General features: G+C 44.8%; 2 protein-coding genes and 4 long non-coding RNA genes across 10 annotated transcripts; 3 read left to right on the forward strand and 3 right to left on the reverse strand.

Moving 5' to 3' along the window:
• Positions 1-18,279: 18,279 nt before the first annotated feature.
• On the reverse strand, positions 18,280-22,154 carry LOC135297557 (uncharacterized). 2 transcript variants are annotated; one of them, XR_010359511.1, is made up of 3 exons: positions 22,018-22,154; positions 21,653-21,733; positions 18,280-21,558 (listed from the first exon to the last, which is right to left on the reverse strand). It is a non-coding gene; the product is annotated as an uncharacterized LOC135297557 (long non-coding RNA). The 2 variants fall into 2 exon arrangements; XR_010359510.1 differs by having other exon boundaries at positions 18,280-21,733.
• A 52-nt stretch (positions 22,155-22,206) lies between these two features.
• SYNDIG1 (synapse differentiation inducing 1) lies at positions 22,207-71,217 on the forward strand. Of its 2 annotated transcripts, XM_064415255.1 has the most exons (5): positions 22,207-22,384; positions 31,742-32,306; positions 40,149-40,286; positions 42,553-42,704; positions 69,432-69,568. In XM_064415255.1, exons 2-5 carry the CDS (start codon positions 31,806-31,808, stop codon positions 69,445-69,447), a joined length of 807 nt encoding a protein of 268 aa, XP_064271325.1. In that variant the 5' UTR covers positions 22,207-22,384; positions 31,742-31,805; the 3' UTR covers positions 69,448-69,568. The 2 variants fall into 2 exon arrangements, with proteins under 2 accessions (XP_064271325.1, XP_064271327.1); XM_064415257.1 differs by lacking the exon at positions 42,553-42,704 and having other exon boundaries at positions 22,223-22,384; positions 69,432-71,217.
• LOC135297558 (uncharacterized) lies at positions 39,143-78,357 on the reverse strand. The gene is made up of 5 exons (XR_010359512.1): positions 78,220-78,357; positions 69,371-69,566; positions 42,111-46,020; positions 39,790-41,229; positions 39,143-39,581 (listed from the first exon to the last, which is right to left on the reverse strand). It is a non-coding gene; the product is annotated as an uncharacterized LOC135297558 (long non-coding RNA).
• An 18,993-nt stretch (positions 78,358-97,350) lies between these two features.
• LOC135297562 (uncharacterized) lies at positions 97,351-120,668 on the reverse strand. The gene is made up of 4 exons (XR_010359516.1): positions 119,881-120,668; positions 118,587-118,766; positions 117,305-117,453; positions 97,351-97,468 (listed from the first exon to the last, which is right to left on the reverse strand). It is a non-coding gene; the product is annotated as an uncharacterized LOC135297562 (long non-coding RNA).
• On the forward strand, positions 114,524-123,882 carry LOC135297561 (uncharacterized). 2 transcript variants are annotated; one of them, XR_010359515.1, is made up of 4 exons: positions 114,524-115,042; positions 119,925-120,000; positions 121,672-121,806; positions 122,915-123,882. It is a non-coding gene; the product is annotated as an uncharacterized LOC135297561 (long non-coding RNA). The 2 variants fall into 2 exon arrangements; XR_010359514.1 differs by lacking the exon at positions 119,925-120,000.
• Positions 123,883-124,066: 184 nt separating this feature from the next.
• Positions 124,067-130,011, forward strand: CST7 (cystatin F). 2 transcript variants are annotated; one of them, XM_064415259.1, is made up of 4 exons: positions 124,067-124,222; positions 128,480-128,652; positions 128,897-129,013; positions 129,476-130,009. In XM_064415259.1, exons 1-4 carry the CDS (start codon positions 124,147-124,149, stop codon positions 129,566-129,568), a joined length of 459 nt encoding a protein of 152 aa, XP_064271329.1. In that variant the 5' UTR covers positions 124,067-124,146; the 3' UTR covers positions 129,569-130,009. The 2 variants fall into 2 exon arrangements, with proteins under 2 accessions (XP_064271329.1, XP_064271330.1); XM_064415260.1 differs by having other exon boundaries at positions 124,077-124,219; positions 129,476-130,011.
• Positions 130,012-136,274: the final 6,263 nt, after the last annotated feature.

The following is a 136,274-nucleotide window of genomic DNA, read 5'->3' on the forward strand; positions in this document are numbered from 1 at the left end:
AATTTGGTTCCTTCTGCCGTCCCCAAATGCTTCCAAAAAACTTCCCTGATCCAGGCACCCCTGCTCCCATCCCGTGTGTGCTGCACACCTCTGAGAGGTTCCCTCCTGCCCCTTTGGCTCAGGGGAAAGGAGGCTGCAGCAGAGGACCCACCACCACGGCAGGGGAAAGAGCCTTTCCAAGGAGAATCACTTCTGTTAGTAACCAAAACATTGCCATTTTCACCTGAACTCTTATCAGTATTCAAATCTGCACCTTTCTTTTCCTGTTCCAGACTCCCAGGCAGGCCAACACCAATGAAACATTTAGGAATGAGGGCAAGAGGTGTGGAAAGCCACAGGGTGAGGGTGGAAAAGCAGTGCAATTATTTTTGTTTAATATTAATATACTACTGAAACCTGGCTAGTAGGCATGGGACAGACAAAATGTAAATGGCTTTAATGTCATGAAGCAGCTCCCAGCAGGATGCAGAAGCCTTACCCTAGTGGAAGGGAACACATGCATATTCAAAGCCTTTTACCAAAGTGGTGAAGAAAAGAGAAGCAATACTTTCTTTTCACTTGGAATTCCCATTTCTGTTCAGCTGGGAATAGAGGCATAATTAATCAAAGTATTAAATAAGTTTCTTTCTGCCTTAATCAGAGATGTGCAAAAAATAATTTTTCCAGTTCAGTAGCTAAACGAAAATAATAATTGTAGAAATGTTTTTAAGATTTCTGAAATGAAACTTCAGGCTCCCTCAAGTATTGTCAGTGAGCAGAGATATTTGATTTAACTGAAGTAAGGTGGTGACTCTTCACATTAAGTGCTCTTTATTTATTTTAAACACACAGAGCTAAATTTGTCCCTGAAAGGTTGCTCTGAAGGAGAAAAAAAAAAAATTGAAACAAATCTCCTGAAGGAAGTATCAAAATTAACAGTTCTGGCCTAATGAAGAGAAACAGATCCCTCCAGACAGGTTGGGTCAATCCTGAGCCATTTCCAGGCTCACCTGTGGGAAGAGCCACGGGATGCTCTGCATTTCACTCTGTTCCCAGTGATTAAGCCCCTGAAGAGACAGTGGGATGGATCCAGTGGGAGGGTATTAAAATATCTGGTAGAAGGGGCCAAGTTTGGCAATGAGACTCTCTGCACATGTTGTTGGCAGTGCAGGACTAACTCACAGCCTGCCCAGGGACTGATCACCCTCAGCAAAACCCCACAGACCCCAAAATCATAGAGCAGCTCTGCATGCCAGAAAAAGTTCCAAGTGTGGCTGCCAGTTCTCATCACCATGGGAATTCTGCCTGCTTTATTTGGGTGGCACAAAGTCAATTTAAGCATAGTACATTTTATTAATGCAATTGATGTATTCAGTGTGAAACAAGCTGATTTTCAGGCACACACACCTCCCTGTCTTTGGGTCTAGGTTATAAATGCAAGCTGCAGCACTGAGTACAAACTGAGAATAACTGCTCAATTTAATTTTAGGCTTTAATTTGATTCATTAACTTGGTGACACCTTGGGTGAGGAAAGGTATTTGGTACCCAGGAAGTGGAGGAGGAACATTTTTAGCATGAGGAGAAGTAAAGAAGTCATTCAGTCCTCTGGGAAAGAGAGGGAGAGGGAAAATGAGAGCAGCAGGTAATTTATTGCTGGTTTAACAAGAAGCTGTAAGCTGAGAGGAGGGGATAAGAATTATAAAGTGCTGTAAAAACAACATCTCTATCGAGGCCCTGATGTTCAGTGTCCAGAGTTATGAGTTGCACTTCCCTGGCTTGTTTCTTGCTGCTCCTATTTCAGACATGAAGAAGGACCTGGGAGCTCTAAAAGCTTGTCCCTTTTATTCACCTCTGCGAATTGCTCCCATAAAAAATATTACCTTTCCTGACAAGTCTTGCCTCCAGAACGTCCTCAGAGCCTGGCTACTCCCAGCACAGCAGAGCAGAGCTCAGGGCTTGGTCCTGCAGGGCACAGGCAGGATCAGGGAGGTGGTGGCCCGTGGGCTTTGCACACATATTTAGAAAGGAGGTGGCAAATCCCATGCAGATGTTGCTTTACACTGCACAAAAGTTCATTTTTTCCTGGAAGCTGCAACTTCCCAAGGGCCTTGTCTTATGGATGCACTGAAGGCAGATGGGCATGGGGCAGGGATTCTGGAGATCCTGCCTCCTGAAGGTCAGTGCCTCCTATTCCCTGAAAGAGCCTCAGGACTCCAGACACCCCCACTCCTCTTCCCAGTCACCGATTTGAAGTGTTCTGGGGCTCTTTTGTCCAACTTCAGATCTAACAAGAACACCCCCACCCATCCTTAAGAAAATGAAGATGTTAGGGAATTAAATTCTTAGCTGTCACAAATGTCCTCTGATACCTTTGGGAACACAATGGTCCTGATTCTCATTCACATGAGGGATTGTTTATGCTGCTGCACTAAGAGAAATTGCTATCTAGGCTTCACTGTAAATCCAAATTAGGCCCCTAATGCTGCTGCTGGGGAGAGGATTAAATTTATCACAAGCAATTCATATGTAATATTTCGTATTCCCCAAGCAAATCCTTCCAGAGCAGAATGAAAGCCCATACATTGTACATGTAATCCAAATGGAAGGACTCTTTTTCTTCATGTTAGACAAAATATTAAACAAAAAAAATTGACTCCTTTACAACTTTCCTGTATTGATAGATGTTTTAGAATTTATTTTCATGCCAAAAAGATGCCAAGAGGAAACAAACAAAAACTAGTAAAAAAAATTACCAAGGCTTCCACTGGATCCAGAGCCTGATTTACTCACTAGAGTGACAAATGACCCTGAAATTGGCTCAGCTGGTCAGAGCAGGGTGCTAATAATGCCAAGATTGTGGGTTCAATCCCATATGGGCCATTCACTTAAGAGTTGGACTTGAAGACCCTTCTGTGCTCTTCACCAAGCCCTCAGCCCCTCTGTCCTTGTGCAGAGCTCACAGACCAGCCTGACTCCCTCCCTCCCTTTTCTCTCTCTCCCTCCTCTCCTCTTGCATGTAAGCAAGTCAAGATAACTTCTCAGCAGTCCAGTTGCATTCTGCTGCTTCATATTTATTCATGCTGACTTCTGAACCAGACACAATAAATATGCCCACCGTAAGCTCTGAATCCCCCCTCCTAGGATGCACAGCACATGGTAATCAATAAATATGCAGAACCTGCTGCTTCCACTACCAGAGGCTTGGAAAATCCACATTCATTTCTTCCAATTCCTACTTCAGCCCTACTTTGGTTCACCTCTATTTATAACACCCAGGTTATTTGGAGAGAGGTATTCTAGAAGGCTCTACTTCACAAAAGATAGTCTAAATCTCCTTTATCTTCCTTCTGGGTTTGATGCTGAACATACAAAAGTCAAAGCAAATGCTGCCAGGGGTGGTTAAGAGCAGCTCTGAGGGTCAAGGGTGAAAACCACACGCCAGAACTAGTCCATGCTTCAGTTTTGGAACACCATATTGAGGGCAGTAGTTCAAAGAGTTCCAGCTCTCTTAATAGAAAAAAAAAATCAGAAAACAAAGCAAAACCCAAACAAACAGCAAACAACACATAGGCAGAAAAGGAAAAACCCACCAGAACAATTTCTTCTTTTCAAAAACCAACACTGCAATCACAGAGGTGTTCCCAACCACACTGCTGGATTTATACTCTGGAAATACTGAGCAGCTTTTGATTTCACCCCCAAGGTGAGGGAAAAATCAGACTCAAGCCTATTACTGGGAGTCACACAGCTAAAGGCACTGAGAGAAGCTCTATTATTTGTCCCTAAAGAATTAGGAGATAAGAAATTCTCCACCTGTTTCAGGCAGGCTGCACCCAGCCTCTGTCAGAGCTTCAGTGGGTATCAGAGCCACACGTGTGTTAGAAACTAATTTATGTCATCAAATTCGTTTATATCATCAAACTAATTTATATCATCACTGTAAGAGGCACCAGTGCTTGGACAAACACTTCATCTTCTGTTCTTGCAGAAGCCAATTTTGGGATAAGGCAAAAGCATTTATATCTAGTCCAAGGGGCTTTTAGTTTAAAGCTCTGGTCACTGGAAAGATCTAAAGATCTGTGGGGTTTCATTCATTTGTAGCATCATGGTTTCCTCTAAAAGTCAAGGAGCAGAGCAAGCTCTGGGTGTGGGAGCTTTCAGAAATGTCACAGGAGGTTCCATTTTCAGCAAGAATTATCTTTACAAATGCCTACCAGAGAACAAGGTGAGCAAAATGAGAACCCTGCTTCAAACGTGAATTACAGATTCCTTGATCATTTTTATCTGCCCATTCATCCATTCCCTCCCCAGGGAGTTTTGTACTGCAACATGAGCCCTAAGATGTGTCAGGAATACCAGGTGGCAGCATTAATATGCTCCCCTATCACCAAATCAGCTGCAGGAGCTTGGAAGGAGCAAAGTTTTCAGCCTTTCTGTGTGCAGAACAGTGCTCAGCCACAGAGATTCAAACCTGAGGAATCCACATGCAGACAATCCTGCTCCACACAGCTTCTTCCATGCATAATTGTTAATGGTGCTGCTAAAACTTTCATGGTGTTGTTTGCCAGGTGAGGACATCCCACTGCTCACAGCTCCCACTGCCAACACCGCCAGGGGCAATGCTGACAAGAAAAATGAAGGGAAGACACATCCCACCCAAAAAACCTCCTTGATCTCAGGTCTTTGCCAAAGCTGTTTGGTGCTTCCAAGTCAAGAGGTGCTTGCTGCAACAAACTTGGAGAGATTGTCTCAAACACTGAAATAAAGGCTGTCTGCTCAGCCTCACCATCTTCATGCTCCTGGCAGCCCCAGCACTGTGTAAATAAGCAGGGGCCATGCCCAAAGGGTAAATGGCACTGCCCTGGTCCCACTGAATTCTCTTTTCATCCCCCATGCTGCTGCTTGGGAATATGGGCCATGGGAGGTGGAACTGTTAATGCTGGTATCCAGTGTACAGAGCTTGGGCTTCCCTCCCAGCGCTATTTATTTAGATTTAACAGGAAACTTCACACATCTGGCTGGATTCTCCTCCCAGCCAGAGGAGGGGAGCCAAGGCACATGTTGGTCCTCATAAATTTCAAGCCTGTTACCTTACTTCTGAATCTGCTACTGGTAGAGGCAGTGCTAGCAAGGTACCAGGTGTGCCCCACACTTGCAGCCCATCTGGTGAGAAGGAACCTGGAAACCAGGCTGGCAGGAGGAAGGGGTAGAACCTTCTGCTCTTTCTGCTCCTGTTTCTGTTCCTCCTCTTCCTCCTTCAGTCCTGTCACCCAAATACCTCCTCTGCCACTGAAACCTTCACAGACGTTCAGAAATGTTGTACGTAAAATTCACATAACATTATAAAAATGTGATAAAATATATCTGTATAATTTTGATATTAACGATGCAAAATTTATTTAGACATAATTTTATATCATATGAATATACTTAAAAAAAAAAATAGTGGGAGGCAGGATGGAGAACTTGATGTTTTGCGTTTGCCCTCTACAGCTGGTCACTCTCATCCTCAATTGAGGAGCACCTGGAGGTTGAATTTCCTCACTCAGCTTCTTCCCTGCCTCCATGCAGCCTCTCTGCTAGGCACACTGATGGGAACCTATGGAAATGGGCATCCAGCAGCCTGGGGACACAGACCCAAGGACACTTCTTCCACCCCAGGATTATTTCAATAGAAAACCAAAGCTGTTTAAGAGCTTTGGTCCAAACTGATAGCATTAAAACCTGGGGAAAGCTACCTCAGCAAGCCTTTGCCTTTCTTTATGGTTGGCATCCTAGAGCTCTGCTTTGCCATGAAAAGTTTTCCAATTCCCTGCCTCCATCCAGAGCAGGGTCTGTTCCATCCATACCTGCAGTGCTCCTTGCACCAAGAAGCCTTCATCTCACGTGGGGACTGAACAATTAGTGGCTGCCTACAGAGCACCAAAACCTAGCCCTGGTAATGAAATGAAAGTGAAAATGCTAATTAAGCTTTCCTGACGAGAAAAAAGACTGACTCGAAGGAACTGAACATAAAAAGAAAATAACAAAAGCTCTGTCAAAATGTACTATGCTATTTTTAGCTTTTCTTTATTTTCTGGAGACGATAACTTTGCATTAATGTAGTGTCTTCCATATATTGATTAATTAAGGGTTCCTCTACCAGCCAGAAATATTATTGTCATCCTAAAGATGTGAAGAGTGCTGTCTTGGCCAGAGAATACCTCCTGAACCACAGACAGAGCCCAGTTTTTGAAAATTTCACATCCTGAAGTTCCCTCACCATCGTGTCCCTCCCTTTCTTCCATCCCTATTGAAAGAAATATTAAATTGCAAGACAATAAACTCAAATAGCTTTAATGCAATAACCTCCCAGAATTATTACCAGGGGAAAGGAAAGACTGTGGTCCTTCCTGGATGTCCATTATCATACAATCAACAGAATCATAGAATTGTTTAGGGTGGAAAAGACTCTGAAGACTTCTTTGGCCTGCTCTGTAGGTGGGTGATGTGTTGCAGAAGGACGATAAAGCAGGGATGTGGGGAGGCATGGAGGGAGCAAATTTCTGCTGTCCAAGGCCAGGAGATCCTGCTCTGGTGTCTGCAGCTCTGAGAGCCAGGGAGGTCTCACCTCCTCTTCTGTCCTCCAGCTCCCACACTGAGAAATCATGGAACCACTGTAAAAAATGGTCTGGGCTGGAAGGGACCATAAAGAGCGTGGGGTTCCACCCCCCTGCCATGCTCCCTCCTGTTTCATGATTTGTTACTGATCCTGTAGGTCTGTCCTGGGTGCCAGCCCAATGCTACACTACCATCCAAGGCCCCCAGTCTTGCTCCTCTGTGCCGCAGTGGTCAATCCAAACTTCTCTAGAATGGCTCAATATGGACAATCCCCCAGATGAATTGAGGAGAAAGGGAAACAGTGTAAGGGAAGAGTTGTGGGGATTCACCTGCCGTGCCTCCAGTGCCATTAGTAGCTGAAAGTGAGGTGTTAAGGAATAGTGCACCACAGTCAGCTCTGTGGGCTGGTATAAAACCCAGCTGAGAAATTAAACCCACTCAAGGCTGCTCCCCTTCCCCCCACCTCTTCTGATAATGGAGGAACACTAGGTCAGAACCCAAACTTACTGAAAAATCACAATAACCACAAGAATATTCATAAAAGAGTGCAGAAAAGAGAGAGAGATTTTTACCCACAAAAGGTGGGTATTCACCACCAAACAAATAAAAACACTTTCTGAAGAGAGTGTGTGGTATAGAATAGAGAGGGCTAAAAGCTCCACCCCCTTGTCTCTGCACCCAGGACACTGTCAAAAAACCAGAAGGATAACACATTGCATTTAATAGTAGCTTTCCAATGGCTAGAAATGAATATTTTAAAGGACGAGTGGGGATGCTCACAGGAATGATTTCACGATTATTCTGAACAACACCAGAGCTCTCTCTTTTTGTCAGGGATTGTCTGTTATTTGCACAGCGCCTAAAGCTGCTTCTCTCCTCTGGCCTGAGCCATTATGGTAATAATGAGAAGAACAACAGCAGCGCCGTGCTCTGTGTGTTAATGGCCCTGTGCCGAGGTGAGAGCGGGTTACAGAGTGCTGGCAAAGATGAAGAGAAAAAGAACAACAAGGTTTGGATATGACAGGAACGTTTAATGATAACTGCATAAACAGTGGGGAGCTGACAGGCCAAAACTTTGGTGGAGAAGCAAAATCCTGCTGCAGGGATACATTAGAAAGACAACAAATGCAGCACACAGTGGTGGAACTGTTGGGAAAAGAGAATGTCATAAGGAGAACTTGTGTTTTTTCCCCTTTCTCTTTTTTTTCTTTCTTCAATTCTCAAGAAGAAGGTGGAGAACAAAACATCCTTTCTCTGAGAAAGGAAGAAGACGGGTTTTATTTTTAATTTTTTATTGGTACCACAAGAAACAGGCTGTGAATGTGAAATTCTTCAGGACAAAGATGATCAGCAGACTATGGGGTTGTGTGAGCAGGCCATACTAATAAAACTGATGCATCCAGGACACACTGCACTGGAAATAAAAGAGAAGCTGTAGGATCACAAGTAAATTAAATTAAAATTAAAGGCAACCTGTAAGATGGGGTGTTTAATTCTGAACTGTCTTTCATTTGCCTTTTGAAGAACCTGTCCCATAGGGCACAGAGGATTATAAGAAAAAATGGGCAAATCTGAACAATTTTAGCAGATGCAAAGATGTTCATAAAGGCAAGAGGACAATAACTAAGCCATGCCCAGAGGATAAATGGCAATGCCCTGGCCCCACTAAATTCTCTTTTCATCCCTCATGCTGTTGCTTGAGAATATGTCAAAGCCATGATAAGGGGAAGTGTCTGGAATTTTGTGCTGGGGAGTCAAAACATTTTTTGATTTTATGAGGGATCTCTGTAGAGGGACCTTATTTACTATATTTCCAAAAAGACACAGACTGAGTAATACACCCTGTTTTCCAGAATCCTCCCAAGAACATTACTTTATGAGGTTCTGTTGATTTTTCTCTGACATATCCCACTTGCCCTTGTCTTTACTGCTTCCACCCCACAATACAGCAAACCTCTTTTGCCCCTTCCATTCCTATGGGATGAGTCCAGTTCATGCAATCAGGACACTTTTCCTGGCATATCTATTGCCTAAAGTATATATATTTTTAAAAAAAGTAAGTTGTCTCTTCATACTCAATTGAAATAGCTAATCTATTTGATTACTAATCAAATAGACTATTAATAAAATTTGAATATTTATCTATTTGACCCCTCTGTGAGGTGGCTCTCATCAGCCCCACGCAGCAGCTCTGCAGTCACAGCACCCTCTCCACTCTCCTGGCTGCTCCTGTCAGTCAGCAGCTCTTGCTCCAGGCACGTACCTGGGGCAGATGCTGCTGGAGGCAATGCCAGACAGGTCCTGCAGCTAAGTACAAACCCTGCTGTCTTAGTGGAAAGCATGCAAAATGCATTCTTTGGAGATGGTTTTATTCCAGATTTTTTTTGTGTGTGTGTGTGTGTGAATAGCTTTGCAAAGCCCCTTAATACAAAAATCCAACAGTGTATGTCTAATAAAAAATGAGTGTGAAGGGAACAGCTTTATGAGGCTAATAGCTTTCCCTCATTTCTCCTCCAAGTCACTCCAGAGGGTAGGACTAGGAGTTGGAAAAGAGCTGGAAGAACCTTCCTGGGCTGGTACTGAGGCACCCAAGCCAAACCCACCCTGGTGCACCTGGAAGGTCATTCTGGGCAAGTTTTGGGCTGACAGCAGTTGCCATCCCCGTGCCTGCAGGGCTCAAAGAGACATCCTGAGCTCTCTTCACTGGACCACCACACGGAGGGGACATGGCCAGATCTCTAATGTGGCCCCTGGGGAGCAGAAGGCATCACCTGATCTTCCAGTCAGTACAACTCAGATGTTTAAATATTAATTATATTTATTCTGGTGTCCCTCTTACTTTTAAATATTTTTTATTTTATTTTTTATTTCTTTGCATGGGGTTAATCACCTCCCAGAGAAGTGCTCTGCTGTCCCTTGACCCTCAGCCACAAGCTGGGGACCAAGAGAGCTGAAAGACTGAGACCCCCAAAGAGCAAACGTTAGAAAGAACTGGTTTGGAAATAAATTGACTGAAAAATCTTTATTGCTAAACACAGCATATGAAGTAAAAATAAAAGAGGAACACAAATGGGGTGGGAAAATTTTCGAGTTCTCAGAAAAAGACTTTTCTGCCTACTGAAATGTTTCAACAGATACATTTAGCCCAGCCTTTCTTTGCATACTGAGACAACTCAGAAAATACTTCCTGACATGGATAAGACTCCCCCCAATGCTCCTTATTTAGTATCTTCTTTATAACCAGATTTACAACAGCAGTCCCATGAAGATAACCCTTAATGTGATGATTAGGGCAGATTTATTAGTCAAGCCTAGCTCATCTTCTCCCCTTTTGCCAGTAATTTGGTGGCATACAGAGCTGAGATTGATAGTCTGCTTAAGCATGCAGCTAGTACGAGTCTCAATTACTGAAATGAGCTATTGAGGAAAGTTTAAGAAGCTTCCCCATGCTCCTCATCATCTCCTAAACAGTCAAAGCTCTCTCACCAAGAGAAAGAGTTGGCTCTTCCTCGTCTCCCTTTAGGTAGTGCCATCGGATTGCAGCTGCCCAGTCAGGTTCCCCTTAGGGATAACAGCCCATTACAAATTTACAGTGTGCCAGGGAGCTTCCACCTCCAGCATGGCACAAATTAACAGCATCTCACATCACCAGCAGGAAACTGTTGTTCTTTGGAGCTCTTCTTGCCAGGGCACAAGCAGACCAGTCATGACAAAAGGCAGATGGGCAGGTCAGAAGCAAAACTTCCACTGCCCACAGCAGCTCCAGGTTTCTCCATAGTTCTGATGGGACTGTGACTAGAAACCTCTAAGAAATGCAGAGAGGGTGCTGTAGGTTACTGCAGGGGCTGGGAAAGCTCTGTTGTTTCCTCCTTACAGCTGTGCAAAGAGCTGAGGGCTGCCAACATCTCTGTCTGGCCAGGGCACTTCTCCTGGTAGAATTCTGGGAAGAGCAAGCAGCTGTACCCCGAGGAGTGATTGACAAACTCTGCCATCCATTGCAGCTGAGATGCTGGCCTGTGCTGCTGGCTGCAATGGTTGGTCCTTCACCTTTTGAATGGACTGTGAAAAAGCCCAAAAAAAAGTACATTGTTTTCCCCCCAAAAAAGAAGCTTTTCCTGCCTCAGACATCAAAGCTGCTGTTTTGCAACTCTACCATGTTTGCTGTGCCATCCTTTCTCTTTTCTGAGACTCCTCAGAGGCTCGTTCTGAAAATCTGGCAAGAACAACAACTGATCTCACCAGGGTTGCATAGTTTGTCTCTCTCCTTCTGTGTTATTGTAGATAATTAGGCAAAACTTAAAACAATGAAGTTGGGTGGTATTGACAAGGGATCTTTGAAGATTTTTTCTCCACCTGGCCTTTTTTCCCCCAACTGAACATCATTTTGAGTACAAACAGACTTGAAACACTCCTCATCACATGTGAAGGCGATTTTAAAGATTCCTGCAACAGCAGGTCCCTGCAATCCCAGGAGCAGTCCTGCAATGCTTTTTCTCACCCAGTTCTGGTGGAGTGGAGTACCTGCCCCTTGAAAAGAAGTGAGCACCAGCTCCCTGAAGTGGGGAAACACCACAGAAGGCATGGAGAGGCCACAAACACAAGTATGGACACACGGATGTCCCTTGCTGGAGCCAGCCTTGGGGGGAAGGAGGGCAGCTGAGACTTGGCCACTGCTCACTGCAGTGTGTCACTGCTGGGGACAGTGACACTGCTGTCCCACCACGGGCCCTGGGGGTGGAGGGCAGGGCTGGCAGTGTCAGCCAAGCAGGGCTGCAGCTCCAGTTTTCAGTGCAGGCTCTTCAGCTGTTACCAGCACACGAGGGGTTTACCAGCAGGAAACAAACACGTCCGATCTTACGTAACCGGTCCTGGGGGTGCTGCCAAGCAAGCACAGCTTAAAATCAATCAGGCAGCAGCATCAAACACTCAGTGCTTGGCTGAGTGCTTCCACTTGCCCCTGCTCAGCATCCATGTCAGCTGGGGCAGACACAGGACCTGTGGGAAGGGTGAGGGACACAAAGGAGCAGCTCTGGCACAGCCTCCCCTGCTTGGCCAGAGCTGTCCTGACTCCAGGAACAGCTGAACCCTCACCTCAGCTTTCAGCTCAACTTCACCCAGCAGTGGGGACAAGTCTGTAGCTCTGACAAACTGCTGTCACTGTGGTTACAGTGCTCTAGCTGCTGCTTCTCTGAGCATTTCTTGCTGGGCCCAAACACAGGGTCAGCTGGGAGCTACAGCTCTCAGTGTCCCAGTGGAAACCATCTCCCAGCCTGGAGCAGGTTGGTGCCAGCCTCCTGCAGTCTGCTCAGGGGCCAGATTCATTCCTGGAGTAATGCCTTTACCTCTGATGTCCATGGGCAGCATCTCAGCCAGAGCTGAGGCTCCTCTGAAGCCTCTCCATATCAAGCCTGTGCTGTCACTGAGGTGATTTTTACTCTCCTTTAGGAAATACAAAGCTCTGAAGAAATCTGCCCTAAAAGAAGAGAGATTCCGATTAGGTATAAGGAAGAAATTTTTGATGGTGAAAGTGCTGAACCACTGGAACAGGTTGTTCAGAGAGGTGATAAATGCCCTATCCCTGAAAACTTTGGAGGTCAGGTTGGATGGAGCTCTGAGCAACCTGGTCTAGTGGAAGATGTCTCTGCTTACTGCAGGGGTTGGACAAGATGGCCTTTATGGCTCCCTTCAGAGACCAGCTATTCTGTGATTCTTGGAAATTCTGACTTCAGACAAGAGGAGGAAATACTGAAACATGCAGTTAAAAATTAACTTACTACCCTCAGTGAAGTTTGCTTTGAGACTGAAATGCCAGAGGACCAGCTGGGTCAGCCTGGAGATGAACCCAATACTTTTCCCCAACAACTGCATTTGGAGCAAAACTATGCTCAAGGGTCCTTGTGGAGCAAACTGCAGACCCTCAAGTCCAAGAGAATTAGAGAATTTCATGATCCTTCAATAGGAGAAGTGCTCAGGACAGGAGTGTTAGAAGTGATTTTTAGGAGAATACTGCAGGTGATACTTGAGACACATGGAAAATCTGTGTTTGAAAAAGCCAAGGCATAACATTGTCTAGCAGCAAAGCAGTGGAGGGAGGAGAAAGCACACACTGCAACAAAGCACCTCAACAGTCTTTAAATTTGCTTTGCAGTGAACATTTTCCTTGAAGGTTCAGATTTCAGGGATCAAAGACAACAATCTCCTCAGGATTTTTCCAAGATGCTTGAATACTTTCTCATCCCACCTAAGTTTAACAGGCCCTAAAAATGAGACATTTGGGTTTCAGTGCATCCCAGAGAATTACTCCAGTGAAACTCCTTAGCTTTGTCCACAAAAATATGAAGCAATGATAATGATGAGAGAAGATGTGTTCAGACAGAGAAGATGGACCAAACATAAACCCTTACTAAACCACCTGAAATCACAGCCTCTGCAGCCTGCATCCAAGTCTTCTGGCATATGAAAAACTGAGATTATAGGCACACTTCTGTTTTTGTTAAGTGTAGAGCCAACTGTTCATATGTTTTATACTTTTGAAAAAGTAGAGTTAGGATAGGGCCATAGGATCCTTAGGGTTTTACCCAATGAGTATCAGTCTAATCACCCGAGCTGAAGCTGTTTTACACAAAATGCAAACATCTCCTTCCTTGCCTTCTCTGTAGCCATGTTGTAGCTGGACATTCCAATGGTTGGAGGTGCCAAAGCTTTGACTGACCACCTCTGAGGTTAGAACTGTGCTGGACATGGCAATTCAGGTCCAGTAGCTCTGCCTTGTCAACTATCTTGAGCAGCCTGGACTGATTTCTGCACTTTATATGCTCAGCATCATTTGCTGGTTTTCCTCTTGGTGACCAGTAGACAATTCCCCATTGGGACCCTGCTCCCTATTTCCCTGGAGAAAATGGAATTTTTGGACTGAAAAAGGAGGCAAAAGCCACTTTTTCAATATTGTTATTATTAATTAATTATGAAATGCAGAGGCTGTTGTAAATCCCCCAAGTCTTAGATTCTCTCTGCCTCCCCTTTAAGTGTTACACAGAAATGTAAGAAAGAGGGAGGTGCCTGTCCCAGTGATTGCAGTAATTTATAGAACAGGTGGATTACAAGAGGTGGGTAAAGCTGGCAGACTAATTGCTTGCAGGTAAGAGGCATTTAAAATGGAGACAAGTTATTGTGAGAGAATCTATAGTAATCAAGCAAAGAAAAATTCCAAGACACCAATAAAAACTGGTGTAACAAAGTGATATTTTGTCAGTAGAAGAAAGAAGAAGAAAAATATTAGCAATGATCTAGCACCAAAAATACAGACATTTGGACTTCAAAAGTATTGGGTTATTCATCCAAAGTATCTTTAATTGGAGGGCCCCCTGTGGAATGTGGAAAGAGCTGTGAAATATGGAGAGGTTCTTAATCAGAAGTTGTGATATTTCTTCCAAAAATATGCCCCAAAACAAAACACTCCCTTAAACACTGCAGTTTTCTATGAAAGAAAAAATGGGGAGTTGCAACACCTAAACATTGTGGAGAAAAGTTAATTTTTCATTTTGGAAGCCACCAAAGTTCTCAATGAGAACAAACACCTGCTGAAAAGAAGGAAAGAGAGAACAAAACCACAAAACCCCCCAAAACCTCCAAGAATTTCTGCTGAAAGGCAATTTTAATGGAAAAATTCAGGGCCAGATGGTGCCTGTAAAACTCAGCCTTGACTAAAGAAGAGTATAAAACTCTATCTTAGAAATGGAAAGAAAGAAGGAAAGAAGGAAAGAAGGAAAGAAGGAAAGAAGGAAAGAAGGAAAGAAGGAAAGAAAGAAAGAAAGAAAGAAAGAAAGAAAGAAAGAAAGAAAGAAAGAAAGAAAGAAAGCCCAAAAAACGACAAAGTTCATCTGGAAGAAGTGGCTGTTTACCATGTACACATTTTGTGCAACCATACAATAAGATGATGTATGTCTGATACCTCTGGCACTTTGGGATGCCACAGGAGCTTAAGAATTTGGATCACACTGAAGGAATGTCTCCAAATGTAGCCAGGAAGGCAGGCAGAAAGGTAGAGGGCTTGAAAGGGGAGGACAGGCTGATGAACTCTAAACCAGATTTTTCCTGCCCACATAATACAGCATTTCTGCCATAACAGATCTGTGAGTATTTCTGGTAGTTTTGGGTAGAAAAGGAATAGGATACAGGGTGTGCCAATTTGGAAGAAACCACTAGCATGTTATTAAATATTTAACCTTCCAAATTTAATTGGTGAAATCCGCTGGGAGCCATTTCCAGATTGTTTGCAGCATGCTCTGGGAGCGGTTCCAGGTGAGCAGTGACTTCAGCCCTGCTTCCTTACCCTCCCTCTGGGGCAGAAGGGACAATATGGAGTGATGAAGGGTTCGAGCTCTTTTTCAGCTCTCCCTTTGTAGAATAAATGGCTCTGTTTCCCAGCTGGTTGTAAAACCAAGTCACTGCAGTGTAGCTGCCCTGATTTACACCAGCTGAAGGCCTGGCCTCCAGTTTGGAGGAAATGGGCTGCCAGTTTAATTACTTCATCCCTGCTATGGTATTAATAATCTGGGAATAAATTTTGTGGTGCTAAGTAACAGCAACACTGAAGATTTTGTCACATGCATGACAATTAATGCAAGGTGCATGGTATTTCTGCTCCCCCTGCGTTCCCTTTTAAATGATGCCCCTTGTGATTTGAATTTCAAAGAGTATTTCTCCTAGTATTTCTCGTTATTGATGGTGACTGCTCTCAGGAGCAGCTCAGTGCTGCTTTGTTGGCTCATCAGTTTTGATTCCATGCCCAGATGCTAAGGACAGAAGCATGCAATTAATTTGGAAGCACAACCCTTGACTGATTTCAATTGGGAGATTTTTCTTGAGCACCAGAGCCCTGACATGTCCCTGTCCACCTTTAGTATTGTCTCTACATGGAAAATGTCTTCCTTTTCCACTACAGATCTCTTTACTGAGAAGGTAGCTCAAAATTCTGCTATATATGCAAATACATATTGTAATATACAAGGAGACCAGCAGAGAACCACAAGCTGTGGGTGATCCCTTCATTGTAGGCAAGATATGAATTTTTGGAATTGACGAGTAAGGTGAAAAGGAGAAGGAGTTTGGGATCCAGACCTCTTCCCATGAAGGACAAAAGACAAAAAGCTGCTTTTTTTTCAAGATCATTCTTTTAAAAAAAAAATATTTCTCTGGAATGATAAGAGCCTTTGAGGCTCCAGACTTCCTAAGAAACTTTCCTGTACTCATCCCAACCCATGCCCTGGTGTTCTGAGCCTGGAAGTTCTGGCTAGGCTAGGACAAGAGGAGCATGCCTGCCCCAAAACATCTCCATAGCCAGAGCAGGATGCCATCCTGGGAGTTAAGGCACTAGGAACACAAGCTCCTAGGCTTTCTGCCTCACACAGGACATGCAGAGAATCTCCAGAGTACCTCTAGGGTATTTGTTAGGACATGTGCTTTGGGAAAAAACCCGTCCTCTCCTTTAAGAAGTTACTCCATGTGAAAAAAAAACCCCACTCATCATATATAAAAGACAGGTAAGCACAGGGAAATTAATAAGAAAAATAAATTTATGTTCCCCTCTTCAATTCAATCAGTTAATTCAATGAGCATTCCTGGCAGCTAGGTATTTTTCAGCCAGATGGATTAATTCTTTTAGTGGATCTAGTGAAATGTTGTGGGGCCACTGGAGAGTATTCAAGCCATTTTTCCTCAGCTACACTGCTTACAAGCCACAATGTTCTGTTCTTCTGGCCTGTCTCCTCACCTTTGCCCTTCCACATGTTTTCATATCAGTATCTTTCCCCTCCCCACCTGGGAAATCTGACTGGTTCTCATGGAGCTATCTATACTTTCCTCAGCTTCTCGCTCCTGTTCTTTCTCAGGTTCAGGACCCTCTCTTGCTGTGCCCAGTGGTTTTCCATGGTCTGTCCAGGCAGACAACGCTGAGGCCAGGCCCTAAAACTGGCTCCATGCCTTAGGAGGTCTGCAGGCTCTTGTCAGGCATCCTGAGGAGCAGTGGGATGTGTCCTTATGGGGGGAGATGCAGCAGGAGACTGGAAGTGGAAATCCAAACTCCTCTTTATTTTCCCAGCCTGTTAGTGCAGAAAGAAAAAGGAATTTTCTTTTGGTTTTACCAACACCAAAGCATTTTTCTAATGTTACAGGACAGGCACTGTCCAGTTTGAATCTGAAGGACGATGGAGAATTTGGAACCCATCATGTCCTTTGTGCACAGGAGCTGTTGAGGATTCGAAGCTATGGGGCTTCACCCACACTGTGTAGGCTGCAGGCAGCAAGAAAAGAGCCTGGCACTCTCCTTAAATCATAACTGCCAAGGTGGGAATCACACGCAGAAGACTCAGCCCAGCATCCTCCTGCTTCCAGCTGCTGCCCCAGGGTGTTGCATCTCCCACAGATGACTTGTGCTGAGTCCCTTGGCACTGCCTGGATGATCCAGGGCTTCTCCACGTGCCCAATAATCTAAGGGGGTGAACCCACTCAGTGTGATGATCTGAAATCCATTCAATATAAATTTACCCATCAGTAATTAATTTAACCCATCAGCATGCCCAGATATAAATCCAGGTCTGAGATTCCTTACAGGACTAGATGCCTCCAACTCCTGCTTTTACTGTCTTGGCTACAAAAAGTATCAGGTTTTTGGGGAAAGTACTGTCTCTTACCATGTTTATACACAGGTTCCTACCTACTGGGTGCCTGAGCAATCCATAATGAGTCAATTTTCATGGCACTCAGCTCCAAAAAAGTGTCTGATTTCAACAAAGCACTTTCACTGTGGATGAAAAGGCATTAAAGGTGAGATGCTAGATAATCCAGGAGATCCTAAATCACAAACAAGAGGAACTTTATAATCTCAGATATTTGGCTGACTTGGTTCAATGTCTGCAGCACCTAAATATTTCACCAGTGGCTGGTTCCTTCCTCTATAAAAAAGTCACAAGGTGGCCTTGGCATGTTTTCTGTCTGACAGATGGCCACATCTCAATTAGCACTAACCTGTGCCCTTCCTCTCTGCCTCCAAAGGCCAGTGCAAGGCAGCACAAAAAATGACACAGTTCCCTCTCTCTTGGAGATGCCCATGCTGGTCAAAGAGCCACCTTTTGGACAGGAAGGAACTGGTGCCAGAACTTGCTGTAAGACTTCCTGGAAGAATCCCAAAAAGTTCAAACACGGGAGCTGTATGCAGTGAGGCAAGGCACAGATGGCAAAAGAAAGGCAGTGCAGGTTTTTTTTCTGAGCCTCTGAGTCTCTCAGCTCCTGGACAAATGAGAAACTGGGCTGCTCTTGCTGAATTCAAGCAACTTGTCTAAGGCAAAGGAGATACAGACAACCCTTCCTAGGGACTGGAATATATAAAAGGTTAGTGCTGTCCCACCTTTCCTAACAGGTCCCTCCAAATTAATTTAGCACCAGATGCAAAGACCTCCTTCATCCTCCTGGCAGATGATATCTAGCAGCCACTTCTGGTTTAATTAGGCAGACAGTGATTGTGTTTAGATTTTTCCTCTGTTGCAAGTAAGTATGCATATCCAGTTTATAAAGAAGAGTTCAAAGCAATGAAATATTTGATCTTGAGCTAAGCTACATCATTCACTCAGCCAAAAAATTGTATCTTTTGCTTGTCGATTTGCTGTGAATACAGAGTAAGAAAAAAACGTGCTCAGCCTGGCTTAATCCAAACTCTCATTTTTATTCTGGTTTCAGAACTACCAGCAAACAAATCAACATGAACCTCAGCACCCACAGAGCTCAGCCATTCCAGCTAACCAATTTTTCTTTCTCAGAAAGTTAAAAGCACTCCTGGCTACGCCTTTGGGGTTGGATCCAATTACATAGAAAGATTCTTTTTGCCTTTGGCAAGAAAAAATTGCAGATTTTGGGCTACTTGCTGATTGCTCTGTTCCATCACTCTGAATTATAATCAAGCCACATATGGTTGAGACCATACCAATAATTCTGGTGCCAGGATTTTTGACTGGCAGAACCCAGGAGACAAAAGCCCTGCACAACCTGGAGCACAGGGTCCTGGGGCCTTGTTGTGCCCTCTGAGTGATGAGCAGTTCTTTGGGTATTGTAGACCTGGAGGTTATTCTTTTTATTCTGGTTCATTACCACTGTAAATTCCAGCTCTCAGCCCTTCTCCAAAACCTTCACCTTTCCATCCCCTCCATCTCCTTCTGCTAGCTGTGCACCACAGGAAGATTTAGCAGAAGGACTGCAGTTGAAGATTTAAGCCAGGTTCTTCTGCTAGAAGAATGAAGTTTCTCTGTGGTGATCCCGAAAATCTGGGCTCCATTCTTGTACTGAGAAGAGGCAGGAGGAGCAGCACCTGGTCTGTCCTCTGTCCTTCCCTCTCCGGTGATAGGTGGTGCTGCTGCTCTTCCTACAGCCCACCAACGCACTCGCAAGGCTCTGCCTTTCCACTTCCTCACTCGTGGTGTCCCGAGCCTGCATCACATTATCCCAAATTCTGGCTTTGGGCAGCTGAGAACCACACTGAAACGTGACTCTCCCACGAGCATTTTAGCACATCAGTGGATGCAGCAGTTTGGGATTCTCCTGAAGTCCTGGAATGCTGGCTAGACAAAGCAGTTCCTGCAGCACTGGCTGTGTGGCTTCCAGAGCAGGACTCTCTCCTGCTCTCACGCTGTGCTGGCTCCCATGTGGTTTGGTCCTGGGGCTTGCAGAGCAGCTCTGTCTCCAAGGGCTCACCAGAGGGGACCAAAGATCAGGACGGTGTGACTCCCCAGCCAGGTGCTGTTCCTTAGGGTGCTTCCACTGAAGGCAGTGGCCAATTGTTGGGTTAGCACTAGCCCTGTAACAGCCCTGCTCAGAGTGACCCGTGGTGATATGATTGCCCTGAAGCTATAGTGATATATGCCTGCAGAGTCTCATCCCTTCTTTGACTCCTACAAACCTCCATTTTGTAAGAAAAGCTGATTGTACATGTCTGGTAATTTCTTCTTCCAGGCGGCATTTCCTTTTTGACATCCTGCCTTGATGGCTCCCAAATCCCCAACTCCTCACAGGCAGAAATGAAGGACCATGGAGGCTCACAAGCCATCATGGGCTGTCCTGCTCCAACAGCCATCAGACCCAGGGAGGTGGACTTTCTTCCTCCCCACCTCTGCCCCTTTCAGATACCTCTTTGTGTTGATCCCTGTCAGTGCAGCACTTTGTGTTTCTGTCTGCACAGAAACTTTCCTGCTGAGGTGCATCTCCATCAGCTGTGGAGAAAAGCACCTTTGGAGACAAAAAGAAAGGGTTGGTTACCACTGCTAGACACCTGACCCCACAAGTTCTTGCCACGAGAAGCTGTGAAATGTGCTGGCACAATGCATTAAGGATGCAGTGCACAGCCTGGTATTGAGGAGGACTCTCAGTGATGCTGCTGCACCTGAAGAGAATCCACCAAACCACAAACGAGCCTGCTGCAGTTCACCTGCCCCACCACAAGCCCCTTTCTGTTGCTATTTGAAGAACCTTCTCCAAAAATCAGCAGGGTACCAGAGAGCTGCAACTATTAAAATCAAATCAGGCATAGTCATCAGCTTTCCAGCAAAAGGAACAGGACAATTTATGGCACATGTAGTGCCATAGGAAAGTGGCATAATTAACACTAGTTAGTTATGAGTTATTTAGTGTATTGGCTTTGGGCAAGAGAAGAGGCCGATTTAAAAAAATGGGAGAAGTATGCTCTGGTCTGTAGCAAGAGTTGCAGCCCCTGTCATTGCTGGATTCTGATTGCTCCTCTACTTAGATCTTCTTGGTTCTGCTGAAAAATTCAAGTAAACCAAATGAGATCAGATTTCCTCATGGACACAAAGTCCCATGGTCTTCACAGACTGAAGGAGGAATGTGCTTAGTTTAGTTCAGGGAGAATGGCAAACACAGAGAAACAGTGTTAGAGGAAACTATTACTTCCCTGATGTTACTGAATCTCACTTTGATAACATTATGGAAAAAAAACCCCGATATTTTGGAAGTGTCAGAAGGAAACAAACTGCCTGGAAGCAAGAATGTTTGACTTGATGATCCAGAAATCCGTTCCCCAGTCCATTCTGCATAAATGATTTTTTTTTTCTTTCAAAAAAAAAAAAAATCCCAACAAATCTGTTTGGATATCCCCCTATTTCATAAGTACATTTGGTCACTGGAAAAATGAATTTCAGCAGGAGTTCACCATCCATCCAAACCAGCTGGTATCTCCAATCAGTAGCATTGATGACTGATGAATTTGTAGTGTAGGAGCTGAAATACCTTTGGCTGCAAACCAACCCCCCTTAAAGTCATGTCCCTGTATAACCAGGATGGAAAGGCCTAAAAGTATTACTTGGTAAAGGCATAATGACAGTGATTTAGAGACTTCTATTCACAAGAAAGCAAAGGTGAGAAACACTCTGGAGAATCAGGATGATCATAATTTGGGGCTATTTCTTTCTGCTGATTATGTATGAATTGTCTCCCAGTGACTATTACATTAAGGAAGAAACTGTTTTCTGTAAGACACAAAACCTCCCTGCAGTCTGGATCAACTCAGCAATGAACAAAGGACCAGATATTTAGAAGGAGAGAAAAATCTTCTGTGAACACCACTAGGATATACTAAACACAAAGTGAGTTTGGAACACCAATAAAATTTTGTTGAAGAGCAGAAAACAGGGCTGGAGAAAAACCCTAAGATGGGATCAAGTTAGTTAACGTGCGTTTTGAATCTTGAACATTCTCCTTCAGCAAAGATTTGCCATGCCTTCTTTTGGGACTGTGAATAACAAACAATAAGCAAGCAATGAGAGGCAAAAGCCATAACCTGGAGAGATGGAGGCAACAAAAACGCACCAGGGCTTTCCATCCTCGTGTCTCTCTCCCTGTAGAGGCAAAGGGAAGCAGTGATCTAAACAGAACATGTGATTTCCCAGCAGCATCTTGAGCCGGGGATGTTGAAGCATCTAGAAAGAAGTGGCGACAGAGAAGCTTTCAGGCAAATGACTTGGCTAGCAGGCCTGTTGGGAATGGGAAGAGGAGTGAATGAGCACGGCTTACCCCCGTTATGCAGGATTGTTAGGAAAGCGGGGAACACCCCTCAGTGCCCCGGGATGCAGCCCAAGTGCGCCGGTCACTGCGCTAAAAAATAAAACACAAACATTTAAAGTTCTCCAGAGCTGCTGGAGCTTCCCCACCGTGCCGGGGAGCTGTCCGGGGCTGCTGGCAGCGCTGGCGGCGGGGGAGCAGCGCTGGGTCCCGCCGCGGCAGGGCGAGGTGAGGGGCAGCCGGGCTGGGCCGAGGCTCGCTGAGCCCCGCCGTGTGGGGAGCAGAGCAGACCTGGCCGGGAGGAAGGCCTGGAGAGGAGGAGGAGGAGGAGACGGAGGAGAAGGGGGTCAGAGAAGGGAGGGTTTCGCCATACTCACCCGGGGCGGGGGTTACACACCGAGGGATGGGAGGCTGCTCCTGCTGCGCTGCAGGAGGAAAGTTGGCCGCGCTGCCGCGCAGGGCTCCAGCTCCTGCCTCTCTCACTCCGCCTGCCTCTCTCTCTCTCTCTCTCTTTCTCTCTCCCTCCCTCCCTCCTCCTTTCCCTCCTCCTCCTCCCGAGCCCACAGTGCCGCCGAGGCGGTGCAGGCGGCGCAGCCCCTTCTCCTGTGGCGCTGTGCAGCCCCGGGCCCGGTCCCCGCCGCCGCCCCCGCCGCGGGCATGCTGCCGGGCGGAGCGCCCGGGCGCTGAGCCGCCCCTCCGGCCGCGCCAGCGGGAGCTCCGCGCCGCGGGTCACCTTGCAGGGAGGTGAGTGACCCCCCCCAGCCCACCCCGTCCGATCCCCTCCGGGCAGCGATGCACCAAATGCCCGCTCCGCCGCACCCTCCGGAGCATCCTCCGGAGCGCGGAGCTCCCGCAGCCGCCGCGGCCGAGGGGCTCCGGGGGGAGCGCAGGGAAGCGCGGGGACTGAGCGGGGCCGCCCGCAGAGGTGCTTCCCCGGTGCCCTGCGGAAAGCCCGGATCACCCTGCCCGGTCTTGCCCGGCGGGGGCTGGGGGGAGAAGAGGCTTTTCCAGTGCGCGGCGAGATTGGGAACACTGGAAGGGAAAGTGCGCGCGGGGTTCTCCTTTTCCCTTCCCTCCTCTTCCCCGTGAGGAATCCCATCTAGCGCGCTGTGGCAGAGCAGCTTTTCCCCCAGCTCCGCTCTGCCAGCCCAGGGAAGGTTGGCAGCGGAGATGCTGAGCTCCTGACAGCCGCAGCTGCCCCTTCCCCTCGCTATCCTGCTCCGGAGGGGTGCCGGGCTGAATTTCTTCTCCTTCCCATCCTCTAGTTTGAGAGCAGTGACAGCTGAGTTGGGGAAAGGGCTGGCTGAGGCAAGGAGGCAGCAGTGGTGGCTGCTGTCGGTGGCAGTGGGGTGACATTGGGGAAGTGCCCATCCTCCTGGATGGGGTATCACTGAAGCATCCCGCAAGGGGTCAGTTCTTCAGCAGGAAGAGGCTGGCAATGCACTGAGACCTTTCTGGAATTGGCACTCCAGGAGCACAAGCCCTCCTGGAGCAGGATCGGTAGCCAGGAGTGTGCTGCAGGGGCAGAGGTGCCAGGGTCTGTGTGGGACTGGCCATGGTGGTGGTGGGGTGTAACCCCCCATCCCTGGACAGAACATGGAGCGGGAGTGGCAGGAGTTGCTCCAGAGAGCAATCTGTTGAACTGTGCCTTCAAAATCACTGGAGGGGAGCTGTAGCCTCTGTGTGTAATGAAGCAGAAAAAAAAAAAATTCCAAACTTTCCAGATAGATTAAATATTCAAATTGCAATTAATTAGATATTAATCTGGTGTAAACAGAGCATTAGCAACAATTAAAAGATGCTTTGATGGTCTTAAACTCAAGATGATGCATTAACTGGCACATTGAGGGGGATATTTGTGTATTCTAAAAAGCAGCCAGAACAGAGAATACACTTTCCTACATTCATGTATTTAAATGACTTAGTTTTAATTATCATTAATTAACTGTCATCTTTAAAGTAGCTGCAAGTTGATGGTCTGTATTAATTTCAAATTACCTTGCTCCTAATACAAAGACTGATTTTACTGGACAAGGTGACATTTTATTGGCAGTTTTGGTAACTACAGATCATGCCAGGGTGTGTGTAGGATAAACTCATTTGTAGGAATTAAATGAAGTCTCCTCTCATTAGCTGGGCAGGCAGATGTCTCACACCACTGGAGCCACACACTCTGGAATAAATCTCACACACAGGGGAGGGCTCTCCTTATACAAATGCAGATGTAATGCAGTACTGGTGTACACAGGCACCACCACAACACATTTAACTTGAGGAAGGATGCTCTCAGGGTTTAGAATGCTTTTTCTTCCGAGGACAGTATTAGAGAAAATGTGCAGTGTGTTTGGATAAGGTTTTTTTGTCTTTCTTTCTCTCTACAGCAAATTCATATCTGCAGACAGCTGTAAAATGCTTCCAGTAGAGTTATTTAATACTATACATGTAGCTATTAAGATTGCAGATTACATCTGTGGTTATTAAGAGTCCAAATTTTGTTGTCTTCACTTTGGAGACTCAAATTTTTACAGGTTGTGGTTTGTACGGTGCAATTGGGGGGAAGAAAAGGAAAATAACTGCAGAGGTGCACACAGGAGAAAAATACTCTGCGTGTTCATTGGCTTTGCTTTGACAAACATGAGCAGTGTAAGTGTCTGAATACACATCCTCCAGCAGTCATGTCAGTTGTTTCTGAGTACCCTTTCTCTGGCAAAAAACCTGGAAACTACTTAGAGTAATAGGGTCACAGCAAAATGTTCCTCTTCAGATGGAGATGCCTGTGACCCCGAGGATTCACATGGAGCTGGTCTAACCTGTAGCACCAAAGAATCCAAATATTCTGTGATTTCAGTTTGGTGCTGTAAAATCAGAAGAGTGACAAACTGGTTGTTGTCACTGCACAAGCAAAGACTGCATTTTGAAGCAGTGGTGCAGTGCATGAGTGGTGTGAGTCCATGCATGCCTTCAGCAGTGCCAGTTTTATACCTGGCATCCCTATGGATGTGTATTTGTATGTGTGTCCCTATAAAACCTGATTGTGTAAAGTTCCCTCATTTACCAGTAACTCTCCAAATCCGTGTTGCATTTCTGCCCTTACACTTTGAGGCTTCACAGAGGCATGACAAGAATGAACTGGCTGTTCACACACCAAGTTGGCATAATTCTGGCTGAATTTTGATGAGGTTTGTGTGCTTTGATTGACTGCTCAGATACCTTAAAAATCCCTAGGGAGAACAAAGAACTCTAAAATTGTATTTGCTAAAGGACAGAATCATCAAATGGTTTGGGTTGCAAGGGATATTAAGATTATGTAGTTCCAAACCCCCTGCCATGGACAGGGATACCTTCCACTAGCTCAGGTTGCTCGGGGCCCATCCAACCAGAAAACTTCCAGGGATGGGGCATAATCAAACAGTTCATCTTCTAGAAAAAGGACCTAGGAAAGGCATCCAGCCTGGTGTCAGGTGCTGCAGGACAGCTGTGCTCAGTGTGCTGCTTCAGGACATCCCCCACAGCAGCTGTCCCCTACATGCAATGACTTATCCAGTCCTTCCCCATGGGGTGGTGTCCCCGTGTCACCCACACAGCTCCTATCTTGTGCTCTTTGCAACAGAACAATCTCCCTTCTTCCAGCTGCATGTGGCTCACAGGAGCACGGAGGCAAGGCTGTGATGTGGATGTGCTGCCAGCCCAAAGCCTGTGCCTCCCATACAGAAGTCCCTGAGGTCCTATATCCCTTGTCCTCCCAGAGAACAAAGAGGACAGCACTTTTCTTCATGTTCAGACGATGCCCTGACTCTAATAGGCATCAGCATTACTCATTTCCATTTTAGTTTCTGCAGGGAGGGGTCAGTGTAGGGTTAATAAAGGTCTGTAAAGGTCAAACTATGCCCCACTGATGCTGCTGCTTCATTTTCTCCTGCCTGCCCTCTCTGCCTGCAGCTACCACTCTCACCATGGCTAAATCACTTACTCTGTAAGGCTTTTGTCCCATGCTATAGTCCTGGCTCTGCAATTTTTCTGTCTTATGGAGCACAGCTGATTTTATGGCCCCAGAAGCGTCTGTTTACTCTAATCATCCTTGCACAGATGAACTGACTCTAGTAATTTTGCTGTGTTTTTCTAGCAAAGTGACTTACAGCCCTAGGGTGCTTTGCTTGGGACAGGAGGGACAGAAATTTCCATTTTGCACCAAGTCTGCACCAGCACACTGTCTTCCTATTCTGTCATCTCTATATTTTCCATCTGTGCTTCAGGAATACCTCAGGTCCAGCCTGGAGCACAGCACTGGGGGTTTACATGCAGAGCAAGTGTGAGGAAGTGTCTTGTCCTGCTTTGCTTCCTGCATGCCGTGTGGGAAAGCAAGCAGAGCCAGATGAGCAGGCTGTGTGCAAGAACTGGGCTCTCTGGGGGCTTGGCTGCCCATCAGGAATGAGGCTGGAGTGAGTTAGCAGGGCCAGCCCTGGATCCACATTTGGGTGTTCCTGTCTGTGTCACAAACACAGTTAAACAGGAATTTAGGTCCAAGGGGAGGCACAGGATTCAGCCAGCAGGCAAACCAAGAGGGCCAGGGGATGCTGTGATGTTGGTATTCATGGGAGAGACTTCCAACTTCTCTTTTGGAAGCTCTTAAAGTAAGAATTGCTCCTCATGGCTCAATCTCCCCAGTATGAAATGGGGAGTTTGAATATGATTTTCCTGGTCTTCAGTATTGGGGAGTCTCTTGAAAACACAGCAGGAAAAACACAGCCAGACTTTCTGACTGCTTTCACTCTGCAGAGGAATTGCCAGAAGTGGCACAGGTGTCAAGGTGTTTTTACCCTGGTGCCTTCCACAATAGCCAGGGTTATTTACACCAGAGCAAGATGCTCTTAGGCCAGTTATTTATTATCTGGAAAGTGCAGTGAATGAAAAAGTTGTGAGTTCAGACTGAACCCCACTAAGAATTAAGGCTGAAAATTCTGAGTTGTGAAGAATTGCTAGAAAAGTCTGAATGTGTCTTTTCTTTTTTTTTTTTTTTTAATTGGAGGCAACTTGAGGCATAGTGAATTAAAAGCCAGCTTGTTCAATTAAAAATAAATAAATGAAACATTGCATTTCATTTTAGCTTAGGCAAAATACTTCCATCTGCTCAAAAGGAAATACTTTGTTGTAGGAATAACATTATTATATATTAGGTCGATGCAAGGTAATTCCTCCTTTCTTCCCCACTCCATTCTTTAGTTCAGATACTGAATTAAGCAATCAATTATTCAGGCAGATATGCAGATGGTAATTGTTTTAACATATATCTCTGCACAGGCAATCAAGAGACCTGGATTTTATTTCCAGCTCTATCTTGACATGACCTTGGGCATTTCACCATTCTCCAAGTTCCTCGTTTTTAGGAGGACAGATCACATCTCACAGCAGATTTGCTGCATATTGGTAATACTAAAATAGCATGGAGGTCTTTTTAATTCCACTGTTAGCAATGAAACATTTAGCTATCACTAATGCATGCATTCCTAATTTTCCCAGTGTGAGTAAGTTGCACTGCCTTACGAAACTCCCTGTAGTTTACTTAATAGAGTAAAAGGAATTCCAGCTGCTGAAATACAGCATTCCCTTGAAACAAAACCTACTTTAATAAGCCCAGCTAAATCAAAGAAGAAAAATACAAGTGGAAAAGGGTTTTTTTTCCTTCATTTTGTTAAATATTTCACTTTGTAATCAGCACTCCAGATCCATACATTGTCTGTGATTTCTCTCTTGCATAAGGACTGTATTTGTTGTTGCAGTTTCTAAATGTCTGGAATGCCTCAATCCATGCTGAATCTTACTGCATTGTGCTTTAGAAACTCCCTCTCACCTGAGAGCTCATGCCAGGAAATCTGCAATTTATGTGGGGCTTGACTGCTCTTCAAGAGAGCTTTCTCCCCCCTGCTTTCTCTGCTCTGGCAGAGGGGAAACCAGCTTCAAACCCAGGGGCATTTTGTTGAATCTGATAATCCTGGAGCTGCATCACCTTCTGCTGCTGGCACAAAGGGTCACTATTGCCACTTCTTGCCATTCCGGTGATTTAGAGTCACTGAGGGATTTGGGAGCAGTACTTTTGGGGAGCATGGGAGGCAGGTGGGAATCTGTAAGGATCAGAGGGATTCAAATAATGGGATAATCAAGTTAAAGGAATCTCAGGAGGTCTGCAGTTCTGTTTCATGCTTAGAGAGGTCAACTCTGGGATCACACCATGATCCTCAGAGTTTCATTCAGCTGGGTCTTCAAAACCTGCAAGGATGGAGACAGCCAATCCTCATTGGGCAGCTTTTTCCTGTGCTTGACTGTCTTCATGGAGAAAAGATTTCCGCTGATATCCAGCAGCCCCATGCAGAAGCACATGAGTTTTTGATGCTTTTTTCCTGGCGGATGACCTGCCAGATCTGTAGAGAATGGCAGAGGGTACAGCCTCAGGCTTTGACAGCAGATGGGGACTCTTGCCTTCAGCCTCACTTGCCTTCATCTTCCAGTTTTCTTGCCAATAAACCAGTCTGCTGGGCAGGTGATGCTTGGTCTGTGTGGATGAATGTCCTTCTGGTCTGCTGTGAGGAGGTGGCTGGGGCTGTTCAGCCATAGCCCAATGTTCCAACTCTACGGCTTGCTCAGAATTCAGGGGTTTGTATTCAGAGTTTCCCAACTGCACAGGACATTGGGTGCCTGGCAAGGGTCTCCAGAAGGCTGAAGAGCCCTTAAGCTGTGCAAAGTCCCATGGAGAGGAGGAAAACAGCATCCTGCCAGGTCCTGGGAGAGCAAAGGAGATTTGGGACGGTGGGCAGTAACAGAGCTGGCTTCTGCTCCTTGTCTGCTAGACCCTGGGGCACAGCATTTAGCTGTTCTCTCCCTGCCCTCCCTACAGCTGGCATTTCTCTGTCTCACACCCTCTGCTTAATTAGTTTGTCAGGCACTGTCATCATAGCAGGAGGCTGCAGAACACCCAGCAGAGCATGGCTCTCAGTGCAGCTCCTCATTGTAGCTGGGCTCTGCTCTAACACGAGTGATAGCTTAATAAACCACAGCACTGCAGACTAGAGATCCTGGCACTGCTTGCAGCTTCTTATTAAAATAAGAAAGGAGGAGGGGGGAATTCAAGAAACTGGAAAGAGTGAAGGTTAAAGTAATTAATGGACTCACTTTTTATAGCAGACTGGGGTAAAAATGTCTAACCCCAAGGTAAACATTAGATTGCAGGCTGATATATTGATTATATATCTATCTGTTAATAACTTGAACTTGGCGTTTCCTTCTGGTTCCCATCTCAAGTATTAGTATTTCATACTCAAGTATGAAAATGCAGAATTATTTCTGGTTGGCCTCAGTGCCACTGAGTGATTTGTGGGACAATTAAAGCCATGCAAAGTCAGAAGAAATCTGAGTCCAACCAATTAAAATTAACTCTGCATCTTGGAGCAGACTGAAAAGCTTTTTTATTTCAAGAGCTCTGATGAATTTCATTCTCCTGTCGACATCATTCTGAAACCTCACCATGGTCATAGGTAATGAGAGCTTTTTTCTGCTTTGAATGTTGGCTTCCTGCAGAGGAGGCACCCTCCCTTCTCCTCAGGTGGTCTGTCAGAGGTTACCTGCTCTGGAACTGCCATCCAGGGATTCTGGGCTGCAGGGAACCTGGAAACGGAGCAATCTTAATTTTAGGACGTGCCTGTGAGCCACAGGCATGTGGGCCTGGCCCAGGCCATGTCCATGAAAGCTCCCTGTGAGGGTGGAGTGGCTGGATCCATGTCCAAGGGGTCCCTGCAGGCAGGACAAAGGCTCTGAGCCACTCCAGAGGCACAGGCACCTTTTTCCCCTAAGCATCACCCTAAGTGACCATGTGCCACTCTCTGTCACAACTCCATCTCAACCTCTTCAGGAGTAATACTAATATAATTATTTCTTTCTCTTTTTTCCCTCTCTTAATGTATTATCTTGAAAAGGCCTGAGTCTCATCAGTCTCTTCCCATTAAGCAACTCTCTTGCAGGGCCAAGAACATTGGGTCAGGCTCTGGTAAGGCAGGCAGCCAGCTACAGATTAAAAAGCACCTGGGGTTAAACCATTTACCTTGATTGCATGCTGCCATCCACATCTCCCTGCTCACCTTCCCTGGGGCATGCTGCCTGCCCTGCTGTGTGGGACTCCAGGGAGGATGTCCTGAGCAATGGACTATCCCTGTTACCAGAGGAGCTCTGTGAGGGAAGGATGCTCCCTGTCTTGTCTTCGCCTCATTTTGGATGTTTTTTCCCACTTTTTGCCCATGACCAAGGGGAAAGTGTCATTCAGAATCTGCAATATTGGTTTACAAGACTGGTTTAAATGCACAGAAGGCAAGAACCTGCCATGTAGATGTTTAGATCTCATGGTAAGGCTGAGAAACAATGCAGCTCCAAATCATGCAATAAAACTGCCCTAAAATGGCATTTTCCTGAGTGCTACTTAAACCAGATTTTGCTGAAATTATGCGACCACAGGCAGGTGCAAGGCCTGACCCAAGCTTTCCAGCCATTGATGCAGTGACGGAGTGCTGACCTCTTCATACATTTCCCTAGGAGGGCATTTGTTTGATTTGTGAGTCTTCCCCCAGTTTCTGCTACATCTGTGGCATACTCCTCCTGACCATTTCACTTTGCTTGTCAGGTGGTAGGAACGTTTGCAAGAGGGTTTGCAGTTTTTGGTGAAGTCCCTTCAGCTTCAGCGGGATTGATGGTTGATGTTACACATCAGGGGGCCTCTTACATTTTCCAAGCCAGCTTGGGAGAAACTGAGCAAAGTCTGAGAATTTACTCTTCTGCCCATGGGGATTTACTTTCATACAGTTTCTTTGGGGGAGGTGGGAGGAGGAAGTGGAAGGTTTGTGGCCAAGCAGCTGGAGGCCCAGCATGATGCTCCTGCTGCCTGGATTGCACATGTAACTTCCATGGGATCTCACCATGGTGGAATTTCTCTTCTGTAGCTTTACTCCTGGTTCACTGAAGAGAACCACTGAACTGCCTGACAACACGATAAAATGGGGCTTTTGCATGTTAAACCAAGTGCTGTGAATGTAAATATGTCAGCACTCTGGGTCAAGCTCTTGTGTATGTTAAACAAGTTTCTTGCTTAATTGGTAGTGTTAGAACAGCTCTTAGCAGTGGTTTAAATTCCTCTTGCATCCAAAAGAGAGACTGAAGGGATTTGGAGTCTGGAGTTAAGAGGAAATAATGCTGGGCTTTTGCTAGACATTGCTATGTTAGAGGTTGTCTGACATAAAAGGGAAATAGAGAGAAAGCATTGAGTAAAAAAATTACATTTGTTTATGTATTGTTATGTATTGTATATGTATTCTTGGTTTCCTCCAGACAGCACAATGGGGACAGGTAATCCTGCATTAATAATTTGGTCTTAGGGAATATAATATGGAGACTTTTGAAGTCAGTAGAATGTCTGTAATTTTTATGCTCATGCCCAGAAACAAACCCCTGAATTTAGAGTTCCTGTGGCCAATACATAAAGTATTTTAAAAGGCATTTTCCTTTGGCTACACCTGAGAAAAATCAGCAGCCTGGTGAGAAAGTGTTTGGGCTGGAAAAAATGGATTTTCAAAGGATAGTAAAGCACTTGCCAAGGGCAAGGGTGGCTGCAGACATTGACAGGTGAGCACAGCACCTGCCCATCTTTTGCAGTTGCAGATGTCTGAGAACTGAAAATGGTTCTTTCAGGAGATTTTTTTGGTTGTTGTTTTGATCTTTTTTTGGTTTTTTTCCCATCTCTTATACAAAGTGTTTAGAGGAAAGGGATGTTGTTCCCAGGATGACAGCTGTGTACCTGTGGGAGGCTGGAGCAGGCACCAAAGCCATTCTTTGATGGGGTCCATCACTACCAAGGCATTTCACCTCATCTGTTTCCCTGCATGCCCTGGATGTGGGGCAGGTGTTCTTTGCCTCCCTGAGTGGGGCTATATTTGGAGTACTAAATCAGGGTGTGCACATACATGGGGCTCTATTTTCTCTTGAGACTGTACAGAAGACAAGCTGACTTGAGTCCCTCAATTCATTGCCTTTGTCCTCACCTTCATTTCTGTTCCCTTTCTTCATCAGGAAAATGGGAGCCACTCACCCGGCGTGAGCTCTAAGGCACAGCAAAAGCAAGGCCACCGGTCCCATGCCTCAGACAGCTCCCAGTATGGATGGCTTGGTTGAGCAGAACAGCGTGCTGATGCACAGTAAGATCACTGAGGCTGGGAAAAGGAATGGCTTGATTAACACAAGGAACTTAGTGGCAGAGAGCCGAGATGGCCTGGTCTCCGTGTACCCCACCCCTCAGTACCAGAGCCACAGGGCGGGCAGCCTGTCCTCTCCCAGACGCCCGGAGAACGGCAGGAGTGACCCCGTGCAGCAGCTCCTGGACCCCAGCATGCTGCAGCAGACAGTGGAGTCTCACTACAGGCCCAACATCATCCTCTACTCCGAGAACGTGCTGCGCTCGTGGGGCGAGGGCCTGGGCTCGGAGTGCTGCGAGACCACCTTCATCGAGGAGCGCTCGCCCACCAAAGACAGCCTGGAGTACCCCGACAGCAAATTCATCGACCTCTCCGCCGACGACATCAAGATCCACACCCTCTCCTACGAGGTGGAGGAAGAGGAGGATTTCCAGGAACTAGAGGTCAGATGTCACTTGGGATAGCTGGGGAAGGCTGGGAGGAGGAGGGCATGTTGGAAATTAAGTAAGTGTACACCCCCCTAGAGATGAACAGCAGGGGATCAGCTGCTTTTTGGGTCAGCTGTATCACTTTCTCCTCCAACTAGGACAATGAATGATTGCTCATCTTTATTTGTTGGGTAAGGTCCCAGATCTGTGGATACCGATGGCAAAATTCCCACTGGCCCTAATGGAGATCAGCATTTCCCTTCTGCCTCTGAAGGGGCTGGTCAGAAACAGAGGAAGACCCATGTGCTTAAATGCTGTTGGGGCTGGGAGCATCTGTCTGTCTGCATGGAGCCCATCTTACTCAGCAGGCCAGCATCATCTCTTGCCTTCACCTGACTTGAGCAGAATGTTTTAAATTACTGGCTCAGACACAACACATTCCTGTCTCGGAATGAATGCAGAAACAGAAGTCTGTGGGTTTCAAGCTGCAGTGGATCCTTGTCTCTGAAATAAATGATATTTTTCTGCTGGAGCTAAACACTTTTTAGACCCAAATACAATGTTTTCTACAGGAGTCCCTTGCCTCATTGATTGCTCACTGTAAAGTAACAGGGAAGACTATGGGAACAACTTAGTTCTTTCTTAAGTGATGCAATTTTTTAAAAATTTATTTTAACCAGAGGCCCAAGTGTGGCAGAGATTTGTGTTTGCCGGTGTTTGTGGGAATGGAGAGTGAACATAGTTCTGGTGATCTGAACACTTCCTCCACCATTGGTCAGAGACTCCTAATCTAGCAAAGACCCTCTGGCTGTCTAGAGCAAAGCTATGCCTTCAGACGTGAATGTCACAGCTGACACAGGGACACTGGTTGTGTTTCTCTGTTGCTGTGATTTTTGGTTAGGACCGAGATCCAACAAGCCCTAAAATTTCTATTTTCACCTCCTGTAATACCAGTGCCTCACCCTGTGATCAGCACAGCGGAAATCCAACAAGAGCCTGACTTCCCTTTTATTCTCTTTTCTCTCAGTATGGGTAAGGTGGGAAGAGGGAAGTGTTTTTCGCAGTGCGTGCCATTAATGCAGTATTCAATGCCTCCACAGGGAGACAGAAAGCTTCTCTCTGAAGCATGTGAGAGTATTAGCTCAAATCACACCCTTCCACAGAATTTCAGAATTGACCGTGGGAAGTATAATTTCCTTAATCAAAACAAAATTCCTGGTTGCTGTCTTTTTGCCCCAGTTTCCTCTCATGCAGTAGTGACACAAGTGACTGCAGCACACATGGTGTTATTGACACATCTGGCCTGACATTCAGGCAGCAAAAAAAAATAAATCTCCCTCTCATCAATTCAAGTCAAGAAGACATTCTTGAGTCAACTTTTGGAGAATGAGATAAAAAAAGGCTGGGAAAATGAGCAGCATAAGGAAAAAACCTCTTCAGAGTGGTACTGGAGGAACTTGATCAGCTTTTCACAGAGAACATTTGTGTCTTAGAAACCAGCTGTAGAACTTCATCCTCCCCTGATCTTAAGGGGAGAAATGAGACAGTAAATTTTGGTAACATGCTCTGACAGTGTGTGCATCCTTTTCCTTGGCTCCTTCTTCTTTCTGACCTGTTTCTCTGGAAACAGACCTGCTGAGATGAAAGGTGGCAGTTCTTGAATGAGTATAGAGCATCTGGAATCGCAGATTCCCTGTCTCATTTGAGTCTTTGGGGTGACACTGTGCTCACAAACACAGGTGTGTGCACAACCATCTTGACCTATGTGTACAAAGTGCTCAGAGTAAGGAGATGTTCGCAAAGTACACGACACTCCATGGATTGTCCTCTCCATCAAAATTTCTCCTCCACTAGGAAGAGGGGAGGAGAAAGCATGGTTTGGATAAGGACCTGGTTAGCTGGAAACATTTACTTGGCTAGAAGCCTCTGCTTTGAGAGCAGTGTCTGTCTCCATTGCTGTGCTCCCTGACCCACCCTGTGAAGCACTGAGATTTTCACACTCTTACATGAACTTTTCCCTGATCCCAAAGGATCAACCTGCTGAGCAGCTGTTTGCAGCAGAAGTAGCTCAGCATGGCAAGTATCTTCCATTCCAGGAAGGTCCAAATTCTGCAGATGCAGCTGGTCATGCAGGAGAGGAGAGATGAATTTGACAGCACCAGACCAGAAAAAAATGTGTCTGCTGTGTTGTGCTCTTCTGGGTCACAGAGGCTGGTGGACAGAGGCTGTGTCTGTCGCCAGATGTATGAGGGCCTCCTGGGCTTGGCCAGAGCACAGCTTCATTAGAGACCTAAATTCATGTGTGGAGGAGACTCTGGGGATGGAAGAGCACTATTTAAGGACAAACAGCCACTGTGTAAGGTGATGAACCATGCCAGATTGTTAACTACACAAAAACAGCACCTGAATCACACAGCACAAGTGTGTCACACTAGAAAGAGGTTTTTTCCCTGCCAGTTATTGACAAGAAGCAAATGCTTTTTTACTTACTAATAGATGGGATGGGAAAGAGTGAGTACCAGGACTGGGAGCAGAAGTGAGGAGGAAGAGGGTGACACCACAAAGGCGCACATTTTTCTTCCCCACCATGAGAGTCCTAAAGGGTTTGAGTCTGCCACAGAGTGGCACAGGACATTGCTGTGTATCTTGTCACGTTCACTGTCAAGCCACAGCTCATCAAGGCATGGAAGCTGCAGAGTGTCAGAGCAGACCAGGGCTCATGTCTGCTTTGGCACTTCTTTCTGGGAGAAAATTTTATCAACTAGCCCCTATTTGGAAACATTGCAAGAGAACAGCTTTGTGCAGAAGAGGTCTTTTCTCTTGAAAACTGAGGGCTACCTCCTGATCTCCACATGTCAGTGCAAGGCAAGTGGAGTCCCAGCTTGAGCATCTCCATAAAATGCCTTCTGGAAGACACACCAGCCATAGGGTTGTGAGTCATTTCTCTTTCTCCATGTCTCCCTGGCGCTGCCCACCTTATACCAGAATGCCTGCCTAGGGTTTTTCAAGATGGATATTTAATTTCTTAGAAATGCAAAAAAATTGATCTCCTCCCTTTGTAGTGTCCCCCACATCAATGCAAGACTCTCAGAGGAGGGACACATGCAGAAAATAATTTTATTGCAGGTCAGACTGCTTCTAACATGATTGCCTTTTTGAAAAGAGTTGGGCTCTTGATAACCAGAAAGGTTGCTGTTCTCTGGCAGAAAACTTTGCAGTAGAGAAAGGTTCTGGAAAAAACACAGCCATTTTGATAAATTCGGTTTTGGTTTGAAGAATTGACCAAGCCAAGCTTCAGGGTTTGCTTCTGTGTTAGCTGTCAGCCTCCTCAGGATGGGCCTGTCCAGCTCAACATGTCTTAGATGAGATGCTGGGAAGGAGATACCTTCTTGCCTTCCCAAGTCTGGGGACCCTGAAGAACGTGGGAGGTGCGACAGAGGAGCAGGAGACATCCTGATCATGGGTTGTACCCTGCAGCAACGTTTCAGCAACTTATTTGTAGGGATTTTTTACTAGCAGTGCTTCTCAACTCCTGGTGGAGTGTTGTTCTGTCTGCCTAAGAAAATCATAGTTTTCTGGAGGGGAAAACATCTCAGAAACAGCTCTCATTAGCATATAGAGCCCCGCTTTGCTCCAGCAATTTCCAGGCATGAAAACAGAAGGCTGCACATTCTGTCAGGGATTTAAACTTCTCTCTTCCATGCCCATCCCTGAAATCAAATGATTCCCTATTTAGGCATCTCTGTAAAATTTATAAATATCTTATGAGTTCTTTACGCCACAACTAATAGACAGACAACTTGTCAAATGTGGCGGCAGTGAAATATGAAATGAGTTACAAGATGAAATACCCTCCTGTTAGAGTTCATGTGCCATCTTTTATCCAAAAATAGCATTTGTCATATTATACTCCTGCTAGTTTCCCTCCTAGCCACTAGGTAGATTGCTTATTTAGAGAAACCCAAGCTATTCATGGCAGCAAATTAAATTATTCATATACGTCGCATAAAAGAATACCTTGGAGCTCTCTCTTAAAACCCTCTTACTTTTTCCCAGCACCCAGCAATATCTGAAACAATCTCTAAAAGCACAATAAAATGAATGTTCTGGGAGTGAAAGAAGAAAAGAAATGCAGTGCTTTCAAGGTATACATTTCTTCTTTTTTTTTCCACTAGAAGTTGCTGGATTCTGTGGTGAAAACTCATCCTTTGGACCTGAGCATGCTATTGTAGAAATACAATTTGGATCCTGTTCCATCCAACCACTCTTCTCAATGTTTCCAAGCACCTCCTGACACATTTTTTTCCACAACATGAAGAGAAGACCCTGAGGAGATTTATGCCCATCAAGCCCTGTGACATCACTCATGCTTTCTGTCAATGCTTCCAGCCTGTGGTCCTGCACTGGGCTGTGTCCTCAGCCTCCCCTGGCTGTAGGTATCCAGAAGGCATGTTTGAACACTCCTTGGGGACTGTGTATGGCAGAGTTCCCTCTACAGAGTGCTCTGCAACCCAAAGACAGGGTCTTGCAGCCTGGTTTTACTGATGAGTTCACTGGCTGTCACAGCTCTCCCCTGAATTGGGTGTACAGCACTTTTCATGTTCTGCACCTGGGCAGTGGAGGAAAACAGAGCCATAAATACCTTGCCCAAGCTCCTCTAAGGCTGTGTTGAGAATATGGAATTGTAATTTTCAGTGGTTTTGTCCCATGGCATATGCTCAGAAGAGCACAGGTGTGCTGTCAGAGGTGTGGTGCCCAGGCATGAGCTCTTAAGAGGAGTGGCACTCAGGTATGCAGTCACAGCACTGAGTCATCCTACCCACAGGACACACTTTATATCTCTGAGTTCCTTCAAAGGCACATTGTTAACAGATTACAAGAGTGATTACACTTTGCATTTGACTTATTTTTCTCCTTTGAAGGAGAAGCCACTCAAGTCTGGAGATACTGAGCCCTGCCAAGGGATATTAACCTCTATTAACTAGCTCCAGATGAAGGGAGCATGGCTGGGAAGTCACCTTCAGCAGTGTCCAAGTGCCCTCCTATGAATCTTGTTAACAGTAGCAATTCCCCTTCTCACACCATTTCCCCGAGTTTTCAGACTGAAGCTCTGCAGTGGTGTCTCTGGGATGCAGCCTGTGAGTGGCAGGAGCTCTGGATGAGCTGCTTGCTGCCATTTGTAGACGGCGGATATTTGGCACACTTCTTTGAGGATAGCTGTGTCAGCTGAGAAGCAAAAAGGGGACAATCATGAAGGGTCACAGCACTTGCCCCAGCTTGTTTTAGTGCAGGTATTTCATTGCTGTCTGCAGTGATCCCCTTTCCAGTGGCAATGTGCTGGATGCCAGTTCTTGAGGAGCTACAAGCAGGCTGGCTGAGGGTGCCCAGAAAGCATCACAAGGGAGGTGATCAAAGTCCAGGGATCAAGGAGGAAGGATAGGCCTGGGCAACTACATCCAGGGGGTTTTGCCTGTTGAGTTTTGGTGTTGCCAAGTTACATGTGAAAAGTTTTCCAAGCAAGGAGAGACCTCTGTGAGCCCATTCTGCAAGGCTGCCTGCCTGACTGACAGGGCAATTTTTAGACTGGGAGTTGGGGAAACAAGAGGAGCTGCAGTAGGTCAGTGTTAGGGGATTATGGATCCTTTAAATGCCTTTAAAACTGAAAGGCAATTTCAAAGTTGTATAAAGAAATAAATAGAAGAAAGTTGTATAAAGGAATAAATAAAGAGACAGGCAAATTTAAATAAATAGCAGGCTTTAGAGACATCACCTCTTAAGAAGTTACCAGCAAGATAATTGCTATAAATAAATAATAAATAAAGATAATAAATAATCATCCTCCTGCTGCTCAGGGATGAGTGAGTGTGTGGAGGCAGAGCACTGATAAAATACAGCCTTTGGCAGAAGAGTCTCCATCCAGCTGCTGCCTTCAGCACCTGCTGCATGGAGGTGAGCTCAAAACACTTGCAGGAGAGCAGAAGGATGCAGAGTGCTGGACAGAACAGGTCATCATGTTTAACTACATTACTGGACCAGGCATTGTGTGGAGGGAAACAGAGCACATATTAACTTGGAGCAGCATTGTGTTGGTCTTTGTCAAACCAGACCACTGGACCATCTGGATTTGAAGGCAAATCCCACGGGGCCACATAAGGAATTAGTTTTGTATGCAGTGTGTGCATGCTGCTGAATTGGTTGCTTTGAAGGAAAAAAGGAAAAGGGCTGCTTCCTGAATATCCATCAGAGGTTGCTGGCAGCTGTAGTTCAGAGCAGACCCTGTTGTCTGACATCTCCAGTGTGCTTGGCAGGCTCTCTGCAGAGCAATTGTAATGTCTCAGTTGAGGTAAAGCTCATAGCTTTTAGGGGTAGCCAGCCTTGATTTAGGAAAAGGCTTTTTTAAAAATAGAAAATCCATTACAACTGCAGAAAAGGGTTCATCACCATCTCTGTTAAAAATCTGCACCTTGTGTCTGCTCTTCCTCTATTCTTCTTTCAGTCACTTCAGCTTTTCTACAGAATGAAAGAGCTGCCTCTGATCAGAAATTATCTGTTCAGGAACTTATGGGCTGTGATGAAACTGCGTCTTAAATGCATCTTACAAATGGAGTTGGCTTCCCTTCTTTATTCCTTCCTGGGTGGATATTTTTTTGTGGCATTCTGCCTTCCAATGCCTGATTTCTCCAACAAACTTGGGAAATGGTGCCAGGGAAGGGAAGGGAAGGGAAGGGAAGGGAAGGGAAGGGAAGGGAAGGGAAGGGAAGGGAAGGGAAGGGAAGGGAAGGGAAGGGAAGGGAAGGGAAGGGAAGGGAAGGGAAGGGAAGGGAAGGGAAGGGAAGGGAAGGGAAGGGAAGGGAAGGGAAGGGAAGGGAAGGGAAGGGAAGGGAAGGGAACTCTAACTAATGAATATAATTCTGACTTCTCAACAAGAATAATATCCAGCTTCTTCAGTGTCAGGGTGCAGTTCTTGCAGGTCCAGGAATAAGTGAAGACAGAGAGCTAGGTAGCCAAATTATCAATGATCCCAATGTCAGGAGGGGTTCTGAATGGAGAAGATTTCTTGGTAAGCTCAGGATGAGGTGTCCTGTTGTGAGAGAGAATGTTGAGAAGGAAGGTTTGCTTGGGGAAAGGAGTGTTAACTGGAAGAGTTGAGGTACCTTTTGCTGTTGGATTTCTTTCTGGGATTTCTGACTTTTTTTCACCCTTCTGGTTCACAGTTGGTCTGCATGGTCAGGACTTTATGATTAGAATTGTTCTCTCACACTTGGTAACTCCTAGGTGGGTCAATTTGGCCTTTGGGAAGCAGCATAACTGATAATTTAGTGATTCAGCACATGGCCAAAGTTACCTGAGAAATCTTTTCCCCATTTCATCTTCATGTGAAAGAAAAGGCAATTTGAAATATCAGAAAGGTGGTCTCCACAGATACTATGCCAGCACACAAAAACCTGAAAATCAAATACTTGAAAAATCAAAAGCATTTTTTGGTTTTGTATCTCACCTGTTCAGGTGAGTGCACAGTTTCAAGGGGTGGTTTCAGCAATGCTGTGGATTTTCTCCATCTCCTTCTCCTCCTGTATTTTTGAAAGGAAATATTCGTCTGACTACAGAGCCCCCTCCTTTAGTGGGCTTCCTTTTCAGCTCCCTGCAGCGATATCTTTACATTTGTCTTTTCTTGCTTTCAAGCTCATGCAACAGTGATGGACTCTGTGACGCAGTGGGTGAGGAAGAGGAGAGCTGCTGGCCACTGCTGTGGTGGAGGGGGAGAAGTGGGCAAATGATCCGGGGATTGGCTGATGGCAGAGGAAAAGCAATAATGTCATTAACCAGCACATCTGGGTTTCTCTTTTGCCGCTCCAGAGCGATTACTCGAGTGACACCGAGAGTGAAGACAACTTCCTGATGATGCCACCAAGGGATCATCTTGGCCTCACTGTGTTCTCCATGCTCTGCTGCTTCTGGCCACTGGGAATTGCTGCCTTTTACCTGTCCCATGAGGTAATGTTAAAACCTCTCCTGCCAGGCATTCTTGAGGTGGTTCAAGGGGAAGGCATCTTCCCCACCTGGATGTGCCTCTGTGGTAGTGGTGGCTGCCTTTTGAGATACTTCACTGAGGGAGGTGTCTGCAAATTATTTTAGCTTTTAGTTGGCAAATGTCAGGTTATATGTCCAGCTAAGAATCCTCTGTGGAGATGGCTTTTTAATAGAAAACACCATTGATTGCACAAATGCTTGGCTTTCCCATTGGGAAAACAGTTCTACTTGTCCCAAGCTGATAATCTAGAATATCCTTCCAGGAGTATAAAAATAATTTCTGTTCTGCAGATGTGAATTTGCTTTCCAGAAACCATTTCCTTTCCCATGGAAAAGGAAAAACTGCTCAGTCAGTTCTCCCTTTCAAATTTTAATATGCAAATATCTTTTTTAGCAAAGAAGTGACTGTGTTTTGGTTTGTTTTCTTCACGAGGCAGTCTTAACATTGCTTAACTCGCAATCACCTCGTGCCCATCATTTGTTTCAACAAGTATGTCTTCATAAGTGTCTGCAGTGTAATTACTGAGTTTCCCAGCATGGCAGATAATGTGAGGTGACAGAGAAGGCGTCACACTGGCAGCCTCATCAGCGACTGCGAGGAAACATTTGATTATATTTCTCTCTAGTGCCTATTGCAAACTACAGTCTCTGCTCCACAGCACCCTTCACATTCACCCTCTCAGCTGTCTTTCTAATCTGCCTGCACTAAACATCTACCAGCCCTGCTGATTTGTCAAACTAGAGCAGGCTCTTCAGATCTGAAGAATCCTGCTCTTCAAGATCAAAAACCAAAAACTCAAAAAGAGACAGAGAGCTACTTTTTGTTGTTGTTGTTGTTTTTTGCTTTTACTTCAAATGAACAGTCTGTCTTTGCTCTGGGAAGCCTCTGTAACAATTAGTGGTTGTCCTGTGGAAAATAACAAGATTTGATTGTTCGGGTTTTGATTGTTTGTGAGACAATTTTATCTGAGCAAAGAAAGCACAGCATGGTCCAATAAATACAAAACCCCCAATGTAATTAATACTAAAAAGCAATATGGCTGAGAAGCTAAAGGTGCTGAGAACCAGTGTGCAAAGGCCAGGGCATCCAGCTGTGAATGCATCCCAGGGGCCAGCATGAGTCTGTAGTAACCTCTGTTTTCCATGGAAGAGTACAGAAGGTGGAAAAAGCATGAATAGAGGGAAAAATGTTGGTACTATGCTGAAGGATTTTGGCATTTGAAAACCAAAACTAGGGTGTTTTTTGGTTTAGTATATTGATGAAGAACAGATGAATGTGGATGCCTAAACTCAATTTTCAAATCTCTTGTAGAAAGATGGTCCAGCTTGTTCCCGTCCATCAGAGACACAACTCTCTGTCCTCTCCCCGAGCTCCCAGGGAGCTCCTTTCTCTCCCTGCCTTCCCATTCATCAGGTCCATCACAGCCCTGAGAAAGCATGTGGAAAAAGTGATTCTTCTGCAAAACCCCACATCCAACAAACTGGCATTTTCTGGGGGAAAAATGAAACCAACATTAAGCCCAAACCCCCTGTGGCTGAGAACTTGCTGAGATAGTTGGTACAAACCACCAAAACCCTGCACCTTGCTAAGCTAATATTGACAGTGATATCAACTCATACTTGGACACATGAACCACCTATGTGATTTCTGTTTATATAGGTCATTCAACTGAAACTCCTTCATAACATTTGAGATCACTTGTTAATTCAAAAGAATAGTCCAGCTTTCCCCTTTATCAAAAGCCAGAAGTATAGCTAAAGATCAAGTCTTGCTACTCATGATCAAACCTCTTTTTCTGCAGTTGCTTGAGCTCTTGAAAATTCTGTGTTTTCCAAAGTTTCCTGAGCAGTTGTACCAAAAAGGCCATCTGGGAATAAATCATAGCACGCAGGAAATCCAGAGACGGGGGATGGGTTCTTTGATGCAGTATACAGCACTGGCAGTGAATTTTGTTTTAAAAATCTGGTCTGCTCTAGGTGTGGGACGCATTTGAAGATGAAGCCTTTGTTTGCAGCAGATGTATCTGCAGTACAGCTCAATCCACAGGCATAGGTGCTCTGTGTGTTCCTGCATCACCTGCCAGCACGCTTATGACGCATACGCCTGTGTCATGCTGCAAAACAATTACACAAGGCTGGATGCTGTAAGGCAGCAGAGGTGCTCCTTACCAACAGAATGATTGAATTCTGGGGGGGTTTGTGCTCCATGAAAGCCAAGTTTCTCCTGCAGGTGATGTTTCTGCTCTGTGTGGGATCTGCTGTCTCCGCCAAGGCTCTTGCCAATGTGCTGCTGACCTGGGGCTTCTTGCAGAGCCTGTGCATTGAGGGGTGCAGCCATGCAGGGTCTGCCTCTGTGGTGGCAGTGAAGATGTGCATCCACAGGTGAGCCAGCAGGGAGGAGCAGTGAATTCAGAAATGCAATTTATGAAAGCTCAACATGTTTTTTTTTTCCCATTGGGATATCCAGTTTTCCAGGCAGGATGTCGCCTGGTGATCTTATCCCAGGCAAAGCTGGAACTTGCTGCTTTTCATCTTCCCTCAGAAAAACACAGAGCTTTGAGGCCATCACTGTGCTGTCCACTTGTTCAGTTATTTCCTTCTGGTTTTATTTGTGTTTTCCTTCCCACAAGAGTCTTGCCCCCACTTCCTCTAGCTGCCCAGTCCTGTGCTCCTCTCAGCTCCACTCTCAGGATGGGGCCCTGTGTCCTGTTTTCTCTCACATTTGCTTCTCCAGAATGAGTCATGTGAGTTTTTAGGCTTGCCATTTTTTGGATTGTCTCATTAGTCAACAGTTGAAGAGCTCAATCAAAGGAGTTTTTTGTGCATTTTGTAAGGAAACTTTTGGAAAGAGGAAAATAAATTATGTCTTTCACCAAAAACTCTTCCCCAACTAGCAGTGTGTGATCAAAAACCCACCTCATTATGTTTATTTTTTCATAAATCTCCACCCTCTGGAGTCTTGCGGGTTCCTCAGTTTTTATTTCCAAAGATATTTTTAGCATTGTAGATTGTAGGCAAGTGTGAAGCCTCATAAATCAAAGAAAGAACTTTAAAAATATATCTTTTTTGTCTTGTCAAGTTTACCGTTGAACTTGTCAGATGATTTCTCAGGGGCTGTCAGGCTCTCTGCTTGGGCTGGGGGGTGGTGATAACAATCTTGAAAGGTCTTTTTGCATGAATCCTCTTTTTCTCCCTGCTTTTATTTTTAGGAAAGAGAGCAATACCATGTCACACGTTTCCCTCCCTACTGTAAACAGAAATTCATTATGAGAGGGCTGAGCCTTTGATGCTATGAATGAGCTTCACTTTGTGCCTGCTCCCTTATAGGCAGAAACAAGAGTGTGCACCCAACTCCCATGAACCTTCCTAGGACCTGTGCCACTCACCTGGACACACACCTGGAAAAAATCCCTCTGCACACTTCTCCACGTGCTTAGGTTCTCAAATAGCCTCCACACCCTCCCTCCTCCCCAGCAGCAGGTGAGACCTGCCAGGCAGCAGACTGCACTGGGAGCATGAGGGAGCAATCACTTCCCTTCTGCTGCTCTGGCTCCCTGCTGTAATTACCTCCCTCGCAGGGGGATGCGGGGATGCAAAGCTTTGTAATTATTTGCTCGCATTGTCTCACTGGGTTAAAGGATTTTCTACAGTTTTCACAGGGAAACAAGGCCTACGTGAGCAGAAAAAAAAGAGTAGCTTGTCTTTCTTCGTGATAACTTCTGAAGTTTGGTTGCTTTTCATCCAGTTTTCAGAGACAGGGGCTTTAGGAAAATATCTGTATTCTGACATATTTCAGTAGTCGCTGGGGAGAAGGAAAGAAGGTTCGTGTTCCCACTGCAAGGTAGAAAATAATATGAATTCTAGCTTTTTTCAGCGTTTCAGTGCTCAGCATACATGTATGGATTTCACTGTCCTTGCTTTTCTGGCATAAGGTTTTGACATCCAACTTCAAAAGAAGAGGAGAGAGAAATACCAGCCAGGTGTTATCTGCTGTTTGTTCCTTAGAAAGTTGGCTCATAGGCCCCATATCAACAGGGAGAACAATGAGACAGAACAGCAGTATGATCTGCCACACTCCACCACACTGGCTGGTGATGCCCTGCTCTTATCCATCCACCCTGCTTTTTTTTCTTATCTGTCCCACTTTACTCCGTAAAAAAATGAATATGGTCTATTATAAAGAGCTTGACACGCAGCCAGGAGCGTGTGTTTGTACAGGGGATGCAGCAACCTCTTATATCAAAGAAGAAAAGGCAAAGGAAGAACAAGAAATGTGGTATTTTTCTTTACTTGGCAGTGACATGCCAAGATCTATACTTGCAGGATATGCTGGTCAGCACTGCTGAAGCAATGCTAGCACAGCAGACAGGAGGCTTTTGCATTTTCAAGAGATTTTTCCACACTGCATTATTTCTTGGTCCAAGTAATGCTTGAACAAAAGAGCTGTCTAAAGATGATGAGCTTTAATAAAAATAAAAGGCCTTTGTTTTGCTGTCTTGGACCAGATACCAAGTCACACCATTCTTTTGCTTAAGCAGGGCTGCTGCTTTGAGTCACAGAGATTGGGTAAAGGGCACTGGGTGTACTCTGGGGCTGCCCAGCCCAGTCTCTGCTGACTGTCACACAAAGGTTTGAGCTCTCTGTGCTGCTCGCTCCAAAAGCAAATCCCTGAGTTCTTTGTCCAGCTCTCTGCATGTGAGTACAGGCACACCCAGGTGCCCTTTTACCCTTCTGAACTGTTGTAATTTTTCTGCTGCAAAAGGTGATCTGTAAAACAATTAAACCCGGTTGTGCTAGGAATGAGTGAAAATAGTTTAAAAAGAGTTCCTCCTCACAAGGAACTGCCAGGGTCTTTTGTAGAAGTTGTCCTAGAGGAGCTCAGTGCTGCTGTCTTGCTGAGATGGCACAGTGCTGGCACTGTGGCCACTGTACTCACATGAGAGCCCTGGTCCTGGGAGGCCACCAGGACATGGACTTCTTGCAGGAGGTCACAGCTGGCTGCTTGCCCACTCTCCTCCCCTTACTGCCATCAGGCAGGTGGTAGATTTGCCAGGCAGAGGGGAATAAAATAGCAAGGCTTCTCTTCCCAGCCACGACACAGAGAGAAGCTGCCTGCTGAAGGAGCCAGGTACACATGTCACCATCAGAGAGTGCTGGCTTTCCTGTGCTTGGAAGAGCAGCTCAGAAATAGATGACCCTGGCCCCTGGTTAGGGACATTTGGGTGACATCCTCGGCCTCGCAAAAAGCTTGTGTTGTGGTTTAAGACATTCAAGAAGTTTGCGACTTCTGGTCCTTTGGGAGAAGAGAGGAAAGCTTCATCCCGGGTTGGGTAGAAGAGGATCTCCTCCCCTCTTCCCCCAGGCAGTTCTGCAGACAGAGATAGCTGTTCTGAAATGGGGCTGATGAGTTCCCAGCATCTCCAGTTCTCATCTGTCCAAGTGGGAGCTGGCTGCCAGCCAGTGCTTTGCGTGTGCATGGACGTTGCTCCTGCCAACTTTTCCCTTTGGGTAGATGTCTCCAGAGAAATGTTTGTCTGCACAAGGAAATGGCCATTTAGAGTATGTTGTGTACCAGCAGAGACTGCATCCTGGGTGAGGTCATGGGCCAGGGAACTTTATAAGTGTCTTGTATAATTTCCTCTTCATTCCTCTTTGTCCTTTTGATCTTGTAGTTTTATTTCCAAGTCACGAAGTACAGCTACAAAAAGGAATTAAATTAATGAATGACCTGATTGCTTTAGCCCTTAAGCTAATTTTAAATAATTGAAAAAGTAGCTGGCAAATAACATTCCCTGGAGAGTTTAATTCATTATGCAGGTGTTTAATTACAAGGAAGTTTTGAGATAGGAGAGAGACCAACTTGAAGCATTTGAGGAGATGAGGGATCTTTTTTTTTTATTATTTTCAAGAGCATCCTGCACAATAGCAAGTATTGTACATGAATTTTTCTCTGCCAGTTATTTATGCCTCACGCATTTTGCTAAGCCTGATACAGCCCCAGAGGCTTGTCAATATAGTCATACTGCAAGGGTATAAAATATCTTGATTGCCAGGAGGGCACCCTCTTCATCCTGCTGTTACTTTTTGTTGCTTTGCAATTGACTTGTTATGTCACAGTTTTATGAGAATGTGAGGATTGTTTCAGTCCACAGCTGCCACTAAGCTGGAAGTGCCTGTAGTATTCACAAATTCACTCAGAGGCCTCTCTGGTGGAGTCATCTGAGGAGTAGAGCAATAAATATTCCAGAGGAGTTGATCAGGGATTCAGTCTCCCTGACTTTTAGGCAATTCTGACTAAGTTTAAGGAACTTTTTAGTCTTAGGCAGTGGGGTTTTAGTGTTTTGCTTTTTTTTTCCTTAAATTTAGAGAGCAGGGATGCTGTTAGTGGGATTATGGAAATGGATTTGGGGCTTTTGTTACTAATCCTCACTTATCTCAGCTAAATACTTCCAATTTTTTTCCATCTGCAAAGGTAGATTTTCCAGGAAGAATTATATTTCAGGAGAGGAAACAGAAGGAGTGTGTTCACAGCCTGAGGGCAGAAACAGGGCACATTATTTTGCACCTCCCAGTGTCTGCCCTGCTCAAAGAGGCATGAGAAAAAAAAGAAGAAACCTTTCTGCAGGTGTGGTAGTGGAACACGGTCCCTTCCTTCTGGCCATCCCAATGTCTGTTTCCATTTTCAAGGAAGGCCAAAAGGTTTTGGGTGCTTTGTGATGTGCTGAAGGTCTTCACATGTGAGGAGGTGAATGACTTTGAAGTCTGCTGTGGCCAGGAGAACTGCATGTTCATCTGGAGCAGTTCTTTGGGTGTTGTTTTTTTTACAATAGACCTTTCTTTCATCTCATGCCATGGCAGCACCCTTTAAAAAACAAGACCAGTGAAAAGAGGCCCCTCTCACTTGAAGTTCAATGTATGCAGCAGTAAATGGATGAGGGTGTTTTCGAGGCTTAAGGTTAATATTTTATCGGTCTGCAACATACACGGAGTTTTTAATATTCTTATCAAAGATTAACATCATGTACCAGAGACTCAGGGCTATATTCTAATCTTGAATATACAGCTTGCTATCTCTCAGCATCTCTTTTGGTGAGGGCTTCTGAATTACTGCTTTGTTTGAATGCACAGCAAAGGAAATTGATCACTCCTGATTTCAATCTACACATCTCTTTCAAACAGGCTGCAGAGTATCTCTCCGAAGATTTGAATCTAGTGAGCTAGGCACCCAAAGATGCCTCCCAGACAATGGTAATTCTTCATTGAATTGACTGATTTCCCAGCAGTAGGAAAGAGATCAAGTTTTTTATATATTTATTCTGGGACAAACTACAAGAACCAGCTAAAAAGAAATGGACTAGGATCTACCTGCATCTGTGCAGTTTCCATCTAAAATATTCAGATATACCTATCAAGATATTTTTGTCACATTGGCAGTAAAATTGTTACTCTTGGTAATAAAACCAGTCTGCAATTTCATCTGCTTGGGGTGAAAAAAATGTCAGCTTCTCTATGTTGGGAAAACCTTCCCCCATGCCAATTTGGTATTAAATACACTCATTATGGGTTGTGATGAACAGGAAGTTATCAATGACATTTCCACAAGTTGCATTATTGACGTTTCTTGCATTAGTTTTAAGTAGCCTGGAAGAGACAGGGGTGCTCCTGCCAGTCCACACATGTTTGCAGGAGGACTCAGCTTCCTCCACGAGGATGGGCAAGACCAGGGTCAAGAGAAGAGGTCTTACAGCATCCTCTGGGAAAGATGGGCCTGGCAGCTCTGCTTGGCCCCATTCTTCATCCTGATATCATCATGAAATCCCCGAGAAAGGGTGCAATTCTAACCAGACATTACCTGGAATTCCCATTCCCAGTGGTGGCCAGCAGATGTTTCTGTCTGCCCCAGAATTATGAGGTGGATCACCATGAGGGATCTTTACTTACAACTACTGTCTCTAGCAGGAGAGGTAGAAATGTAATGGTGGGAGCAAGAAAGGCAAAAAAAGTTTTGTTCAGAGAGCCTTGTCTGGCTTGCATTTGGACTTTTTGTGACTCCTTCATTTGATAGGGAATCTGTAGAAGGAATTGTGGAGAATTCATTTCTCACAGATCCAAACCAAGTAGCTTCTCCCAGCATCTCCCTTTGCTCTGACAAGGATGTGCTGCAAAAGCTGGCAGTGGTCCTTGGGCTGATAATGGCAGAGCGCACATTCCAAATCCTCACAGGTATGATAGCCCGGGAAGTGGGATTTGCTCCAGAGACACGTGGGACTTTGTACTCATTTAAATAGTAACTGTCCCAGCCTGAGATATCTGAATTTAATTCAAGACACCACACTCAGTCATTGTTCCAAAAGTGTCCTCATTCCTTGACCTTGTTGCACAGATGGCATTGTTCTGAGCAGGTTTGTACAGGTTGTAACTAATTAAGCAATTAATTAGGAGCCCTGGTTTACACAGAAGCCGTTGTAAAGCAAGAACTTCTGTGACCTCATGGGATCTTGTCAAAGTGCTGGTCCCAAGACTGTCCAAATTATCTGTGCTAAAGATTCAGCGTGTTCACCCAGTCTCAGTTTGCCTGACCTGAGCATCACCTGGGCCTTTCCTGATGTGTCCTCAGGACATCACACGTATTTGAAAGATTCACTTTGTTAACATTGTGCAGACCATGTTGTCCTGTGACATACAGTGGCTCTCTCTAGCGTGCTCTCTAGTTGAGAGCACAAATTTCTTGTTTCCCAGCACATTCAGTACCCCCCACAGTCAAAATCCATATTTAAATCCCAAGGGCATTGTCTCTTATTATTACCATATCTGACTTTGTTCTGTTGAAACTTGAGCAAATTTTCCTCAATCAACCTTGTTCCAAAGCTTCAGATATTGTGATTCTAATTGTGTCAAGTAAGATCATTCTTCCTAGCAAGTTGCAACCTGAGGATCAACAGTAAAATATAGAAATACCACCATTTGTAAACTCTGGCAAAGTGACTTTCTGTTTATTCTTTTCACCACATGCATAGCAGAATCATGGAGTCTGTTTTAGGAGAAAAGAGAGAAGAAAAATCAGAAGTGGAAAAAGGAGGGACCTGCAGGGATGGGGCTTTAACCTTGTCCAGGTAACCCTCCCAAATCATAGGGAGTCCTTTGATCAGCTCAAGGCCCCTTTGGTGAATCGTGTAAAACTGTGTCACTGCGAGTTATGATGTCTCAAGGAAAATCCGGACTTTAAAACAAGCCAGAGACACCAGTGCTCTGAAAGGGAATCTCACCAGGGCATTCCAGCCAACCCAGATGGAAAGGATGCTCAGTTAAGCAGCCAGAACAAGAGCTGCTGCTAAAGGCTGAAGTTAAGTATTTTAGTTGGTGTTTGGATGTAGCCTTGGTCATGCTATTGATGATTTGTTTTTGATGATGGAAGTTCTCTAAGTGGTTCAAGGACCACATTGTTCTGCTTTGCATACGCAGGAGAAAGCCTCTCACTTTTCTCTGGTGAATTGATTTAAGAGAGAGGGGACATGTATTTATTGAAAAGCAAATTAAAGGGTTTTTTTTGTTAATGATAAATGGCTGAGGTTAATTTAATTTACTACTAATTCCAAAGAGAGCAAAGAGAACCATGATGTCATGTCTTTTTACCTCCATTCAAATGTTTCATTACCTCTTTTTCTGACTGAAATGACTCATGAAATCATAGACATTGCACATGGCAAGGACTTCTAAGTTCATCTTGTACATTTGTCTGTCACCACTATTTTCTTACTCAGAATGGTAAACAGGGAAACTTCATTAGAGACAAACACATTGTTCTCTTAAAGAGTGGGGAATACTAAAACATTCTTTACTCATTTTTGTACTTCACCTGGGTGTGAAAGCAGAGCCCATGAAGTCGATGTGAATTAATTCAATGCCACATAGCACCAAGTAAGTCTTACATCACTTCTCACAAACGCTTTGTCATGTGTTGTTTTGCTGATTTCCTTTTACATCTAGTGGGCTACTTTTCAGAGCTAATGGCTTTCATGAGTCACTGTGAACAATGAAGCCCCAGAGCATCCCTGATGGGTGACATCTGTGACTGGGAACATCAGGTTGGAGGGTAAAAAATACAGCTGCTGGAAATAAAGGTGATCTGCTGGAAATTCAGAGCATGAAAGGCAGGCCTTAGAACAAAAGCTGTTGGAAGAGAAAGGGTCTGATATCACATGCTTTTACAGAACCTGGCATCCTCTGACCCTGAAACCACTAAGAAAAGGGTGAGGGACACACACCAGTGACTTCTCAGGAGCTGCAGTCACACACAAGCCAGGCTGCCTCTCTGCCTCTCCTTGCACATTCATTACTGCTGTTGTGACGTCTCTGCTGCCGCTGCTGACTGCAAACCCTGTGTGCTCTGTCAGAGCTGGCAGTGTAGCTTTGCATGAGCAAACACCATCACCTGCGCTGCTGGACAGCTGCTTTTTCAACTTGTTTTATGGCACCTGTGTTCTCTAACACGGTGAGAACCCACAGGAAATCGTTATCCTCAGGGCAGCACGTGGAAACCCAATCCATCTCCCGCGACATCTGCCTGCTCCGCTCCCAGGAACGCTTCCACTGTGGCCTCAGCAGCTTGTGGGCATGGGCTCATCCTTCCCTCTGGAGCAGAAGGGACTGGGACAGCTGCTCCCCCTCCGCATGGATCCCCTGACTTCCCTGATTAGCTGTCTGTGACAGGGATCCCTGGGAGAGCTGGCTGCCTCTGAGCCCCAGCAAGGAAGGGTCATTAGCCTGCAGCCTGTCTGCCTGTGGAAAACATCTCTGTACCTACCAGCAAAGGATAACCATATCAGCACCCAGTTGGACTCCATTAATATGGCTGTCAGGAGGCAAATGTCTCTTGACATGAAATTATGTGCCACTGATAATTTCAGCTGCCAGGGCTGCTCATTAGTTCAGAAAAGAGTTGGGTTTTTTTTTTTTTTTCCTTTTTTTACCCCTAGTGAAACATCTTCAGACAGCATCTTTCACAGCCATTGCATCTGCTTCCTTGAGTGTCAGGATGTATGTGGAAGGGCCATTTTTGTACAGTTAGGAGCAGGGATCTCATTTCTGGTGCAAAATCCCAGCTAGGAATAAAGGTCTTGAGGTCTTAAACCCATTTTGTCATGGCCTCATAAAATTTCTTGAGTAAGTCTCCTTATATTTGGGATATATTGGTCTTGTATTGGGAATCCCCAGTACGCTTGGTCCCTTCCACAAGCTGTGTCCCCTCTTCATTCTTCTCTTATCTCTGCAAACAGAGACATGCCACCAAAAGCAATAATGGCCCCCCCTGGCTTTGACAGGGCTGAGGGTGCTGGACCACCATGAGGGAATATTACATGGCTTTATATTTGTGATTTATACAGACAGCACTGCATGGGTTTACAGCCTGTCTGTGCACTCGCTGCTCTGCTGGGAGCTGTAAAGAAGAAAATCATATAATAAAAACCCTTCTGGTCCTGATGTAAAATTCAGCACAATACATCTCTGCCTGTGCCAACTCTTCCTTCTTGCTTTTGCCTGCACTTCTATTGTGTGGCACAGTTACCAGGATCATTAAATTCAATGTCTGAAGGGCAGCTAAGGCTCCTCAATGCTGCACAGCAGGCAGGAGAAAAGGCTGGAGAAGAGCTGAACAGGGAGAAAATCAGGAATGTTCTCCAAGCATGGTAAAGGCAGGAGGTATTTATATTCTTCTCCACACACTCTTCAGGATGACTAAAACACTCTCAGTCGAGTGAGATGGGTTTGATTTCAGAAAATGCTTTCTAGAGGTAAGGAGGGTGAAATGCAGTATCACTTCACCTGGGCAGAGATGGGCAAAAGGTTTAGATAAGCAGCCAGGAATGGCTTTACAGCTTTTATAGACACAGATGAAGATCTCTACAAGCTTTTAATTACTTTTCCTTATGCCTGTTTGCTACACACCAGAACTGATTTATTAACATGCGTCTCCTCTGTGACTAATTTCAGGGGAGAAAAAAAAAGCATAATAATTTTTAATTTCACACAGCAGCAATCAATCTAGTTCTTAAATTAGTTTACTGGCTACTTTGATATCTGGTGCATTTGCAGCCTTTCCCAATGATCTTATTTACAGAACTTGGGGTTGGTGAGTACTGTCTTGTCTGTGTCTCCTAGCCAGCTTCACTAGAAAAGGAAAATTCTTTCAAGGCATAGAGGCAGGTGAGTAGGCCTGACTTGGAGCTACTTTGAAAGGTAGCTCATTTCTTCAAAGAGCAGAAAAGTGTTGGCAGCAAATACCTGGAGCCTCTTTTCTCACATTCTCCTTCAACAGGAGAAAAAAAAAAGAAAACCAACCAAAAAAAACCAAAATAAAATGAAACAAAACAAAACAAAAAACCCCAAACAAACAAAAAAACCCAAACAACAAAAAACCCCAACTAATTTAACTAATTTTTCAACCTAAGAAGTCTTTCCAGACTTCAAAAATCTTCCTTAGGATCAAATTCCAGTTCTGACATTTCTATGCTTTTCCATGAAGAAATGGGAGAGAGGTGGGACTGATGATTAGAAATCACTTTGCAGCTCTGGAAAACCTGCATTATGAGATAAGAGGTCTCCATTTCCCATAAATGGGTGCATTTAAGGCTCTAGGATTTAATTTTCTACTTAAGGTCTATACTTTGTTTCTGAGTAATGGGACAGATCAGGACTCCAGTCTGGTTCCTTCTGAATTATTCTTGATATCCATGAAACATTGTATGCTTCTTTGCTTTCAGGTATAATGTCCATTTTGCATGATTTCTCACTTCTTCACACAACTTTTGTGTCCTTCAGCTGGTGGAGTCACATGAGATCTCTGTCACAACAATTTGTCTTTTGTTTGTGTTCACTTGGTCTGATGTCATGTTTACAATATTTTGGTGAGTTTCCTAGATAGTGACCCTACTGCTTTTTAGGATTGCAGACATCAAGTCTGCATATTTTTAGACTAAAATTTAGTTATTTTCTGCTTTATTTTGTTAACTCCCCTACACTCTGAAAATAGTCAGTAGTCTCCTCCAAAAGGAAGACTTTCAGGGGTTTCTTAATACTCAATAAACCTAAAGTGAATATCTAAGAATAGTTACATTTTTTATCATTACATTTATCTAAGAATAATTACAAATTCATTCTAAGAGGCTGCGTTGACACATTTCTGGCCATCAGAAAGGGGTTGACAGCTGGTCCAAAAGCAGACTGTTTCCTTTTATTTCCCCTCCCTGCAGAAAAAAAGAATTTAAACCCAACATACAGAATTGCTACCCTGGTTTTTATTTGTGTTCTTTAGTGGTGGTAGAAGTCCCTGCAGGAACATCCTGGAGCTTCCTGGGCATGGAGCATCCTGGTGGAGCTGCCTTTAAGCCACAGCAGAGAACTGGAATCAAAATACTTCCCTTTTCTCAGAACAGTTTTACATTTCCCAAGAAAATTTTCACAGGGAGCTGTCCCATTCTATCAAATGTCATAATACAGGCAAACAAACATAAAACACATGGAGAAAAAATTCCCAGCCAGGCCCTGCTGGTTGTTTCTGTAAACCTCAGGTTCTGCCTTGCAAGTTGACTGGTGAAGAAAGGGCTGTGAAAAATTCCCCCTGGGTTCAGTATTCCTGGGATGCTGGGGCTCTGTGTCTGTGTCAGCTGACAGCTATTTCCTCCATTGAAACTTATCCACTTAGAACAGGAGCACTTTTAGTCCGTGCTCTGCCAGCAGTCACAGCTATTTTAATCAGCCTCTTTTGCCAATTCTGGATCCTGCACATCGTTTTGACATCCTCTTCAACCAGATCATGCAGGCAAGCAGCTGCTTTCAGAGCAGCCCTCTCTGGAAGGTTGCTCCAAACTGCAGAAGGCAGATCTGTTTATTAATATTTAAGATCTGTCACTGACTCTGTTAGCCAGCCTGCTGGTTCTGCTGGGATCTTCACTGCGCAGAGGAATGAACAAAGTAGCAAAACAAACAAAAGGGATCTGAGATCTCTAAATTGTTCTTTTTCCATGGCAACCTTCCTTGAAGACTAGAAGGCTGCTTAGAGGAAATAGCTTAGTGTACTTTCCCAGCCTTTTTACACTTCCCAGGGTTTGTTTCCCACTGATGAAAACTTACTGTCCCTTCAAGTGTCCATTCTTTGATGTTTTGCAAGCTCATTTGTCCAGCCTCAGACTTGCTGAGGAACAGCAGTACTGCTAATGGAGCAAGAAGTGATCTTCAGCCTTTTTGGATCCCAAAGAGTGGTTTCTCCTCCGAGCCTGGCAGCATTAGAGATGAGATTCCAAGGATTCATAGCAAGACATCTGTCATGAGTCTACTCTAGTCAGTCCTTACTTCAATGCCAACAAAGTAGCATGAGCGCTGGATTTTGTTTCATAAAATGGAACCACAGAAACAAACTTGTCTGGAGGTGTTCTGTCCTTAGACCACCTCAGCTCTGTCCCACCGAGGTCTGTAACATCTGCCACCAATGCAAAGTCTGCCTTCCCGTCCTGTTCCTCAAACTTCTTGCTGTTTTTTTAGTTATCCCACAAGGATATTTCACTTCTGCTGTCTCTCAGAAGACTCCACAATGGGGAATTCTGTGGGTTTTTTTGAGCCACAATTATCCAGACCTCTCAAAGGAGTTGGTGAACATGAGTCCTGTCTCTCCCTTTGTCTGCTGTGGGAGGATGTCCTCACCTCTTGTGTTCATGGGAGGAACTTGAGAAACTCTCTCTATGCCACTGCACACTAAGGGCATGGACAAACCCCAGTGCAGGTGCTTTACCACATCTGTCCTCTCCCAGCTGCAGCTGTGCCTCATCACCAAGTGTCTTTGCTCTGAAGAGCTTCATTTCCACCCATTTATGATGGAATACCAACCACAGGAAGAGCAGGTCACCCAGGCTCGAGTCTGGGGCTGGGGGAACCCAAAGCTGTCCTTGGCCCTGCTGTGTGACCTGACATCTTGCTTTGCCCCTGAGCTTGCACTCTGAGATGATGGATGCAAAGACCTAATAGTGTTCTTTGAAGCAAGACCCCTGACAAGGCATGAAAGTGTTCTTGCTGTTGTGGAGTGCAAGGTGGGGAGGAGAGGTGGTGCAGGCACTGAGAGGTGCCTCGGATCTGGCTGCTGTTGCTACCTGTGTGTCTTCCCAGCAGGAAAATGTTGCTAAGTTCCCCGTGCAGCCCTGGGAGCGTGTCATTCTCTGCGTGGGTGGGTGTAAAAAAGCTGTTGCAGAAAGTTTCAAAAGGAGCTCAGCAGTGAGAAGAGCTGCAGCTCAGGCCCATTTGCAAAACACGAATGCCACCTCCGCTCCGCACGGGGATCAGCTGACACTGGCAGGAATGGTGCCACTCCTTCAACTACTCTTGCAATTTCTTCAGTTCCTCACGGAAACTGTTTGGTTCAAAACATAGGTCAATTAATCACTATCAAGGCAAGGGCAGGATAACACTCACCACTGGCCGTGGTGCTGCAGAGAACGGCTCAGTGCTGGCATTCTCATGGGTTTGGGAAGGTTGCTGTAGAATGGGGTACAAGTCACATCTGACCAAGTTTTCCATGATTTTCTGAATCAAAGCACCCTTGCCAGCCCACTTTGTGTTGTGAAGACCTTCACGTTCTATTGAATTTGCCCAAGAGGAGATTTTTTAATACCACATACACATGACAATAAATCTCAAATTCCAGAGAAGTTAAAGGCTGCTAAAGATTGCTGCTTGAGTTCTCCAGCTCATTGCAGCAGGGTCTCTTAGCTTTCTCCTTATCACCCCCTTTCCCCTTCCCAGTGCTCTTTGGCATGTTGCCTGATATTGAGCTGGAGAAGGAAGTTTGAATCTGCAGTCCTGCCCAGGAGGGGAGATGGCACAGAGAAGAGATGAAGCACCACATCCAGCCCACTCTGGAGTCCCACACAGAACTTCAGCGCACACCAGTGCCAATCTGCCCTGCTGCCCAGGGCTGCCAAAATCACCAGCAGTTGTGGCTGTTCCACACCACCTCCCAGGAGGTCTTCTGGTTTTAAAGGTTCCCCTTTCCTGGAGCTCCCCTCCTTCCCCATCATCCCAGATTTCTCTGGACATTTGAAGGCCTTTCTGGCTGCTGCTCGCCTGTGGGACATATTTGCTGACATTCCCTGAAAGGGTATCATCAAGTGGATACTTCAGCCCCCCCAGCGTGCAGACACCACAGAGCACGTCTTAAATCTGTTTCAGCAGCAGGTTGGAAATGTCACCGAGACATTTGCTGAGGGAGTCAGGGACAGTCCTGCAGTGCCGCTGCCATCAGGACTGGTGGAGCTGTGCCCTGGGACGGTGATTTCCTATCTCTGCATGTTGTACTTATGATGCTGCCGTTGGCACAATAAACCAAGGAATCACTCTGAATGAGCAGGAATAACTACTTTTGTAACAAGGAAATATCTCCTCCGGCGGCAGACAGCTTTTCTGTAGAGGGAGATAGAAATGTAATTGCAAGTGCAATATATCTCTACCTTTGAGTGTTTTTGGGGTTGGCATTCTTGCCACTGTGAGAATTTCGCCTCTGAACTGAAGGGCAACAGAGGTCTCCAAAGAGCCACAGTGTAATAACATTTGTATCCTGTTGCAAGAAGTGTTGGGGCCTTCTGCTTCCAGTGGAAGAGAGAAGTGTGGACAGTTGTCTTCGTGTCGCTAAGATGCTCTTGGTAGCATTTGTGTCTCTTTTACTGCCACCAGCACTTGTCCAGGAAAAGGGTCCCTATTTTCCTAGGAGTTCTACACATCAAAGACCTTGAAAATATTAAGAAAAATGCTTCAGCCCATTCCTGAGGACTTACAGTATAAAAAAAGTGAGACACAGAGAGGGAGAAGAAGGCGACAATGGGAAAGTGGTGGTCACCGAGGCAGACAGTTGTTTTAGGCCTCTGGCAGAGTAGCTGCCATGAAGTCATTAAGCATGAGCAAATAATTAAAACTGTTGTTCCTGAATATTTCAGTGGAATATTTTCAGAGAGGATGTATTTCAGTCATGAAACATGTATTAGCCCAGTGAAGGGGAGACATGACAGGGAAAGACAGAGGGAAGGGGAAGGAGAAGCAAACAAGCAAACTCTGAAATAATTAATCATCGAATCCTTTTCCACTCTCATGACTTCCTGCCGAAATCCTCTGATGGATGAATGTAACAGTTACATCAGACCAGGATAGGTTTTGGGCCTCACTGAGTAACTCCTTTTGTAGCTCCACATCTGCACGGTGGAAGGTTAAGCATCCACACTGTTCATATCTTTGCATCCAGACTCACCTTGCTCGACTTGCTGCCATCTGTGGATGGGGCCCACCATATTCCATAGCCTTTTGTGTAAAACTGCAGCTGAGTGAATCAGACAGGTCTGTTTATCTCCACAAGAGGTAAGAATTACTCTGAACAGCTTCTGTCACAGAGGCAGAGCAGATCTTCCTTCAGTACTCTGCTCTTACTTAGGAACCCACACAGGAGGCGGATTTTAAAAGCAGCTTGGCACTGACTGCCCCTTCCATCTGTTCCCAGCTGGCTGAGGTCTTGGGAAAACCCTGGCACAAGTAAATCCAAGATATGTATCCTGTGAGCTGTCAGATCCTAAGGCACAGTGGTCCCTAGCCTCCCCAGGCTGGGGTGAAGCCCATGACTCGTGCACTTTCAGTGTCTCAGCTGATAGATGGACATTTTTGCTGTGGCAGTGTGGCATGTGGTCACTGCCAGGAAAAGGAACATCCCGTGTTTGACAAGGAAGGAGAGTCTTCAGCTGGGTTTTGCAGGAAAAGCAAGCCTGAAGCACTCCTCTTCCTGTCTCTATGTGATGGAGTGATCCTGGACATGAGACAGCCCAAATAAAGGGACTTCCATGTGGAAGGATATTTCCTTCCTAGATGCTGCCATCCTGCCAGATGCCCAGGGTAGCACACCCTGCTCCCCATAATTTAAAAGAAAGGGATGGGATAACCAGAAGCAAAATCCTTTCACCAGGAGGATGGGGCCTGCACTGATTCCTGAGCTTTGCATTTGCCAGGATGAGTCCTCTGCTCAGCCAGGGCGTCCTGCCGAGGCTTTTATCCCTCTTCACACAGCGCACCATATGGATGGGCTGCTCCTGCAGGGATGTGTTTGTGCATTCCTGCCTCTCCCCAGCCATCCCCTCTGTGCAGGATGTGCAGGCAGGGACACAGACAAACAGCCCTGCACACGGGGAGCTGCAGCAGCTGCTGCTCAGGCTTGACCCACCTGCTGCTAGACAAGCCGAGAGGCTGGAGAACAGAGCTCTTGATTCCTGTTACTCATTTCTTTTGGCATAAACAGCCAGGCCAATTAAATCACAGATGAGGAGACACTTCCTATATGTATGCAAAAGAATGAGAGGGAAAGAGAAAATAAGCAGACTTCATGGTTCTGTTTGTGTACACTGGAATAATTTTATATTAAAAAACTTGAACAGGTTGTTGATGACTACTGAAAGGCACGAAGAAGATCCTTGTTAGCAATCTCTGCCCTCCCTGTTGGGCAATGAGGACTTCTGTTTGTGTGCTAATGGGTTTCCACTGAGGAAAAACCCTGCTCCTGTGGAGCAGTTTGTTAAAGGGAGAAGAGACCCCGGGGATGGCCTCTTTCTTCCATCAGCAATGATCAAAGCAGCAAATATTCTGACTTAGGGCCCTGGAAAACAAAAATGAAGTAGTCCCAGAGTGCCAACGCAGGAACTGCTGCAGCACTACTTCATCCTACTCCTTTCTCCAAGTACAGCAACAGGAGATTCAGGGAGCAAGGCTTCATGGAGAAAACAATATCATGAGGTGGTTACAGCAGGCATTGCTGAGGTGCTGGACAAAAAGAGCACCAGAGTTAGAGAATCCTTGGAGATCCATGCCTCAAGGCAGTTTGCTTTCTTCCTGAGGTCAAGAATGGAAGCTGACTCAGGCACGATGGAGGCACATTAAAAAGATGTTCAAGAAATCATGGAACTTAAACCAGCAGCTCTGTGCTACAAGACCTGCAGGGTTGCCTCATTTACTCTTTTTCTTATTGCCCTGCAGTTGTTGGTGGCGGGTTCTCTCTGCTCTCCCTGTGATGCAGGCAGACACACTGTTGGGAGAAGCTGTTCTTTGTACTCAGGCAGGTGACTCACTCTTCAACAGCCTTGTTTCTGGAGACCTGCCTTGATTTATCGCCAGATTTCTGCCCTGCTCACTGTGCAGTGGAAGGATGAGCAAAGCCTTCCTGGCTGGCTCTTGGTGCTACTGGGCTCCTTGTAGCTGCACACCTGACTGCCTTCTGCATCCATAACTCAGCTCTTCTGTGGGGGAAGAGATAAATCTCCTTGAATGACACCCACACTGGTGCAAACCCTGCCCATTGAAACCCAGCAGCGCTGCAGTTGTAGGAGGGAGGGCTTTTGTTTACAAGAGATTAGGGGCTGGTATCTGCTGGCATGACAGCTCTGGGATGTGTTTCTGCTGGAGAACATGGAGTTCTTGTCTTGCAGTTGCTGAGTCACAGAAAAGGCAGAGCAGTAATTTCAGGGTGCTGACAGCTGAACACAAGGTTAGACCTTCCATTGCCATGCCAACGGCGGTGGTGACGCATGGCAATTAATTGCTCCAGGTCAGCTGGTGAAATTTTCCCATTGTGAGAAAAATGGGATCTTGTTGAGTCTTCCTGTGCTGAGTACAGAGTTGAGCCCAGAGATTCCAGAACACGTGCTCCAGTTTCTGCAGCCAGTGCTGCTGGCACTGGGAGGTGCTAATGGGTGCCTGGGTATGGTGCCTGTCTTACGGAATTTTTTTTTTCCTCCTAATTCTTTCTTTCCTCATCCAAGGATGGTTTTGGAGGCTAGGCAGGAAGGATGCCAGATATTTTCTTTGCACTGCAGTGATCACACTAAGTAATGCAATTGCCAGGTCTCCCCCTCAGAATGAGCATCCTGGACAGGAATAATTTCCTTGGTGTCTCCCTTCTCAGCTCTGTGTTTTCCAAAGTACATCCTCAAGTCTGCAGTCAGTAGCAAAGACAAAATATCCCCTAGGTCCAGAACATCTCTTCCCAGGCATTTATTCACTTAGACCTCCCAGCCTCAACAAGAGGAGTTGATTCCTCAGTAGGATCACATTTATGCAGAAGAAACATGTGTTGACTACTGAAAATAAATTAAAAACAGAATGCTTAAACACCCAGATAGGAATTTATGCACCAAATTATTGTTGATTCGTTAAGACTTTGTGTGCAGAAAAGAGTTTCTTTGAGAAATTTATTGTATCAGAATGTGTCCTAAAATATTTTGGAAATATTTTATCGTATCATATCAATACATTTTCAAGCAGAAAAAAAGGAATGTTTTTTTTCAATTGGAAAGGAACTTTTCATCTGCAAGGTTTAGTTAATGTGTATATATATATATATATATATATATATATATAAAATATATATATAAACACATAGAAAAGCTCAGTATCAGCAAGAAATAGTTCAAAATTATGTATAGAAACTCCTAAAATTAATTTCCATAATTAAAAAAGAATTCTGATGGCATCCATTTGTGTTCAACATATTTTTTTTACAGTGTTTTCTACTCTTGGTCAGAAATGAAAATTTTCATCTCAACTCCTTGCTTTTATCTCTGATTAATCTTCAATGGAGTTAGACTTAAAACAAAATATTAAAAGATCTCCTTCTTTTTTTCTCCTCTAGACCTTTTAAAACTTTCCTTCTGCATTTTTATCTTCTGGAATGTCACAGTTGTATTTTAATGCAATTAAATTAATTGACAAAATGCAGACATTATGTTTTATGTGGGAAGGAAACATTAGTAATTTTAATCAAAAGAGAAAGATAACACATTAAATTTTTGAAATAAAAAAACCCCAACCTCCTCAAGTGTCTGCAAGGAAGAGACAGTTTTGTCCAGGGTTGTTTTCTGTTGCTGCTCAGAAGGAATCCCAGAGCTTTGAGACACCTGAAACATGGATTTCCAGACACTCAGCTGTGTTTGCTGCTGTTGCCTGGCTGGGATCCAAAGTCAGGAGGCAGGAAAATGCTGACTCTGGGAGCAGGCAGGTGCTGCTCCTGCTAGGGAATGGCTGTGGATAGGAACAGAAGGAACTGAAGCTCCTGGGATCCTACTTTTTTTTGTGGACTGGGCTTTGTGGTGCCAAGCTTGGCACTTCCTACTTGCCCTGGGGACTTCAGACCACCAGGAGTTTTCTGAAGTTGAATTTAGGGCTTCCTGCTGTTTATCTGTCTCCTCTCTCTCATCATCTATCTTCAGTGTTTCCTGCTATGTCAAATGCATCCTTCTAACACCAGATCCAGATTGACTGAGTCACTTTCTTCTTGACACACATTAGAAAAGCTCCTTGCATCTTTTCAAAACCAAAGTCTTTCTCTGTGAGGAAAAAGAGCCTTGTTCATACCCTGCAAAGTGATGTATTGCAGAGCTGGCTGATACAAAAAGCTCAGTGCAAACTGATTTGCATCTTAAAGCAATACAATTAAACCAGTGAATATTCTGTGTAGACACTTTCTGTATCCTAGTGACCCTGTGATTTAGTTAGATTTCTCTCTAATTGGTGTTAAAATAGAAGTTTAGTGGAATCCACATACGTTGCAGAAGCCTCCACCTTTCCTTGCAGTATTTTTCCAGGGAGAAGTGTGTAAAAGACACAGATCTATCTCTAGAGGATCTTGCAAGCTCAGAAACAATGTGATTTTGAGCCACATTTTGTAGCCAGTTCAAAAAAACATTAATTCTTCCATTTTATCCAAAAAAGATTTTGGTCTCAGAACTTTGGAGAAAGTTTCCAGCTTTTCCAAGTGTTGTGATCCAGTGGGTGAGAGATGCCCTTGCTCGAGTTAATGTGCAGATAATACCACATGCCAAAGTCAATAATACAGATTTTAATTAATAGTCAATGTGAGGTAGAGAGATAGAAAGAAATAGAAAAGATGAGGGGGGTGAGAGAGATCAAGCAAAAGGTAATCACCAGCTGTGGATCCAGAGGTATCCTGTTGGTCCTTCTTCACCCTTCCTTGGGAGGCCCCAGAGTTGTTTTTCTGGGGATTCCACCTTTGTGCAGTCCAAGTTCTGTGTGTCCAGGGAGCACAGATGCCATTCCCATCCTTTAAGGTGATGTGTGTAGCAGCAGTTGCTTCCTTTCTGACATCATGCCACAGGGGGAAGTTTTGTCCTAATCAAACACATCCTTAGGCCTGGAATTAGCACCTTTCTGTGACAAATTTCTGTCATCTGTGCTCATTTCAAGTTGCCACTGTGGTGACTTGACTTATGCCAAGTTCCTTCTGTGGCCTTGATAGTGTTGGGAGACAGGGAACTGTGTTATGTCCTTACACCTGGCCACAGGGCAATTGAGGGCAGCCTGCTAATGTTAATTCAGACAGGAGTCTGAGTGGGATGTGTCCCTGCTGAAGTTGTTTGCCTGGCAAGAGTGCTGCAGGATCATCAGGCTCTTAATTAGCTGGTGCTCTCTCCAGTTATAAAGCAAATTGACCAAACATTCTGGTCTAGTGAGGAGATGGTTAAAACACTCACAGCCTGTGGCTCTCCTTGCCCTTAGATTTTTTTCTGATGGATTAACAGTGCTGGGAACCCAAGAAAAGCTTTTTCTCAATATTTTATTGTCAGGCATTTTTTTCTCATATCCCACTCAACACAATCCATGGAGTATGGTTATTGTTCCCTGTTAATCACCCCTCTGGTCATGAAGCTCCTTGTGCCTGCCTGCTAAAGCCAGTGGCATCACTTATGTTGTGTCTCCAGGAGAGAGGGAGAAAAGAGGATTAAGTTTTAAAGAAAACAAAAATGTAATGCAAGAAAAAAAAAATTTTTTTTTTCCCCCCATTGTTGGACTTTGAGAAAGGAGAGGAATGGAAAGAGGAAAAAAGGCTTTCCTATAAAAGAGATAATCTTCACCATTCAGTCTTTGGTGACTCTTTTGAAAAGCTGAGTTCACACAAGGTAAACAGAAGGGAAGATGAATAAGTTACCTCACATTCACTGCCAGGTGCTGCAGAGTCCACAGTGCCTGATAACTTCTTACCCTTTTAGTTAACATATTGAATTCCAGAATGTTTCTCAGGAAATAGCTCGGATGGATCTCCTTCTTAGAAAAATAAAACCACGTCGGTGAGGATCACAGGAACTGCAGACCTTGCAGGCTGGTCTGGCAGGAATTCCCAGGAACAGCCCTCCAGGGACAATTCCATATGACTGGTGTGGAACTCACCACTTGTGCTGGCAAAAAACAAACTCTCCTACGGAAACCAGGTTCTGCCAATAACAGTACAGAAAGTGCTGTTCTGAAAGCCCTCAACACATGAAATTGGGAGTAGATAAACAGTGTGACACAGAATACACACAGGGAAATCGTGGGTGGCTGTAATACCAGAAAAAGTAGCTGGGAAAGGTACTGTGATCAATAAATGAGTGCATCTTGCCTCCAGAGTTCTTAGTCTTATCTCAAAAATCATTAATATGGAACGGGACTTTATAAATTCCCAGAGATTTAGTTTCAGCTCTGGAGGGACACCTGTGGGTGAGGAAATTGATGAACTAATTCTCTGATCAAATCTCTGTGTCAGGAGGAGAAACCACCCCAGAGACAGTTTTAGAACTGTGCCTGTTGTCTTTCCCTTCTTCTTCCCCAAAATGTGGCTCAGGGAGCCCGAGGCAGAAACTCCCATCATTCTTGCCTGTTCCAAGGGTGGGAGGTGAGGATTGAGGACTGAGATCTTCTCTGGCAGCACTGAGCAGCATCCTCCACCCTTTCCCGTGCTGTGTGACTCATGCTGGAGGGAAGAGGCATTGTTGTGAATGTGAAGCACACACTGACATCACCGGGGAGGAAGAGGACCAGAAACAGATAGAATGAATCACAGGAAAAAAAACAAAAACAAAACCAAATCAACAAAACCAAACCAACAACAAAACCAAAACAAAAACATAACAAACAAACAAACAAACCAGACAACCAAAAAAAGCCCCACAGGGCAGGTTCCTTCTCATTTGTTACTCTGGACATACTGCAGGGAGGAGCAGTAGGTTTGGATCGGGACAAAGAGGATCTGCTCTCTACACCAACCTTACATAACAAGTTAGAGGTACAAAGAGATGAATGCAGCTTTCCCCAGAGCCTCCCTCTAGCAGGACCCTCAGTGGAGCCCTAACAAAGTCATCACAGGGTTCTAAAAGCCCTGCTTTTCCTTGTGGAATGGAGAAGAGACTTTCTCCAGGCATAACTGTGTATAAGCAGTTTGTGAATAACACCTTGCAAAACTTTGTACAACAGCAAGGACTTGTAAGTCTCTGAATTTTATGTGTAAACTGGGCTTCCCACCTGTCATCTTCTGCAAATTTTCTTCTCTTTCATCACAAAACATCTGCTTGAGGGCTAGAAGCAAAGTGGAAAGGCAAAATCATCTTCTTTACCATAAACATCTAAATTCCTGTATATGCCAGGAAAAAGAGAACTGCCTTTGTATCTCAGGCTGAGGTCTCATTCTCTCCAGTGCAATCAAATGAGCAGCTGTTGCTGTGGAGCTTGTCTAAAAACATCTCTCTGCATTCTGCTCATTCAGGTCTTTTATGCCTGCTGTTCCCAACATTTGTAGTTTTATCTCTACTCAGAGACACAATCAAATGCCACAGGCAACACCAGCCAGGGGCTGAATCATGTCTTTGCCTATGCCATATTTTCAAATTCCAGCAGAATTCTTTGATACCAAAGTGGTCCAATGGTTGAAACACAGAGTTTATGAAAGTTGAACATGAAAAAGAGACAGGCTCATGCTGGTCTTCATTTACACCCTCATCCCCCCATTCACACTATATTCTCTTGAACCTTTCATGGATTTCCAGAGATAAATATTGCTCCCAGTGTATCTCCTTCTACCAACTCAGCATCGTTTAATTTGGTGGCAGTAGAAGTACCATTTCTCACGCCACTGCTTTTCACCTGCCACATCACTGTTCAGCAGCTTGGCAGGAAATTGTAAAGGCTGGAAGTCAACATGGTATTGCAGGGAAAAGAAGGAGGTGCTCACAATGCAGGAAATGCCACTTGAAAGGTTGGATGAAGAAAGGTCAGATTAAACTACAGAGGGGCTTAAACTGTTTGGAGCTTTTTGGAAGTACCTGCATTTCAGGTGAAACCTGCTCCCAATTGTTTCCTCAGTAAGTTCCAGATGGAGAAGGTTTGTTTGAGACTCATGTCCATTCCCTGGGCCATTCTTGCAGCTGAAATTACAGAAACTTCTGGAAGAGCTCTTTGCCACCACAGGCTGAACTTTCCATTATACCATGGGCATAATGGAATTTTCAAATACCTGGCAGAGCAAAGAACAATTTGTCCTTTATTTAGTTTGTAATTTCTGCCTGTGGAGCTGTTTGGCTGGACTGCATAGACCCTTTTATGCTTTCCTCAGGGCTGGAAACCATCCTGCCATGTCCCTGTCCCTGTGATGAGTGTCTGTCAGCCCCATGCTTTCCCCAGCTGACTGGCACCTCCCTGCTGGCATTGTCAGGGTCCAGAGCCAGATCCTGACTTCACCCTCTACCCATCCATGTCTTTAGCAAAGACACTGGAGTCTTTTTCTCACCATCAGTGGAAATAATTGGTGTAAGCCTGAAGGTGGAATTACTGCCCAAAAATTGGAGATCAGCAAAAGTACAAGTTTAGGCAAGTTAAAAAGAGGAGACAGAGTGTTTGACTAGAAGAAAGATAAAAGATACAGGAGCAGAAGCATCATCTGTATGAGCTACTCCTCATTCTGTGCCTTTTTTTTTTTTTTTGCATGTCACTTGAAGTAAAACTCAGAATCTGGCTAGTGGCTGTGTGGAGCCTGTGTATCCCTGGCTTTTCTGGCTCTTTGTTCCCATAAAGTGAAAAGAAATCCTTTCACCATCTGACCAAAGGGCTCAGGATGATCTCTTCTCCTCCTGCATGGAGCCAATCCTGCTCTCCAGCCTTGGGGAGATGAGGCAGGGTTAATAATTGTGATCAGCGTGTTTCTTGTTTGCAGATACTGAGTACCAGAAGGGATTTTGAGAGTATGATATATGAGTCACTGTGGGATGCAACAGAATGTTTTAGCCTTGCTGCTTGGAGGTACATTATTCATCTTGTCTTGGCCTGTAAAACCTGCAGCCCAGAGACACCCTGAATCTGGTCTGCAGAAGCTCAACTTGAACCTCCAGGGAAGTTCCTTGAAAGTGTTTCTTAAAAGGACATTCATTATTTTAGTTTAAAAAAAAGAAGATAATCCTTCCAGATCTCCTTACCCTTTCTTCCCCCACCCCTCCTTACTTTTCTGGCTTACTTTCAAAGCCTCTAAAGAGAAGATTGATTGGTGGCTGGTATTTGCAAAAATCCCCGTTTTCAGCCTCGTAGCACCCAACCTTCATCACAGCCTGTGCCCCCTGCTCCTACCCAAAAGCTGCATTAAATTGTTATATCCATCATCTGGCTGCCAGCCACAGCCTTGCCAGGGAAGGGAAGAAGTGAGTGGACAACGTACTATAAAACTCCACAGATAACACAGTTTTATTCAGAAAGAACACTAGCTTTTGCAGCAACTTTCAAGTGCATCAGAAAAGGTTGAGACACCTGGTGTAGCTTGATGAGCCTGTAGTGAATTAAACTCTTGTTGGTAGAGCATTTGTGTCTTCATTTTTGCACCAGTCTTGGCTACACTGTTCTCTGTAGTAGACAGATGTAGCTGAAAAAGCTATGGAAAACCTGGGTGTGATTTGGCTGTCTGATCTACACAGGACATTTCTTGACCTCGTGGATTTTGCCAATGCACAGACATCTCTCATGGAAAACTCAGCAGGATGTAATTTCTTGGTGTCAGGTATGAAATGGGAGAGTTAGATTCATCCCAAAACCAAGGGACTTTCTAAAAGTGATCAAAACCACCAAAGAGCTGATCCGTGTTTAAAAAAAAAATCAAGAGAAATGATTCATTTTTTGCTAGACACTAAACTATTACTTTTGGCCTTAGTTGCATTTTGTTTGGTAAGTATTTTCAGATCCTTTTAGCTTAAACCTGCAGAAATGTTGTCATTTTCATATAATGATGTTGAGTAGTAATGGGAGGGTTTTGCTAATTAGGAAATAGCATCAATTTTCCTATTACTAAGCAAATTCCTCCAGGTTACTATGTCACAGACAAAAGCTGGTTTCTCCATCTCAATGTAAATCTCTTTTACCAGAATAAAAGAGAACTATAAGACTGTCCTTCCCATATGCCACTACCAATGCAGTCTACAGTTAAAATTCCATATAGGAAGGATTTAATTCTCCTAAATCACAAAATATGCATTCAGTTAAGAGGAAAAAATGCACTCAGATTATGAATAGAATTTCTGTGAAGGCACGGGTGTGTTCCCCAAGCAAATTCACTTTTTATCATAATGTCTGGAGCTGCATAATTCAAAAACTTCATGGCAGCACATGACTAATACAAGATACCTGGTTTTGGCTGGGTGAGCATTTTAACAAGAAACTGGGTTTTTACCATAGATCCAATCCTTTCACAAAGGTCAGGGCTGTCCTCAAAGAGTTCATCAAGTTAAAAAAACCTGTTCTTTTTCAGCAGGGTTGTTGCTACACTGAAGATCCTATCAGGAAAAAGGCTACTAGTATTTGAAAAATCAGCCTTCTGAACCCTTTTGGGTCTTCCAACTCATTATTTTTGGTAAATCCAACCTCTTCTATTGAAGCAATCAAGATATACTGTCAAGTTTTCAGATTATTTGACATTTTGACTAATGGTTTCTTTTCCCTTTGACTTCCCATCTATTTTTAGGTGAAGAAATGCTGGTTTAAAACTTTACAAAGTTTCATTTAAAAGAGGTCAACCCAAATGTTGCAGATTTTTCTGTTACATAAAGTGACATTTCAGAAATGCCAATTTGAAAATGTTCTATCATTTTTAAACTTTCCCTTCATTTTGGGGGGTCGAACCTCGGTTTATCCAAAAGTTCTGTAATGTTAATTGCTAGGTATTTACCTCAGTCCAACTTCAGTAAACAAGAACCTTCCAGACCCAGACTGGTTCTGTGGTGGGCAGCAGATACATGAAGAAAGTCTCTGAGGGGACCTGAAGGACCAGCTCTTTCTAAAGCTTTCTCTGCTTTCCTTGCCAACACTTTTAAGAGCCCTTAACATGATCCCAAAAGGCCTTGGTGTTTTTAAAAAAAAAAAAAATATCTTCTTTTGAGCCTTTGGTGATTCCAGACAGGAAGATCATGAAATCTTTGGTTACCCTGCAGAGAGGCTTTGCAGAGTGAGTAGGATGCTTTCCCCACCTAAACCAAAGGACAAGACAGCAGGTGTGTAAACCTGTGTTATTTCTATCTTTGCTTTGAAACAGCTCCCTCCAGCCTGCAGCCTCGCCTGTATTATTTGATATTGTTTCTGCCTGAAATATTCATAAAGCATTATGCTTAAAAAATTAGGTTGATGAATGAGAAGAGACAGTTCTCCTAATAAAGTCATTGACAGAAGGGCCAAAGAGTTTTTGGGGTTTTTATAATGTGTGGAAGCTTGTCGTTTGGTTGCTGCATATTGGTCTGAGTAGCAAAAACATAAAATGAAAAAAACCCCAAACAAACAAACAAAACAAAACAAAACAAAACAAAAAAAAAGGCAAAGACAAAAATAGAGTAGTAGATGGCTCTGAAGAAGAAAGTGTCCCAGCACATCGATCATTTTTGGAGACATATAATTAAAGCATTGAGGTTTCCTCACTCGTTGTAATGAGGGAACAAAGACTGTCTCAGAACTTAAGGAGCTCATTTGCTTATACAAGACCTGTCTTGTAGCTGACAGATCTCTTACTGCCTGCCAGGTGTCCCTGCTTGATACCACACCACAAATGACACCCTCCTTTGAGATGCTGCTGGTTCCATCACCTCTCAATTGTGCAAACGACCTCATTTGACTAAAAAATACCTGATTGCCCACCAGTTTAACCTGTCACATCCTAGGATCCTGTTTCAGCCAAGAAATTAGAGTCATACCTTTATTCCACCAGGTAAAACAAATAAACTTGTGGCGTTGTTGTTGTTGTATCTCTTGCAGACAAACAAAGCAGTAGCCAAGGGGGATTTCCACCACGCAAGCTCCAGCTCCCGGCGAGCTCTCTTCCTGGCTGTCCTGTCCATCACAATCGGAACTGGCATCTACGTCGGGGTAGCTGTGGCTCTTATTGCCTACCTGTCAAAAAACAACCATCTATGAGCCTCAGGAAAGGGGGAAGAACCAGCCAAGCCGGCTCCTGCACTGCAGGAGTCCCCAGCACATCAGACTGCGAGGTTTTCCAAAAACAGATAAACACTTTCTGGGGGCAGGTACAGGATGAGGTGGGCTTGTGCATTGTGGTAGGGTGGGAGGATGGAGGGACTGGGGGAAGTTCCACCATTTGTGATGCACAAGTCTTGCTTATCTTCATCAACCCCTGTACAAAAAAGGGAAAGAAAGAGCAAAAGAGAGACAAAGAATGAAAAGAAGAAAAAATAAAAGGAAGGAAGACGGGGTAAGTGTGGAGAAGGGTGTTTTGCCTTTGCCTTCTTTTCAATATGGTGTTTACAAGCATCTGGCAAACTGAGCTGTTCTCTTATTACCTTCTTGGTCACCTGAACTTTGCAGCCAGCATGAGCTTGTGCTTAATTTGCTTGTTAAGCACGGCACTGAGATCTGGGAAAGCACGGACAGTGACTGGTTCTCTGAAAGAGCAATATAAAAACAAGAGGAAGAACATGGCTTGTTTTGTCTTTTGAATGCAGGACTCATTTGCCTAAGAGTGAATCAGACACCTCAGTGTAGAGTGGTATTGCCTACTCTTCTTGTTGGGGGTAGGTTTCCATGGAAGGAGAAAAGGAAATTAAAAACATTTTTACTTCCTTTCCTTGTTTTTGGATTAAGGTGTACCCCACAGGCCCCCTCAGTGAAGACCAGCTGAGGTTACAACTGCATGGCTCGGCTCTGCAGACGGAGTACAATTTTGAAGTAACGTGAGACCCGTTGTAAAATTAATTCCTCCATCCAGTCACATTGTGATAACAGCACTTTACTGTGGCATTATTGCTCATCTGGGCTGCTCCACCTTGCTGTGGAGACCTGCACAGCAGTCAGTGCAAGAAACCTGGGGAAAAATGCAAACTGAAATACTAATAAGTTTTTAATTTAAAAAAAAAAAAAAGCATCACGGTAAAGCATGGGAATTAACCAGAGAAAGGAATGCTTCATACATTTCTGGGGTCCTGCTCATACACAGACCAGTGAATACCACTCAGATCAGAAGCTCACAGCTCAGCTGTGCATCAGGGACACGGCATAGCCATGGAGAGACAAGTCTGTTCCCCAATAAGCAGAGCAGTGGTAAATTGTAGGGGAATTGAACCTTGTCTTTCCTTCACTGACTGAAATGATACATTTATTTTCTTCTTTTCTTGCTCCCCACACTCAACTGGTTTTTCATCCTAAAGATTTCCCTGCACTCAACTATTTTTTTGCCTAACCATTTCGTCCCACCCCAGGGTGTAACAGCATAGACATATATATGTAGCTACATATATATATACACACAGAGAGGGGAAAATCAATCAAATCAGTGACCATTTTATTATTTAACTGCCTCGTGTTTTACAAACATGGTTTCTTTGAACAAGGATGTCATCAAAGATGTTTTCCTCCAACTCTGTATTGTGTGTCATCTTTGCTCTGGGACAGATTTTTTCTCTTGTTTTAGGTTTCCATTATTTTGGTTTGAATTTGACTTCTTTTGTTTTGGGAGGGGAGAACAAACACATGCAATCCTATTTTTCTGGTAGCTATACGGTTTATTAAAACACATGGTATACAGCTACTGGTGCTTTGTGTGACACTTTTTTGGAGTGGATGTGAAGCTTTAGACTGGGTGAAACTTGGCCCGGGACACCCAGTGCAGCTGCCTCGAGTGGTGCTTGTATGCACCATCTCATGCTGTCCCTGGACCCAAAAGCCTGTTGTAGTCTCTGACAGGTTTTTTGGCAGTGAATTCACAGAACCATAGAATGATTTCTGTGGGATGGGAGCTTAAAAATCATTTAGATCTAACCCCCCTGCCACAGACAGGGATTCCATCCACATTAGATGGCAAATTGTTGGGCTACAAGCTAAGCCTGGAGACTGGCAATGTACTCCTAGTCCCTTCTGCATATGTATTATGCATGATTTGTGGGAAATCAGTCAGTTTTTCTCATAAAGTCTGAGCTTTGGAGTACATGGTGTTGAATAAAAAAACCACTGATTATTCACTTAAAGGGAAAGGAACTAGTATTTCCCAGCCTTGATTTGAAGTATACCTGGAGTTCCAAAAAATCAGAGAGCAAATACAGGTACTGTAAGGTCATTAAGCAACCTAACAACAATAATAGCAATGTAATTTTAAAACCAATCTTGTGGTTGAGGACTCTGCCTTATGATCTTTGGTGATTGTGCTGGCTGAATATTAACCTGAGAGGCAAAAGCCAGCTCCAGAGCTAGGAAAAACTCTCCCACAAAGGCAGCCTTAAAAATTCCATAGAAGCCCTTGCAACTAGCTTTAAAAATACCATTCCAAACACAGGGAATTCAGCTTTCCATGTCCCCAGGACCCCTCAGTGAGCAGCAAACAGGAACATCAGCACTGTGTGAAAGACCTGCATAGCAGGAGCACTCCTGGAAACATTACCTGGCTGAAATTTGATGTTCTTGTGCTTCACATCCCAAAGCAACCCACGGTGTGACATGGAGCTGGCACTTGGAATGGCAGTCCAGGGTGATGAGCAAGGAAGCTAAAGGGGGTTTGCATGCTGGGGAGGTGGACCTGGGCCTCACTGCAGATGGGAGTGGGGATAAAAGCTCCCAGTGATGGCTTTTGTGCCTTAGTAGGGGTCCAGTTTGCTGATTGTCTGAGCTGTGGGTCACTGAGGAGCTGAACTGGCACCTGTGTCTTCCTAAGAAAAGTGATGTTGTCATGGCCTGCTGCAACATCTCTGGTTGGCAGAGCAGATACAATCATCTAAACATCTAAAATCCTCTAAGTCTATGGCATGAAGACTAGAAACTGCCACCAACACCTGCTCTCTCTGAGACAGCACCAGTTCACCTCACGTGGTTATTCTCTCCTCATCCTTGGGGAAGAGCAGGAATGGTCCATATGCAGTGAGCTCCTATGTTTGGATACAGGGACATCTTTAGTTTACAGTACATCTTTTCCTCCCCAGAGAGAGAGGAGAGAAGCCTTTCTGAAGTGAGAGCTTTTGCCATATTGGCTCAATGAGGAGGTGTTAAAGAAATGGCACTGGTGTCTTTAACCAGATGACAAGCTGTTGTGATACCTAAGATCAGCTGCAAGGAAAAATCCCAAACTGTTAAGTCCAGGGTCAAAAAGCTCCAACTTAACTGTATAATGTAGGATGTCATTATGGATTAACCTCAAAAAATACATGAGGAGGGCTGAAGATTCACTGAGGGGGAAGAAAAAAATCCTTCTTTCTGAAAGACTCACAGTTTAAGGGAATAGTGACACTCAGCAAATAATTTGCTGGGTCAGAGACTAATATTGCATCTGTCATCTGACAGGATTTCATAACTGCCTGGTACCTCCATCGATTTTTTTTAGCCTTCATTTGGGAATCTCCTAGCCTTGAGCATTTTTATAGCTCAGTCTGAAATTAATTTCTCCCATCATCCAGGCAATTCCCACCACAGAGCCAGCTTGCAAGAGCTCCCTGCTGAGGAAACAAGAGGGCATAGCTTGGGAACATCACTGTACACCAAGGGTAGAACAGCAGAGGAAGTGACAGCCACCTTCTCTGGGCTGGCTGCCACGCATCTCTCACAATTTGGGAAATGCCACCTGCTGACTTGCAAAGGAAATTCAAAGGCAGCCAAAAATGTAATGCAATTAAGTGCCTGTGAACTTTACTGTAAGGAGGATATGAGAAAGGGCACAAAGAGAGAGTGCCCTGTGTTTTAGATATCAGAGAACATGCACTCAGGCTGCTGGAACCTCAGTCAGAGGGCACAATACGTCTGTGGAGGAAGTGGCTCCAATCTCAGAGATCTTTACACTTGTCTGAGTAAGGCAAGACACAGGAATCTGCAGAAGGGCTGCACCTGAGAGATTTCTTCAGGGCAAGATGCAATCTAAATACCTGTCCTTGGCTTAGAGAGCTTCAAATCTAAGATAGGAGGCAGAGTTGGAGATGGGCGACAAGAACGGTGTGAGTTTTCTCGATGAAACCAACCCAGGCCACTTCAGCACCCTGCACCAGCATCTCTCAGTATCAGCCAGCACAAAGGATGCTCTCTGCTGGCTTCATGCCTTTGCTCACAGATGCTGCTGTAGTGACACCCTCAACAAAACATGGTCAGGCAGTCAGGTCACCAGAGCACACGGTGCTGCTCCCCTTGTGCGCAAAAGAGCATTGGGCTTCGCTCCAGACATGGTGGCATGACTCAGTGCTGCAGACATCAGGATCACAGCGGTGCCAAAGGAAGGAGAGCAGGAGCTGCCAGCACTGTTACAAACTGAAGGTTGTGTGGTGAGCACAACATATGTCTGCTGTTTACTAATCAAGAGGCAGCTCTGGGGAACCTGCTCCAAGCAACTGTCAGAAGGTGGGTGGTGCTCCTTGGTGTCACCACATTTCCCTCTTTGGACATGCCCAAGTCTACTTACAACCAGGTGATTTACACTTCAGGATCTGCAGGAGGAAGCAAAGGGGAGGAAAAGGCTCCGTGAGTGAGATGTTGTGAGGTGGGAGGTAGGAGAGAATCTGTAATTTGCTACATCCAATTTATGAATGCACAGAGACAGGGTGCCATGTGGCTGGGAAGAAAGCCACCTTCTCTTGGCTGATAACTTGGTGTTGCTTTGGTCAAAACCCTCCCTCTGAAGAATTTCCTTGCAGGCAACAGACTGAGCTTGAGCAGAGGAAAAGCATCTGAAGTGATGCACCAGATGGAATAGAGCAGCCCTGCCTCCCCAAAACAAGGCCAGGTGTTTGCATACACATTCAATTTGTCCTTCCAGAACACTCAGTGGTGTTTCAGACTCCTCTTTCAGACTCCTGCTTTCATAGGGCTCTACAGGTGCAGATGCACATCCATACATTTATATACATATAGACAGGTACCCCTACACATACATATCCATACTCACATACAGGCATATGTGAAATGCTGAAAGGGAAATCAATTTTGTTCTCAATCAAGGAGCAGGCTGCAACTTCAGCAATAAGAATAACAGCAATGCTGCTCAATAACCACCTGCAGAGGGGACAGCAGGCTGTGAGAGCTGGACTTTCCGTGCTGTATTTTTGAGTCAGCTGTTTGCTGCTTCTTTTCTCCCTTCTACCTTTGCCCAGTGCACCTTTTGCTGCCACTTAGCAGGGTCAAACTGGTGGCTGTGCATGGAAGTGGTAGTAGCACATCCTCAGCAGCATCCCCTCATTGTTTTACAATGTAAGGACACAGCCCTAGGAGGGCAGGCCTTCATCCAGCTTGGCCATGGATTTAATCTCTTTTTTTTGCTAAGCCTTCAGAGCTAATCTAAGTTATCTACCACCTCTCTGGAGTTATCCCGACATCTAGAATCTCCAGGATCAAAGATGGTGTTCTGTGTATGGGACCTTAGAGCACCTGGGGCTACATTTCATTGTTCCATCCAAGAACTGGTTTATCCATCATGCTTTTAGAAGACCTGCCATAGTCCTGGTGTATTCATTATTTTCTACTCATTTGAGACATACTGAAGAGGCAAGAGTGATCACAACAAATAAATAAATGCTCCAAGGAGCCAATATAGGCTAGCAAGTATAGATTTTCTTTCAAAAATAGTTTAATGAACCAACAGCTTGTATTATTACTAAATTGTTGGTAACCAGTGGCAACCCAAAAAACTGAACCACGAGCAAGTAAACCAAAACATCTCATTGAAGGCTGAACATGCAAGAGGAAGACTTTTAAGATAACACCTAACAGTGGCACTTCTGAGAATAACCTGAAATGTGAACTCCCACCAGTTACTTTCAAGCAGCCAGTGGCTTGTTGAAGCATCAAATTAAAAAAAAAAAATAAAAATAAAAGGCCAAGCAACAACCTGTTGAGTCAAGCACACAGAAACTTGGGTTAAAATAAACCTTCTGGGTGGCAGTCAGAGCTCTGAGGGGCTAGGTGCAGATGGACCTTATTTCCATTTATTGTCAATTCAGCACTATGAGTTTGGTCCTGTTCAACAAGACCTTTCATGATGATAGATTCACGAATAGTGTGATTTACTGATACCATAGGTCTGGCTGAATTCAGCAAGAACATCCAGAGCCCAGATTCACAAATAGTGTGGTTTATTGAAGCAAAGGGAAAGTAGCCTGAGGTTGCTGGTGATACATACACAAACTACAGAGTGTGTCTGGACAGAAGGTACAGTAACAGAGATTTATTAGATATCTACATTAAAATATATCTGGGTCTGTTCCAATGCAGTTAGAGGTAAAAATCTGACCTGAAAGTATCCTTTTGTGAGAGGAAGAGAGAAAAAGTCCATCAACTGATCCTGAGCAAGCAGAGGTGTTTTTCTCCTGTTTTATTCCTCATTTTTTCTCTAATCTTTTCTTTGCTGTGAAACTCCTTCTTTTTTATACAACAATTTTTAATCCTTCCCAAAGAGAACTACAAGTGTATGTCATAGGCTGGATGTCGGTGACAGAGGTCATACATGTAAGGAATATCAGCTTTTCTCTTCATGTGCATTCTTTGAGGTGTGAGAGTTAATATGCAAATAACACTTAATGAGGGTCTTGGTTACTTTTGGTCAGCATTTATGGTTGATACAAAAGGTTAAACAATCACTTTGGTACACCCCAGACATCATTTTGTTGTTAGCCCTTGCTCAAGACAGGTGCAGGATCAGCAGGAAGCCCTGTTCATGCTTTTCTTGATCATTAATTCATCACTGACTTCAACCAACTCTGCAGCAAGTGTGACAATTTACCACACCTCTATTTTCCTGCCGCCCTCGAAGAGAAGAACCTGTTTGCATTAAAATGGCACACAGCAGCAATTGTTTTGTGTTTGCTAAGAACATTTTTCATCACAAAATAACATTTAAACACAGAGAAGTTTGGCTGCAGGAAAGTATTCATTTCAAGGACATTTTACAATTGAGAAAATAAAAGGCTAAACCCTTTCACAATCACAGAATATTTCACACTGATGTTTTGGAGATGCAATGCCAGGTACTTTCTTTAGAAATTATTTGTCTGAAATATTTGGTACTGATCCAAGTGCAATTCGGCTGGCAACACATCTTGAATTTTCTAACTGACTTTGTTTGACAGATCCAGACTGAAATTGTTTAAAACACTTTGTTTGTTTATTTTTTTGAGAGAACGGGGAAAGCACAATATTTTTCTGGTTTGAGCCAAGAAAAACTGTTCAGATTGCAGTACTAACCTCTCAGATAGGAAGTCCCATTCACAGACTTTTATATTTCATTCTTCTGGAGAGAAATTCTCCATGCCTGTGTTAGTTGCCCTAAGCCTCCTTGCAGTGCCTGGAGGTAGTGGGAGCAGCTCAGTAGGAACCCATTCCTAAATTCCGAGGCCAAGGTGCCACAGGCATTTTGAGGCAGACACTGATGTGCCATCATCACTTGTCACCTCCAAGGAGCTGTCGGCTGGGGGCAGCTGAGGAATGTTCTGTTGGCTGAAGGTGCCCTGTGCCTGCCTCTGGACTGGCCCTTCTTTCAGTCCAGCACCAAAACATCACAAGAGGCATTTGGGAGAGACTCAGGGCAGGGTGTGAGAGGTCAGAGTGAATATCTTCTAGCAGGCTCATGGCCATGGCCCAGAACATCTTTAAAGGCTGCATTCTTGTTTTCTTTGGCAAGGGAGTTCTCTTGAAAATGGATTTCCTGTTATTTTCACTTCCTCCCTTATCCATCAACACAAATTATCTTTTCTTCCTTCTTTCTTGGCTTTCCTCACCACAGACACTGTTGGTCAGCTTATTCATCTGGAATCTGGCATTTGCTAACTGATCTGATTAGAGCTAATTACTAATTATTTGTATTACTACAACCCTGATGTTATACGCACCATGGGAATATAATTTAATTATGGAATAATATCAATCAGATGCATAAATTAAAATGTTCACATATTAATATGAACCAATTTTCTACTTTCAGCTGTAGGATTTGCCAGTCTTGGAGGAGAAAAAAAGCTCTTTCTCCAGCTTTTGGAAAATGGAGACTTCTCCAAAATCAGGGAGAGGGGCTCACAGTTGAATGAATGGGACAATTCCCAGGTGTGTAAGACAAATTCTTTCTGGAAAGATTTTTAACACAAAAAAAAAAAACAAAACTGTGACTGAACACCATTTTAAGCTCTACAGCTGTCTCCACGAGGATAATCCTGGGCAGGATTAGGTGCAGGATTTGCTCCCACTTCCCAGCCTTGCACAGATAGCTGGCACAAAGCTGCCTGGTCCCCTCAGTGATATTTGGGGCAGATGTGGGCCTGGGTGCTGGGTCAGGGGTGGGACGAATGTAAGGAGATGTTTCTCCTGGAAAAACACCCTGCAGAAACTCAGAACAGGTGCTCCCAGGCTCTCCCGGCCTGGTTACTCCTGCTGCTCTTGGCTTGGGAAAAGCCAAATGTGCCTCCAATATTTTGTCTGCCTCAGCCCAGCAGGAGTCACCCCGTGTGACCTCCTGCCATGCAGTCAAAGTGGAGCTGTGGCCACACAGCACCCTTAACACACCTAAAAACACCCTTAACACACCTAAAAACACCCTTAACACACCTACAAACAGCCACCCTACAAATCATGCACGCACCTTCCGACCAAAACCAGCCAGGGGCAGACATCTTCTCCAGAGTTCCTCCCCCGTCACTCAGGAGCTGTTTTGGTGCTCACACAGAAGACATCTTTTTGCAGAAGTTTTTTGTTATCAAACTCCAGGCAGGCACTGTTCTCCATAAGCTCTATGTCTTCCCTGGCAATTGTTTTTCTGTGAGGTCCCAGACTTGAGTTCTCTCAGGGTTTAGGTGTCCTTTCCCGCGGCAGCCCCGGTGTGAGGCCTAGCAGCCATCGCCCACAGGCAGATGGGACAGTTCAGTGCCTCCCTTCTCACCACAGTTTTTTGGACAAAGCAACAGCTACAGCCTATTTCCAGCTTCTCCTGGGAGTGGAACAGCCTTTGCCACACCCCGGCCCCATCTGCACCCAGTCTGCTGAGAAATGGTGAAACTCACCCTTTCCAAAGGACTTCCAGTGAATAATGAGGGACTTACCAACTCTGCATAACCCTATGGATGCCAATTTACTGTTATTGTACAATGTCTATTGATGAAAGCAGCTGTGGAACAATACCAGGTAATGAATATATTGGAGGGAGCAGAAGATACCTCTTGAATGTGTAACTAGATCCTGCTTTGACTTCAATTTCTCTGCCTAATCGTGGGTGTGCTGTATGCATTCACCACACACAATAGAACTAAACCCAGGAACTGTTTGCAACACTTGTTACCTCTGGAGAATTCAAAAATTGAGTGAAGGGAAATGTACTGCTGTTTGTGGAATGTCAGCTGAGTGCCTATGAATTTCAAATGCTCAGGTACAGGCAGCAGCTGAAATACCAGCATCTCCTCTCCTTTCTACACTCCTTTCTTCTGAATTAATTTTTTTCTTTCTTCCTCTGTTCCTTTGATTTTCTCTACTGTTGCTGATGTGGCTTGCATCAACAAAAAAGCTTTGAATGCCACCAGCATAAGAAAGCTTTGAATACACTAGCATGGAGCTTGGATAGCCAAACACTCAAACCATGAAACCAGGATACAAGTGCCTGGTGAGAAAAAGTTTCAACCACGATACCTTTTGTCCTTTGGTTTTTACTTTTTGTGTTTGTTTGGGTTTTGAGTTTTTGTGGGAAACCAGGGCACAGGGAACATTTTTCTGTCTGCTCTGAGAGTCTCTGACCACCCAAACACTGACTTTAACCTTCGCCCATGGAGAGGACTTCCAAGATTTCAAGATAGACTGGAATCTACCAAAGCATGAAATAGATAATAGAGAGTAGTATAGTATGTCACCTGGGGGAGAAATTTAGGTTTTGGGATTTTTAGTACACTGTAGATAGGAAGCAAGATGGAGGAATCTGGGGGTAGTCCCTGTCTTCTTCTTCTTCTTCTTCTTCTTCTTCTTCTTCTTCTTCTTCTTCTTCTTCTTCTTCTTCTTCTTCTTCTTCTTCTTCATCTACTCCATTTTCTGCAGTGCTGGTGGCACAGGGTGATTGGTCAAGGAAAGCACAGTGCAGAGGTTATGTGGACAGTCAAGAGATGAGTTACTGGTAGATAAATAGAAATAAAATACATGTTAAGAGTTAATTGGATGAGACAACTTTAAAAGACCTTGAAACTGTACATCTCGTGGCCATTTTGCAGTGCTTTTCCAGCATGCCGAGCCTGGTGTGAACAGTGTGCAAAACTTTAGATAAGATAATAAACAAGAAGCTGAAGGCCAAAAAAGTCCCGTGTGTCTCCTTTTTCCTGGCACAGAGCTGCTACAGGAGGGTTTGCACCATCCAGGGAGCCTCCAGAAGGGCCCAACATAAAACAAACATCAATAGGTTGCTTTTTTAAAATAAGGTTTTAGTCCTTTTGAAAAAAAAAATAAATTGTTCCTCTACTATGAAAACAGAATATTCCATGAGCAGTTCCCACTCAGACACTGAGGAGTGTCTGTCCTGCTCATCCACAGAGCAGGTTTTAAGTTTTTCCTGCTTTGCTTGGGTTCCATGAGCCACTCAACCCCAGCAGAACAGAAAAGGATCCACTGCCACTGGCTCTCATTGACCTTTGGGCAGAGGACAAGCAGGCTCTGTTGGCTGAGCCTTCCCTCCTGTCACAAAGACGTGGGGAGAAGCTGATCTGTGTGAGCAACACACGCCAATCTGACAGAAAACAAGAAACATCAATTGGTCTGTGGGCTTGGATCTCTTCAGCCATCAGTTCTGTGTGGAAAACTGCAGGGAGTTTCTGAGCATCCTTTTATGCTGTGAATTCCAAAATTAAAATGTTTCACACTTGCAGACAACTTTGAAATATTTATTTCCATTCACTTGTGCAAACTGTTCTTACTCTTTAAGACAGTGGCTAGTTATCCCAAAATTATTTTGTAAAAATCCATGCACAGGAGTCAATCTTTTTATCTCTTACATAAGTTGTATTGGAATATAAGACTAAAGAGAAATCAACTTATCATCAAGTAGTCACACTTTCTATGTATCTGTGTACATATATATGTATGTATTTTTAGCAAATGAAGCAATAAGTGTAATTTAAAACTTCAGCTAACAGAATTATATGGTTTTATAGAGAAAAAGAGTTTTACAGCTCCTGCTAATTAGTACATGATGAAGCAGCTGAAAAGCTAGACCAAAAAAGTCGCATTTAATTTTCTAACTTAATTTCAAACTACAAATTGGACTCCATTGGTTAGTTTTTAATTTTATGTTTAAATGCTAAAGGAATATTAAGGACTCATGATTTCCAAAATTTGCAGCTGCAAATGTTACCAAGATAAGGAGGTTTGGTTTCATCTTGACTCTGTCATGCTTTGCTTCTCAAAGGTAAAAAAAAAGAAAAAAAGACACAGGGAAATTAAGTATTTGAGGATAAACCTTGAAGTGAAGATGAATGGACAGCAGATGCCAAACAAAAAAAGTAGAGAATGACAAAGGTGTGGTGACGTTACCTTCTACAGACCACTTAAATTAAAAAAAAAGAGAAGTGTTTTCATCCTTATCTATTTCTTCTCACACCACACACAATTACACCTCTGTCACAATTCCTGTGATGAAGAACAACTAGCTCTGATTGCTGGGGGGATTTACTGTTGCAGTTCCCTTCCCAGCAGGTTTTTTTTAGCATTGAGAGTCATAAGAAGTCTTTCAAGAGCCTACTTGGATGAGATGCTTAGCTGCGCTGCAAACCTTCTCTGCAGGCACTTCCAGAAGTTTGTAATGATCCCCTCTGACACTTAGACATGCTGAGGTTGCACTCTTCAGTCTGAGAAACCTGGAAAATGCAGATTCTAGAGCCACTCAGACTGTGCTGTGAAACCTTTCATCGTTTTCCCCCTCTGCTTTACTACTCCTATGCAACACATAAGCAAACTTGCTGGAAAATTTCCAGTCAAATCAATTCCACTGTAAAAAAACCCACAAAAAATATATTTAGCAGCAGAGCCTCTCCATCCACCACGTTCCCACCTCTGTAGCTTGGCTGGATCTCAGCACCCAGGTCTGACCCAGGCCACCCAATCAAGCCACACGTGAACCTGAACAGCAAAAACATTTCAGCCCTGCATGGACAGCAGTTCCAGCCTCCAGCACAGCACTGCTGCAAGACATTCCACTTTAATGTCCCCTCTGCTCTGAGCCTGTCTCCCTCCCTAGGCTGTGGAAATCTTGATAGCCCACCAGCAAAGACAAAAGGGTTACAATACACAAGACCATTCTGTTAATTAAGTTGGGTAAAAACTGACTTCTTTTTGGAAAAAAAAAAAAGCAAACAAGTGATGCAGAGTATGAAGTTGTATTTAAAGCCTTAGTTCCCATCAAAGTGAGCGCCTTCATCTGGATTTTTCTGGCTTGCCTAGTCCAGGAGACTGAGGAGAGCTATAAACTCTCCCTCATTAGGGGATGAAGAGGAAGAGCATTCCCTGGTCTGCTTCCTGATTCCTTGTGTCTTTGTTGGAGGTGTCCTGTGGGTCATCAGCATCAGGATGGCTCATTCTTGCACGTGGAGGACGCTGTCCTTCAAGACCCCTCAGCTTTACCTAAGCCAGTTTTCCCTTCAAACTGCTTCCCATGGGATCCCCTGCTCTGGGGCACAGCTGGAACTCTGGTTTCCAAGAAATTCCTGCTTTTGTCTTCCCAGAGCAGTAAAGCCCAGCACAGCACAGTATACTACAGGCTAGCAACAATTTGACAAAACTGTAAAACCACAAGCAGAGTGAAAGGGATAAATAACATCAATCCAGGACAACGCTGTAGAAATCTCCCTACAGGATCTATTCTCTGAGGAATTAAAGGGAATACAAGGCAAATCAATTGGTTTTCATGGAAAATAGGCCTTGTCAAGCAAACCTGATTTCACTCTGTGATGAGATTACAAATTTTGTTGATAAAGGGAACTGTCCAGATGTAATAGGCTTAGATTGTCAGAGTGCTTTTGACTTAGTATGAAATGATATTTGGGTTTAAAATGTTGTACTAGGTAGCATCAATAAAGCATGAAATAAACAGGTTAAGAACTGCCTACCTGACAAATATCAAGAAGAAACCATTCAGGGGAAGCCAGAGCAGCCCTGGTGAGGTGACATGAAGAGCAGAACTATGCCCAGAACTCTTTGCTGCTTTCAGCCATGCTCTGTGAGATGATGCAGATAAAACTGGAAAATGGAGCAAAATCCAGCAAGTCTGCAGAGACTGATGAGGCTGTGATACCAAGATATCTGGGGCACTGAGGGTGGGGGGTCAGAACTGGCTTGAATCTACATAGTTATGTTTCTAGAAAGGAGAAACTTCTGGAAGAGGGACTGCAACCCAAACCAGGAGTTGCAATGTCTGTAGGGCTGAATGTGGCCTCACAGAACAAGGATTGGCAGAAAGACAAAAATCTTTGTCTATCAATCAATGGCACGTGGCTGACTTTCCATGCTGTGATGAAGACATCACTTCTGGGATAAAATGAAATCTTCTTCATCCTGGAGATAAAGAAATCATGGAAATGTCAAAGACAGAGAGGAAAAACACTGCATAAACTATCCAGCCCAGACCCAGCCTCTCACACCCAGCTCCTTGCTGCAGCTAGGGGAAATTGGAAAGGATAATCAAGCCTTAGCAGTGCACTCTGACACACAAATAGGCCTGGGAATAATGGGCTGTGCTACTTCTAATTTACAGCTTCCTAGCCACTGTAATTTGCAATTTTTCCCAAATGAGACATTTGAATGTTAATTGTCTGCTACCAATTGCAAGATGGGCAGTACATGTCCTGAAAAATAGCACCAGCCCCTTTTGGGAACATTAAAAAACAGCATTGCAATCTCACCTGGGCATTTTAGGGGGCTTAACCAACCAAAAATTGCAATGCTTTTTTTTTATTATTATTCTTTTTTTTTTTTTTAAGAACAGCAGCAAGAAGCTGCCAAAAGTGTCTTTTAACCATGTGGAGCTTGCCAAGGTGAGTTCAGCAGTGGTATCTTGAGACAGCTAGACAGCATTATTTTGAAGATTTTGCTGTTTGTTTGCTTTTGGCTTTGTTTGGTGGTGTTTTTATTTATTGTTTTGGGGTTTTTTGTTTTGGTTTTGTTTGGTTGGTTGGTTTTTTTAAGGAAAAGGGGAAAAAAAAGGAAAAAAGAAGAAATACAGTAAGGAAAGAGAAGGGTAATAGCAACTTATAGCCTTTCACTAAGAGAGCTGGATCTCCATGATAAAAAATGCAGGCAGGACCTTTCTGGAGGATACAAGACAGCCCATTGCAGACAAGTCCTAGAATCCATGTCATTCCTCCAGGCCAGCTGGTCCCCCAGGAACGTGCAGGCCACCATGGCAGTAACACTGCAGTTCTTCTTTCATCAAGAAATGCAGCACAGGTGCAGCAAACAGAGCTGAGTGGGGTCTCCAGCAGCACGAGCAGCTACTGCTGCCAAGTGCCCCCAACTCCCCGGATGACTTGGAGCAGCCCAGAGGGGGCTGGAATAAAGCCAGTGCACATGAAAGGAAAAATAGGCACCATACAGGCAAGCAGCTGCTTCTTCAAATATTTGAGAATTAACCTTCTTGACACAGAGCTGGACAAGAGAAGTGGTGAAAGAGCAGAAGGAATTTAGTACTGAGAGGACCATGCCTGGATTGTGTCAGCTCATTTGGCATCACAAGCAGGGCCAAGGGAGATTTCTTGTTTGGCCTTTTCTCATGAGCTGCCTGTTTCAAGTGTCAGGGTATCTCCTATCAAGCATTGTCTCATTTCCCTCTCCAGCATCCACACTGAAGTCAACATTACTTCATGCAGGCCATGTTTTCCAGCAGACACCAGCAAGAGTTTCTGCCTCAGGGAAAGGTAAATTGCAGTGGGATGTGCAGAAACAGACAGGTTCCCTGCCCCACAGTCAGTATCAGGCATCACCTCTTCATTACAATCATTTCTGGTGCACAGCAACACCCCACCACCACTGAGGGCATGTGTAGGAAAGCTCTCCTCGTTATGTGAGAGACAAAGTAAGAGGTTTTATTAAAAAATGTTGAAAGAGTCCTAAAAGTCTTATACCAGTAATATGTCTCACAGACTGGCATGCAACTGAGTCTTCTTTTGTCTTCCCAAAGACAGCAAAACATGTCCCTCAACCCAAGGGCCGGAAGATTCAGGAGAGAATTTCATCAGGACTGGGAAGGTAACAGGGCTGTTCATCAGGCAGGTGGGACATACCAGAAAATTAATCCTAAATCACATAGTGGAGAAAAGCTGTCCAGGATGTTTTCCCTGTATATGGGCTAGCAGGGTTGAAATGGCAGCTGCATAGTGGGATTTCACAAGCTAAACCAGCACACTTTTAACCTGAAGCATCCCTGGTCTGAAAGCTTATTTTTCTGTCCATGCACTTGCCATGAGAACAAAGAGATGCCCTACAGCCAACCCCTTGCAGCTCTAAAACACATGGCACACGTCTTCCCTCTGAAACCTAAAATGTACTGCTCACAACACTAAAGCTAGATGTTGTCCTTTGCTTTCAAAATGCTGATTAAAACTTCATCACAATGTTGACAGTAGAAATTTTCAGCATAATTATCACTGTAACCCAGGTCTCTTCTTATTTTAATCATTTCTCGCTCAGTTTAAATACCTAAAAGGTTTGTTATATTTAAAAAGTAGCAACAGTAGACTCTCATGCAGGCTGGGATAATTTTTCAGCTTCCAAAAGAGAAAAAACAAGCCTGAAAACATGATAAATACCTCTGAATTCCGATAGCTTTTAAATGTAAACTTCTCCTGCAAGCAGATTGCATTAAGAAAACATAAAAAAGATGCACACATCAAAAACTTTCAGTTATAGACATTGAGCTTGATGAATTTGTGAAAATACCCCTCAAATCTTCCCTGGGTGTTTGTCACTCTGCTGGCCTGTGAGCCAACCCAAGGTTTCAGTTTGAAATTGGTTTATAGGATTCTCATAGAAACTTGAAGGAAGTAGAGTGCTAATTAAGTGTTTTTATCCCTCTGAACATCAGGTACGACTCAAAGCAGCTGCACTGCAGCGTTTTCCCTGCAATGGCCCACTTACACCTCCTGAAGGCTCCAGACTGAGCCAGGCTGGAAAATATATTTCTGCCTTTTGTGTTCTTAGCTGGCTGAGGGGGCAGGGGCTGTGCAGAACTGTGGAGTGCATAAAACTGACTGATGCTCACCTGCAGGCACCAAGAGCTGCAATTGCTCCTAGGCCATCGCAGACAGATTTCCCCTGCCAGAAAAAAGCAGGATCCCCATAGGTCAGAGCTGTTATTAATAATGTGGGGAAGTCTCATTGCACACCATAAGTGCTCATTTGACCATGATAGAGACAGTGATGAGAGGAAGCACAGAGGCTTCTCGGCTCTGTGTGAATGCTGCACCTTAAATCACGGAACAAATTAAATTCTAGGAGAAAAATGCCATAAGGCACTTGGCCAGGATGCCCAAGCTGGAGAGTTATTTACAGTTTCTTTCTTTCAACAGCAAGTTTTCTGAGTGAAGCTAAAGCAAATATTCAATGCGGAATCTAATTTGTAATAGACATTGAATGCTAAAAAAATTTGAAGGCAGAGGAGAGGAGATCAGGCATGCTAGAAGGAGATAGCTTCACTCACATTTAAATTATTGACCCACAGACTTCTAAATAAGCTCTCAAGAAAAATGTATAATAGTTCAAAGTATGAAATTTGGACATGCAGGATGCATTCCCCCTTGTAATGTTCTATCCCCAGCCAACACACTGCATTAGTGCACAAGAACTGAAGATTAAATCCTGCAAAACTGTTATCTCCCTGTTAAAACTTAGGATAAGCCCAGAGGAATTTGAATTTTACCATCAAAGCAAAATTGAGTCAAAATGCCATTTAAAAATTGCATAAATTACTCTCCACAAACAGGACTGCAAGCTCATGACCAAATCTGTACTTACCAGGCTTTTCTTTTTTTAAGTCCCTTGTTTTGAAGTGCACTAACTCCAAGATAGCAATTTTCTGAACTTCTAGGTAAGCACCTAAGTTCCTTTGTGAACGTGAAATATGAATAATTTGACCTGGAGGATTTAAAAAAAAATTTGAAATGCAAACTTTCATGTATGGAAACTGAGCTGAGGGGAAATGTGGGCCTGCTGCTGAATGGGGTGGGGGACCTGGTGACACAGGGCACAGAAAAAAAGTGAGGTGTGGAATGAATGCCTTCTTAACTTCAGCTTTTATTAATAAGATCAATTTCAAAAATTTGATATTTTTCAATTTTTTGAAAATTCAATTTGGAAAATTTTGAAATTTTATTTTTTTTCCTCGAGACCCTGGAGACCAATAGGAAAGTCTGGAGCAAGGTGAAAGAGGATCAGATCTGAAAATGCCAAAACAAACTGGACATACATAAGACCACGGTGGGATGCACTTGGCAGTGCAAAAGAGAGGTGGCTGATATATTCCAGCCTACATCCCAAAGGATGCCTCTGTCCCAGTGTTTGAGACAGCTTTGGTTCAGGGCACAGAGCACTGAGCACCTTGGCAGTTTTATCAGCTGGCAGCAAAGCCCTGTTACATATTTTACCTGTTTGTTCAATTGATCCTTATTGGTTTGCTTTGGCACTTAGGCAAAAAGTTAAAACCTAAAAATGCTGATGTGGTTGCTTAAGTGAATCCAGCAAACACAAGAGCCAGTCTCAGAAGGAAAACATATAAGCATGTTAAAATAGCAGCGTAGCCTCAGATGAGTCATATTCATTGAATTTTAGAACAATTTTTGTTGGAGTGGACCTCCAGAGGTCAGTTAGCCCATCCATCTGCTCAAAACATGTCTAATCAGATCAAGGGATGCTTGTCAACTCCTCATGCATTACACTCTGTGTTTGCTAAAGCCTTTCCCACCCCTCTCAGTACATAACCAAGGAGAAGACAGCTACTACTCCTATTATTTACAAGGGGGAGCTGGAAGAAACAGTTTGTCTGATCAGAGCTGTCAATGAAACACGAACTCTCCCCGTGGGTTTTTAATCATTTTAATGTCAGGCTGTTCTGGATCAGCTTCCCAGAGAGAGCACAGGATGGAGCTCAGCATGGAGCAGGTACAGTGGCACTGGAGATGCTCTCCAGCCCTACATCCACTTGCTCACCATCAGGCCACAACACTGCCCCCAGGACAAGGCCAAAGACTGCTGGTGGCCAGGGAAGGCAATCTCTGAAAGGAAACCCAGACACGAGACCTTTATCTGATCAGAGCATCTCCCTTAGGTGCTGTTCTCCACCAAATGGGATCCCAGGGCATAAAGGGATGAAGAACAACCAACACTGGGATCACACTCAGCAATTCAATCTCCATCTGCTCCAGAAGAACCCAGGGCCATTATCCTGTGCTGTCAAAGCTGTTAATGAGATATTTGGCTTCACTGGTAACGTGCCAGCCTGCCTCAAAGACAGATAGCAAAATGAATGGATCAGGACAGGGGAAACAATGACCCAGATGTCTAACAGTGTCTTGCAAACCATGACAAAAAAAGATAAGAGCAAAGAGCTCATAAAGAATCTTTCTGATTCACAAACCTCAGCAAAAAATTTGGCCGCCCTCATTTGAATTTTTGACTACAAAAGAGAAGAAATGTGGCATTCACATTTTCTGAAAAATCCCTTCGCCCAGGATTTTTCTCCTGGGAAGCTGAGAAGCCTCAGAGAAAAAGGAAAGCCATTCTTATCTCATTTGCTTCTCCTGTGTTTTGCTCCTTTGGAATGTGTTTGGAGATTGTTTACCCACAGGTGATTGTTTCATTGGATTCTGGTGTGAGTTGTTTCTACTCATTGGCCAATCAGGGCCAAGCTGTGTCGAGACTCTGGAAAGAGTCATGAGTTTCATTATTATCTTTTTTTAGCATTTTGTAAGTATCTTTTCTGTATTCTTTAGTATAGTATAGTATAGTATAGTATAGTATAGTATAGTATAGTATAGTATAGTATAGTATAGTATAGTATAGTATAGTATAGTATTACTTAATATAATATAGTATCAGAAAGTAACAAATTAGCCTTCTGAGAACATGGAATCAGATTCATTGTTCCTCCCTGCCATGAGGGTCCCTGCAAATACAATAAAGAAATAAATTCAAATTTTAAAAAGAAATGTTAAAAAATCCTGTTCTTGGCCATGACATAGGGACCACCAGATAAGAACAAAGCGATGCTTTTAAACTTCATCTATGTTTCAAGATACAGAAGAAAGAGGGGTTCTGAAAAGAGAGAAAAATCCTTCAGAGTTCTGGAACAGATGCCTTATAGAGTAAAATGTATTCCAGAGCTCTTCCTTTATTTATCAATGTAAGTTATCAAAGTTACTGAGAAGTGTGAATTCTTCCATCTCAAGAAAAAAAAAACCCAAAACCACAATACCATTCAGCACTGAAATCTGAACATATCTAAAAGGAATACAAATCAATCACTCAGGAACTTCCCTCAGGACACAGCAGAATCACTGTCACTGTAAGTCCACAGCCAGCTGGGCAAAGGATCCGTCCTAACTAAATCAGGAGTTGGGGGCCAGATAGAGAAACCACTGGGTAAAGTTTCAAGGCTTGAATTTATTATAGAAGGGGATGATGCAGAGCCATAAGGAGCTGATCCAGCTTTAAGATCTAGGAATGATGGAGTCCTGCTTTCATTTTGGCAGCAGACAATGTCTTGGATGCAAGTCCCCAGAACTCCACTGCATACACTACATCTGAGCTGAGTAAGTGGGAACACCAGCTGAGGATACAGCTTATGGGATGGAAATTTACAGAAATGAAACTAATTAGCAGCTTCCCAAGCTCAGCAGTATTCATCTGACTCTGCAGCACTGAGTATGCTGAGAACACTTTGGCTATAATTATGCAGCCCTGTTCACCGCTCCACTGCCCAGACCAAGGTTTATAGAGTGACAGGAAATTTTTGGTTGTTAACCCTGGCTGTTAGTTACTGCTTTTACTTCACCTTTTCCCAGTCACAGCCGATGTTTATGTTTCCTACATGCTTTATGAGGGTTTCACAGTAGCTTTTTAGGCACGGTTTCCATCTGGCAGCGTTGCAAGAGAGCCATTGTCCTTCTTGCTTGGTAGGATTTCTCAAAGGCAGATTCAGAACTGCAAGCTGGGGAGGTCAGCTCAGATTTCCCTTCCTCACGCCAGCCTTGCTGGGCAAGCCAAGGCAGTTCAGTTTCTTCCACATATTCCCGTGTGACTGACACTTCTCTTGGATCCAGGCACCTTTTTCCTGTCACCCAGCAGTTTTACAAGGTGATCTTCAAGGCATCCAGAACTGCTTCATCATTGCTTTGTAAAAGGACACTTATCTTTTATTATCATGTGCTGATTGTATTGCAAACAGGCATTACCCTCACATTATCAGCTGCCTCTGATTTATCACCAGATATATTATAGTTCCATAATGGGGTCAGATTTATGCTTTCATTTACTTTTATGTCTTAAAGAGACCAGCACAGGTTACATTTATCTTCTTTTCCTGATATTTTACTGAAAGCCACTTCTTTGCTGCTTTCTAACCAGAGTTCTCTTTCAAACAATCAAAATCCTCTTACCACACAGAGAGAAACGTGGTTACTGACACTTTCAAACAAAATTTTGACTTCACTCACTACAGTATATGCCACAGAAACAGTGCTTTCTACACTGAGCAAGTACATTCGCCAAGAGACAAAAAGAGAAAAAAGAGTGAAATAGGGAAATCTTCCAGTCACTACCACCCTACAGCCTTTTTAATTAACCAGACTCTTAATAACATGAATACCTCTGAATCAGCAGCTATTTTTTTCACACAGAAATCCTTACACATCTAAATGTGACAAGTGAAATCCGGCATTGATCCAGGTGGGGTTTTCAGAGCACATCTTAATTTATCATCTCGTGTAGCTCCTGGGCATGAAGTGCACCAGGAACCTCTGCCTACTCTGCTATCCAGAGTATCAGCTGGAACCTGTTACAAGCTAGGAAATGGAAATGGAAGAACAAAGCAGCAGAGGCACAAGCCCCTTCCTGGATGAAGCAGAGCTCTGTCAGAAAAGAATATTTGAGTGCTGCATCTAAGAACTCTGTGCAATGTAAGGTCAGGTATAGGCAGCAAAGTTATATCCATCTCTCACTAAGTTATCCTTCTCACTGCCCTTGGTAACATAGGCTATTGCAAATAGACTAATTTTCATTAAAATATTGGAAATTTGTCCACATTGCATTTCCAAAATGGAGAATGCCTTGATTTAAGCTTTTCTCTGGCTACAAACATTTCAGCATATATTTTCAAGTAGTTTTCTCCCTATTTCTCTAGAGACTTCTCACTTGAGAAACATTAAATGCCTCCTCATTCTGCTTCCCATATCATCCAAATCTTTTTCATATTGCCATGGTTTCAAACTGAGAGGATAGAATTAGAGTAGGTATAAGAAAGTTTTAGACAATGCTGGTGTGAAACGCTGGAACATCAGTGAAGTGTAAATGCCCAGAAATCACTGGAAATATTCATGGTCATGTTGGACAGGGCTCTGAGTGACCTGGTCTACCTGGAGATGTCCTTGCTCACTGCCAAGCAGTTGGACTGATGGCATTTAAAAGGTTCAGTCCACCTCAAACTGCTCTACAATTCTGTTACCCAACATTTCTCCCTTTTGCTAGATGGGTTCAGAATCAAAAGGAGTCAAAAGGAGTCAAAAGGAGTCAAAAGGAGTCAAAAAGAGTCAAAAGCCTCGCAGCCTGCTAGAGAATGGAGCGCATTTGAGTTTTTTGAGAAGCACCAGGGCAGCAGCACTCGGGCCCTAATTTAGCCCAGGATCCTGCTTGGCCTGGCTGCTGTACACACTGCCCACCTGCACGTCATGGCCCAATGATAAGAGATGCCTCTGCCCAAATTAAGGTGCAAAAGAGACCACATGCCAAAGTCAAACATCACCTCTGTGGCAGGGCAGGTTTTAGCAGAACAGACATGTTCTGAACACACAAAAGCTCCCTGCCACTGAAGTGTGGTTCATAACACCACCAGGACACAAGTGGGACAATCCACCCCAGGAGGACACTCCAGCCAGAGCAATCAGGACAACCTTTCTGAATCAGCTGGCAGTGGCCCAAACTGTTTACAACTCCATGGCAAAACTCTTCTCCATTTCACATTTCAGTCAGTATAGAGACACTTCAGATATTTTTACAAGATCTTTTCTCACTTTGTTTTATTTCCTCCTGCTAAACAGAGCTTGGATTACTTAAAATCAATATCACAAAAAAAGGTAAATATTACACCTTTCTTCAGCTGGACTGAGCAATCCTTTGCCCTATTTCAAGGTGACAGGGAATGCCAAATTTTCCTCTCTGAAGTGCTCAAGCAGGTACCCAACAGTGCTTACTCACTTTGGTTTTTTATAAACTTTTGCATGGAATATTGCAACAGACATGGACAAGCTGTGCTTTATGAGGGAAGGATGAAGCATGCAGTGTTATTCCAACTCTCTTTTGAAGCTCTCTGCTGCCCAAAGCACAGTATGGAGGCATAGCACCCTTGCAGGGCTCACTATCTTCACTCAAGGCAGCTCTGGATTTGGTCCACTGACCTCTTCTAGTGTCAATTTATGGTGTAATGACAGTCTCTGTGCAATATCCTGCTCTATAGCCTAAGAAATTCAATCTGTCTCTCCTGTATTTTGAGTCTTCTCCGTCCCACAGAGATGTGCACATCCACATCTGAGTGTACAAGCTGCCACCTCTCGCCTTTCTTCTTGAAAAAACTGCAGCTCAGTTCTTCCTCATTTCTGTCTTGGGCTGGCTAGCAGAGGATTTTTGCTCCATTTTTTTTTCTTCCTTTCTGTGTTTTTTCTTTCTGTTTTTTTTTTCTTCCTTTCTGTTTCTTCCCTTCATTTGTTTGCTTGTTGAAATATGTTTTGCATGAGCAAGCCGAGGTTAAGCATTGTGAGAAGTCATGGCATGGCTGGAAAAGAACTGCCCATGGGAGAGGAACAGAAGTATGGAAGTATGGCTATTACAGTGACTGCTGATGTTGGTGAGCACAGTTTGGGAAAGCAGAATGATTCCCTGGCTTCTTCAGAAAAATTTGAAGGTGCTGAGTTTGCTAACACAGGTTAATAGGAAGATGGGTTTTGGTGAGACAACATCCTTCCATGAAATAAAAAAGGGGATGGTAAAATACAACCCTGCTTACAGAAACTCAGCAAAACCCAGATCAAGTCAGAAGCCAAGAAGCAGGGAGACATTACTGGCAAGAATAAAACCCAGTCCTGCACTTCTCAGTGTGCAGGAGCTCAATGCTTTTGGTAGTCCAGAAATGGGAAGGTACCAGGACGTGGCAGTTTCCCAGCACTCCATTAAATCAGGCTGTTCCTCAGAGCCTGCCAGGCACAGGAGTGAGCACAAATGAGCAAGGCAGACACAGGATTGTGTGGGGTTCTACAGCTCTTTTGCCTTTCACTGACAGTCCTGCAGCCTGTCTCTCTCCCAGACGTGCAGCCTCTCTCCAGAAGTCCCACAGCAGTCTTGTCCAGAGCCTCAGAGGCAGGATTTTACACCTCAGTTTTCTGTGTGGGTGTTCCTAATGACTTCCAATATTCTAATGTTATGGGAAGTTCCAGAACCACCCCATCTTCCCTCCTTTGATTTACCCCTTATTTTGTAGCTCTTGGTTTACATTAACACAAAAGCAAGTCTTTGTGCATAATAATCACAATAAATATAAACTATTTATGCCATTAGCATTTCCTGCAGGGTCAGCCATGCCTGCACCAGTCTCCTGCTGCACACACTACAGAGTCAGCACCCAAAGGCAGAGGAAGGACACCAAGACAGCTTTCACCCCAGGGCTGGGGAAAAGAGATGGAGCACAGACAGGTTGGGGAGACTGGGGTGCAGGGCTGGACAGTTGTTGCTAAAACACTCAGTGAAGCACTTGGGCAGCAGGAAAGTGTCAATGCCAGCGACTTTCACTGGCTAATTCCCTGCCACCAGCCAACAAGGGGATTAAAATTCAACAGCAGACCTCAGCTCTGCCTTTCTTTGTTATCTGTATGAACAGCCTTTCAACAGCTGGTGACAGAGGCTGAGAAAGACTCACTGTGGTCCAAGGGGCAGCAGGGAGGCAACAGGAGGAAATGAGACAAAAAACTCAAAAAACCAAAAAAAACCCAACCAACCAAAAAAAACCCAAAAACCAAAAAACAAAACAAAACAAAACAAAAACCACCCAAAACCCCCCACAAATAATGATGAAGAAGAGCAGGAGCTGGAGAGGAACTGTTTCCTCTCCTTGAAAGATGATGCTCAGGAGCACAAACCGTTCCTCTGATATCCAGACTGTGCTGTGTCAAACACAGAGGGGTGAGACTCGATGAGGAAAGGGAATCTGAAGCCCAGGCTGACAGAGAGATGTGGAACACTGATATCCAGCTCAGCCCAGGCCTGACAGAGCACCCTGCTTTCCTGAGTCCACTCCTGTGAGGAGCCCTCAACTCCAAATGCCTTAGAAACTCCAGGAACTGAAGGGAAAGAGCAGCAGAGCCCACCAGGCCAAAGGGAAACACTGCTGGGGTTTGGAGAGGGATGGAAGTGTATTTGCCCCCACCTGGAAGAGGCTGAAGGACTTCCATCTTCTCCTCCCTTTCCTACCTTCAAAACCTTGCCTGGGTAATGGCTGATTAAACACTGCAAACTGCATTACTTAAGACACTGTTGCTGTGATACAAAGAGAACTTCTTTCAGAGCCAATACCTGACAAAAACAAGCACCCAGAGGTACTTAGAGCTCTTGGAGAAGGAATTTAAATTGGTTGGGAAGAGGCTCTGAAAGCCAAAAAATCAATGACAGTGTCCATTTCAAGAAGCACCTCCATGGAGAACTGTGTTTTTCCTCACATGACCAGCTCCATTGACCTAAACCACACTGAATTATGTTTTATTTTCGTAAGGAAAGCTAACTTAGCAGAGGCCCTTTGCTTATTATTTGTGTTTTCTTGAAATATTGAAGGGTACCCAAAAGTGCGAGATACATATATAAACATTATATATATATATATATATATATATATATATATAATTTGTTGTTTATGATGTCTGCTTCAGAGAGCACTGTGCCAGTAGTTTGTGAAAAAATGACATAATAATCTTTTACGTACCAGATACTTCAAGGTGAACCAACTAAAGAATCTGCAAAGATTGCTGAAGGATTTATGATCCAAAATCCTTGCCAGGTCTCAAGGACAAATTCTTCCTCGATGTTAGGACAGGTTTACTTAGTCCTGTGTGACCAGCTCTCCTTTCCTTCACCACAAGTTAAGAAAACACAGAAGACTATTTAAATCATAAGTTTTCTTTGGGTAGCGACTGTCCCATCTTGAGTATGCACAACACTTATGACCCAGCTGCTAAATGCTAGTTTTGATTTGGGTCCAATAGAGAGGGTTTGGGTAAAAAAGGAATATTAATGGCACATTCACAATAAATTAGCTAGGCCAGACTCTGAGAAGGGCCTGTAGCTCTCTCTTCATGGGTAATCTTTCTAACCAGAGCTCTCTCCTCTGTCTCTTCTCTCTTTTAACAGTTTTCATTTTTGGAGCTACAAGGTATTTTTTTTTCCTGCTGAGTGCTGGGTTAACAAATGCAGGAAGCATATATTAGCAGTATTCTTTGGAGACCACATACAGCAGTGAGATGAACAATGGGCCCTGAACCATGACTAATTTGTAGCCCAGAAATATGTTGTATTTTTTAAATGTAAAACTGTTACTCACACTTAATAGTTTATTTGAACTAAAACCATATTATTATCCCCTCATTATTTTACCTGGTATATTTTAGACAACTTATCTCAGGGTTGCCATAGCTACCTGCTGAGTGCCTTTGACTGGAGTGTTTGCAGTAATCAAAATTAAAGGCTTCTTATAAAAAGAAGTATGCTCTGACTAAAGAGGAACCTGGGCAAAATTGCCCATAATTGTATTCTTTTGCTCAGTGCTGCTGCTGCTTTTGGGTGAGCTTGTGTGGTGGTTTGAAACGCAGCTGGAAAATTAAACCCACTCAAGCTGCTCCCTTTTCCCTGCCTCTTCCAATAATGGGGGAACACTAGAAGATTGAGAGTTGGAATAACAATTTACTGAAAATGGCAATAGCCACAATAATATTAATAACAAAGAGTGTACAAAAGAGAGAAAGGGTTTTGCTTACAGAAGGGTACTCACCACCGAACAAACAAAACCAAACACACTTCAGTGTTAACTACAATCCTCAGTCTCCCCCACAAATATCACATGAAAATAAAAGTTTGGAAAGGACTCAGGAAGTCTGTAGGCTAACCTGCAGCTCGAAGTGGGTCCAGCCAGGATTAGAACCTGTCCAGACAGATGTCAGAGATATCCAAGGACAGAGAGATGTGAAGAAACCCGTGCCTGGCACTTCTGTGGCATCTAGTGTAAGGCACTGGTCACAAACTGAAACACAGGAAATTGTGTTTGAACACAGCAAGCACTTAGGAGTGACCAAGCCCTGGCAGAGGTTGTGGAGTCCCCAGCCTTGGCAGCTGTGCCACCAGGTGTAGCTGGCCCTACATGAGCAAGGGGGCTGCATGGCTCCAGTGGTCCCATCCAACTCCAACCACTGTGAAATTCACAATCAGGGATGCAATCCCTCCCTTGAAAGGCAGGCAGGACAGACCCAGTGAGACCTTCAGTTTAAAGACAAATGTCATCAAAGGCAGGGGGAGTCCCCACTGAACTTCTTATCAGCACCTCCTCCAACAGCTCTCTCCAAAACTTAATCCCCTCACCACGCCTAAGCTGCCCTAAGCCACAGTCCCAAACCCTCAGGAAGTGCAGGATGCATCCAAGCTCTGCCACTGCACCTCTGGGTGGCACAAGGTAGCTCCTGGCCCTCCCCTGATCCTCTATTCCCACTTTGGGTAGCAGACTGGACACGTTTCTGAGCTCTGATCAGATGGCAAGGACTTGTGGGGACAGGGAGAACTGCCCCAAGTCCCCCAAGGCAGGGACACGTGAAGTAGCTCAGCTCTCCACATTGTTTCAGGATACCTCAGTATGCCTCTAAATACTTTACTTTTGCAAAGAAGTGAGAGCAAGTAACTTAATACTTTTGTAAAGAAACCATTTTCAATTAAATGGTTTCAATTTAGGGCATTTCATGCCCTGCTGGAACCATCCAAATGAACTACAAGCAGTTAGATAATTAAAATGAAGGTCACTACAAGTACCTACTAAGCAGCCATCCTGACAAAGTATTTAAGTACAGAAGAGCTGGATAGTGCAATTAAAACAGTTTGCAAAAACAGAGCTTTGTTGGGTTAAGGAGAAAGTTTTATAAACAAATCAACAAGGCAACAGGTTGCATTCAGGAGAGAGACTGGTTTTCAACTGTGGCTAAAAGCAGCTCTAGGATGGAGTGGATCTGAATGTTATCAGCTTGTCCCCCGCTCTGCACCACCTGTTGGCAAGCATCCCTGTCTAGGGCACACCTTAGAGAGTTGTGGCCTCTGCAGAGGAGGAAGCAGGCTCCAGAAACCCACTGTAATCCAGAGCAGGAGATGTGAAAACTTTCCTTTATTTTAGCAGATAAAACATCCCTGCAAACACTAACAGCAGCCAGTAACTGGCAATGTAGGAACACAGGGAAAATGAGCGGAGAGCTTGAAATACTCAACAGGTCCCTTGGCAGAGAACTGGACCCAGAACTACACAGCCTCCCCCTGCCTCTTTCTGGAAGGTGTGTAGAAAGGAGCCAATTGTCCTTTGCCTCCATTCATTCAGCTTTCTGGAAACGAGAAACAAGGAAACAATAAAAAAAAACGCACAAACCCAAACCTCTGCACATTGTGCTGTTACAGGGCCTGACACATTAATAAGGCAGGAAAACAATTTCTGCTCTAAAAATATGGAATTGATTTGCTTCACACCCACATAACAACCCGTGTGCCTGAAGCAAACCAGTTTCAAAAAGTCATTCCTCCTGTGCAGTTTAACACCCTGAGTCATTTCTCCAGAACTGCAATCCTCTGATGTCCTGGTCTCCAGACTGCCTGCATTTCCACTCTCCTCAGGCTTCTTAGATTACTTGCTCTAAAATTAATCTGAAGTAAATTACTCCTTGAAATGAACTTTTTTGGGAAAGTTAAATGTCAGCCTTTCCTAGTGCCCACTTCAGCACAGATTTCAGGAGGAATTATTGGCTCCCAGCGCTGGTGTAAAAAGCCAATAATGCTCATTAGGTTATCCACTGCCACAGCTGAGGGATTGTCCCAGTGAGAAAACCCTGGCACGTTGCCCAGGTGTTGTAGAGGTCCCTGTCCAAGGTACATTTTGATCCTAATGGCTGGACAAAAGCCACCCCCCTGGCTCCCATACAAGCACAAACCAAGTGTGAAACCCAAGGCAGTGCCCTCACACTCTCCTTGAGCTGGGTGACCAATGCACAAGACTTAACCCTGAACACTCACAGCTTTACTAAGGGGACCCACAGATCTGTGGCATTATTTTGCAGCTTTTTTGCAAAAAGTTACCCCTTGCACAGAGGATAAGGAGAATCATTGATGGCTCTTTCTGCTCCCTATTTGCTCAAAAAGCCCATGGCCACTCACACATGAATTTGTGCTCTGCAGAGACATGTCTAGAATTGCAAACCAGCTCCTACTTTACCTGTGACACACCAAGTTCAGTGGTACCCAGCTCGACAGAAAGTTCAACTCATGCCCTTTAAGACAAAGGAACTTGCACTTTTAGCCTCTGACCAAGCCCTACCCTCTCACTGACCCCACTGAATGGGGGACAGATAGAAACTCCCACCGAGCCTCCCAGCACTGCTGCCATAAACCATCCCTCTCTGGATCACAGCAGTGACTCCATGCTTAGCAGAGACACCTGGGAAGAGCACAGCCCACTTGCCTGACGTGATAGGATTATGTCCAAAGACAAAATTGTAAACAATCCCATAAACAATCTCATAAATAATCCCATTTCTATCCCATGCCTACACCTCCCTAGACTACTGGAGCCACTGCTGGTGGACCAGGAAAGCAACATCTCACAGCTACTGCTGTCTGTTACAGCAGAAGAATGTAATTCCACAGCTCCCACCAACTCCTGCACCCTGTGCTGGACTTGCCCAAATGGCCAGAAAAAATCAGGGCATTAATCTTCCCCATCACATGAATATAATGTAAATATTCTCTCAGACCCAAAAGAAATAGAGGCAGCCAGTGAAACAAGTCCTGAGGGAGAAGAGAGAGCATTGCTAGATGGTTGCTGAAGGAGCAGAATTAGCAAAGTACTGAAGGCCTTAAAGCCAGAGGCTTGAAAGGGAGAACAGCTTAGCACAACCCCTGTGAGCCACCCCTGGCAGCAATAGACTGATGGGGAGTGGTTTTGGGAGGTTTCATCCATGGCTTTTCTGGAACCAGTCTCCCTCCTGCTGACATCTTTGCTTTAAGGGCTGCAGTTCTGCCCCTTCACACTCGTCTATATCCCATCCCAGCTAAGCTCTGGACAGCCTCCAGGAGATGGGTTGCTTGGCTTTGCTTGTTGTGTCTCACATTTACAGCTGCTGTTCTCTCCAGCATCCCATCATACACAATTGTAGCTATGATATTTTATGAAAAATCCTTTGCTAGGATTTTTCCCTCCTGAGGAGCTGAAGAGCCTCAGGAGAGAAATTTAAACAATAACTGTGTGCTGCTGTGGGATGCAACAGGTGCATCTTCCATTGGTCCATGGATTGTTTTCACTTGAGGACCAATCACAGCCACCTGTGTCGAGGCTGTGAGCAGTCACAAGATTTTGTTATGCATTCTGTTCTTGTTCTTTCTAGCCTTCTGATCAATTTTTTTTTCTCTATTCTTTTAGTATAGTTTTAATGTAGTATTTTAATATTATATATATCATAATATAATAAACCAGCCTTCTGAAAATGGAGTCAAGCCTCGTGTCTCCACACATGGGGTGTTCACAACACACAAAACTTTCACATTGTGCTCCAGACCCGTAAATGTGTCTCAACAGACAAATTCAGCACTGGCAGCCTGTTCTCCAGCACCCTGTGTTGCTCTGCACCTCTCCTTAAAAGGATTTTTTTACTGTACAAGTGAAGCTTGAAGAAAGGAGCTTTCCTTGTAAGAACAGAACCTTTCCATGCAAATTTTCTCAGTGAAACACAAAGCATGGCTCGTGTTCCTGTGTGTGAGCATGAAAATTGCTGCACTAGGTTTTAAATATTTTGATCAAAGCAGTTTTTCCAGCATGTACTGTATAATGAACATCAGTATAAAAGCAGGTCTATTAAGAAGTTGTCTTCAATGTCATTGTGTCAAAAAAACCAAACAAACAAACAAAAAAAAAAAAACCAAAAAAAAAACCACCAAACAAACCTATAATTTTTCTACCTTTCCCATCCCATGCTGCATTTCAGGCACCTTCAAAATTTGCCCTTTTTTTTGTTTTTGTTTTGGGTTTTTTTGGTTTTTTTTTTTTTGGTTTTTTTTTTTTAGGTTTTTTGGGGTTTTTTTTGCATAGTCTTCTTTCAGGCCTGTCGTCACTGGAAGAAAGGACAGTGTAAGGAGATTTTCTTACAGCTTTGATAACACACTATGCAGCCAAATACTGAGCTGAAGAAGAGAATAACAGACTAAAAATCAATGCATTAATTGAACTTCAGGCAAAATTCAGTCGTACAGAGTTCTGTACAGGAGTACTTCATAAAAGTAAATCAAACAACACTCAGTGGGAAAAAACAGGTTTGTTCATCTCACAAAAATATATACCTTAGATTCACAAAGAAAAGTTCTCTTCACAGTTCAGAAATCACCCAGGTTAGCCCTGAGCACTGAGAGCACAAATCAAGTTCTCTCTGCTCCCAGGGCACACACTCTTCAAACAGTTCTATCTAGAGGTTAACACACAAAGCAACCTTGCACATTTTTCTTGGGGCACCATCACAAGTACGGGAAAAAATGCTTTGGAGTGAAACAGACTGCAACTAAAATAAGGAAAAAACCAACTTTGGTAAGCTGCCAAGTGACATCCCTGTCACAGTGATCTAGAGTACATTTGTTTTCCAGCAATACCACAACTGTAACCCCATCATCTGTCATTCCAACCCTTGGCTTTCAAGGACAGCCACACATCAAAGCAACCAACAGACACGGTGGTGGAGGAAGAAATACTGAGCTACAAAGAGATGGTAGACAAGCACATTTTCCTGGGACATTTTTCTGGGAGCTGAGGCTGCTCAGCTCAATACAATTTGACCCAGTAAGACCATGATCTGCAGTTCATAAACCACGTAAAATAGTTTCACAACCGTGCTCATCCATTCCAAATCTGCCTCTTGTGCCACAGGGGCTCCCAGGGTGTCCTTGTCCCTCACAAAAACACAGATGTGTGTCAGGCACCATGGAAATGGCCCCTTCCTACCCCCAGCTCAGCAAGCAGCCCCTCCCTGGGCTCCATGGGCAGCCAAAGCTTCAAAGTCTTTATTGTAAATAAATTATTCTGTACCTGTCACAGGTGAAAAGGAGAACAGAGGTTCAGGGGGAAAAAAAAGTAGTCTTTAGTGAGCAATAATTTGAATTAGCCAAATATTGTGACAGACAATCTGCATAAACACAAAGTGGTTTTTTGTGTATTCAAACATCAGCTGCTGGAAAACAACAAAGTTTTATTTTCTACACAGGAGGAAGAATAGATAAACTTCTGCATTCTGTTAAGTACCTCCATTATAGCATGAAAATAGCACAGCAAGAGTGAGTGTTTGTTTAAAACAGCTTAACTGCAACAGAACACCCAAACCTTCTTATTTGATAATGGAAATGGTTTGGGTATGATTATCCATTTCAAACATATTTATGTCATACTTCAGAGAAAGGCAAAACTAATGTTAGAGCAAAAGAATACTTCAATGTACAATTATCTTGATTCCTGGAGCAAAGAATATTCCTCTTAAGTCTACCACCTGGGGTTTAAATTTCACATTTGCTTTACAATTTTATTTTTTAAACAGGCTACCTCACAGGTATTGGGGGGCTGCATCAAAGAGATTTTATAGCTCCTAGGTGTAATGCTCAGTAGCTGTTTTTCTTCCACTAATTCACCAAGCCTGATTCTCTGGGGGCTCACAAGTGATGTCTCCAAGGACCATAGAGAATTTTGGGGGGTTTTTGGTCTGATCAGCCTGCTAGTCCCATTGCCATATTTCTCTCAGTTTAACTTACATCCCTCCTCTTGCTAACATTTCTCAGTGGTCAGTGGGAAGGAAGCAGAATTAAAAAAACAAGTGACAAATCTCACAACAGCAACAGCCACACAGAAAACTCGCAATTTTCCTACACTCTGCAACCTGCTATTTCTCCTCCTCATTTTCACAAACTTCCCAAGCCTTTTTGTTGACATCCTTACAGGGATCCAATGCTCTCTGTGAGCAGATGGTGCCAAGCTCAGGAATCTTACACATGCACAGTTACATCAAGCACTGTCTGACCAGAAGCTGTTCCCAGAGATATCATTTGGTTTCTTGGAATAAGCAGCAAACCCAGCTTCAGAGATTTTAGGCTCTTGTATAGCCTGTAGCATTGTTTAGGCAAGAAGAAGAAAATGCATAAGCCAGATTTTCTTGGATTTTGCTGACAGGGTGTATCTCAACATCTTTATTCAAAGTTTTAGAGAGAAAGCAGTTTATCTGCGAATCCCAAGGCTGCTGTTCCATTCAGTCCTCTGCCCTGAGAGTACAGGTTGGTTTTTTCCTCTCGTTATTTTCCTTGTCCTCTACTTCCTTCCCAAGTTCTGTCCTCTCTCCCTCCTCTCTCCAAGACACAGAGAACATAATGATCTGCTCCATCCTTAGGTGGAGCACTCCATCCTTAGGTGGAGCACTTTCTTCTAGCCTGGCCCTTGGACAGCAGCTTTCACACAATCAGCCATCAGGGTGCAGGAAAAAATGTCATGGCTCCTTCAGCTGCCCTGTGTGAAAGGTACCCACAGGACACATCAACAGCAGCAAGGTCCATGTTTGTATGTGGAAGAAAACTCTTCTGTTCATGGCCCAACACGGCAGAGATGTCTCTAAAACAGGCTCAACTGGAAGCTGAATTAGTTCAGCACACCCCAACCGGGAATGAATCTGTAGATATCAGGGAAGTCCCTCTTTTGTTAACACAGCTTTGGATGGGACTGCAACTTTCCCCATCAAACACCAGCTCAGGCTGTGCATTTGCCCACATTTTTGCACTGAAGTCAACAAATGTAATGACTTTTAGTCCAGGCAGAAGAAAACTACCTCAGCCTGTTGCCTCATTGCAGTTCATGCCTTACCAGTGAAGCAACTACAACCCCATTTTGTTTGACCTGATGAGCTCTGACCAAAGTTTTGGATGCCAGATAAATGTCTTGGCATGGGTTTTGTTGGCTGCACTGAAATGGAAGGGATGAGACAGTGTTGAAGCTCCATGCAGAGGGACCTACACAGACAGGAGGGGGTTAGAGGAGGAAGAACCTCTGCTTTCCAGGGTGCCATTTGAGTCTTCCTTCTGTTCCATGATTCCTGTGCCCCTGAACTCCTGAATGAGGGAAGTTTTCCATCTCTGCCACCTAAGTTTGTGCTTTGTGATACAGAATCAAAAATTGGGCTGCACTACTGTAGCAGAAGGTGCAAACTGATGCAGCATTTTGCAAAGAGCAGATAGAAGGAATCCAGAAATTCTGCTGGGGACAGTGTGTGTGTGCTTAGCACTGGTTGTGATGCAGCAGAGTCCAGCAGCAGCTGCCCCAGCACAGGCTTAACTCCTCTGGGAGGTTGGAGATGGGGAAGGAGTCTTCCTGATTGACGGAAGTTCTTGGAGAAGTACAGGTGGAGATGGGAAGTCTGCACAGCATCAGATGTTACAGGAAAGTGAACAGAATCTTCTCCAAGACTCCAAACACCTAACAACACAGCAGGAAGAAAATTCAGAGCCTGTTGGGAAAAAAAACAGAGCCTGTTGGGTTGGGAAAAAAAAGACTTGTGGTGGAAAAGTCTGTAAGTTGCTGACTTCAGGCACCAGGGGGAAAGTTGCTGCTCCACTTTCAGGTCAGCAACTACAGAATAGATTTAGTGCCATGATGTCAGATGAGGGGCTGGCAGTTGTTTTCTGAGCAGTGTTGGAGGCAAATGAGCCTAAATCATATGGTGGCACCAGAAGAGAAAGCGAAGTGAGTGCTGAGTAACAGCAATGGGCGTCTCCCTGCTGGGGAAAAAGCACTCACATATTCTTCTTTTAAATGGATGTGTCTCTGAAGGGCTTGAGCACCAATCCATGCAGCATGGGGAACAAACAGGAGGCATCAGGAGCCTTGTGCATTCCAGGGTTATGAACTCAATTGGATCACTGTCACACAGCCTGCAGGCTGATGTGCCTGGAGGGCTTTGATGGATGGATATGGTTCTTCAGGCAGAACTGGCCAGAAGAGCAAGGATGGTTAACAGCTGGGCACAGTGATCTCAACTTTTCCAAACGAAACAATTCTATAATTCCACAATAGGGAGATTCCTTTAAAGTAAGAAAGAAGAGGAATGTATGAAGCTTTATTTTCAGGTGGATGATGAATCAGCTGAGAGCTAGGGGGTCATGCCCTGAGCACCCTGTTCTGGTTTACAGTGCTTTGGGACTTGGCATAGTGTTCAGAGATGCACATTTGTGTAGGACAAAGGCCCTAGGCAGAAATCAAAGCTTCACCCCACATACAGCAAATGTGAATTTTAACCTCCTTTTTTCCCCTTGCCCATAGGATTTTTCACTTATTTGACTCCTGTCTGTTCAGAAAGGGAGAAAATTAAAGCTGAAAGAGAGGACTTCAGGGGACTCATTAACTATCCAAGCCTAGGCACAGAGTTCTGCAAATGATGGACAATAGATGTTAAATTAATCTCAGCATGTTCCTACACAATACAAAGGTGAGGCTGAGCATGTCATCCTTAAAAACCATGTCATGTTCAAACAATACTGTCCATTTATTACACAAATCACACACAGGCTTACAATTTTACAAAGGCTTTCAGAAGTAATTTTTTGTGGAATTTCCTGAGTGTCTCCTTTACCTACCTGGTGTCATCATGTGGCTAATGGGCCATAAGAGTTATTGAAAGGTTGTTCTTTGGTGCTTCAGGCTTGTCTTTTACGTGTGTAGTGTGTATATTTTGCAGGAAGCACATTACAGTAAAGCTAACTCTCCTCATCCAGAATGAAGCAGAGGACAAATCCAGATGATGCTCAAGTACAAACAAATCCAGGGATGTTCAAGTAAGTATCTTCAACTAATGTCCTTTGGACAAAATAGACCAAATATCCCAATGCAGACAAATTATATAAATTTCACATAATTTGGCAGGGAATTTGCCCTTGAAAAAATGAATCAAGATGGACAGATGGCCTTTGAATCCATGAGAGGCAGGGAAGGGGAGCTAATCAGAGTTATTTGGCACACAAATATCTACAACATTCACTACCCTGAGAAAAGACAGGTTTGCACATCAGTACCTTCAGGTTCAACAGGCCCTACCTAAAGTGCCAGAGGCTGGGAAGGACTTTCAAAGAGAAATAACTTTTTGTGCTCCTCCTTTTTTCTGGGCACTATCAGAAAGATGAGGCCTGGTCCACAAGACTCCCTTTTCCCTTTTTTAACAAAGACAGTCCAGCAGAACCTGAATGAGAAGGGCAGAGCTCATCCAGTGAGAGCAACCACAGACAGCAGTCATCACTGAACATTTCTGTGCTGATGAGAAAGGCTCAAGGTCAAGCAGGGAAATGAGGTCAGTATCAGCAGGTACAGGACCAGGCACAGACCTACCTTAAGCACAGCTCAAGAAAAGACCAAGAGAAAGAGTCTGAACTTAGGGCACCTTTAAGACAAAGTTTTTTCCCAATAGCATGATTCCAGGTTACATCTGCACTGTATTGGAGCCACTCCTGAGAACAGCCATGGTCCCAGGATGGGGGCAGAGTGTGCAGAGCCCATTTTGTTTGCTCAGGTCCTAGCAGCACCAGAGGAAAAAGCAAGTAATGACACAGATAATTTTAACTGTTGAACAGATAGGAATCAGAATGACTTAGCAGAGCTTAAGAGTGAACCCAGATCTCCTGAATCCTTATTCTGTGTCTGGCCCAGGAACTCTGCCACAACACTCAGTCATCTTATACACCTCAGGAAAAAAATATTGTTCTTAAGAGAAGTTCAGGGAAAAGATTCATTTGTCTTGTCCCACATCTTCCCAGGTGGATGAAGTTATCCTTCTTCAAATAGGAAAAATGATACTTTGAGAGTGCTTTGATGCTCCTTTCATTAATAACGGAGCAGGAAAAAAAAAGATGTGTGAGAACTGCAGAGAGAGAAGTCTGCAGGGCTGAAAGGACTAATTGGAGACAGATGGTCAGATACAGGCTCTCAGAAGCATGAAGATCAGCTAAGAACATCTGAAAATCTCTTGAAATTCTGAAAGAGGAAAATCACATGTTTTAGTTCCGTGAATCCAGCTGCAGTCTTCAGTAATAAAACCCAATGCAGCTCAGCAAACATGAATGTGGTCACAACTGGCACAAGACCACAGACTTTATGCTGACGTACCTGTAGATGCTCTCAGCAAGAAACCTGTGAGAGATTCAGCTCCTCTTATTATTCACTGCTTCACCCCACCATTGCCATCTTTGCATGTTTATAACATCTGTCTAATCTTCCTTCACTTTCTCCTCTCAAGAACTGTTATCCCTCCCTGTGACCACCACCCCCACTGCCTGATTCAAGGGGTCTGCCTGACATTTACACCACTGCTCATTGCAAAAATTCTGACAACAGGCCAGAGTTGACTCTCCCTCCACCAAGCATGTGAAGAATTTCCCAAGTGGATCAAGACTTGACTTCATAGGCTGTGTGTGTGCAGGATTTGATAGACCCAGTCAGTGACCCCATATCCTCCCTGTCACCCTTTTGGTCTCAAGAACAAGCAGAAATGCTGGATTGAGGCAACCCCGTGGTCTGGGAGAGAAGACATGGATGGGACATATGACTTATGGCTCCAGAGGAAGATCTGATCTGCCTTCTCATCACTCAGCCATGCTGCTGATCCACACAGACAACACCCCTGTGGGAATGACATTGAACAGCTTCCTACAAGGGACCCCAAAATGAACAATCCTCTCTTGCACCGAGTCTCTGAGCCAGTGCAGGGGAGGGCTGCAAGTGTTCCAGCAGGAAATGTGGGAGGTGTGGGAATGCCCATGTCCCCGGTGTGGTGCCCAGATTCAGGGGAGCTCTGCCTCCCTGGCAATGGCCTGACATCCCCCTGTCAGCAGGAGCCCAGGGAGCTCAGACCTTCACTGCTGCAAGCAGCACTGATCTTTCATGCTGCAAATGGGGCCATCAATCTCTGGCTAATGCTGCTTGTTAAAACAGCAGCCATCAATTTGATGAAGCAGCACAGTGAGAATGTCGTTTCCTAGCTGCCACTTTTAGGGAGATAAGCCCAGAGATCCCAGATAACTAAGATGTTACAGGAAACTTAAAACAAAGTGGACAAACCTCACCTCACTATCTCTGTCCATTCTCACGTTGGTTTTTTTCCCCTCTTCCTTATATTCCTTTGGATGCTCTCTACACATGCTATAGTCACTCCTTCTTTCTCACATGTTTAATAGAGGGGACTTTTACTCCATCTACAGAATCTATTATGTTCCCAAGTCAAATACATCCCAGTGGAATTGTAACTCTTTGTGGCACATAAAACACACTGTGTGAAGTCCCAAATATGAGAAAGATTGCTTCAAGGAAATAGTACCACAGCACAGATGGAGGTAAGTCAGAGCAGAAGACATTTGGACACAGAGATAGAGCTGATCTTTCTTTACAGGGACATTATGCCTGCCCTGTTCGATGCTAATGCCTCTCCCATTCAATGTTTCTCTCCCCTTTTTGCCTTTTGTTTGAGGCTCCCTGCTATCAGGCTTCCAATACTGTGGATTTCTTCCCAAACACTGGTTATTTTTGAAGCTGCTGATGTGACACAGCTCTAAACTTTTTCCTTTTGGGGTGGGGGTTAATCATTGAAATTCAAATCTTTGCTATTAAAATCCATCAGACAACAAATGAATCAAGGTAATGAGACAAGACTGTCACTTTGTGGGAAATCAATGTCATGGTGTTTTAGGAGCAAATTCCACTTCACAGTCACATTAAAAGAACGAATCTATCTAGGCCTCTCATTTCAGTGTTGATTTTGAGACACGCACCATCAAACACCAGCTATGCAGCTTGTGCAGAATATGAATGCAAGCACACATCTTATGTTTGGAAGAGATGATGCTAGACAGACTGAACTTCCCAAGACTTTTGGATGAAGACTTCCTATTTTTTGTAGCTTATCAGTCACATTCAAAGTTTTCAGTAGAAATAAATAGTCAGTGTTAAATGTGGTTACACAGGTCAGTACTGTTATCTTGTCCCACAACCATAGCAAGATGCTGAATCCCTGTTGGAAGAGCCTGCTCTGCAGAATCCTGTAATTCTTGTAAGAAATTCCCCAGGAAAGCCATTGTGATACCCTAAAACAGAGTCCTGGTGAGGAACAGCATTTTCTAAAGCTCATTCTAGGAAGCATGCTGTGAGCAGAAGTGTGATCCCACGGGCTTGAAGACCCAAGGGGTTTTTCCTCACCAGCCTCTTTGCCAGGTTTTCCAGCTCCTGGGTGCCTCTACACAGCAAAGCCTGTATCTTAAAGATACAGATGCTCACAGAATAACCCAAAGAACAAAGAACAGTGCCTTTACTGGCCCTCACACCACCAGCAGCACTCACATGAACAAAATCAGCAGCCCCACCCAACTGCAGTCTACCTTGGCAGTAGAGTTCCTTCTTCCTCTGCTACTGAGGCAAGCACAAATATCCTTTAGAAGCCCAGAACAGAGGGACAGGTCTCCTTTTGGGCTTGTTGTTGCTGTAGTTGCTTTGTTTTTCCAAGCCACATATTAAATAGATCTTCTCCTTTGTTTCAGAGTTTGGTTTTTGCAAGTCACCTTTGAAGGTTTTAGAGATGGGTGTCTGCTCCCTATCCACCTGGAAACCTGCAGCCAGGCACATCAGATGGGCTGCAAAAAACCCACAAAAGCTGTGGTGATTATTAGCCACAGGGACTCCTGTTATGGGGATCTAACAGCTTGCATCAGGAATGGCAGCAAGACCAAGCATGAGGCTGCCCATTCCCTGCAGGAATACAACAAGGGAATCTGGGTCTCCAGGCTCTCACACAGACAAAATACCTGGAGTTTCCTGCTAAGGAAGCTTTGCTTTAGCTGCTTTTGGAAAATATTTGTTGGCTGGGGACTACTGCCATAAGCCCAAAGATGATAAAACATTCAGAAGGACTGGAGGGCAGTTCTTTCTTGTGCAACACCAGCTGTGTTTACTGAGAAATACAGAAACTCAGTGTTTACTGAGAAATACAGGTACCCCTCTGCAGTGAAATTTTGGGCCCATGCTTTGAATTACACTCTTTGCAGAACGTGCAGAATGGTTTTAAAAACAAACCCAAACACCAAGGCAAGGGTTCAGTACCATTGCAGAAAAACCTCAAGGAAATTTTTCCCTGGCAAGACCTCCTGAGTGCTCTCTGCTTAGGCACAGAAAGCAGGTAAACACATGTCATCAAAGTGGGTGTGTGCTTTAGGACTGAACTCCAGGTGGAGTCCTGATCCTGTAAATTGTATCACATAAGAAGACTGCCATCCCTGCCCAGAGCCCATTGCAGGATCAGGGGCTCTTTGCACAACAAGATGAGATTTCAGGGAGCAGACCCGGAGCTGTGGTGACTATCTGTGTCACAGTTTGAGGACCCAGAGACAGAACAACCAGAGGCAGAACAACCTCTCTGTTCCAACAAATTGCTTGCAATACCAACAGTCTGAGGACCAGCCCAACCCCATGCACCTTCTTAACTCTAAATGATGCTGGTTATTTTCCTGTGCTGGCTCTGACCGTGTGGCACCTTGTGGCACTGTCGCTGTGCCCGCTGTCATCAGGAGCTGTGAGTTTGTCACCTCTTGTTGATTCCCCGACTTCTGGGACTCAGGCTGAGCCCTCCCAGGGGGCTCCCCTGTTGGGAGAGACCCTCCTGGAGGTGTCTTGTGTCAGGAAAGAGAGACACACTGGGTTTTTTCAGTCTTCAGGTTCTTGTTTTTTATTAACTTATCTAGAGTTTTGCATGCTGTCCACACCAGGTTCAGCGCACTGGAAAAGCACCTCAAAAATGGCCAACTATCTCTTGTTACAAGGTCTTTTAAAGCTAGACAATCCAATTAAAAACTGACACCTAGATTATTTCCCCTTTTAACCCAATAACTCATCTCCGGAAGCCTGCAATGTGGATTTTTCCACCCAATTACAAAATGCCACCCAAACCCATGAAGAAGAGGAAGAAGAGTGAAGAAGAAGCCCAGGACAACACCCTGTGCCCTCCATCTTGCTTCCATCCACAACATACTAAAAATCCCAAAACCTGAATTTCTCACCCAAGTGATACACCTACACTACTCTATAATCTATTTCACACTTTTGTGGATTCTAGTCTATCTTGAAGTCTAGGAAACTTTCTCCTTGAATGAGGGTCAAAGTCAGTGCTCCCCTGGGAGTCAGGACACCCCAGAGCAGACAGAGAAATATTCCCAGTGCCCTGGTTTTCCATGCCTGCCCATGCAGAGCTGCTGATGACAGCAATTCCTTCTTTTCTGATGCTGCTGTTCCTGCAGCCGCTTGCAGCCCAATGCTTTGGCCAAGCAGTGCTCCTTTCCTGGCTGCCCAAACAGAGCAGCACCCACTGAGGAACCCCCAGGAGTTTCCCTAAATTTGATTTGTGGACAGCAGTGACCCACAGCTGCTTGCTGAGCTGAAGGTTTGCATCCATCTCCCTCACAGGCTGCTCTGCAGTGTCTCCATGCTCAGCTCTGCTCTGCAAAACTCCTGTCCATCCTCTTCCATACTCATCTGAGGTGTGGTCTGCATGTAGCCCAGCATGTGTTTTACTTCAGAAATGCTTGAATTAATTGCTCTGTGTCACTCACACCTCACCAGCCTGACTTCCAAATTCAAAGTGAAAGCTTAAGACATGAGTCAGGATGCTGTTTTCCTCTTCCATGCTCTTTCCAGGGAGAGAAAGGCAGGCACCTTTCAAGAACAAGCCACAGGGAAGGTATGACTAAAGAGGAGCTTCTGCTCTCCCTTCAATCAGGCTGCTCAGGGCAAGGCTTTACAAATAAGCACCAGAACAAGTCTGGGTTTAGTATTTTAGCACCAGGAACATCCCTGGGGTTGTGGCCCCATTCTGTTCCAGGAAATAAGTGCCTTTTCAGACCTGCTGTACTAATGAGATAGAGTAGTCTAAGAGGCACCATTATACCCATTTTCTCAGCCAGTGGAAACAGCACTTTGCCCTTGTTATAAAGCTCATTTTATGGCCCAAGTGAGCAGGATGAGAATTTAAATTCTCCTTCCCTTGGTTAAGCGCTGTTCTTGAAAAGCTGGGTTCACTGTTTGAGGGCAGCATAGGACTTAAACAGGAATTCCTTGCATTCCTCACTTCCTGGCTTCCTGAACCCTACAGGAATCTATCTTGTCTGCAGCAGGCAGCATGCACAGAACACGGTGCATGGACAGGCACACACAGGTAGTGCTGTCCCATGGTTTGGCACAGGACAAGTGACAGTCCCAGGCAGCTCGACACGTGGGACTTGCACGATCCTGTGCGTCCCTGCACAGGAACCCCTGCAGGGATGGGGTTACATGATTTACAAATAAACACCTCTCTGAATTTCATGACCCCAATATGTACCTAACCACTGGCATTTTAATGGGCACTGTATAGTTAATGAGTAAAAATAACTTCAGGTCTATTACCATGAAAATAGGAAGGGACTTTACTGTCTGGTGATTAAAATCTTATCCCTTTTGATAGCATACAGAATCAAGAAACAGGCATTTTTGCTTAGGGTATAGAACCAAATTGCACAAGCAGTAACTGTGCTTTATCTCTTGGTAATGCACAATAAAAGATTCAGATCTAACTTTATAAAAGGCAGCAGTAATCAAAAGCCAGCACAGACTCTTATCAAACATTTCAAACATGTTAATATTTATTGACCTTTTTTTGTGCCTTTTTTTTTTGAGATGTGTTACTTATTTAAATAGTCTGATGGTAAAATGGAGATGAAAATGTAGACAAAAATTACCCAGAGTTTCTCTTGAAGTTTGCTCAATGTCACTACCAAAAAGATCTGTGTGTACCATGTGTATACAGGTCAGAGTGAGTTTTGAGGGTTCATTATTCCCAGTGCAGATCGATCAAAATATGAAAAAGAAAACTGCAAAAGAGAAGGTAAAATTACAACAAGAGCGTTCCTAGAGCTGTGCTCATTTTGAATCAGGAAACCACACCAGTAATATCCCATTCCAAAGGCTACAACAACTCCTGCAGCGTTGGATGAGAAGGGGAAGGTCTGGCTGGGTTGGACCCACTGTTCATCAACAAGGCTGAAACAGCCCCTGCACTTGGCCTTCCAGGATCCAAGTGCCATTCCATCTGTGCTTCCCAAGGCATGGAGTGCTGCCATTCTGACACCACCAACACAACAAGGACATGAAACTGTTGGAGGAGGCCAAGATGCTCCTAGGACTGGAACACCTCTCCTGTGAAGACAGACTGAGAGGGCTGGCATTGTTCAGCCTGGAGAAGAGAAGGCTCCAGGAAGATCTTCTAGCAGCCTTCCAGTACTGAAAGAGGGCCTGCAAGAGATCTGAAGGACTTTTGACAAGGGGCATGTAGTGACAAGACCAGGAGGAATAGCTTTAAATGGGAAGAAAGTAGGTTTATCTAAACCTACCTACCTTTGTTGGGCAGAAATACTTTCCAGGGAGGATGGTGAGATACTGGCACAGGTTGCCCAGAGCAGCTGGGATTCCCATCCTTGGAAGTGTTAAGGCCAGGCTGGATGGGGCTTTAAGCAGCCTGGACTAGTGGAATGCATCCCTGTCCAAGGTTAGAACTAGTTGATCTCCAATGTCCCTTCAGACCCAAACCATTCTGTGATTCCATGATAACAACATTTCTGTGAAACCACCTAATTTAAACCTTCTCAAATGCAATTTTACTTTTATTAAGCAAAGCTTTGCACACTGATGGAAAGAGTCCAGAGCTTGCATTCATAAAGTTAAGTTATTGCTACCAATAAAAATAAATAGATGGCAATTACTGAGGAATTACATTTAGAGGAAAAACGACTGAATTTATTACCCCTCTGAATATGTGCAGCACAATATGCAGCAAAACAGAAGTTTGAGGAGAAGGAGTGGGCAAAGAAACTTCTCTTTAATGGTGAAGCCAAGCTCACACAATATCTGAAATCTGGAGCTGTATGTTAAGAGGGCCTCTAGGTTCAGCACTCATGTGCAGATAACAGCAAGTGGTTCAGTGAGGGGTGTAATGCAAAAGAAGCAGAGACAGCTCTGCATTAAATGAGAACACTAGGCTGAGAAAAATCCTATTAGAGAGATGCCTTCTGTTAAACTTTATCCTCTACAACCAACAGGTTTTAGTCAAAACCCACTGATGTTCTTCCCACTGATGCACCCAAGCTCTGGCCACCAAGCCTCGTTGCAGGTCAGAGCCCTTTCCTTTGCCTATGGAGTGTAATTCATGTGGAACTCACTTGAAAAGTGGACAAGGTTATCAAGCCCAAAAGTACTTCCAAGGGTGTGTATGTGCCTGCACTTCAGGAGGAAAAAATCAAGTTTCTGGTGTAAAAGCATGACTGCAGCTTTTATCAGCTTTTCTGCCTGTGGGCACTGTGCTGTAATGGGAATGAGAAGCAAGCAGAGGATGCTCCCACACAGTACAGCCCAGACCATTCTCAGATTAATAGTGACAGATTCCAACACACATTCTTCTAACACAATATTGCTAAAATAGAAACTTTTTTTAAAGAGCATTTAAGAGATGGGAAATTTTGAATGATAGTTCCCACAAGTTACCTCTGACTGTACTCTCAGGAAACCACATCTAACTGCTGTGGAAATATGAGGTACGTTTTTCTCTAAAGTGATAACAGTTTCCCGGTTAGGAAGTGGCAGTGCAATAGCTTACAAAAGATGTTCTGAAACAGCTTCCAGATGATGTCCTTGGAAAATGAAGAACTGTCCAAAACCAAAATTTACACAGATTATTTTACATAAGCTGTCTCAAGAGTAGAGACCCTTGCTCCCACCCAACTCACCCCGGGATGCAGCTATGGGGTGGACTGGTGTGCAGGGCTTTGGTTTATTTGTGAAATGCCTGGTTTCAGCTCAGCTCCCTCACTTAGCCCTGTGAGGAACTCATCCTTTCTCTTCCAGACATATTCAGCCAGAGGTGGGCTCTGTCCTAGAAGCATCACTGAGGGGGTGCAGCACTTGCCACACACAGACTGATTGCTTGGTCCCCTTGCATCTAATGTCCCTGCATGAATGTCCCAGAATTCTTTGCCATTGTGCTGGCAGACTGTTAAAGACATCTCCCTTTAATTTAAAGACTCACATTGATGGAGAACTCAGTCCCTTGGCAATCAGGCTGATTGCTCTCTCTCTTGAAAATCTACATTATATTTCTACATTGATTCTCACTGACTTCAATTTCCAGTCACTGGGTATTACATCCTCTCCTATTAAGAAGCCCTCTAACACCTCTTGTCCCTGGGCAGTCATTTCATCAGGTTCTTTGTGACACACTAAATAGGCTGGCAGCCTTATTTAGGCACCACAATACAGCTGGTCCCAGCCCTGACCCTGCTCCTCCTGCTCCATAGTTCTTTAATTCCAGGATAATATCTGGCTCCTATTTGCCCAAGACTAGAGCAAAAAGGGACATCAGCACTGTTGCAATAGGGACAGAGTGGGATGGCCAGGAAGTCCCTCATGAGCCTTCTTGTGAAGGTTCCAGGCTTTCCAGGACTTTTTGTTTGTTTGTTTGGGCTGGGTTCTTTTAAGAGGGAGAAGGACTCAGGTGTTTTGTGAACACAGATCGATTTAGCTGATACAGGGGCAGGTGAGAACTGATTTTCATGAGGGCAACCTGTGAATGCTGCTGTAGGTGCTTGTCTAGTCCAGAACAACCCTCAGGGGAGACCTACACCCCTCACCTTACCACAGACAGAACGTGAAGAGAGCATTTGGGATCATCACTATTACTCTTCTGACCACAACGCTACTGATACCCTGGGACATTTTTCTGATGTTGTGTATGAAGCCAGTCTTGAAGAAAGGTATCCTTCAGGAACTGTGGATCCCTGGATCTGGAAAGGTAGGACAGCTTCTTCATGTACCTAATGGAAAGCCTGTATTTGGCTCAGGCTGCCTAATACCAGCCTAACCCAAAAGTGCCTCAAGACATCTCTGTTTGTTCCTGAACTCAAGAGCTTGAGGCTCTGTTCACAAGGCTCCCCATCATGCTGTGCTGACTTGGGGTTTGGGGCCAGGGTCTGCAGCAGCAGGATCAGGATGTTCCCACAGGCATGGAGCAGCTTGCTAAGGACAATGTGCCCCCTTGTTACAGCCTGCAGTGGTACAGCAGGCTCCAGATTTCTTTCTCTGTGGGCTTATCTGCACCCACTTTATGCACATTCAACCTCCCTGACTTTCCAAACACTGTCAGAATGACCTTTTGGCTGAGGTATGCTCCAATTCTTCCTCCAGCAGTGGGTACCCTCCAGACATCCTCTCTGCCCCATGGAACCAACCTCTGGCTTCTCTAAATCAGCACGTTCCCCCATTCCTACTCACAGCTTCATTCAGATTCTCTCAGGGTTATCTTGCAGCTGGGCTTCGTGCAGTCTGACCCTCTGTGTGAAAAACTCCCTGAAAGCAAAACCATCCCTGCTCCTGCCGCAGCAGCACAGCTCACAGCCTGCCCACTGGAGGACCAAAAGGCTTCAAAAGAGGGCGAGCTGGAGAGAGCCCCTGACTCTGTGGGGAGAAAGAGGAGGCATGGGCATGGGAAACACTTGTCCTTCATGCTCAGAGCCCTGGTGCAGGCACTCTTGCAGACACAGCCAGTCCTGGCTTGGTTTCCCAGCTGAGTGTGGAGAAAGGCCTTTCCTCCTCATTTTCCAGACCATATGAGGAGTACTTGCTGTTTGTCAGATTGCCTGATTCTAGGGTCAGGCTGATCCCAGTGCTCCAGCCAGTTCCCCTTTTCCAGGGAAAGCCCACACCCACCAGGTTGACTATTCTTCCTAACTGGAGCCAGTGGTTCCTGTCTTCCCTGTGTCCCTTTCTCCTTCCTTGGCATTGCTGGTGGCAGTGATGTGCAGCCTTCCCTGGCCCAGGAGGGCAGGGTCCCTGTCAGTGCTCCCAGCCAGGATGGAACAAGGCTTGGCTGCACTCCTGGATGAGCTGAGCCAGAGATGGGTGTCACTGCCAGCCCCAGCACACATTTACTCCAGCCCCTGACACAGCCACACAGACATTTGTAGATGGCCTGGACATTGATGGGGGAAGGTTTTTGTGCCTAATCCAATGTCAGTACAACCAGCAGTTTTGCTGATGTGTGTCCATCCTTTCTGCAGCTGCTGTTAACAGACCCCAGGCCTCTGGGCAGGTCTCTGTGGGACAGGACTGCCACACAAGGCATCCCACCAGTTTGACAGCTGGCTACTCACTTCCAAAACCTCCTCATTAGTAAATGGTGTCAATGCACAACAAAACAAGCCCAAATCAAAGAAAAAATGGGTTTTTTTCATATGCAAGAGCCTTGCATTCAGAACTCTGCTGTTTATCCCATTTAAACTGATCTGCAGACGACTGACAATGAAAAAGAATCAAATGGGAGCTGACTTACAAGTCACAGGCCCTGTAAATGAACAGAAAGTCTTCTTTACTCACTGGCATTCTTGGAGAGTTTAGCAGTGTGGTCCTAGAGCTGAGGTTGGGCAGACACCTCAAGGTACTAGAGGTGATTTACTGTCACATTCACATTTTCTGAAAAATCCCTTCACCCAGGATTTTTCTCCTGGGAAGCAGAGAAGCCTCAGAGAAAAAGGAAAACAATATGATCTCATTTGCTTCTCCTGTGTTTTGCTGCTTTGGAATGTGGTTGGAGATTGTTTACCCACAGGTGATTGTTTCGTTGGTTTTTGCTGTGAGTTGTTTTCATTCATTGGCCAATCAGGGTCAAGCTGTGTCAGGACTCTGGAGAGAGTCACGAGTTTCATTATTATCTTTTTAGCCTTCTGTAAGTATCCTTTCTGTATTCTTTTGCATAGTTTAGTGTAGTATTCTGTAACATAATATAGTATCATAAAATAATGAATTAGCCTTCTGAGAACATGGAGTCAGATGCATCAATCTTTCCTGCCACGAGGGTCCCTGCAAATACAATAATTTACCATTTGACACTAATTCTATCTAAAGGAAGTGCTAGGATGGAAACTGCATTTATGTCCACAGGAGCTCAAGTTCAGCTCAGCTCCAAGTGCTTTTCTGAAAGATACAGTTCCCATTCCACACCTGGGAAACCAGGGGAGGAAAATTAACTTCTTTCTAATGGATCCAAAAAATGTCTCACCTTCTGTGCCAATCTCTGACTGCTCCAAGGTCCTGTCCAAGGTCTCCTGGCCACTTTTATTCCTCAAGAGGAATGCACAGGACACACAAGGTTGCAATTCCCCTCTCCTCTGGCTCATTTATTGTGCTCACATGATGATGCTGGGCTGCCTAGCAAGAAGGAGGAGAAGAGCAGCCTCCTTGAGTGTCCAGGGAATTTTTCTCACACCTCATTAGGGTCCATTTTAAATTTTCCCAGCTCTTTCCATGTCACACAGAAAATCTGCAGGGCCTCACTTCACCCCACTGCATTACTCATCCTGGTTATGGGTCTCCCCTGGCAGCTTGTGACAAAGCAATTCTGTTCTGTGGGGGAAAGCTCTTTCTGACTGAGAGAGCTGCTCACTGATCTCTGTCCAAACTCTAAGTCTGATATCCCATTGTCTCAGAGAGGTCAGCAGTCTGAAGAAACAGAAATAAATAGGAATACCTGATCACTGCAGCTGCTTGGGAGGGTCAGCTTCAAGGAAGTCTGTTCTCCTCCTGCATCTCTGCTCCCACTGCCAGAGAGAACTCCTTACTTTTCAGCTGTCACCCCCAGGCACAGCCCAGAAAAGCCCATTTGAAGGACTGCAGGGCAGCACCACTGACACACAGCTTCCCACTCCACCAGTCTTACACAGAAAACACATCTTTGAGCCAGAGCAAGAAGCCTGGTCATGGGCTCAGGGGGAAGTGATGGAGCTTGGCTGCACCTAGGGCACACACTGCAAAATGAGGTACTACTAAATGTGCTGGAAAACCAAGACAGCCCCAGAGGGAGATCAAAGTTAACACACAGCTTGACCCTTTTCCATACCCTGCACACAGCATGTGTTAGAACAGCTCCCCTGATGCACTGCAGCAGCCCTGTTTAATGGCAGCACAATCCAAAGCACTCTCATTGCTCTGGCTGTGTACTGCTCGTGGAAAACAGAAAAAAACAATTAATCTAAGGTGCCTGAAAGAGCTCATTTCACAGCAATGTATTTTGACATTGCAACAAAACATCTACAGAAAATTCCCAAGCAGTGTCTCTAGCATGGCTAAATTCATTCTGCCAATATACAACAGCCAGCTGCACTTGCTCATTCCAAGAGAAGTGCAGAAATCTCACAGGACCTCGAGACAAGGTGAAAAGACATCCCATTGTTCTCTGACCACCACTGCACAGCTTACAGAGTGCTCTGAAGCAGGGAGGCTTAGTGGCATTTCTGGATCCTTTTATAAAACTTAAGTACAGCTATTCCACCCTTGTTAACTACCTGGATTTCTTCAGAGGCACTGACAAAGCAGGGGATGTTCATAAATGCTCTCTCAGGTGCAGCTGGTTTTGAGAAGTCCCTTTTGTCTGCAGACAAGGGCTTTGAAGCTTTCACTTCGTGCCTGTGATCAAAAACCTCCTCAGCCTTTCAGCAGGAGCAGAAGGACAGGGATTCTAATGGCTAAGAAACAGCAATTTTGCAGTCAGGGAAAAATCATTAAGCCCTGATTGATTCTTCACTTTTTTCGCTGTAGAACCACATTTTTTCAGCAATGGTTTTCAGCAGGTGTGGCTGTTCAGTCTCTGCCCAGACTACAGGGAGAAGCAGAGTGGCTGGGAATGGAGGGGGGATTTCATTTGCTGCCCTCAGCCTGGGCACCACGTGTGCCTAAAGCAGTGACAGCAATCACACAGTTCTGCTTGGTTTAAATTTTGTTTAGGACCTGATTTTCTGCTCTCGACAGGACACCATTCTCCAACACCATCCTCACAGCCCAGGGAGCATTTTGTGCGTGCTGGTGTTGCCCCCTGTGTATGGGAGCACATCTCAGCCCTCCTTTGGATCTGCTGGTGGTTGCTCCTCATGGATTGAGGAACCAGGGAAGAGCTGGCAGTGCTGGTGAGAGGGAGCACAGCAGAAGCAGACTGGGGCTGCCAGATCCAAGTCTCTCCAGCACTGAGTAGTTGGGTGCCTGCCAGGCAGAGGAGCTCCTCTGAGCTGTGGGAGGGATTTTCAAACACAGATAGAGAGCACAGGTTTTTCTCCCCTCACGCTCAGAGACCTGCAGCACGCACTGCATTGCAGACACCCTGCATTGCTGTGCCAGTGCCTCACTGTGTCTTGCACTTGCTTTTTCATGGCTTGTGCTAGGACTGATCCTGAGCACCCAAAACCCAGCGTTCATCTGATCCTTGGCAGCTGCCATCCTGAGGCAGCGCCTCACTGCCACCCCTGCAAGGCCACCTGGATGGGTTTTTGGCAGCTCCAACCCCTGCAGCTCCCCTAAGGGTCCCTTTCCAATGTGATAAGACCCATTTAACCAGGGTGGTTCCCAAAGAGGGCCCCAGCCAGCTGGCTGAGCCAATGCTTCCAGGCATTTGGGCTCTTCAGTTGGAGAGGGAAGGGATGGGAGGTTTGTTCATGTCAAAATTGATAAAACAGCCACAAGGTAAAACATGGAGGGGTCTTCATATATATCACAGCCCCCTGCAGTGCAATCCATAGGCCATCTCTCACAGCAGCTGACAGTGCTGCTGGCAGATAAACTAAATAATGGCACTGTTGTGTCCCCTACCTCTGCCTCAGCCAAGTTATTTCTTCTTCACATCTCTCCTCCAGAAATGTATGGTAACCAGATTATCCTCAAGCCTCCCAGACTGCTTTAATATTGATAGAAATTCAGAAGTTATTGCAGGTAAGAAAACAAAAAAATCAGCTGCAACAGCATGAGCCTCAATCCCCTTGGAAAGTCCCAGTTCTTTATGCAGTGGAGGCACAGGGGAGTGTGGGTGAGCTACAGAGCACCTGGCAGGAAAGGCAAGTAGACAAATTCTCTGCTTGGAGGTCAAGTTACCAATTTCTCCCGTGTATCCTCTTGTCACTGAAAACACAGACACATATTCCCAAATGTGGACACGAGCACTGACCCAATGCTCCTTCCCCTCGTGCTCACCACCAGACTTGCTCAGCCACACCCCTGCTCGGAAGGGTGTCAAGTATCCTGCGGCTGTCAGGGTGGTTTTCCACTTTCAAAAGCTGGGCTGGGGAGGTGTTCCTGCTGTAGGAAGGTAGAGGAGCAGCTGAGCCCTCAACTGCATTCCTTATCCTGGTGCCTCTTCCTTGAATTATCCTTTCTCTGGACATCAGCATATTTTGCCCTTGCAAAGTGCAGCTCTCCAGTATGGAGTATCTTGGTCAAACTCTTCACTGAAGCAACACCAATGAAATTAGCTGCCCTAGAGATCTGATGAAAGCCCTGAAAATGTTAAAAAGTTTTAAAGGAGAAAACCCACAACTATTGACAGTGGTAAATGCATCTTAATTAAAGCCTTGGAATGCAAAATTCAAACACACTCCAGTCATCCTCCAGCTCCCTGCAAAAGTTAATGAGATTAGTTTTTCTTACAGTCCCCACTGATCCACAAAGTACAAAAAGGGAGTCAGAACTGAAAATGAAATATTGTGGGTGCAGGGCTAGATGCTGATTGCATTTACAGGAGTATAATTGCAACAGGATCCCTTGCAGATCCTGCTGGCATTGCTCCAGAAAGCATGGTAGCAACTGCTGGGTTGTGCTGCAGGGACAAATATCTGGCCCTAAATAACCGAAGCAAAAAGTGATGATGAGGAAGTCCACATCATGTTCCAAATTAAAATCAAATATCAGGTATGGTGGCTTTTCTACTTCTTCATTCCAAAGGAGGATAAAATTACATCCTTGATTTATGAATAATAGAAATTTGATTGGGTTGTTTTTTTTTTTTATTTTAATCTAAAGAGTCCCCAGAGCTGCACTGTTGCCAAAGCCTCTTGTAACTCAGGCCAACTGTGAGAGGGAGAATGCAACAACTCTGAAAATTCCCTTGCAGAAAACAGAGCAGCCTTGGTATCCCAAGGCTTGCAATAAACATCCCTTACTCACACCAGGAAAAAAAAAACAAAAAAAACCACACACACACACAAAAAAAAAAACACACGAGGCTTCTTCATGTGTGCAAGTCTTTCAAGATCTATATAATCCATCTTAATGCAGCAAGATCACAAGTTTGATTTAGGCTGGGTCAGGGCTAGCTGTTTGCTTAAAGCAAGAGCTCTGTTTACCCTGGGATAATCTGTGAGTGTTTCTGTGCCCACTCAGGCTCATCCTCTCCCTGCTCAGGATGCCTGCTCACACACTGGGAAATTCAGTGAGTGAAATCGACTCCACAAAGTGCCCCACATGCCCTGGGCTGGTGTAGAGGAGATCTACACATGCTTTCCAGGGAAAAGGGATGAAATTCCTACCAGTGGCCCTCGGGGAGCTCCAATGATGAGAGTATCTGGGGTTGGGTGCCAGACAAAACATCACGCTGCTTCACTTCTGCAGATGGATTTGGAGCACAGAGCAGTATCCCAGGAAGTGACACCTTCTTGGAATGAGACTTTGCAAAGGGACAACCGTCACAGTCTCCAGCCACTGGTTTATTCCACAGCGCAAAATTTCCTAAAGGAAAAAAAACAGGTATGTGTACATTGTGGCCTTAGAGGAGTTTGATCTCTTTGGCTCTTACTGGGGAAGGGGTTTGGTGGGATTTTTGGTGTCATGTTCTTTGTGGTTTTTTACATAATACCACTTAGCACTATTAATACTACTGCTCATTAGTGAGCACTCTGTTACTTACTAGGAATAAAGAGCTAGAGAAGCTTCCTCAACAAAATCATAAAAGGGGCACTAGAAAAAGTTGATATGGAAGAGCTGTACTTGATCAATTTTTATGGTAAGAAGACAGGAAAAAATGTGTCACCTGAAGACACATGCTGCTTTTTTGAAATTGCTGTCTGGCTTTATTATAGAATCATAGAATGGTTTGGGATGAAAGGGACTTTAAAGGTCACCCAGTTCTAACCCCCTGCCACAGGCAGGGACACATTCTACCAGTACAGGTGGCCTAAAGTCCCATCTAACCTGGCCTTGAACACTTCCAGGGATGGTGCATTCACAATGCCCCTGAGCAACCTGTGCCAATGCCTCACCACCCTCACAGTAAAGAATTTCTTCACAATATCTAATCCAAAACTGCCTTCAGTCAGTTTAAAGCCATTTCCTGTGCATCTGTCACTGTATCAAAAATCTCTCTCCCAGCTCTCTTTTAGGCCCCCTTTAGGTACTTGAAGACTGCTATGGGGTACTCTAAACATTTTGCCAAAACTCATTGATTTTTGAAAAATGCCAGTAAAGGGCTTTTTAGTTATTTTGACCCCTTGAGAACATGCTGATAGTATTTTTCCCATGCCTCTACCTTAGAGTAAATGAAAACCCATAAGCCCTTTTAAGAGTCTCATCAAGCAAGTTTTGGAGCCTTACAGGGTCCCAACCACCTCCTTCTTGCACGTTAGAGCACCTGACTGTAGGCTGAAAAGGATATTCACCAGAACCTGTCAGTGAGGTAGCAAATGTAGAGAACAGCTCTTCAGGAGAAAGGGGGAGCTGAGGACACCTGATGGAGTCCCTGCCTGTGTCGCAGTCATGGGTCAACCTGCCACGAGAGCTCAAAAAAGATAAAAGGAGGGAGAGTAATTAAAATCCCCTCAATATAGTCCTGCTCATTCTGTGTCAATGTTTTCCACAGGCTTAGGAGTCTGATTCAGCAGCCTATGCAAGAAGGACTGATGACCAGCATGACACACCATGCTTGCCCCATTCTTTCTCTGTGGGACATTTGAAAAAAGGATTTATCTAATCCCTTCCTACAACAAAATATTAAGAATATTTTCCTCCAGCCCTTTATACACCACCTGCAGTGCCCTGCATTAGGACTTTACCTGAGGCCATAAGATGCCTCTGCTCAAAAAGGGGCATTGCTGGGGCAAGTGAAAAGCAGCCATCACCTTCCTGCTCACCTGAAACATATGCACACACACAGAGTGAAGTCCACCCCTCTCAGCCCTTCAGTGAGACAACACTTCATCTCCCAGTCTCCTGAATCTGTCAGCTGGTTATTTCAGCTGCACCACCAAGTCTGGCAACCAAGCCCTTTCCCTGGTCTTTCAAGCTACTCAGCAAGGGCCAACACTGCCTAGAGAGGATCTTCTAGAAACCAAGGACTGGCACTGGATAATTCAATCACAGAGCTGAAAAGCTCTGCAAGCCACAGAGAGAAAATACCCCTCTCCCCCTCTTTCTCTTCTTTCTAGATATCACCTAGAAAAAACTCATCCCCTCTAATGCCGCCCTTTCCTGTTGTCATAACACCTTTTACAAATGGAGGGTGTGATGCTCTACCACCAAACCCAAAATGTTTTCCCTACTGGTTTTGTTCCACACAGCCCCCTTGGGTAGGTACCCCTGAAAGTTCCCTGTCTCCCTCACCCAAACCCCACATCTCCTCATGAGGGGAGGCAAGACCTGGGCCCATCATCTCTGTCAGGTGTCCACACAGATGCACAAATGCAAGCCAAGAGCCACAGCCCCAGGGCTGATTGCCTGTTTCTTAGGTATGAAGTTTCCCCATGATCCTTAAAGCACATGACTGTAACTCTGCTCACCCCCACACCCCTTTCCAGTGCTGTATCACATGTATCTGTCCACGCTTCTGCCCTTGAGGGATCACAAAGCAAAAGTCCCTGCCTCATGCAAGACTGGTGCTGCTGTCACCAAGCCACAGCTTTGTGGCTGGGCTTCGAGGTATGTGGTCATCAGCAGGAAGCAAAGTCTGCATCAGAGCTGTGATGATTCAGGGGGTTTTAGGGTGTTTTTTCGCTTCCCCACCAGCCAATAAGAGCACTCACAGAAGCAGATCTCCGGCAGGAAGCAGGGCAGCTGCTCCTCTGGCTGTCGGGCTCCTCCTCTGGAGTGGTGGAGATGGCAGCGAACGTCGCCTGCAGCTTCACTGCACTTTGCTGTTTGGCACTCTGGAGCTTCACCAGGACTTCAGGTGGTAAGAATGCAAAATAATTGCTGTTTTCCTTGTGGTTTACGTTCTGTGAGTGCTGCTACGTAGGGCTCTGGTAAATAACAGCCTTTCTCCAAGTGCTGCCCATGCTGGCTCAGCACTGCAGGGCTCAGGCTGCAGCTGAAAACCCAACTGCTCAAAAGACTTTCTCCCTGTGTAGTGAACCATGCTATCCTGGGATATCATTTAGGGGTTTTAAACTCAATTTATGGTTTTAACTCATTTGTCAGTGTTTAAACTCTGCATGACCTTGATTATTAAATCTAAAGGCTGCGGGTAACAATCTGACTGCTAAGTACAGATGGACACTTGAGTGCAGATTAGCTGACTTTTAATGAAGCATTAACCTGTTTCATTTCTTTCTTTGCTGAGCAAGGGAACTCTCTTGATTGCAGCTGCCCTTAAATCTTTAGAATGGGAGCTGCAGACATGAGTGTTTTTCTCTGAAGGTGTTGGTCCAGTACTACTGAATATATTTCAGCATTACTTTAGTTCACATATACAGAAAGAACTTAGGGATGGTGTTTTGTTAGCCAGTAGCTTTTTGCTTCTGCTGTGGTTTCCTTTGGGGGCTGCAGAGGCATGCAGGAACTCTGCCACATCTTAAATGTAAAGATAAAGCCCTAGCCTTGCTAGAGGGAGGAAGTTTTTAAAGGAGGGAGAAATGGGGAGGAGGTTTTCGAAGCATCTGGTGGGGGAAAAAAATCAACACGTTGCAATCTGCTTATTTGTTCACTGCAGCCAGGGAGGCAGCAGCTACAGGATTGCTCTCTCATACTGCAGGAACAAGGTCCCCAAAGCAATCCTCAAGGAGGAAAGCACAAGAGAGGGCCTCTTAATACAACATTCAACTCATATCTGCAAAAACAGCCACTGTTTGCTTAATAACAGATGGTTGCCAGTTAATTTTGAGCAACAAAAGAGTCTAACTCTATTGCCCAACAGAAGGAGCTGGAGGAGGGCTGACTTTTCCATCTCTCTCTTCACATTTCCAAATCCAGGAGCAAGGATGATTATGACTGCTGATCTGAATATGATTGCTCTGGTCCTAAGCATCTCTCACTAGAGCAGCAAGAGTTGTCTGCTCAGATGTGAGATCACACACTCGTGGCCTCTGGGTATTGCAGGTGCCTGGCCAAGTTGTGCTGTGCCTCTGCTCCCACACAGCCTGGCTGTTTCAGGAATGCTGGTATGCCTAGAGCCCTGCAGTGCTATTTGACCCTCTGAGCCAAGTCTGCCTTGTGCCTGGAATGGGGCCATCACCTTACACAAATTCTAATTTTTAGGAAATGGCACTCAAGCCAGGGATGAAAAGGCTGCAGAGAGAAAATCAGAATTACAGGTGCCTCACACCAGAAGAGTCTCTGGGGTTTGGAAATAGAGTACTGCAAACTATTCCAAACACTAAAAGTGATTTCAGACCCGTGTGTTTGCCAAGCAGTGACCACCTTGAACAGGAATGAAAGCACACAAAGAAAACCAAATCCTAGCCTTAAGGAATCTGAGTCCCCAGAGGAAAATGGTGGGATAAAGATCTCCCACAAGGGCTCAGTAGATTTTATACCCACTTTGCTCTGGTATGAATAATTTTCAACAGTTGCAACTGGTGAACAAGGTAAAATGCCCAGTACCCCTTGGTGAAAGCTGGGGGGAAAATATAACCTATAACCTATCCCCTGCTTACAACACATGGGATATTGAGTCTGCCTGTCTCCAACACCTGTCCAGCTTGCTCACCTCTCCAGGTAATGCATTTCAGAGGCCTGACCATGTGTGACACTGCTAGATCTCCCAGGCACTGGAGTCAGGAACAAGGGCTCTTGGACTCTGACTCTTGGTTTGAATAATGCACGTAATAGTTTTCTTCCCATCCACACAGTGTGATTTCAGCCAGCCTCATTCACCCCATGCCTATAAAAGACGTCACCATGACTCAAGAGGTGTTGAGGGTTCTCAAAAGCCACAAAAGGACATTGTGTTAAGATTAAAAGAGGCTGTGGTTACCACCCCCTTCTACAAAGAACAGTATCCGATGTCAACACCCCCACCACTGCAACACCTGACTTTCCAACAGGTGTGAGAGCAGATATTCAAGCAAGGTGCTGGGGAGTAGCAAGAAGAGACCAAGGCAGCAACCTGCTCTCAACCTGGCAGAATGTCCCAGCTGCTGGGTGAGCTCAGGAAAAATCTGGTCCCTGTAGCTGTTGGGTTGGCATTGATGGCACAGGAAAAAGCATGGCATTTCTGAGGAAGAGGACAGCTGGCTTTGTGGGCAAACCTGCTCTGCCTGGAGCTTCATTTCTGCCTGCAGACAGGTCCTGCATGGCCCTCCTCAATCACCTGTGGATGCCAGTGCCTTAAACCCCTGTGAAAAGTTTTACCATGAGCTGAGCACTGGGTAAGACGTGCTGGCCTGAGAAATACCTTCGGTGCAAGGCTGAATGGTCGCAAGCTTCTGTGACTGTCGAGTCCCACCCTTGCTGCAGTGGGAAACACATCCCACAGAGAATAGTCTTGGGACCTGCAAGTGGATCCTGGGCTGTTGGCTGAGAAAACACCACAACACTTGCCCAGCACTGGCTGCACACCCATAGTGCCAACACAGATCAGAGTTATGGCACAGGAGAGCTCATCACCTCCACAGCAGACAGAAAGCCACCTGCTGAACATCCATTCCTCTCCAACACATGGCCTGGGTCTCTCAGCTCCCACCTGCAAGAAAATATGGGGGTCATTAAGGCAGCTGGGGTATCAGCCAGGAAGAGAGATGGATTTGGACATCCGTGGGTTGTGGAGGGATGTGGAATTGAGTCTCTCCTTTGCAGGTCAAGGTGTATGTAAATCCCTGAGCACCGTTACAAGTGGGTGCAGCAATTAACACCTGTGAGAAGGATGTGACAGTATAAGTAGGATGTGCATAAGCAACATGTGAGATAAATTTTTGTCACCTTCTATGCTGATGATGGCATGTAATTCTGGTTTGGTTTGTTTTGTTTGTTTTTTTTTTTAATAGACTTCAGATCACCAAGCTGCCCCTGCAAACTGGCTTAAGTACACAGCCCATGCTCTGTGCAGCTGGCTGTGGGTGAGAGAGCTGTCTGTGGAAAAAAAAACTAGAGGTGATAAAAAGCTTGACTTTCACAGCAGATTTAGTACAACCTCTGTGTGCACAAGCACACCCAGGCTCGGTGCCTGCAGGCACACACGGTCACCTCCTGCACCGGCAGCCCTTGGCATTAGCAGTGGCTGGATGGCACCTTCTCCAGGGTTGGGGATTTTTTCCTCTTCTTTGATTTCAGAATTGGGAAAATGGAGAGGAAGGGGAAATGTAAAAGGGGGTGAAATAATGACATCAACTGTAAGCTCTGAACTTCTTTTAAATGATTGAAAAATAAGCGGTGCATGGGGAAAGACTACACAATCAAGTAAAAATATACAGTAAATGGATTTATGGACTGCTCTAACGTGAAAGGTCATGGGTTAACCCCCCAGACTCCCCAATTTCCATTTCCTGCATACCTTGCTTCTCCACTCCATGACCTTGGTAATCACAGAATTATTTGGGTTGGAAGGGACCTTAAAGACCACCTACTTCCAGCTGCCCTGCCACAGACAGGGACAGCTTCCACTGGATCAGGTTGCTCAAAGCCCCACCTAGCTTGGACTTGAAAACTTCCAGGATTTAAACATGTGCCATGTCTTACCACCCTTTGAGTGAAGAATTTCTTCCTAACATCTGAATCCTTCTAACACAAAAACATCAAGATGCCATCAAAGGTTTAAGGGTGTGGTGTGGGATAAAAACTTGTATCTGTAAGATAAGATATGCAAATTAAGAGCAGCAGGACTCTCTAGCCAGTGTTTGATATGTTATCAAAACTATACTGCACTCTGAGCTACATGACCTATCTTTATAAGCAGTTTCAAAGTTGGTCCTTTCATAAACCAGGAGTTACAACAGAGACATTGAAATAATATTTGTGATACTCTGGCTTCTTATGAATAATTTTGAGCTCTGCTTTCACTTCTGGCAGCATCTCTTTATGCCACTTCGTTTCCTAGGACTGTTTCACCATTTCAGGCATATAAACAAAAACTACTTTTTAACAGATGTGAGCAGAGACCTTCTGAAGCACAAATGCATTGGACAAGTAAAAGGGTTTAGCATTGGTTCAGAGGGCTGAAGCTCCCACCCTTTCATGCCCCTGATGTGTTTTACCCTGGTGTTTTGTGTTGTTTCAGGTACACATGTTACACCACCCCACTCAACCATAAGACCTGGCTTCCCTGTCCCAGTGAACACCAACAACCCCGAGGTCCGCAAGGCCGCTCGCTTTGGGGTCTACAGGTACAACAACAGCTCCAATGACCTCTTCCTGTTTAAGGAATCACAGATAAAGAAAGCCATGGTACAGGTAAGAGCAGCAGGCTCCTGATGGTTCTCCAAATCATCTTCTAACTGACCCTCCTGTGGCATAGCCAAGACACAAAATCCCTGATCTTCCTCACGACTGCTAAAGCTGTCCCCTATAGCACTGCTACACAGGAGGACTCTGTGTAGGTGACACACAGTTCTCAGCTGTAGCACTTGATTCCTAGCCAAAGTTTGGGTGTCTCTTTCCCCTGCCCCACTTTAAAGGAGGAAACTGCTTTCTCTAGATAGTCAGAGGGCTGAAGTACATGCTCCACGTGGAAATCAAGCGCACCGTGTGTGAGAAGAGGGATCACCCCAGCCTGGACAGCTGTCACTTCCAGAGGGAAAAAAACCTGCAACAGGTATGTGTTCAATTTATTTGGGGTGCCCAGGAAATGCAGAGGATTCTTGGTCATCTCTAGCTGTAGAATCCCTTTTAGACCAGCTCTGCCATGCCTCCATATATGCACAAGCCTCTCCCCTGCAGAGCCAGCTGGGGTGAGGCCAGGTTATCGCCTCTCATGCATCCGGGGCCAGCTCCTGTCTGCAGGGAGCTGAACCAGACACATCCACCCAGCCCGTAGTCCTGGATGACTGAGGAGAGTGTGCAGAAATAGAGTAGGTGCTAAATATAGATTTCCTGGGTGGGAAACACTTTACACAGGCTTTCCCACTAGACAGGATTACTTAGCAAACAGTACTTTTCCTAAGATAACATGGGCAGACGAAAGGATGCTGTTTTCTCCTGCCCCATCACAGCCTGCAATGCTGAGATCAACCAGCAGACACCTGAACTTTCTCACCTATTCCCCTTTTATTCACAGATGCTGAGATGCTATTTTGAGGTCTGGATAACACCTTGGACACACAAAGTGCATATCCCTGTTGCCCAATGTCACCAAGACCTTTCCCCATGAGAGCCTGACTTACAGAGGATCTCCCACCATGAGTTTTTCCTTGCCTGGACTGCTGAGGTCAATACTGAAGTGGGGAACAGCTGTACAGAACTGCACAGAGCTTTTTTCTCAAACCACATGGTTGTTTTCTTCCTTGAGAAAGAAACTCAAAAGACAAGGCCTGCCTTGGCTGAATGTCTTGCTATCCAGTTGTGTATCTATTTTTCCAAAACTAAACTGCACATGAACATGTGTTGTCATTCATTTGCCATCCATCCTCTGGCTGAATTTCCAAGCACTCCCAGGAAGCTCTGTTGCACTTGTTTTGTGATGAACTTTCACAAAGCCATGATGGAAACAAGTCTAAACCACAGCACATGTGAATACAACACCTAGCAAAGCTTGACAACAGTGGGGTGGTTTGCCTGGGTATACACACTACACACACACAGAGATTTTCCAGTGCCAGGGAAATGGTTAGACACACGTGCCAGGAAGGCAAGAGGGGGAGCTGTTCTTTTTTTTTTTTTTTTTAAGATAGAGGTATGGATAAGGATTTCTTGAAACACAGACACACAGACATCCCAGAAATTACACAGTCCAACGAGTGCTTCCACTTTAATCAAAAGCTAAGCTACACTGTGAAAGGGCATCACTGCAAATGCCAAGGCTAATAAATCTAATCATATTGCCAAATAATAATTCTGAGGTTAAACAGCATAGTTCCATTCAGGTTAATATACAACATTTAATCTCTGGCAGACCACAGCTTATATTCAGGTTCAGTACAATGATGTTCTTCTCTAGATGGGCATCTAGCATTCCTTCAAGTCTTCACTCTTCTTCCATGGGCTAATTATTACTTACAGTGGACTAAGGTCCCTATTAGGAAGGATTTGGGTAGCTGCTCACTTAAAATAGCCATAAAGTCTGAGCCCATGACCAGTCATACACAGACCAGCACTTCTAAATGGACAGGGCCCTGATCTAAGCCACAAACACTTTTTTTTAACACAAATACTCCTTTTTTCCTGAAAGTTGTTGCCTTTTTGCAGCAATATTGTAGCTCCTATTAGCAGTAACACTCCCAGCTCTTTTAACAACCATTTAGTCAAGAAAGGCCAGTGAATGGCCTGGCTCCAAGCCAAGGTCTGGGGTTCTTAAAACAGATTGTATTAATAGTACAACTGAGTATCTGCTCCAAGTAACCCCAAAGCTGGGCAAGTCCCAAGTTCTGCTTCAGAAACACCACTTGTAATGAACAGGTGGCTCAGCAGCAGCACAAATTCAGCATCCAGTGCTGGAGAGGCAGCTGTGCTGAATCTTATCTTTGGGAACAGCAGTGTCTTGGCTGGGGAAAAAAAACAACCAAACAAACAAACAAAAAAACCCCAAAAAAACAAACAAACAAAAAAAACCCCACAAAAAACAAACAAAAAAAACCACACCAAAAAACCCAAAAGCAATGCTCTAAAGAAAGCTCCAGAAGGGCCACAAGAGGATGTAATGTGATGCTACATTCAGCCATCACACAAGCCACCACTAACAGCCTGGTGCCAAAGACAAGGAGAAAGAAAGTCAGCGTTGGTGGCTTGGGCTGTCCACAAAGCAGGAAAGCCAAGCCACAGCTAAGTTTGTAGGAGAGCAGGAGAAGCCCAGGAAGAGCTGCTCTTTGCATCTCAGAGGGGTTAGGAATGGTCTCAAGCCCTCTTCTCCTTCAGCTGCACACTTCACACAATGCCAAGGGCTTCCAACCAGGCTGTCAGCTCTAGACAGACTGGGCCACAACAGGCTGGGCAGATCCCTGTTCCTTCCTTCAGCCAGCAGGACAGCCTGGTGTTCAGGAACAGATGTCATTTGCCTCTCACATGCCACCAAGGGGGTGAGCAGGCAGCATGCTGTCACTTCAGGTCTGTGCAGAGATGCATGCAGGCAGTGAGCATGTCACACAACAGTGCTCCCTGTGTGACTCTCCAAGCCCCTGACACACAGTGCTTCATCTCAGTCACCTCACCAAGCCAATTCTCCATCTGTCAGAGCAACAAAAGTTAAAGCCAGGTGAACTTGGCCCCGTGCAGGCTGACAAACCTTGGGAGGCCTTTGCTGCTCTCCCAAGGAAAATGCAGCACGACTGTTCAGACCTCTCTCTCCAAACAGACAAGCTCCTGCTGAGAAAGACAGATCAGCCTTCTGTTCAAAGCTGCATCCAAGTGTTCACTGTGACACAGAATCCAGTGTGCTTACAAGAAGAAAGACACACTGGAATTGTAGTACCCATCATCCCCTCAGCTATGGTAACAGAGCTTTCATCAGCACCAGAGAAAGGAGCAGAGCTAAAGTCCACTGAGCTCTTTGTATCACCCCAGAACACTTCACTCAGGAAGGATTTGGGTAATTAAAGAGGAGGACACTGCTAGAGCTGACCTAAAGAACTGCAGCTAAATACCACTTCATCACAAGGACATGCAGCAGTCAAAAAGGCAACGTGTCTGCCTTCTGCATCTTGGCTACAGTCTACGCCAAGGTTAGCAGTTCACCCATTCACTCCAAGGAGTTCATACCCCTGCAGACCTTGCTGGGTCTCTGACATCTATTTCGGGTTACAATGGCAATTCACTAATATTTTTAGTAAAGATTTGGGACATGAGGTGAGAAGGAAAACTTGTTTCTGCCAGTATGTTGAAGAATAAAGGGAATAATCCCAGCAGTGACATTAAGAGCTTGTGGGACAATCACAACCTGAGTTTTACCAGAGCTTCAAAGTGGCCAGTGATCCTCAGAGATCTCCATTTACTCAAAAGCTCTGCTCTGCAAATATTTCCTCTCATACTCCCACTTTTTAAACTGCACAGGAAACAAACTGCCTGCCACCAAAATATAAAGCATTGCTGACTGACACACTTCCCACTCTGCATTCTCTTGACATCAGCAGCTCTACATGAAGGACCTGGGAGTTCTGCCTGAGGCAGATGCACCCAGTTTCACAACCTGACTGACTTTCAGAGCCCACTGACAGCTGGGGGAGTCACAGCTCCATGGAACCAGCAAAGGTTTAGCTGGCAGCAGACAGATAAGGAGGCACGACAGCTGCTGACTGTGAGGAAAAAGCCTTCCACACATAGCTAACTACAACAACTTACTGCTAAATTTTTCAGTCCCTGCCTCAAAAAATCAGCATATTAGCAAAAATTAGCTGCCCCCTGTGCTCATTCTTTTGCAGCACTGTTTTTAAGCAGGCTAGATGAGAAGGCCCAAGTGTCAGCATCATCAGATCCCTGTTGTGATCACTGAGCAGACAGACCCAGAAGCTTAAGAGGTCATTATCTCACCTGCAAAGTTTTTACTGGCACAAAGGAGACACAAATTTAAAGGAATCAGATTTATGCAAAGGCTTTGCAATCACTTTAATCAGCTGTTCACACTGAGAAACCAACCTTTGCATAAAAGTGTCAGAGGCACACAGGTTATGTTCCAGCAGCTGTAGTATAGAAGTTTGCTCCAGACAAGAAACAGGGCAGTTAACAGTGGAGTAACATTTTAAATACTTTCAGAAAAGTCTTCTTGATACTTGTGCCCTGCAGAAACATCTCTTCTACTAACAAGGCAAAACAAAATACATTTTTAAATGCACAGCTGTGGTGTACTCCAGCTCAGTTCCTTTCCTTGGATAGTTTCACTGCAGGGCTTTACATTAAATCAAAAATTTCTCCAGGCCTTCCAGGAGAGAGGGCAACAGTCTCTCATATGCCATAGTCTGTCCCAAAAGAAACTTGGGTAAGACACAGGAAGCAGCCTCAGGCTTCTCTGGGAGTTATGCAAAGAGGACTTCCTCCCTTTTCAGGGAACCACAGCCTCTTTCTTCTGCCACCAGAAGACAATCATGCTCTGACAAGACCTTTGGACACCTCTGTAAATGCTCTTGCACCCAGTAAGACTTCTCACACAAGAGAAGAGCCAGCCTAAGAGCTGCAGAGGTGTCATGTTCCTGCACTCATATCATCAAAAGAGAAGACTGGCTGGCTTTTTCCAAGCCTGACTTGTTCCAGGTTTCTCCCTGCTCAAGGCAGGTGTGTCACCATCCATCTGAAATCAACACATCACGGACTCAGCCTCTGTGGAAGCAGAATGAGCCTGTAAGACCAGTCCTCACAGGAGCATCAAGAGGACTTTATGCCTGTTTGTTTATTCCACAGGCATTTTAGTGCTGCTGCTTTACTTTTCCACTTGAAAACCAATCAAAGATTAGAGATTTGTTTTAGAAAAAAAATAGTTTCTAGAAAAATACTGTTCTTAAGCACCTCTTATGCTGAATAATGAGACCTCTGTGTCAGTCAACCTGTTTCATCTGGGTTTTACTACAGATCCCCCCACTGCTGCATACCATGGATGGATTACCAGGATCCAGCACAACACCAGGAATGGGAGCAGCTAAAATGAAGCATTTAAGGCTCTTATGAGAAACGGAACACCAACAGTCTGGTTAAGCAGCCTGTCACCATGCAAAGTTTGTTGCTTAGCATTGTGCCACCCACTGCAGTTGGGACTTTACAGACCAGAGAGATTTAATCTCTCAGACTGAATAAAGCCTGTCTGTCCAGCCTGTACAAACAGAGGAGCTTATGGGGTACAGTCCAGTCAGTCTGCAGTACCCTTAAAAAAATTAACTGAGAACTGTACTCTGTCCAAAGGTTACTTGGTGAAATACTTTAGCAAATAAATCACTAATGAAAACTGTGTACCAAGAGGCAAATCTGTGCTCGCCCCAAGGGTGCCAAAGCAGCAGTAACAAAGAATCAACACAGCAGATTTGCTTTTTCAACCCCAGCTTGAGATCCCACCAAGTTTAACTTTCATATCCCACCAGAAGAGGACAAACAGCTGCAAGGGCTGGCAGAGCAGTGCTAACCACCTGGTGCTGAAGCAGCCTACCCTGGGCTGGGTTTTCCCAAAAAGAGCAGCCCCTGGCCTGTACAGGAACAAGTCAGCCTGATCCAGCAGCCATCAGCTACCTGCCACAGGACAGCCTGGCAGTAACACAGAACAGGCTGACAGAAGCACTGACAGGGAAGAGTCACTTCCATTTGCATAGCCCTCCATTAATAGAAGAGCAGGCCATTGAAATCAGGTGACATTTTTAGCATCACCTTCCCCTTTTCTGGTGCTTTTCATTATATATTTATAGCAAATCCCTTTCCTTTCCAAAGGTGAAGAAATGCAGCAATAGTGTAAGTTTAGGTTGGATTGTCACCCAGTGGCAGAAAAGGAGAGAGCAGCAAAAATTTCAATTCCAAAGTATCAATGCACTAAATGACACAGCTGCTGAAGCAACCCCTTTAGTTCTTCAAGATGCAAAACCTCCTATTTAAAATTATACTATGCTTTGGGTTGGAAGGGACCTCAAAGATCATCAGGGACACTTCCCATGAGACTGGGTTGCTCAGAGCCCCATCCAGCCTGGCCTTGAACACTTCCAAGTGTAGGGCATCCACAACTTCTCTGAATAACATGTCCCAATCTCTCTGCTCCGTGATCCTGCTGGGCACAGAGGTGAGACTCACAGGCTGCAGCTCCCCAGACTTCCTTTCTTCCCTTTTTTAAAAATGGGGTTATTTTCCCCTCTTCTAGTTGGTGGGAGCTTAACTGGACTACCACAACTCCTCAAATACAATGGATAGTGACTTCATCCATCAGTTCCCCCAGGACCTGTGGATGCATTTTAACAGGTCCTGTGCACCTGCATGTTCCTCAGATGATCTAAAATGTGATCTACAGCGGATAATTCTTCAGTCTCCCAGTCCCTGCCTTCCCTTTCTGCAACTCAGGCAGTGTGGCTGGAGCACTTCCTGGTGGAAAAGGGGGCAAAAAACTCATTGAGCAGCCTTTGCCATGTCTCAGGTAATCAGGTCTCCTCTTTCCTTCCAAAGAGGGTCCTCATTTTTTCTAGTGTTCCTTTTTATCACCCACACACCTGCAGAAGCTTTTCTTGTTGTCCTTGATGCCCCTGGCCACGTTTAATTCTCTCAGAGCTTTATCTCCTCTAACCTCCTTTACCTTTACCTTTATCTCCTCTAACATGATCCCTGGCTGCTCAGACAACCTCTCTGTATTCCTACCAGGCTACAGCCCCTGCTTCCACCCTCCACAGGTTTCCTTTGAGTGTCTGACCTTGTCCAGGAGCTCCCTGTTCATCCACACAAAGCCTCCTGGCATTTTTGCCCAGCTTCCTCTCTACTGGGATGCATCACTCCTGAGCCTGGAGGAGATGATCCCTGAATATCAACCAGCTTCCTCCAGGGCTTTATTCCATGGCACGCTACCAAGCAGATCCCTGAAGGTGCCAGAGTCTGCCCTCCTGAATCCAGGGCAGCAAGTTTGCTCTGCACCCTTCTCCCTGCCCTAAGGAAGTTGGACTCCACCACCTCGTGATCCCTGCAGCCAAGGCTGCCCTTCAGGTGCACATTCCCCCTCCTTGTTGGTGAGCACAGGTCCACCACAGTCCCCTCGTCCCTGGCTCCTCTGTGAAACTTGAGTTCTTGTCTGGAATTCCTTTGTGCTGCAGCCATTCCAGCCACAAAATGTACCAGCACAGGCTTTCCTCTGCAATAGCTGGCAGCAAAGCATTCTCCAGATCTACCAAGTAGAGCATCTGTTAAGAGAGAAAGTCCCTGGACATGCATCCATGAGCTACTGTTGCATTCCAAAAACTGCCACCAAAGCCTTCCTCAGC

This window comes from Passer domesticus, chromosome 3 (genome assembly GCF_036417665.1).
Source record: "Passer domesticus isolate bPasDom1 chromosome 3, bPasDom1.hap1, whole genome shotgun sequence".
Taxonomy (NCBI): domain Eukaryota; kingdom Metazoa; phylum Chordata; class Aves; order Passeriformes; family Passeridae; genus Passer; species Passer domesticus.

Excerpts from the sequence above, each read along its gene's own strand:
- SYNDIG1 (XM_064415255.1), top strand. The coding sequence starts at position 31,806 with ATGCCTCAGACAGCTCCCAGTATGGATGGCTTGGTTGAGCAGAACAGC. Across the intron at positions 32,307-40,148 it reads AGGATTTCCAGGAACTAGAG|AGCGATTACTCGAGTGACAC; the intron begins GTCAGATGTCAC and ends TTGCCGCTCCAG. Across the intron at positions 40,287-42,552 it reads CCTTTTACCTGTCCCATGAG|GTGATGTTTCTGCTCTGTGT; the intron begins GTAATGTTAAAA and ends TTTCTCCTGCAG.
- CST7 (XM_064415259.1), top strand. The coding sequence starts at position 124,147 with ATGGCAGCGAACGTCGCCTGCAGCTTCACTGCACTTTGCTGTTTGGCA. Across the intron at positions 128,653-128,896 it reads TAAAGAAAGCCATGGTACAG|ATAGTCAGAGGGCTGAAGTA; the intron begins GTAAGAGCAGCA and ends TGCTTTCTCTAG. Across the intron at positions 129,014-129,475 it reads GGGAAAAAAACCTGCAACAG|ATGCTGAGATGCTATTTTGA; the intron begins GTATGTGTTCAA and ends TTTTATTCACAG.